Raw genomic sequence first — 144,179 nt, 5'->3', positions numbered from 1 at the left:
TGATAGCTGAAGTGTCTTTACACTGAGCGCGTCCTGATTTCCCTGCCTCCACGTCGACTGGTGAGTGTTCATCAGGACACCTCGCACTACTGCCTAGCCTAAAAAAACCCCATGTGCACGCCACAAGTACTCTGTTACCCGAGTAGCCGCTTCCTTTGTGTAGTGCACCCCTGACCTATCTAGAGGCGTCCTACAATTCCCCACCTAATAGCGCAAGTCTAGAAATCTGCAGCCAACACCGTCACAGAGTCGACGAAGCCTCTGGTTGATACCTTCCACTCGGCTCCAAACCAAAGGACCCCGATCCACTCTGGGAACGATGCTGCAAATAGAGAGCTCTGCTTGCAACCCGCGTGCGAGGCCAGCGGTCTTCACCAAATCCGCCAGCCGCCTGTACGAAGTGAGGATCGCCTCAGAACCCAAGCGACAGGCATCATTGGTGCCGACGTGAGCAACTACTTGCAGATGACTGCACCCCGTACGCTCGATAGCTGCAGGCAAAGCCGCCTCCACATCTCGGATGAGGCCCCCCGGCAGACAAACCGAGTGTACGTTGGAATTCTTTCCAGCCCTGTACGCTATTTCCCTAAGGGGCTCCATCACCCGCCTAACGTTGGACCTCCCAATAACCATCAAGCCTTCGCCCCCGTGTGCCTGATCGGGCCCTGCTGAAGGAGCGGCCACCTGCCCACTGACAGGATGAACGGGCGAGGCCAGCCGGCCAGCCTCCACATTGGCCCTCCGCCTCGAGCGACGCGAACGCGTTGCAGTCCGCCACTCACCCTGAGGTGAGGGCGGCCCCAACGCGCCGGGTACACTAGTAGGTGCCTCGGCGGCTGAGTCAGCGGACACAGCAAGCGACACCTGGGGTGTCTCAAGCGACGCGCCAGACCCTCCGCCGTCGCTGCACCTCGAGGCAGCAGCCTGAAGGCGGCTGACTGTGGCCAACAGCACGCTCAGCTGCTCGCGAACCACGGCCAGTTCCTCCTGCGCCCGCACACAGCACGCACACACTCTATCCATCCTACTGCTAATATCTAACGACTCCGCGAATTTATACGGCTATCAATAAGCAATATTACTCCACTCAAATACGAGAATACTCTAGGATTTTGTGTAATTAAATATGCAAGCGCACAAACACTCGGAAAGAAATTAAGAATCAAACTACATAACGAATATGAAAGATAAATATGCGACTCGCTACTGCACTTCTGCTGCACTGGATCTTCACCAGCGTCTGCTCAAGGCTAACTGAACTGTGTCACAAGCACACTGGCTGTCCAAAAGAAACAACTTACTAACGAACCCGCGAATTTATACTCTACAGCTATCAACAAGCAATATTACTCCTCTCAAATACGAGAATACGCATGGATTTTATGTAATTAAATATGCAAGCGCACAAACACTCGGAGAGAAATTAAGAATCAAACTACAAAACAAATATGAAAGCTAAATATGCGACTCGCTACTGTACTGCTGCTGCATTGATACTTCACCAGCGGCTGCTCAAGGCTGAGATGTCTGAATGTCTGTGGAGGAATGCCAGTCAGTTCTGTCTTCAAGACGAAACCAAAGAAGGTAGTGGGGTCCGAAGCGAAGTCGACGTTTTAACTCATCCCGAAGGTGTTCCGTTAGATTCAGGTAGGGACTCTGGACAGTACAGTCCATTTCAGGAATGTTAGATCCGCAAATCATTGGCTTACAGATGCTACTTTATGAAAGGAGGCATTGTCAGGCAGATTCAAACAATCATCGTCTCAGAACTGTTGCTCTTCTGTACGCAGTGTGCACTGTACTAAGTGTGTTTATATCCTTCCACATTAATTGTTTTATTAAGCGCAGTAAGGGGATCACACCCTAACCACGAAAATCACCTCCATACCACAGCACCACCACCTCCATTCTACACAAGATGGCACGTTACGTTCTCCACACATTCGCCAAGCCCAACCACTTCTATCGGATTGCGACAGGGTTTACCGGTATGCATCACTTCGAATTACTCGTTTCCAGTCATCCACTGTGTGGTGACGTCGTTCTTTGCACCACCTAAAGGGTAGCACAGTATTGGTGACAGAAATGTGTGGCTTATGAGGAACTGCTCGACCATTATACTCCATTTGCTACTTGGATTTGTGGTTGCTCTTTGGAACTCTCAAGTGATCCCTTCCGCCGATTTCATGTGTTTTTTGGAACCACCTTCCTCAACTGCCAAGTGAATTAGACAATGTACACTATGTGATCAAAATTACCCGGATACGTGGCTGAAAATGAGTTACAAGTTGGTGGCGCCCTCCATCGGTAATGCTGGAATTCAGTATGGTGTTGGCCCGCCTTTAGCCTTGATGACAGCTTCCACTCTCGCAGGCACACATTCAATCAGGTGCTGGAAGGTTTTTTGGGGAATGGCAGTCCATTCTTCACGGAGTACTGCACTGAGGTATCGATGTCGGTGCGTGAGGCCTGACACGAAGTTGGCGTTCCAAAACATCCCAAAGGCGTCCTATAGGATTCAGGTCAGGTCTCTGTGCAGGCCAGCCCTTTACAGGAATGTTCTAGTCGTGTAACCACTCCGCCACAGGGTGTGCGTTATTGAACAGGTGCTCGACCGTGTTGAACGATGCAATCGCCATCTCCGAATTGCTCTTCAATAGTGAGAAGCAAGAAGGTGCTTAAAACATCAATGTAGGCCTGTACTGTGATAGTGCCACGCAAACCAACATGGTGTGCAAGCCGCCTCCATGAAAAACACGACAACACCATAACACTACTGCCTCCGAATTTTACAGTTGGCAACATGCTGGCAGATGACGTTCACTGGGCATTCGCCATACCCACACCCTGCCATCGGATCGCCACATTGTGTACCGTGATTTGTCACATCCACACAACGTTTTTCCAGTGTTCAGTCGTCCAATGTTCACGCTCCTTACCCCAAGCGAGGAGTCGTTTGGCATTTACCGGCGTGAGGTGTGGCTTATGAGAAGCCACTTGACCATGAAATACAAGTTTTCTCACCTCCTGCCTAATTGTTATAGTACTTGCAGTGGATCCTGATGCGGTTTGGATTTCCTGTGTGATGGTTTGAATTGATGTCTGCCTATTACACATTACGGCCCTCTTCAGCTGTCGGCGGTCTCTGCCAGTCAACAGATGAGGTCGGCCTATACGCTTTTGTGCTGTACGTGTCCCTTCACTATCACATCGGAAACAGTGGACCTAGGTATGTTTAAGAGTGTGGGAATCTCGCGTACCACGTTCGAAGTCCGTGAGTTCCTCGGACGCCCCATTCTGCTCTCTCACGATGTCTAACGACTACTGAGGTCGCTGATATGGAGTACCTGGCAGTAGGTGGCAGCACAATGCACCCAATATGAATAACGTATGTTTTGGGGTGTCTGGATACTTTCGATCAGATAGTGTATATGTATGATGCGAAAAGTGGCAACTCACCCAAAATATTAAGTACCAAAAGAAATACGTTAAATTTCAGTTACATGCAAATCACACAAATGTAGAAGCTGTTAATTGAACTAAATACCTACAAATTACAATTGTTAACAAATTAAATTGCAAAGATCACGCGGATGGTATGGTGGAGAAGGCAAACCAAAGACTACACTTAGTAGATGCAACAAATCCACTGATGAGATGTGTTGCAGATCCTGGTAGTCGCTTTGTTTTGGAATTACTTGGAGTGGGTCAGCAAACTGAACTGGTGCGGAGGGGCAGAGTGCCATCCTAAATACGTTCCCGACAGAATGTTGATGCATGGGTGTCACGTGTTTCATGGGGGCATGTTAGTGCTCCTGGTTTTGGCACTGTTGTCCAAGATGTGTACACCACTCTTCATGAGGCTGGTGCCTCTCACGATGAAGTCAACGCTGCATGTTTCTGCGATGCTGGCTGGTGTACCGCTTCAAAAGAGACCAGCGTGTTTTGGACAGTTAAGCTGCTTATGGTTTTATACGCCATGCCTGACATATTGTTTCCAACTGGGACTGCCGAAAGAGCTTCTCCTGCAGAACCAGACCATGTGCAACTTGCAGAAGATGCCTGCAGTGTGGGTAGCTGTGGCAAAGGCTGTGCATACACCATTCCTCCCTCCCCAGAGTACAGATGGTGAAGCGGTCTTGATCTCAGATGGAGATGCTTGACCCCTTTCCCACGCGGTGCCATCTTGCAGAAACAGATCCAGGCGTCGATGGGGCATTCAAATGGATGAGGCGCCTCAGAATAGAAGTTGCTCCCATGGTTGCGGGGGCCTTGGAGGTCGACTACCTGGCCCTGGTATCACAGGCTTGAACCTTCTGGCCACAGGTATCAACTCCCGAGTGTGCCTGCAAAAACTGGTTCTGTCTCGAATGGAAACTGTCTGGAATGGTTCTGGAAAGAAAAAGAATACTGCAACTTTGTCTTCGACGGATCTACCGCCGCTAATGATGAGTCCACGCTCCTGGCCGTACTATCTATTTGCATGTAGATTTCCAAGAGGGGCAGCTGTAGAACCAGGGAATTCCAACTGGGAGCTTTCGTAAATTGTTCTGAGGAACAGCTGTGGCCACCCTGAGGGAAATGACCTGCTGATGGACCATGTTGTCACCCAGCTGAAGAATTATGTCGTGTAATCAAGTAGGTTTGGCTCAGGGCATGAACACAGGCCGATGGGTTGCATCTCGCAGAGGCTTCTTTCTGAAAGTAGTGGAATAAAAAAAATGGCTCTGAGCACTATGGGGGTTAGGGACTGATGACCTTAGCAGTTAAGTCCCATAAGATTTCACACACAATGGGACTTAACTTCTGAGGTCATCAGTCGCCTAGAACTTAGAACTGCTTAAACCTAGCTAACCTAAGGACATCACACACATCCATGCCCGAGGCAGGATTCGAACCTGCGATCGTAGCAGTCGTGCGCTTCCAGACTGTAGCACCTAGAACCGCTCTGCCACCCCAGCTGGCAAAGTAGTGGAATCGTATGAGACGGACATTATTAATTGAAAATGGGGTGACTGCGCCCGGTACAAGAAGACGAATGTCCCTGAAGTGCCTGTGCTGTTAGAATGAAAAATTAATTACATGAAACACTCTGATGGAGGAACTGCAACGTGTGTGTATGTGTGTGTGTGTATGTGTGTGTGTGTGTGTGTGTGTGTGTGTGTGTGTCTGTCTGTGGAATCTTATGGGACTTAACTGCTAAGGTCATCAGTCCCTAAGCTTACACACTACTTAACCTAAATTATTCTAAGGACAAACACACGTGCCCGAAGGGGGACTCGAACCTCCGCCGGGACCAGCCGCACAGTATGACTGCAGCGTCTGAGACCGCTCGGCTAATCCTGCGCGGCCCAATACCAACGTCCACACATATTCTTTGAGCAGAGACCTAGTCGTGGCCAAGTCTGCAGATGGTGCCGACGGCTCGATACAATGGTGGTTGCTGACTGGTATTCGAGACTGAATATTCTGATGGCTCCCTAGCGAGACTCTGATGAATGAACTGCAGCTGTTGTCGACACCGGGCTCACAGAGCTACCTACCTCTTTTTGCGTAGGGAATCTTCGGTGGAAGCCATATCAGGAGGCTGCAGAGGAATGTAGCAGCGACACTACTTAACACGGAAATTAAACGTGCTACCAGGGCCGTCACCGGATAGTGGGGAAATGCCAGTATCAACTGGAGTGCATGCAGGCAAGGAGCGTGCGCGCACATAAGTTACAGGGAACAAAACAGAAAAGGAAACAATCTGTGGATGAAAGCATCTATCGGAAAAGAAATGAACGCAGAAGTGGTGCCACAGAGGAGTTCCATAATTTGAAAGAAGTATCGCGATAACACCTTGTAGTGGAAGTTTGCCATTCTCAGTGAAGTTTTGAAACGGTGGAGATTGGGTCGTCCTCACCTGGGCAAACGTTTGCAGCAGACGTTCCTAGTGGTGTTGAAAAACCTGGGGTAGAGCAGCAATTAGTGGGACACACTTTGCAAGAGAATCTTCCGTTCTTGCTGAAGTCGCTGTTAAGTCTTGAATCCGCTGGAACCAGAAAACTTGTTTAATACACTTCAATTTGTACAGCAAAATGGCAATAGATTTCGAAAAATATCTATGGATGCACTGGCGTCATTAGGAATGTAAACGATAAAGTAATCGATGTCATCGACGCTGAGTAAAGGGACGAAATACAGAGACCAGTTATACTCGTCATCAACTGGTGGTACGGAACTTGGGAACTTGTATCCTCACCGGCAGCATTGATGGAACGAAACCCTTGAAACCGTCAACAGTTGATATTTACTGTGCTGCTGGAGGCACAAGAAAAACGTAGTCCAAGTAAACAATGGAGAACACATTTGTGAGAAAACATCCGAAGCGAAATCTGCTCCTTGGAGTAAAATTTTGTACACTGGACTAGCGTGAGACAAGCTGAAACAGAAAGTAAATGTCACTTCACTCAAAATTTGGAAGTACCTCAAAATGTGTGTGTCCTGTTAGCATTTATTTTCACCCCACACAAAAATGCAAAAATACAAGCAAACTTGTTCAACAGTGACGTAGTGTGTCGCCTTGGCTCAACCACAAATTAAGAGCTGATAAACAATTAGGATTATTTAGTCTCTGCCCACGACAGTCCTTGAAAGGTTATAAGTTCCATAGAAGGAGTTACGAAGATGGGAGTCACTGCATTAGTTTACGATATAGATAATAAGTCAGACGCAGGTCATAATTAAAGGCTCCAAGGTGAAGCCGCCACAAATTGGTTACTAAAATTAATTTCTCAATAATGTATTGCAGAATTTAAATTATGAGAACGCATTTCGCATATTTCCCACACGGATGTAAATACTGCCGGTCAACGTTTTTGGAACTGTTGATATGTGATGTCACGTGATGTTTTTCGAACAAGTAGTAGCTAGTCTTAAGCTGCGCCTTGAATTCTCGCTTAGTTTTATGTAGTAGAGATTTTGGGGCATGGTCTTCTCAGGATACAGCTCTTTCTAGCGTGAGCTTGTCTCCACCATCCCGCACACTGTTCTCGAGCTCCACTGCTTGCATCGAAGGGGAATGAACAGAATTGCTGAAACTTCGCTATCGAATCCTTGTCTTCGTATATCTCTATTATTCTTTGATGCGTCTTTAATAGACGTTTAGCATTATTGTTTCGACAGTTTTTCCTGTTTCTGCCGTTGGTTGTTCTTCTACCGCTGCAATGAGTTTCCAAATGTCCCGCCAGAATGAACTAGAGTACGGTAACATAAGTATCACCACCTAGTGAGAATTTCTCGAATGATTGAGAAAAAAGTCCGCGGAATATAAAGTTACTCTAGGTTCCTTGCTTGCTGACTGCGGGTAACGTACGTTATTAGCAAGTTTATTTTTCTGTGCGTGTTTTGCATGAGTTTAGTGAGCTTTGCTTTCCTGCGAATACGCAGCATACCACGGGTTCCAAAACAACACAATATGAATTCAGTGTGCAACTTATCAGTTAAATTTTTGGCACAATCGGTTAGGATGAAAGTGAAGGAACTTGGTACGCTCAGATGCGATGTAAACATGAGTCTAGAACAAAATCAGTGTAAATCCAGACAAGGGTATACACTTAGTTTCAACACAGAAATGTACATTGCAGCTGAGTGGTGTAAATACAACTAATACGGTCTGTAAATTTCCATCACGGTTGTTAGGTTGCTCATGTCAGCCAGTCACAGCTCAAGCTTCATACCTGGAAACATCTCTGTTTTTGTCACTCGAAATAGTAAACACTGCAGTTTGAGTGCACAATACATTCAACGTCTGGAGTTTAGAAATGAAAATGACAAAACTATAAGCAAGAAACGAAGCTAATATACACCGCATTAAAGATCTCTCAAAAACGCTTGTTTCAGTACGATATGTTGTGGTAAACTGTCGGAAAATATGAAGTTGGGAGATAAACAACTACCTATTGATTTTATCTTGGAGTTAGCTGTTGATGTAATTTAGTAAAATGGTTCAAATGGCTCTGAGCACTATGGGGCTTAACATCTTAGGTCATCAGTCCCCTAGAACTTAGAACTACGTAAACCGAACTAACCTAAGGACATCACACAACACCCAGTCATCACGAGGCAGAGAAAATCCCTGACCCCGCCGGGAATCGAACCCGGGAACCCGGTTGCGGGAAGCGAGAACGCTACCACACGACCACGAGCTGCGGACTGTAATTTAGTAACTGATTATGAAACGGAAAGTAGATGCATTATCTAAATGTTTAGCTAGAGTCTGATATTGCCGCCCCCCCCCCCCCCCCCCTTTCCTGAAATCTTGGCTGTGGTGGTCGAGGGGTCTGTAGCGTTGCCTAAGTCTTAGTTCCGATCGATAAATGTCGCAGCCCGCCTGGTAGCAAAACTACGAGCCATGCCTGTAATAAGTCATACGTTAGGCTAGCGCTGGTACCTATTCAGGAAATGCGACAAAGACAAAGTCCATTTCGTAGTATAGTGAAAGCAAGAAATGGTCACTAAGGGCAATCTCACACTAGAATACCAGTAGTGAAGCACCGAGTCCGCAGGAGGTCAAGTCGGAGGAGGTGAATTTTCTTGGGCAATGACTAGCTGCTAATAGTGGTTATGGTGCGGTAATCTGTGGACGGGGCTGGTGCTGAAAACGTGGTATCGAAACTGGTGGTCACTCTACTTCGGAACTGCTTGCGGTGGCTCTGCAGATCGGACTGGCAGAGAGCGGTCACGCAATATCCTAAATACTCATCTAGAGTAGAAATATTTTCGCGGAGGTAAAGTAGTGATTGGGATTAAGGTGCTGCCTGGCATGCGCAAGCCGCTGGTCTCACAGTTGGCACTTCTTATCATGAAGCTACTGCTGTATCATTGGTGCCAGCTGGAGTTCCACTTCAAAACAGACCGGGATATTTTGGACACAGACCAGCTTGTTATGGTGTAACTTCTTTCATTAACTTCTTTTGAATACATTGAATAAATGCCTGAACTGGGAATGCACACTAAACTGGAGTTATTGTGTAGAGTGTTGTAATTGCAAGTGATGTGCTTACTCTGTGTTATTGTTAGCAAAAACTAAATACGGATTGATTGGGTAATGCAACTCCCAATACTAATAAAGAAATACAGTCACTGCAAAATACATTCAGCCCTTTAGTTACTGAATCCTCTGGCCCTGTTCAAAACTGATAGCTTTGGTTCCTGTGCACACAACAAATAAATAAAACTGTCTTACCTCTAAAACAGCAACGGTGTGTCGCCACTTATTCTAGTCTCTCAAGAAGGAGAATAAAATATACTAGCTACCGCCTCAGCGTTGTGCAATGCTGACCGTAATATTTTGAAACGTACATGCAATTCTTTTGGCTGATAAATGAAAACATTTAAGAATAATTCAGTGTCTTTGAAAAGCAGGACAGGAAGGCGGTAGTGATTTGGGTCAGTTACTAACATTACTTTTTAAATAGTAAATTTGTATTCGAAGTTAAGCTTGACTTTCCAAAACTTCTTACAATTGAGCTTACATTAAAATTACATCCTTTTTAGTAACTGAGTCACAAACACTGAGATTTATTAGCAAGTATTGTCAAACCTTACCAAAAAAGCATAAAGACAAATCATCAAAACGAAAGTCATAAAAATTTAACTCCTTTACCTTGCTTGTGAGAAGACTTCTGCTTCCATATTTACATTCCTGTAATACATGTACTCGTAATTCTTACATTATAATCTAACACTTGGAGATATTGCGGAGGACACCACAAAATTGCCTGCTGCATCCTCTTCCGTTCACAGACGGATACCCACCGCTGTGTGCCGAGTACTCTGTTACTCCAACATTACAATCTTAGACCAGAAGCAGTATCTTTGGATCTACAGTCGTACACAATCAGCGATCCACTTTATAGAGCCCATCAGAGACATACATCATTTGTAATATAAGACTTTCATTTTAGTTTACATTAATACATTGCAGTATTCGGGTGCCATGTATAAGTGTACCCCAGGAGACTCCTTTCACAATCCTGCAGCAGGGTTTAACAACTCTGTCACATATTTGGAAGTACCTTGTACAACGAATGTGTGGTAAATTTATCTCATTACTAGTAAGTAGAAATCTTGAGTAGTATAGCACCAGTATAGCAACGTTGCAGTGTAGTCCTAAGGACCATTATCACGTAACATGACTGTACTATATATATATATAACTTTATAACATCATTTAACTTGAAAGAATTGAGAGGGCTCAGATGCAGTAGTATTAATCATAAGCCGGGTATAATATGAGTAAACTGCCTCGTAAACAAGGTTACTGACAAGTAAATCATATAAAGCAAAGTCAGTATACAATCCTAATCATCAAGATAATGGGATAGGATTGGGAAAGGGAAAGGAAGAGTCATGGCTGAAGCCTATGAGCATATCGAAGTGACTGCATCATGAAGTCCATGTCCTAATTTATTTATTTATTATTATTATTTTTTGCATGTTCGACAACAGAGTAGTGACCTACGTGGATTGCATTCAGTGTACAAAGTCATCTGAACTCATTATTATTTTCCTCGGTCATGTGGAGAGATACAATAGGTACTCGGCAACAAATTACCAACAACCATAGTAGGCGATTATCGTAATATAAGTAACGTAATGAGCATCATCACCACTACTGTGCGTAGTGGAGATTCTTCTGAGATCCAAAAGATATATATGGATATTGTATCACAGACACATTCTCTTTGACTAGAGATGTCACTAAACCCGCCAAAAGATGTAATCAACCATGCATGAGCAGCGACTATTAGACGGAGGGGGTTCCACTCATTCCACAAGGAAGGAGGTACACGGCTCGTGTTGTCTGTGGTTCAACCATGACTAGACGGTCAATACCGCGGTTCGCTCGCGTCCGCATTGTTATTTTGTGCCAGGAAGGGCTCTCAATAAGGGAAGTGACCAGGCGTTTCAGAGTGAACCAAAGCGATATTGTTCAGACATGGAGGAGATACAGATAGACAGGAACTGTCGATGACATGTCTCGCTCAGGCCATCCAAGGGCTGCTACTGCAGTGGATGACCGCTACCTATGGATTATGGCTCGGAGGAACCCTGACAGCGACGCCACCATGTTGAATAATGCTTTTCGTGCAGTCACAGGACGGCATGTTATGAATCAGACTGTGCACAATACGCTGCATGATGCGCAACTTCATTCCTGACGTCTTTGGCGAGGTTCGTTTTTGCAACCACGACATCATGCAGCGCGGTACAGGTGGGCCGAACAGCTTGCCGAATGGACCGCTCAGCACTGGCATCATGTTCTCTTCACCAATGAGTGTCGTATGTGCCTTCAACCACACAATCGCCGGAGACGTGATTGGAGGCAACCCAGTCAGGTCGAACGCCTTAGTCACACTGTCCGACGAGTGCAGCAAGACGGAGGTTCCCTAATGTTTTGGGGCGGCATTATGTGGGGCCGACGTACGCCGCTAGTGGTATGGAAGGCTGTACGATACGTGAATGCCATCCTCCTACCGATTGTGCAACCATATCGGCAGCATATTCACGAGGCATTCGTCTTCAAGGATGACAGTTCGCGACCCCATCTTGCACAGCGTGTGAATGACTTTCTTCCGGATAACGACATCGCTCGACTAGAGTGGCCAGTATGTTCTCCAGACATGAACCCTATCGTAATTGCCTGGGATAGATTGAAAACGGCTGTTTATGGACGACGTGACCCACCAACCACTCTGAGGGATCTACGCCAAATCACCGTTGAGGAGTGGGACAATCTGGACCAACAGTTCCTTGATGAACTTGTGGATAGTATGCTACGATGAAAACAGGCATGCTTCAATGCAAGAGGTCGTGCTGCTGGGTATTTGAGGTACCATAAACACTGACCTTAATAGCTAAAAATGTGACACAAATCATCTTTTTGGCTCAAAGTAGCCTAGTTTTACGCAAAATAAACACCAAAGCATGGAAAATATCACAAAATATCATTTACTTATACCTTTATATGGCACTCACAGGCCTATGCATAATTCATAATGAGAATATGTAACTAGATATGGCTTTTATCAGAACAAAGTACATAAATAGCAGTATTATATAGAAGTATGGTTCTGTATGGCCTGTATGAGTACATATTAGACCAATAGCATCATAAAATTGAAGTATGGCACCATACGAGGAAAGACACAATATTTATAAGTTGTATAGCACCCTCAGGGCTTCATAAATTTCAATCTATTAAATGACCTATATCTCTGACACTGCACATATCACATATCTACAGGGAAAGATATGGGAGTGATTGATAAGGGCAGTGCACTTTATCTGTAAAGAAAATGATTAATAATCAATTGTCATACGTTTTGAGTGAAGAAATATTATGCCCAAAGCAAAGAAAAATGTGATTATAGGTAGGTAAATGTAACATATTACAGTAAATCATGAGATAATTGTGCAAAGATGAGGGTGAGTTACAGAAATAGTGTGACCTGGAAATGTGATTATCAACCTGGAAAAAAATCAGTCATGGATGCTAACATAAGAAGACAGTATCATATGCAATCTCATAAGGAATGGTGAAAAATTTTTTTTAGGTGCAAAGCCTCTGTGACAGTCTCCTAAAAACACCTCCAATCATGTGGCACAAGGCAAGACAAATTTTCCTAGAAAGGACACAATATTCACAATTTGCATATTAACATCATTACAGAAGGATCACCAATATATCAATATAATCCTCATTATTGGAGTGCAGCCCAGGATGTGAACATTTATTAAACAAAATTCCATCATTATTCCAAAAATTTGATGCAGCTCAGGGCATGAAAACTCATTAAATGTTCTAACAATACTCTTATACCTAATACAAAAAGCAGAGAAAAACATATGCTTTATCCTAAATATTTATCGGCAATCTGCTTAATTTTTCTAGCACATTAACAGGAAAATGATTATAATGGCCTGCCAGGAAACTGTGTGAGAAGTGTCAATGGTGTTTAGTATTCCATATAAGTTGCGTATGTCATGCTTTCTATGTGATGCATTTCCTGCACACCTTTGTGGGTGGCAATTTTACACTTTCATGTGCTTCTGTTTATGAGCATAACGTCACGTTTGGATACAGTAAGACTTAGGTACATTGGTTCTGCAAAATATACAAAATGATTGGATATATGCAATGGACGTGAGTTACAGGGTACATTGATTTCTTACATCTAAATAGGCAAAAGCAAGTAAGCTAGTGACATCATGAAGTACAAGCGTTATATAGGAAAATAGAGTATAAGACTGAGCATAAATGAAATATGGCAACATTATAAATACAAAGAGTGACTAACCTAACAAAAAATGTAATAGTAACTCATCAGACAATAGCATAAATGTTAGTGGTATCATGCTTAGGGAGTGCAATAATTGCAAAGTGGAGTAGCATAGCATATAAAAAAATAGCGCATTACATGGTATCATTAAAGACAAAATAGCATCAGAAATAAATGGACATAAGGTATATAGAGGCTATATACAAAGCACACAAATTCTTATTATGAAAAAAATGTTTGAGCTACAGTTTCCAGCGGTCAGACAAACCAAGGCATGTGATCTGCTGGACACATGTCAAAATAAATGGTGTCTCATTCAGTTGTTATTTTCATGCACTTGCATAAGAAAACAGAAAAATCTGCAAAGCCTAAACTTACGGTAAGAGAACCGACCTGCAAGGTTCTATCTATCGGGCACGTCGTCACCTGATGAAATGCTGCATAATCGAGGAATCGTGGAAACAAGATACCAATAGAATTTGTATAAGCATGGGAAATCTGTCAAGGTAAAGGCCTGAAGTGTTTTACAGTTATGTTCAAGAGTTGAGATTAACTGGTAATACAAATAACGAATTCTGCAAGAGAAATGCCAAGTATAATATTTCCTAAAAAGTAGCAAAAAAAAAAAAAAAATACAAAGCTAAAAAGTGTTAAAGAAATACAAATAGCAGTAGCGTAATGTCTTCAGAATGCAAGAGGTCGAACTGAAGAAATAATTTATGTCGTCACTTTTGGAGCTTATATGCAGCGTAAACAAAGTAGCTAACTATGAAGTACATGTCAGCATATATTCTTTGGAAATAGAAATGAATAAAGTTGCTTAGTTTATTACGTGACTGTTTTTAAGTCTACCAATGAGTGGTAAATATTAATGTCAATGAATCGGAAGAAAAACAATTATACATAGTAATTCCAGCTGTTTTCCAGCAGTGTTTCCATCTTCCAGTGCCATTTAAAGGTTTAAAATCATAATTCTCATTATGATCACAATATTATTACTACGCATCTTGACTCGTTTCTTTTAACGAAAAGCCGAACGGTTCTAGGCGCTTCAGTCCGGAACCGCGGTGCTGCTACGGTCGCAGCTTCGAATCCTGCCTCGGGCATGGATGTGTGTGACGTCCTTAGGTTAGCTAGGTTTAAGTAGTTCTAAGTCTATGAGACTGATGACCTCAGATGTTAAGTCATATACTGCTTAGAGCCATTTGAACCATTTTCTTTAAACGAAAAATTCCCGTCTACTGCTGAAACGGATATCAGGTGTCCTTATATGATGTGTAATCTGTGTAATAAGCATAATGCGCGAGATATTCTGTCTTCGAGGCTGGGCTTTGTCACGAGTGTACCTAGAGTATGTTCATTCAGAGAAAACAGCCACCTTCAGCTGCCGTGCGTAACAATGCGTTGACGACAGGAATCGCCGTCAGCTTTAGGGGATTGTAACAACGGACATTTGGTTCATGCTGAAGCAGATCACTCGCATATATAGTTATGGGCAAAAACAGCTGGTGAGTGGGAACGGAATCTCGAACTACCATCTCGTCACTGGGCACTGTAGTCGCCGCGCACCGCATATAATTCGCAGACCGCACATTACAGGATACAGAGATCAATCAGCATGCGCTAAGGATCATGGTCGTTGGTTTCTCGAATCACTTCAAATGAAGAGTTGTTGTGTTCCTTGGTTCACTCAGATCTCATGGTACAAGGCGATGTATCCCATCTTGTCAACAGGTCATCGTTCCCGTGACAGTACAATTTTGGTACATTAGTTAAATAATTTTAGCCCTTTTTTGTATGATTTGCTAAGGCAAATGTTGGCGCCATTTGTTGCATGCTTGCTAAAGTGTGCTTAAACTGTAATGTCAAACTCAGTTAAAGCCAACAGTCAGAACTACAGTAATTTTTTGGGGTAATTTTATTTAATTTTCAGTGGGGGTATTCTTGGGAAAGATAAATTGTTTTTGGAGCGGGTTTTAATTCCCCGGATCAGTTTGATACGGACTGCCAAGACTTCCTTCCCTCTGCCAATCTCTTTACTTCAGAGATGCGCTTATATCCAATTTCCTCTAGTTTTTAATATGTTGAAGTGCTGCTTTTGTTTCGCTTCATTTCATTACTTTCGAGTAATAATAGTTTTGATATCGATTGGAATGTGTGTTCTTATAGGACAACTATCCAAGGATTTTCACCCAATAATATCCAAACAGCAGACTCTGCACACAATTTATTAAATTGCCAATACTTAACTCTTTTAAGTAACAACAAATTCATATACTTACAGAACTTACCAAATGGTTAAAAGAATGAGCTATAAAAACAATAGCGGCGGGTTGCCACCATAAAATCAAAGAATCTTTTACAATAGTGCTTTTAGTTTACCCAAGAGACAAAATCCAATAATAAGTTAACTTGGCAATACAACTTAAGATCATTTACAAAAACCTCTAAGAACATTAATGACACTTCGCACCATAAAATCTGAAAACATTAAGAACAGTAACAAACTTAAAAAAATAAAAATAATGGCAACTTGGCACCATAAAATAAGAGAAATTTCTTCTGCAAGACCAAATTACAATGGTGCTTTAAAAGATTTTACTCCACAGACCAAGATCAAATAATAACTTGGCATTACAATTGCATAGGGGCTTAATTATCAATTTAATGCAAATATTTTTAGTAGCTGTCTGTCCGATTACGAAGTGTCGTAAACGGTTGGCCCTGACTAGTATTCGTACGCAATCTGACTGCATAGAACAACAACAAAGAATGAAATGAAATTTCCGTTAACACAATTAATTAATTAAGTCCCCAGCAACTGTAAAACCTACGAAACCAAAGTACAAGTATAACTGTTCTGTGTGTGGAAGTATGACTCAACGTACACATCTGGCACGGTTCTTCTTCAATAAGACAAGAAATTTCAAATACCATTTATACTGAAGTGATAAAAAAAATTAGAAATACTATAATTGCGCAAGATAACCAGAATTACACTCTAATACAAGAACACAAGCCAGATGCTTTGTTGACTGAACCTGTAATGACGCATTATTCAGGACATTGAAATAATGAGAAAAAAAAAGAAAAGGAGTTTCGTTACCTTCATATATATTGACGAAAATCACTGATCATTACAACATCTCCATTAGAACAACATCCGCTGTCTAGCCCATCAAACAACTGCATAAAACATGAACAAGCATTCACTACTACAACATCTCCACAAGCACTCCCTACTACGACCTCTCGACAAGAACTTTTCACTACGACATCTCAGCAAGCACACACTACTACGAGTTCTCGACAAGCACTGACTACTGCCACATCTCGACAAGCACTGCCCACCGCAACTTCTCAATAATCACTTTTCACTACGACATCTTAGCAAGCACTGCCTACTACGAGTTCTCGACAAGCACTGCCAGTGGAGGCTGCTGAATAATACTCTTTGGCGCAATCTCTGGCGCTGTGGCTCAGTATAGCCACCTTTCATATGCCCTTCCTCCACGGGCCAGAATTTTATGGTATTTTTGCCAGCATTGGTGGTGAAAATGCCACCAAATTCGTCCACAAAAATACAGACAAAAATAAAAGATAATATTAATACGTAAATATCACATAATTAGATAACATTTTGGCTTTGCACTGACCTTTCAATAACCTAATATATAAAATAGAGTAAGCAATACAAATTCTTTCATACATGTGACTTTACATAATAGTTTACACAATACACAAAAAATCAGTTTATCAAATGTTCACATAACATGCTTTCCATGATTAAAAAAAAAAAAAGTAATTGATAGTTCCAGCAGTAGCACCCAGCAATGGTCAACAGGTGCAGACACCAACAAGTGACATCATTCAGCAGAAGCAGTTCCATTAGTGGCACCCAGCAATGTTGAGCAGGTGCAGACACCAACAAGTGACATCATTTCAATAGAAGCAGTCCATCAGTGGCACCCAGTAATGTTGAGCAGGTGCAGACACCAACAGGTGACATCTTTTCAATAGAAGCAGTTCCATCAGTGGAACCCAGTAATGTTGAGCAGGTGCAGACAGCAACAAGAGATATTATTTCAGTAGAAGCAGTTCCATTAGTGACACCCAGTAATGTAGAACAGGTGCAGACAGCAACAAGTGACATCATGTCAGTAGAAATAGTTCCATTAGTGGCACCCAGCAATGTTGAGTATGTGCAGACACCAACAAGTGACATTATCTCAGTAGAAGCAGTCCATCAGTGGCACCCAGCAATGTTGAGCAAGTGCAGACACCAACAGGTGACATCTTTTCAGTAGAAGCAGTCCATCAGTGGCACCCAGCATTGTTGAACAGGTGCAGACACCAACAAGTGACATTATCTCAGTAGAAGCAGACCATCAGTGGCACCCAGCAATGTTGAACAGGTGCAGACAGCAACAAGTTACAACATTTCAGTAGAAGCAGTTCCATCTGTGGCACCCAGCAATGTTGAACAGGTGCAGACAGCAACAAGTGATATTCAGCAGAAGCAGTTCCATTAGTGGCACCCAGAAATGTTGAGTAGGTGCAGACACCAATAAGTGACTTCATTTCAGTAGAAGCAGTTCCATCTGTGGCACCCAGTAATGTTTAACAGGTGCAGACAGCAATCCATAATATTCACTATCACTAATCACACTTTATCAGAGCTTATAAACAGAAATTAATCATGTCCTAGTGGCACCAATCATGTAGAAAAAGTACAAGTAACAGTCCATAATATTCACTATCACTAATCACACAGTTCATCAGCAGAAATTAAACATTTATAAGTGGCACGCATTATGTTGAACAAGTGCAGGTAACAGTCCATAATATTCGCCATCACTAATCAGACAGTTCAGGCATGAACAATAGTTTGAATGCACACACAATTGCTTTTACAAAATTATTCTCAATGCTCTTACACTAAACATACAAATTCTAATAACCACACAAATGATATCAGATAATTGTCATATTAACTAATATAATACACAAATAACAGTAAACCCATAATATTTATGAGTCTCAGTGCAAGCCACTACAACAAACAATTAAGATAATATTTAGGAGATAGGTCGGTACGAATTTGGAATTGGGAAAGGAAAACACACAAAACACACTCACTCATCTTTCGTCCACATTAGTGCTACTGTGTAATTGAATAGTGTTAACTGTGTAAATGCAATTCTGTCAAAATTTGATGTTCATCATGTGTATCAAGTAGTAGTGGCAGCAATGTACAACAGTCAATAATAGTTAGTCAACATCATAGTCATCATGTCAAGACCAATGTTTGCCAAGCCAAATCAAATGTACTGTTGCTGAACAACTGTCAGTGTGCCAAGATATGCAAATACTTCCTCTCTTCAAAAAGAAGTATATACTGCTTATTGATTTAACAAAGTGTGTGTAGACAATCTTCCTTCTACTTGAGTGTTCTAGTCTGCCATCTTCATCTTCCTTGTTCCATATAAACCAACAAAAAAAAATGCTCCTCACTTACTTTACCTCTTATCCACCAAAACTCCAATAATCATCAGCATCACATAATCTCAATACTTCAATAATACCTCTTACGTCGATACATATAAATCTTATCATCAATATCATTTACCTTACCTCTTGTCCACCAAAACTCCAATAATCATCAACTTCATACAATCTCAATACCTCAATAATACCTCTTCAATACGTCGATACATATAAACCTTATTATCAATATCATTTCACTTCCATAACAACTCTTTCCTCTAGTCAGTCTCCTCGAACAAGTACAGATAAAATCCTAGTGCAAACTTCAGTTCATCATCCCATACAATCCGAAGACACAATGTCCACACACAACCTCTGTGTAATCCATCTGACCCAAGTCTTCATTATGAATTATAAAATACATTTTGGTTACCTTGTCCATCATTAAATAAGAGAAATGCATACATGACCTCTAACAGACTTTAGTTCGAATAACTCTCAGTAATTAAGTACGATTACGGAGTGTGAATGATCATAATATTTCACAGTGTGTACACCACTTCAAGAATCATGGCAGAAGCAAACATGTGGAGTATTTTTTGTGTCAAGTGTCACTTGCTATTTCAATTGTTCACGAAAAATGCAGTGTAATAACTGTCAATGGTCTAACCTAGTGTTGGTATGTCATGTCGTTAGCTTCCTTCCTATTAGCATAAATTTATACAGCTTTCATAAAACCTCCAGCTCATGTGACTTCTATGAAGTTTCTTTTACTAATGTCGTTCGTCGAATTATAGCAGTTCATTTTCTTATCTTAAAAATATAAGGCACTGAGCGTAAGCAAAACATGCAACAGCAAGTAAATATACCAGTAGAGAACAGAATGTCAACAAGGGGATGCAGCACAATCCCTACAACGAGGCTCTGCCAAGCAAACAATCTATAATTAATACCATAGTGTGATCTAAACTCTATGTTTGTAGACAGTATATCAGCACTTCTATATACCAAATTAAAGAGTAGTTATGACAACACACAGAAATGCATAAATATGCAATCCAAACGCATAGCAGCAAACATATGTCTTACACAATAAACAGGTCATTAGCATCTTATCAGCATAAGCAAATAAATGATCATATGTAATCATAATAAGTAAACATAAAGGCGCAAGCAGATAAATAACAAAGTGTAACCTACATACATAATCACAGTCAGCACAATTAATCAGGTGACAATTATAATTTAAATAAATAAGCACAGCAGGCACATAATTAAAAAATATGACATCAGTGAAAGAGCATAGAAGCCAAGGGATGCATAATTTACACAAGTAACAACCCTATTCATTAATCAATCATTGTCAAAATCAGTTAATGTACGCAAGCACGTCGCTTCACAAGTAAATTCATAGAACATGAAATTAGCACAAAGTATGAATCACGTAATCGCGAGCAGCAAATTACGTCTAAAGTACGTACCTAAGTGGAAATATGTTACCTGAAAAATGAACTCAATTAATAGTTACCCTTTTTAGTATATTAGTTTCTTCTTCGAATTTACATTCTTCCTGAAATTTTCTCGACAGCAAGTCGTCTTAACGTCGGACACGCACAGAATTTACCTGAAGTTCTTAAATATTTTATACAACCGTATCCTGAAAAATACTGAACGTTAATAACATAATTCATCAAGTCACTATAGCTTTATACTGAATTTAATCGGAGAAATTAGACTGTGTATTTGTTTACGGCTGTCAGTGCATTCGCACTGAGCGCTCGATCAGCTGTAGGCGCGTGACGTGGGAAGTGATTGTTTGCGGTCAACGACTGCCTTGTGCGGCGCGCAGACTTGACTGTTGCTTTGAGTATGTGCCGCCGCTAAAACACAGCGCGGTATCCTTGTATTCTCTGCATGTTTACATGTAGCTGTTAGTTTCTCTAAAGTATGTCATTCCACAAAAATTTTTCAAAAGTATATCATTCCACAAAGATTTTAACGTTAGATATATGATGTATTCCCTTAGAGCGCCGAGATTTAAGAGTTTCTACTTCGACAGTGTTATCATGAATAATTTTGCGAATTCTATATGGACCATTATAAAGCAGAGATGAGACTTAATTAACACCTTTTGACCAACTGACAAGGTTTTTAAACGACCAGGATGTTTAGCTGATTTCTCTCTTCTAGCAGCCGCAGATGCAATATTTTGCAGAGCCAGGTTCACAACTTCAGAATGCCGCAGTTTCCGCGAAGGCGGAAAAGGAACGATTTCAGAAATGCGATTTGTCGGTGCTTTATTTTTTAATATCAATAGAGGCGGTAAAGAAGTTGAATCATTAGAGAATTCATTCAGAATGTTTTGAAAAATATGAAGATACTGATCCCACGTTCTGTGATTCTGATGACAATAAAGTCGACACAATTTATTGATTTCCTTCATCCATCTCTCTGAAGCGTTAGATTGAGGGTGAAAAAGTGAAATGAAAATTGGTTTAATCTTACGACGCCGTAGAGTACAAAGCCAGATTTTAGAGCAAAACTGTGATCCATTATCTGATATAACCTTATCAACATGACCCACTTCTTTAAGAAAATGTTTGATGAAAGCATTAGATACAGAACGAGCTGTTGCTTTGCGTAAAGGTGTAAAACACACATATTTTGATGTCAATTCCACTGCTACGAAAATGTACGCAAAACCATTTGTAGAACGAACCACTGGACCGAACAAATCGACTGCAGCCATGTCCTTTAATTTCGCTGGAATGATAGGAAACAACGGTGCTCTGTGAGAAATAGTTGGCGGCTTAGCTTTTTGACATAATTTGCATTTGGCAAGAACAGATCGAATACGTTTTTCCATATTACTGAAGCAGCAATTTTCTCGTAATTTATGAAAGCATTTTCTGGGACCAAAGTGTGCATAACTGAAATGTGTATACCAAATCAATTTATTGACCCACTCATCAGGAATACAAACTAACCAAACAGAGTCGTCGACCGATTTTCGTTTAAAAAGAATGTCATTATGAACTAAATAATACTGTCTAATCGCTACACTTTCCTTTCTCCTCCACTTCTCCTTAATGTCCTTCCAGATTGGATCCTTATTTTGCTCCTTAGCGATGTCCTGGAGCGAAGACGAAATAAAATTCTCAAACGCAACACCTTGAATATACATCAAACAATAATTGTTTTCTATGCAGTCCTCTTCAGCACTTGGTTTCAAACCCATAGGTGCACGTGATAAAGCATCAGCAACAATATTTGAAGAACCCTGTATGTAAACAATACTAAAATCAAATTCCTGTAGGTACAGCGCCCATCGTGACAATCTTCCATGAGTTAATTTTGTTGACATAAGAAATTCCAGAGCTCGATGATCGGTGAAAACCTTTGTATGTCTGCCATACAAAAATGTGCGAAATTTTGTGAAAGCCCAAACAACAGCCAAGGCTTCAAGTTCCGTAATCGAATAATTCTTTTCTGAGTTAGAGAGAACACGACTTCCAAATGCAATAGTTTTCTGTACTACAACGCCGTCTTCTATCTCTTGAAATAAGTGTGCACCTAGGCCCTTGTATGATGAGTCCGTCGCCAAACAAAAATCTTTAGATAAATCCGGATGTGAAACAAGTGGAGCAGCAACTAAAGCATAACGAAGCTGTTCAAATTCTGACTGAGCTTCCTCATCCCAACACCAATTAGATTTCTTTCCAGATAGTTCACATAAACGAGGTGTCGCCAAATCGTCCAATCTAACAAAGCGTCTAAGAAAATTACAGACACCAAGGAAACTACAAACATCACGTTTTGTGGTAGGAACAGCATAATTACGAATAGCGTCTAATTTTTCTGGATCAGGAAGAATACCTTCTGTATAAATAATGTGACCGAGAAATTTCACCTGAGAACGACCAAATTCAGATTTTTCCAAGTTCACTGTAATGCCAACTCTTACAAAAATACGTAATAATGAATCCAAAATTTTGTTGTGCTCACTCCAAGAACGTTTGGCAATAAGAATATCGTCAACATATGAAGTAATATTGTCACGAAGATAAACAGGTAAGATTTCGTTTAAACTACGAATGAATGCTGATGAAGATACAGTAAGTCCAAATGGTAATTTCCGAAATCACTTTTGGGTAAAATAGTCATATCCGGTTATTGTTTACTTACTGTCTAGATAGATTGATAGTCTAAGAGTTGGTTTGACAGATGCAAAGAATAGTAAAAGAGTAGGCAGCGGTGCAGAAAACTAAAAGGGAAATAGCACCACTACAGCTCGGGGCCCTATGCACGCTACGGCACATATTCACTTAGTGTAGTGAATCCCCTGAGGACTTTAATAGCCGCACATAATTTCTAGTTTGTGACTTAGTGGCCAATTTAGTGGAAGTGCGTACATAAATTGGTCTAACCATGAACATGGATGTATGTCATTCTTAGAATTACGAAAGATCTTAAATTTCCGAACAGTCAAAAAGTGTTTATAGTCAAAGTTTTCGCCTCGTGGCGACAAAGACCTACCGCGTCTGTCCCAGTCCCAATGTTGATTATTGTCAAGTTCGCGCGCCTGGCGCTCTCTTGTTGCATCCCGTAAATGAAACAAATTATTTTCTTCAAACCCCTCTGGTATCTGTGATTCTAAATTTCTTTTGCTGTCTTTTCCTACGATTTCGCCTTCAATTTGTTTGACTTGCTTTTTTAATGCCTCAAATTCCCTTTTGACGCGTTCATTAAATTTTCCCTGATTTTCAACATGCTTATTTATGTTCTGGTACTCTTCGGTTTCTGCAAATGGCAATGGTGCTGTATCATCTGAATCTCTGTCCCCATTTAAACTAAGACTTGTCAATTTGTCTGAAATCTCCTCAACTCTTTCAGATAAATCACCTATTTGCTCTTTTTGTCTATTTACGTCTTCTGTAAGTGTCGCGACTCGGGTTTCAGTATTAACACATTTGGTAGTTAACTGTTCATATTGTTGTGTTAGGTTATTTATTCTGTCATTTGGTACGGATTCCTCGATTCTCTCAAATATTTCTTCCTTATCGTGTGCGCGTTGTAAATTTAACTCTGAAAATTTCTGTACTATCACGCGATCTCTCTCTTCCTGTTCTCTACCCTGTTCCCTTTGTCTAATCTCTACTGCAATTAATCTATTATTGTGAGAATTCAAAATCGGTTGTACTTCTCTGATTTCTTTCTTTAATTCATCTTTTATATTTTTGAAACATGTCCCTATTCGTGAAACTAACCGTGTTTCCATTGTTTCCATCTCTGTTTTAATTGTTCCTATTTGTGAGTCTAACCGTGTTGCCAAAGTTCCCATCTCTGTTTTTAATTCAGATCCTAACTGTGATCCCAGTGAGTCTAACCGTGTTTTCATTGTTCCCATATCAGTTCTAATTGTTCCTATTTCAGTTTTAATTGTTCCTATTTGTGATCCCAAATTTAATATTGCACCCATCAACTGCTCCATATTAACTTGTTCGAAATTCTTTTCGCCCATAACATTTCCCGCAAAACCAGTTTCCTTCGTCATAGCTGTAAAGCTATCTGTGTTCGATACTATTCCAGAATCTTCTATCGTTAATCTCGTATTCTGTGAATTTTCTGATTGAGAAAATTTTTGAAATGGTTCCGGACTATCTTCTCGACTTATTAAATTGTTTTCAACTTCATTATTCATCATCCTGTTCTCCTGTGTTGGCGAGTTCGCCATGTTAACTATTTCGTCGTTCTCACTATTCATCATTTTTGCCTTTTTCATCGATCGCGTAATCATTTACAAAATATACAAAACTCGTCACTGTACGAAAATTACACACAATGACCCTTTATCTCCAACAATACCATTCACTCGAAATGCTTTCCGACAAACACGATTAACGAACAATTGACATCTTTATAATTGCACAAAATTGTCAAACGCGTATACAAGACATCAAAAATTAAATTTTGCAAAATACCACAAGAAGAACGACAATTACCAAATCTACACATGCAATATAGACTACAATTACTAAACTACGAATTACTACAACAATACTACTGTCTGCTATTTTTACAATCAGAAGAATTCCAAGGGACGATCCGAAGCAGCGGTCGCCACGTGCATGGGGGCTTAATTATCAATTTAATGCAAATATTTTTAGTAGCTGTCTGTGCGATTACGAAGTGTCGTAAACGGTTGGCCCTGACTAGTATTCGTACGCAATCTGACTGCATAGAACAACAACAAAGAATGAAATGAAATTTCCGTTAACACAATTAATTAATTAAGTCCCCAGCAACTATAAAACCTACGAAACCAAAGCACAAGTATAACTGTTCTGTGTGTGGAAGTATGACTCAACGTACACATCTGGCACGGTTCTTCTTCAATAAGACAAGAAATTTCAAATACCATTTATACTGAAGTGATAAAAAAATTAGAAATACTATAATTGCGCAAGAAAACCAGAATTACACTCTAATACAAGAACACAAGCCAGATGCTTTGTTGACTGAACCTGTAATGACGCATTATTCAGGACATTGAAATAATGAGAAAAAAAAGAAATGGAGTTTCGTTACCTTCATATATATTGACGAAAATCACTGATCATTACAACATCTCCATTAGAACAACATCTGCTGTCTAGCCCATCAAACAACTGCATAAAACATGAACAAGCATTCACTACTACAACATCTCCACAAGCACTTCCTACTACGACCTCTCGACAAGAACTTTTCACTACGACATCTCAGCAAGCACACACTACTACGAGTTCTCGACAAGCACTGACTACTGCCACATCTCGACAAGCACTGCCCACCGCAACTTCTCAATAATCACTTTTCACTACGACATCTCAGCAAGCACTGCCTACTACGAGTTCTCGACAAGCACTGCCAGTGGAGGCTGCTGAATAATACTCTTTGGCGCAATCTCTGGCGCTGTGGCTCAGTATAGCCACCTTTCACAATTTAAAATCATTTATATAAAAAAACTTTGAGAAAGATAATGGCCCTTGGCACCATAAAATCAACGAAGCGCAACACACAACCAATAAATATAATAACAAAATAACAATTTTATACAACCAAAGAGCAAGGGCAGCTCCCAACGCAATCACAGACGAGCGAGCTCTCAACACTTCGGAGCCTTCCCACTAGAACCGGTCTCCGAAATAAACTGCTGAGAGCTCCCCGACATGCCTCCCACAACTGCCCATCACTTACGCACCTTTGTTATGTTCTGGAACACACGACAGACAATATCAACACAAAATAAAATTCAAAAATCAAATAACAATATAACATCCCGACAGCACATGATAGCCATGGCGCCGTTAACTCGGGCGCTCTTAATAAGGGCCGGAAGCCAACACACACAAATCTCAGTAAACAATTCTCTTTTCTTAAAACAAAACAATAAAAGCTAAACGCACATGAATAGTCAAACCACAGTCTTAGAAGTGCCTTAACGACAGCAAACGCGACTGTTCCACTAAGTTAATAATAACACAGTGAGCTAAAAATACAGAACATACCACTAAATGCTGTTACACAAACAAAATTGACGAGATCGTGTTGTTCAGGTCCCAAAAGACCATATTTACCAAGCAACAGTAATTCATTATGCATATACGGTCCAAAACGGCCTTTCTTAGGTAGACTGTACCTAACACATCAAATGGCAAATATACCATACATGAACGCAACTCCGGGCAGGTAACAGGAGCCACCTACGTGAATTCCTTCAAAAACGAACAAACAGGCACCACCAAAGGTAACGCTGAGCAGACCGGGTGGGCAACGACCCACTCAGCGGGATAACCAAAAGAGACTCCAGTTGAGCAAATAAATTAGTACCAACGAATATCGTAACGTGCCACACACACACAGCAAAAACTTCCAACAACGCCGTCCCACATCAGAGTGAAGTTCAGAAACCGCTGCTGGAGCCAACCGAGCCCACACCCTAACCTGGCAGACATTCCAAATTTCAGCAACTAGTTGTCTCCGGGCCAGAATATCACAGGACCCCACCGGACCTCCACATCAGACAGGCAGGTAGAACAAGTACGCCGACTCCAATTAATCACCACCGCATGGCCAGCACAGCGGCGAGTCGCCTCCGCCCCAGACCACTCTGCTCATATTGCGAGGCACTACAGCCATAGCGCTAGTCACCAGCAGGTCAGGCAGAGCGAACTTCACATTCCGTGCAATACCCGGAAACCGACTACCCTCTCGCTTTCCGCCGGCCACCGCAAACACGCGCCAGCGACGTCATAGCAAATCACCACCGAAGCGCCACCCGCACCAGAACATCGATCTATACTCGATTATAGCGCGCGCTCTAAACAAGATCACAGGATAGCAGCGCGTGCCATATCATCGAATGTGATGTCAAAAATCATTTCCTACTTTTGATTCGTACACTTCGGCTGGCGAAGGAAAAGTTACCTCTGTTTTGTATTACATGTCACATTCTCTTTTCTCCTTTTCACTGCCTCCACCCTTGTATCAGTCATCGCATGAGAGTGAGTACAGGCTGAATTTACAGGGATGAGGGCAGACCAGAGGCAGACAACGTAGTGTGGAGGCAATACCAAATGGACCTTGTGGGCAAGTTAAACAAAGGTAAGGTAACGCCAAAGATAACCTAGTTGGCAGAGTGAGAGTGGTCAGGTTGGTCTCAGGGGTGACCGTCCTACACACCACCACCCAAGTTTGAACGGGAGAGCTGTCGTCTGCTAGCACGCTACGTCCTAGTCTAGATGATCGGACACAGCCGGGTGTAGCACTTCACTTTCGCATAACAAAGGAAGGTATCAGAATGCATTATTTCGTCTTGGAGAACGTGAATGATGTGGGTTTTAAGCTTAATTTTGTCTATGAAAGTTTTAATTTCGGGTTAATGGTCATGATTTTGCTGGAATGAGTTAGGACTTAGTCCTGAGTGGACGTGGAGCGTGAATCTTCAGTTCAAGCCGTTATTTTGTTTAATAGAAGCTTTTATTTGTTGTTCGCTTATGCAAAATGTTTTTCTGGTGCCGTAACAGTATAATTTTGGTACATCAGTTAAATAATTCACGCCTTTTCTTTGTATGATCTACTTGGGCACATATAAGCGCCATTTGTTGCGTGGCTGCTGAAGTGTGGTTAAACTATAATGTCGTGTCTTTTCGATTGCCTTCTAAACTCACAACTACAGTAATTTTGTGGGGACATTTTATTTAATTTTCAGTGTTTCTTTCGTTATTTGTGACTGAGCACATGTTCGCCCTATTGTCATAAATGAGCCTGTTTTGTCTGGGGCTATTTTTGTTGCACCACATTTAATTAAAAGTACGGTAAATTCAAAATCTTTCGTGGAGCAGTAACTTTGTGGGGGAATGTTAACTTATTTGTACAGTTTCTTTGTGTGTTGTGTACAAGCAAAGAGCACGTGAGTAGCTTCCCTTAGATTATATAGTGCCTATTCTTATCTCGAGCTCTGTCAGAGAGATTTCTTGTGAGAATTTTAATTCTTTTTAAAGTATTCTTTGTACCAGGAGCATGGCTACAAGTCGTGTTTCTAATGAGTTACGTTACACAAAGGTTAAGGTCCCCTTCTGCAATCCTATGTAATGAATTTTAGTGTCTATCCATATTATTTGATATAAAATTACAATCAGTGATTCATTTTAGTCAGGAAGCTGAGTAATTTTAGAGGTTGTTTAGAAATGAACTGAGTGTGTTCAAGCACTTCACCTATCGTATACCTTCTGGTAATTTTTTTGCATTAAAGTAATCTTTTATATCAGATCTTGCCCCGTTTCTCGTGGTAAAGCCAGCAGTAATGGTTGTTGCACTGCATAGATTTACCTGTATACTCACATGTGGCACCAAAGTTAATAACCAAGTATTGCATTATGGATACGAAGTCTTTCGCGACGTATTTCTTGAATAAAAATCTCCCGGTGTACATGCCGCGTCAATTGACGCGGCATGTACACTGAGAGATCTTTATTTAAGTATTGCATTGTTTACTTCAGAAAGTAAATTCCGTTTGTGTTGATTTATTAAAGATCTCACTCTACTGGTAATTAAGAAGACAATTAATATGCGTGCACTTGATAACTTTGCAGAAATTTGCTCACCACGTTCAGGTAGATCTCGGTCCACGCCCCATGTTGTTCTAACTGCGTGTGCACGTAGTTGGACTGGTGCGTACAGTGTGGCTGAGTGAATCGTCCATTTTACTTTCCATTCTTTTCCAAGAGAAGGAACATCTGACCGTAATTATGTATTTAGTGAGACGATTGCTGGTAAACTCTGCAATGGTGTTTTCAAGGTAATTCAAAATGTGTAGAATGTGTTACATAGAAAGCATCATAAATTTTGCAGCTACTGTTTTGCCAGTTTCACGATAAATAAATGGAAACTGTCAGCAAACCAAATTTCGTCAGTTGTTCAAACCTCTCCTTTGCTTAATCCTAATGAATGTAATTTCACCCCAGAATTTAAACGATTGGCACAATTATTGAATTAATAGTTACAACAGAGCTTAATGAAAAATTTAATGAATGAACCTATGCCAATCCCGCTACATTTGCGAGTTGCTTCTTGGTAACTCGCCACATTAATGTTATCCGTTGCGCATGTAATTTAACAGATTTGGTAAAAGGTTACTGTTGACCTGTGTTCATAATAGTTTTTCGGGTGTTTGTCGAGAACAACTGAAGTCGAGTTCTTAACCATGAGGTAAAACGTGTAGCGAGAGTTGGAGTGAACCGACAAAAAAAGTATCATTAAGTCATTTGTAGAGAAGAACCAAGCGGTAATCTTACCGTATATTAGGTGTAGAAGCATGAAACCGGAATTTGGCTGCAATAATTACGCGTCTGTTGTTAGAAACTGATAAACAATGTTTTATTCGAAATAATTTCCATTGTTATTTATATATTTCTCCCACCTCTCCGGCAGGCTATGAATGCCACGCAAAAAAAAAGCTCTCCTTTTGAAGCGAACCAGTCAGCAAACCATTTTCGTACATTTTCATACGAATTGAAGAGTAGTTAAGCGAAAGCGTGTCCCAGAATGCAAATACTCGTAGATGACAATCGGACGGCGTTATCATGGAGAAATGTGACTTTGTGTTGCCTTTTTCCATATTCCGGTCGTTTCACACGTAATGCCCGTTTTAAATCGATCATTTGCTGTTGGTAGCGATCAGTGTTAACAGTTTCATCAGGTTTCAGCAGCTCATAATAGATGATACCCTTCTGATTCCACCAAAAACAGAGCATTGTCTTCTTCCCAAACCGATTTGGTTTTCTAGAGGTTGTCGATGGTTTACCTGGATTCACCCATGATTTACGACGCTTAGGATTCTCAAAATATATCCATAATTCATCAACTGTCACTACTAGACGGAGAAACGACTTTCTTTTGTATCTGACGAGCAAGTGGAACCCATTTTCCCACGTTGTACGCGTTTACCTTTGCTTTCAACCGAAGGGGAACGGCTTTCTGCGTCTCATTCAATTGTTCCGCGAATTCCTGTTGAGTTTGAGTATCATCTTCATCCAATAAGGCCTGCAATTCGTTGTCTTCAAACTATTTGGTGGTTTTCCGCGCTGGTCGTTTCTCAAGTCAAAATCACCAATTGCAAATTTTTTTAACCACTTGAAACACTGTTTTCGTAAGAGCATGTTCGCCGGAAGCTTCGACAAGCGTTGGATACGATTCTGGAGCAATTTTCTTCAAATGATAACAGAAAACCAATACTGTCGGCAAATCGTAGTTCGTAGGCACAAAACTCGACATGTTTACGGGTTTGAAACAGATACCGATGTATGGGACTTGGGTTACTGTGTGTTGACATTCGTCGTCAGCCGATAAAGGAAGCGGGTGGCGCTGCAGACGCGGTCTCACGGCCCTTTACTAACGACTAGCACCATCTATAAGGAAATTTCGGTTTCTTACTTTTACACCTGCCATACACCAACGTACGTTCTCATCTATAATTATCATCCTTTACAGATCCCATTAATACCGTGGCAGTCATTCCCGGATATGTTTACACATATTATGTCATCCAGCCCCTTCTTCTATTGAGTGTTCTAATGTTAAATATTTTTTGCCTTTTCTGGGGATAATGTCATCATTTGTTCTATAATCAGCATATTTCTGTAAACTACGTCTGTAGCCACGTCGCAGACACTTCGATTTTATTCTTTTCTGACTTTCCCACACTTTTTTCCATATCTCAATCGGTAAAACCCTTGTCGGATCACATCATTGTCCGTCTGCTGTTCGTCTGTTCAGATCTTTTTCTCGGGAGCGAGCAGAGGTATCAAACTGAAATTTATGTCGAATACTAATGTCTCTGTTCCCTTGGGTATGCAAAAGATTTAAGCTTCTGAGTCATTGCAGTTAGAAGATACGGCTATTTATGTTACAATATTGATGCAAACTCACCCATTAAAACCTATTGTGAACTATGTACATAATTAAATTTTTATGGAACCTTAGGAGCGCTTATCAGGTTTTTTCGATTCTGTGTTCCAGAGGTACATTCTCAGAAATTACTTTCTCAAGATAAAGGCTACATTTGTTATCAGCAGACTTCTTTTTATGACGAACGCCATTATTGTATGTGTCAGTCTACTTCCTATTTACTCTACCGTGCTTTTATAACAAAACTCCTTTATGTCGTATATTAGACCACAATTTCAGTCTTAACTTTATCGTTAGTCTCACTTCCACTACTCCTGAATACTTTCATATTTATTTGGTTTCAAATCATTATGTGTTCATACCATTCAGAAGGTCCTGTAATGCTTCTTTGCTTTTTCTGGGAATAACAACACCATCGATAATTATGTTACCCTCAGTTTTAATATCGCTTTTGAATCTTTTATTTCTTTCATTTTTTGTCCGATACACGGTTTGAAATCTGTAGGGGAAAGACTGCATTTCTACCTCACATACTTCTTAATCTGATCACTTCTCTCCCATTGTGCCGTTCATTATTGCTTATTTTTTCTCCTTGAGGGGCAGTTTTCCACCTCGTTTTACAAGAAGCTGTCCAGGACCTACATGCTCTTATCTGCCCTCTATTGGCTGTTGGCAGAATGAGCGTGGCTCCTTACGCCAGAATTTATTGGCTGCCAATGCTGTTGATTTTTATTCGAAATCTAAGGTGTGACGGGTATCGAACCCATGGACCATAGAGATGGGTGGAAGTATGTTTGTATGAGATGAGATATGGCCTCTGGCAGTCCTCTGGTGGAAAATGCAGAATCGTACGGTCCAATCACGTTCATCCGCTTTTTGGTCTACAGCAGCCTACCTCTACCTTCACCATTCCCAAACACCTTCTCATCGCTCCCAAAGATGTCTGAATGCCTGGAGGAACACCGTGCACGTGATTTCACATTCTTGGTTCCCAAGTAATCTGACGTTTTTCCTGCTCAGCTCATTTGAGACACCATCGAGCGATTTTGTTCTGGGAACGATGGATGAAGGGTAACAGGCAGATTCCATATATCTAGGTTTCCGGAAAGCATTTGACACAGTGCCCCATTGCAGGCTGTTAAAGAAGGTACAAACATATTGGATAAGTTCGCTGATATGTGAGTGGCTTGAAGACTTCTTAAATAATAGAACCCACTCTGTTGTCCTCGACGGCGAGTTTTCGTCAGAAACAAGAGTATCGTCGGGAGTGCCCCAGAGAAGTGTGAAAGGATCGTTGTTGTTCTCTGTATACATAAATGATTTGGTGGACAGGGTCGGCAGCAATCTGCGGTTTTTTGCTGATGATGGTGTGGTGTACGGTAAGGTGTCGAAATTGAGTGACTGTAGGTAGATACAAGACGACTTGGACAAAATTTCCAGTCGGTGTGATGAAGAGCAGTCAGCCCTAAATGTGGAAAAATGTAGGTTGATGCGGATGAGCAGGAAGATCAAGCATGTAACGTTCGAATTCAGTATTCTAGCGTCCTGCTTGACACAGTTACGCAAAGCTGCAGAGCGATATGAGGTGGAACGAGCACGTGAGCACTGCGGTAGAGAAGGCGAATGGTCGACTTCAGTATATTGGGAGAATTTTAGAATAGGCAGGTTCACCTGTAAGGGTGATTGCGTATAGGACGCTGGTGCGACCTATTCTCGAGTTCTGCTGGGGTGTTTGGGATCTGTACCAGGTCGGAGTGAAGGAAGACATCGAACCAATTCAGACGCGGGCTGCTAGATATGCTACCGGTCGCTTCGAACAATGCGTAAATGTTAAGGAGATGCTTCGGGAAGGCCACGTTCTTTTCGAGAAACACTACTGAGAAAATTTAGAGAACTCGCATTTGAAGCTGATTGCCGAACGATTCTACTGCCGCCAACATACATTGCGCGTAATGTCCACGAAGATAAGATGTACTTGTGAGTGGAACAGGAAAGGAAATGACAAGCAGTGGTACAGACTAACCTCCACTATGCGCCGTACGGTGGCTTGCGGAGTATCTATGTAGGTGTAGATGTTTATCAAGTAGACAGGGATCATTGGCAAATGAATATTTATTGCACGTCTATCTAAAAAGAAACAAATTCACGCGCGCGCGCGCAAACACACACACACACAGTGTCCCAACCATCAGTTATCACCATCCTGCAGCTAACCCAGCCGCTGGGTCAATTACAGTGTACAGAAATGTTGATTATGTCCAACGACGTACCTAATTGTGACATACAGTTAATGGGAAACTCACATTACGTTCATCTAGTACCTATTGTGACAAAACAGAAGCCTCCATAATATTACTTCTTCCAGAAACGACGGGTTCATACAAAAAGTTAATAATATAAGTAATTTATTTTTCAAACTGAAGCAGTTTATCACCGAAAAATATTAAAAATGGAGGAAACGTGATACGTTTTTAATGAAATGAGTACATGATCTGTAATACATAAGTTTGGAATAACTAAATAAGTCTTCGTTTCCGAATTCACTGAATGTTACGTCAGTCAGACAGAGACAGTTACTGATATTCATGGGCTGGCCGGAGTGGCCGTGCGGTTCTGGGCGCTACAGTCTGGAGCCGAGCGACCGCTACGGTCGCAGGTTCGAATCCTGCCTCGGGCATGTATGTGTGTGATGTCCTTAGGTTAGTTAGGTTTTATTAGTTCTAACTTCTAGGCGACTGATGACCTCAGAAGTTAAGTCGCATAGTGCTCAGAGCCAGCCACTTGATATTCATGAAGACGTGTAAGAAAGGTCCCAAAACGGCTCTGCAGCACTATAACATGTCAAGTTTTGAGATGTAAACACATGTCAACCAGCACGCATCTGTTGGATTTAGTTTTTATGTGGTTTAAAGACTTCAGCAAGGAAAATCCAGCTACTCTTTCCTGATTGGCCGCAGCCAACCGGCTTTATGGTGGAGGCTTCAAAATACACTTGTTTTACTACCACAGTGCCCAAAACAGCACGTACTCCGACGTGGAGTTTGAATAAACATGATAAATAAAGAAATTACACAAACGCGTCTGATACACATGCATATGTAGTAAAGATGAAAAAAACATAAAAAAAGTGCTATCATTGCTGATGAAGGTCTAGCACAGCAAACTGTACAAAAATGAAAGCAATGTCAAAAAAGAAAGTATTTGTAAATATACAATGTTTTGACAAAGCAACGAGAAGTCATAAATGTAACTTCAGAAGAAGATTATGTTTTTGCATAAGTCTTTCAGAAATAAGGGTACGAAAGGGAGCTTCCGAAAGGTCATGCTGTTCACTAGAGATCCACTTAGCTGGCTGAGGAAAATGGGGTGTCGTCATCCAATATCGGTAGTCCATAAATAAGAAGCGTAATCTTTATTAAGAGTTGCCGTTGTAACTGCCCTCTCGAAATTGGAGACTTGTGTAGTGAGGCACTGTTGAGTGACTTATTTAGAGTCTCTGTAGTTGGGAATGAAGATCCGACGTGCTCCAGATTCGTTTTTATAGTTCACACATGTTCTCAGTGTCAAAATATCTGTCCACTTCATAAAACTGTTTATTCGCAGTTCACATATGCAAGCTTTCATATTATTATCTTCTGATACAATAGTTTACAAAGAGACTCACTTTGATCTATATGTACTTTGAGTTAACAGGGCAGGCTACACGCCCAAAAGAGTCCACTCACCAAACACATTACTCCACTGTCTTTCCGTCATTTTCAAGTTACTGTACTAACTTCAGACCTTCAAAGAGTGTATATCAGGCAATATGATCAATAGCTGTTTGCTTATCTACAAATACTGTGAATGTGATCTCTCGTCAACATATCTTCTAAAGTACTTCACAGACTCAATACTTCGATATGTGTTCTTAAATTTCTCCAGAACTCAAATTGATTTCACCCAGGTTCTAACTATCGTTCCATTATTTACTAAATAATCCATGTTAGTATTTTGAAACCGTGCTTTATTAACTGGCAGTTCGGTAATGATCACGCCTGTATTGAGATAATGTTCAGAGCGTATGGGTAACAGTGAGTCAAACAATGCTGTGGCCTGTTATTTCAAAAGCGGATGGTAATCTGGTTACACAGAAAGGACGCAAGTGGCAGGAAAAAGATGTGAATTGCTACGAAAATGGTACACCTGAAAAATGCTGGACGCGTAGTTTATTACACTAATGAAATTTAGTAAGTTGAAAATGTTTCCAAAACGTCGAAATTGTAAACACGTAAAAATTCAAAAGGAGAAATGCAAAAGTAGAATGACGGGAAGGTAGTCTATACACAATACCTGGTTCTGTAAAGAGTGCTACAGTGTGCGAAAAATGCGAAAAAACAGATTCGTGCGAGATAGTGACATTATTTGTATGAGATAAAATGGTGGTGGTGGTGGTGCATATTACTATTCGTAAAGGAAGGAAAGGAGGAATCACGGGTTAACATTCCGTCGAAAATAAAATCATTGGAGATGCTGCAACAGCTAGGATTTGGTAAGGAAACCAATAATGTACTTTTCATAGGAATCATCCCAGCATTTCCATTAAACAATTTATGAAGACTACAGGAAATGTATGCATGTATGGCTGAATGGCGGGTTTGATCCACCGTTCTCTTGAATGCGCCATTTGGCTCATTAACCATGTGGAGGTGAATGCAGGACAGTAACACTGAGGTGATAAGTCATGGGATACCGATATCCACAGATATAGATGGTCGTAGTATCACGTACCCAAACTACGGGGTGTTGAAAAAGTCTCTCGGCAGTGCCGTATGATTGTTAGCCTCGCGTGCCGAATGCCGCAGTGAATATACCGAAATGAAACTCAGTGAAATACAAGTTATTAATTTACTGAATATTCGTTTTTATTTACAAATTTTCACTTTAAATGTTGAAAGTGCCCCCCCCCCCCCCCCCCGTTGTTGAATACACAATTCAATTCGTCTAATCATATTTCCAAACACAAGCTGTAACATTTCTTCTGTAACACAAGCAGTGAAAGTGGATATTGCAGTTTTCAATTCATCTATGGATTTTGGACGGTTTTCATCGACAGTTGCTTTCGCTGAACCCCAAAAGAAAAAGTCAGGTGGTGTTAAGTCAGGCGATCGTGGAGGCCAAAGTTCCTGTGAAAGTATGCGATCATCAAAACCATCAGCAAGCAGTAACATTGAAACGCGAGCTGTATGCGAGGTTGCACCATCTTAACACAAGAACCCCTATGAATGGGTACAGAATATCATTGCAATATCCTTGTGCGTTTATTGTTTCGTGGAGCTGCTGCACTACGCTAGTGAAGGATGTCCGACACGATATTAGAAGGTATCCCATGACTTTTCTCAACTAAGTGTAGAAGCACCTTCACACTACACAATATCCAATGACCACACAAAAGAAATCGGTGACACAAAAGCAGGGCCGGCGCCAGAATTTTGTCGCCCTGTAACGCCGTAAATGCATATCCTCCTATTTCCATCTATTGTACTATAAATTTTTTCCTTATTTTGTTACCTGAAGATATGACGTTTCTGTGTCTTTGTTTATTGTAATTGTTTTACTATTTGTATATATATGCATTTATGTCGATGTGTAATTGGTTTGTTTTGTGAATATTATTTGTATTTATACGCTGGGTCTGGCCTAGGGAAAACTATGCTATTGAACGAATACATCGATAGGTCGTGTGGAGAACCAAAGTGTTGAGGATCTTTAGTAGTGTTAACTCTGCCGCGTGGAGCGCGGGCAGAGGAGCGTCTGGCTGGAGTAGTGCAGTGGAGCAGGTGTGTTGTGTGACGCTCCCGCGAGTTGCCGCGCTTTCGGGGTTTGGCAGCATGTAATTGCGCTCGACTTGCTTTGTTAGTTTTCTGACATGGTGTCGCGGACGGAAGGCGTTAGCTGGCACACATCAAGAGCCCGTTTCGGCTGGAGACCGTGTCGAGAAGAAGGCGCGCCATCATCCAATTTCTGCAACAGCGACGGCCGACAATGAGTGACTGTCGCCACCTCCTCGATCGACGACTTCAAGCCTTCAATCAACCAACAAGGAAGACTGGTAGCACGTAGAGTTTTAGAACTGTATGGCAGACCTCAGCTTTTCGAACTGTTAAATTTTTCTCACTAAATCACAGCAACGTAGCATGAACCTTTGTTGCTCATTGTCCCAATTGCATTACCAAGCAGGGTCCCTTCCTTTTCCGGAATGAACTCGAGTGTCGTTGAAATTCAAACGCCAGCATTAAAGAAATATCATTCGATTTCACTGCTTTAATTTCAAAGTTCAGTTAAGGTATTCATAGCTGGCTACAATATTTAGATTACACAAGCACAAATTAAGAGTGCGAGTTTTGTTACCGTATTTTAGCTTACCTGTGACTGCAGCTCAGCTTGGTATGTACTAAATTTTACTATTGTTAATTGTTCAGAATCATTTAATTCAAGTTCAAAGTGAAATCTCTTATTTCTAAATTGCGTACATTCAAGTAGCTTTTGAAATGATTGTTGAGGTAGCCCAAGACTAACTGTATTTTACTGAATTTCGATGTGCTTCAGAAACGAAGCTCACTATTAATTTAAGTCACTAAATTAACTTTCAATTTTCCGGTTTTATTAATTCTTTTGCTAAATTAAGTCAGAGTGTAGCGAAGTTTATTACTTCTGACAAACTTTCAGTTTTCACACAGCACATGTCAACCTTCAGTTGCCACGCTTTTAGTGCTAATTATATGTGCAATAACCTTTCTTTTCAGTTATTATAGTAGTTGTCCATAGGACTGGCGATCGTAATTTTCCCCAAATCTCAAATATCTAATTACCGCTAGTTAAATGTTAAAAAAAATCCGTCCTTGGTCTAGGGGTAGCGTCTTTGATTCATAATCAAAACGTCTTCGGTCCCGGGTTCGATCCCCGCCACTGCCTAAATTTTGATATATAATCAGCATTGGCGGCCGAAGACTTCCGGCATAAGAAATCAGCCTCATTCTGCCAACGGCCTTGTCAAAGAGGGCGGAGGAGTGGATAGAGGTTCAGGGCACTCTCTTGTCCTAGGGGTGGGAAATTGCCCCTAAAGGCGGAAGAATCAGCACTGATCAACGACATGAGGATGCAGAAGGCAATGGAAACCACTGCATTAAAGACACGTAACGTGTATCCACAGGACATGTGGCCTGTAATTGAAGAAGTGTCATGATGATCTCTCCATTGGCAAAAGATTCCGGAATAGTCCCCCATTCGGATCTCAGGGAGGGGACTGCCAAGGGGGAGGTTCCCATGAGAAAAAGATAAGATTGAATAATCAACGAAAGGATAACGTTCTTCGAGTCGGGGCGTGGAATGTCAGAAGCTTGAACGTGGTAGGGAAACTTGAAAATCTGAAAAGGGAAATGCAAAGGCTCAATCTAGATATAGTAGGGGTCAGTGAAGTGAAGTGGAAGGAAGACAAGAATTTCTGGTCAGATGAGTATCGGGTAATATCAACAGCAGCAGAAAATGGTATAACAGGTGTAGGATTCGTTATGAATAGGAAGGTAGGGCAGAGGGTGCGTTACTGTGAACAGTTCAGTAACCGGGTTGTTCTAATCAGAATCGACAGCAGACCAACACCGACAACGATAGTTCAGGTATACATGTCGACGTCGCAAGCTGAAGATGAACAGATAGAGAAAGTGTATGAGGATATTGAAAGGGTAATGCAGTATGTAAAGGGGGACGAAAATCTAATAGTCATGGGCGACTGGAATGCAGTTGTAGGGGAAGGAGTAGAAGAAAAGGTTACAGGAGAATATGGGCTTGGGACAAGGAATGAAAGAGGAGAAAGACTAATTGAGTTCTGTAACAAGTTTCAGCTAGTAATAGCGAATACCCTGTTCAAGAATCACAAGAGGAGGAGGTATACTAGGAAAAGGCCAGGAGATACGGGAAGATTTCAATTAGATTACATCATGGTCAGACAGAGATTCCGAAATCAGATACTGGATTGTAAGGCGTACCCAGGAGCAAATATAGACTCAGATCACAATATAGTAGTGATGAAGAGTAGGCTGAAGTTCAAGACATTAGTCAGGAAGAATCAATACGCAAAGAAGTGGGATACGGAAGTACTAAGGAATGACGAGATACGTTTGAAGTTCTCTAACGCTATAGATACAGCAATAAGGAATAGCGCAGTAGGCAGTACAGTTGAAGAGGAATGGACATCTCTAAAAAGGGCCATCACAGAAGTTGGGAAGGAAAACATAGGTACAAAGAAGGTAGCTGCGAAGAAACCATGGGTAACAAAAGAAATACTTCAGTTGATTGATGAAAGGAGGAAGTACAAACATGTTCCGGGAAAATCAGGAATACAGAAATACAAGTCGCTGAGGAATGAAATAAATAGGAAGTGCAGCGAAGCTAAGACGAAATGGCTGCAGGAAAAATGTGAAGACATCGAAAACGATATGATTGTCGGAAGGACAGACTCAGCATACAGGAAAGTCAAAACAACCATTGGTGACATTAAAAGAAACGGTGGTAACATTAAGAGTGCAACGGGAATTCCACTGTTAAGTGCAGAGGAGAGAGCAGAACATTGAAAGCCTCTATGAGGGTGAAGATTTGTCTGATGTGATAGAAGAAGAACCAGGAGTCGATTTAGAAGAGATAGGGGATCCAGTATTAGAATCGGAATTTAAAAGAGCTTTGGAGGACTTACGGTCAAATAAGGCAGAAGGGATAGATAACATTCCATCAGAATTTCTAAAATCATTGGGGGAAGTGGCAACAAAACGACTATTCACGTTGGTGTGTAGAATATATGAGTCTGGCGATATACCATCTGACTTTCGGAAAAGCATTATCCACACAATTCCGAAGACGGCAAGAGCTGACAAGTGCGAGAATTATCGCAGTATCAGCTTAACAGCTCATGAGTCGAAGCTGCTTAAAAGAATAATATACAGAAGAATGGAAAAGAAAATTGAGAATGCGCTAGGTGACGATCAGTTTGGCTTTAGGAAAAGTAAAGGGACGAGAGAGGCAATTCTGACGTTACGGCTAATAATGCAAGCAAGGCTAAAGAAAAATCAAGACACTTTCATAGGATTTGTCGACCTGGAAAAAGCATTCGACAATATAAAATAGTGCAAGCTGTTCGAGATTCTGAAAAAAAGTAGGGGTAAGCTATAGGGAGAGACGGGTCGTATACAATATGTACAACAACCAAGAGGGAATAATAAGAGTGGACGATCAAGAACGAAGTGCTCGTATTAAGAAGGGTGTAAGACAAGGCTGTAGCCTTTCGCCCCTACTCTTCAATCTGTACATCGAGGAAGCAATGATGGAAATAAAAGAAAGGTTCAGGAGTGGAATTAAAATACAAGGTGAAAGGATATCAATGATACGATTCGCTGATGACATTGCTATCCTGAGTGAAAGTGAAGAAGAATTAAATGCTCTACTGAACGGAATGAACAGTCTAATGAGTACACAGTATGGTTTGAGAGTAAATCGGAGAAAGACGAAGGTAATGAGAAGTAGCAGAAATGAGAACAGCGAGAAACTTAACATCAGGATTCAGCTACCTAGGCAGTAAAATAACCAGTGACGGACGGAGCAAGGAGGACATTAAAAGCAGACTCGCTATGGCAAAAAAGGCATTTCTGGCCAAGAGAAGTCTACTAATATCAAACACCGGCCTTAATTTGAGGAAGAAATTTCTGAGGATGTACGTCTGGAGTACAGCATTGTATGGTAGTGAAACATGGACTGTGGGAAAACCGGAACAGAAGAGAATCGAAGCATTTGAGATGTAGTGCTATAGACGAATGTTGAAAATTAGGTGGACTGATAAGGTAAGGAATGAGGAGGTTCTACGCAGAATCGGAGAGGAAAGGAATATGTGGAAAACACTGATAAGGAGACGGGACAGGATGATAGGACATCTGCTAAGACATGAGGGAATGACTTCCATGGTGCTAGAGGGAGCGGTAGAGGACAAAAACTGTAGAGGAAGACAGAGATTGGAATACGTCAAGCAAATAATTGAGGACGTAGGTTGCAAGTGCTACTCTGAGATGAAGAGGTTAGCACAGGAAAGGAATTCGTGGAGGGCCGCATCAAACCAGTCAGTAGACTGATGACCGAAAAAAAAAAAAAAATTGTTACCGTAACGGCCGAACATTTACTTTCTTTATTAACTTTACCCCTTTTCAAAATTAATTTCCACCAGTTTCATTTGCATTTTTCCTTTCATTTAGATGTAACTCTTTCCTCCCTCTTTACCGATAGATTAACTTCGGCGACGATTGCTTTTCCCAAATTTCCATTAGGTACACGCGGTTTAATTTTTCACTGTCATTAAGGTCGATAAGTGAGGGGGAGGTTACACGTGGCGACTTAATTTTTCACTGTCATTAAGGTCGATAAGTGAGGGGGAGGTTACACGTGGCGACCTAGTGACAGGACAATCTTCAAATTTGAGGTTGTTCTGGACACGAATTTTGCATTGTGCAAATCTCGTAACAAAGTACTGGTTACGAACAGGCCGTTACGTCAGCGAGAATAAGTAGTGGGAGTAATCCTAATTATATTTGAGATTTGGCATTTATATTGAAAATTATTAAAATGAGTGGAGGCAATAATTACCAAAATTTGGTAGACTTGGATACGGAACAATCGGTCGAACAGTGGGAAACGCGCACCGCGGTACCCATTGTTCAGGGGCAGGCGGCTAGCATGAAAGACGCGACCGCCGAAACGCAACAAAGAGCAGAAATGGAATTCCAAACTTTAGAAAATGTTTTGGAATCGGAAGTGATAATCAAATCTGAACCCCTTGATGCCGAATACCGAGGGACAATTAAAGAGGCACCCGCTACGGAAGTAAAACCGCTGGTTTCCAGGAATTTAACTGATTTATTGAATGGTTTGATTAGCGAAATCAAGATTCACTCGGCAGAAATTAAAGCTCAGGCTGCCAAGGAAGAAGCTCAGTCTGCCAAGCAAGAATCTCAGTCCGAAAAAATTGAACGGAAGCTTGACAATCAGAACAAAGCTATTAATGTTGTTAACAATGTTGGAGTTGTTAACACAGAAGTTGATAAAATTAAAGAAGATACTGTTGTAATTAATACCGAAATCGGTAATCTTAAACAGGAAGTGATAGGCGTTCAGGCGGAAATTGCGAGCATAAATACTCGTTGTAATTCCGAAATTAGCAGAATCGAGAAAAGTGTGGTAGAAGCAGTTGCTCCGTTTATCGAGAATAAGGTGACGGAACAAATTCAATTAGTGAAGAAAGAGGATCAACAGAAGGTGGAAACTTTAAAGGCTTTAGTGTCCGACGTAGATATTAAAGTGAGGAAGCAGGCTAATACCTGCGAAGAGAAAAAGAGGGAAGTGGAAACGCTTGCGACAACCACTTGCCAAGTAATTAAGAGAGTTTCGGAATTAGAAAAGAAACTTGACGAAAAACAGAGCTATGTGCCAATATGTGCACATAGTTCGGAATTGTTGACGAAAGAGGAGCGGTTCGACCCCTTGAAAAAAGACGGTATACACGCGACGGATTTCATTAAAAATTGTGAAAGAATTTTACCCAGATCATGGACTAATGAGAGGAAAATTAATGCGGTTATTGACGTGTTGGCTGGTGATGCCAAGCGTTGGGGCTTAAACCTCAACATTACGAACCTGACTTTAGACGAGTTTAAAACTTTGTTTCTGGCTGAATACTGGTCAGAGGAAAAACAACAAAGTGTCTGGCGCGAATTTGTCGTATCGAGGCCTTTCGATGCGCATTCGCGTGGCTCGATGAAGGAGTTTTGTGAGGGCTGGATCCTCAAGTTGGAATATTTGCGTGATCGCCGCACGGAATCCGAAATAGTCTGGGAACTCTACAGGAAGCTTCCAGACGCTACATAGGAAGCAATTACAGGACAATCAATGATTTCCTGGAAAGAGTTGAGGACGAGGACAATTGGCGCAATAATCGCGACAGTGGTAGAGGCCGTGGTAACACCAACGGGTACCACAACAACCACAACAACGATAACCATGGGAATAATGCATACCGCAACCATGACAGCAACAACAATAATGGTTCGGACCGTAATAACAATCGGTACAATGCAAATAATAACAGGAATGACAGAAACCAGTATCATACTAACGTGATACGGGCTTCACAGAATAGTAATAACGCCAGAGGGTATGATCAGCCGCCTCAGCAGCACCCGGGGAGCGTATCTGCTGGGACGAGACAGGGAAACCATTAGCCGCACCGGTGAGGGGCCGACCGGGCGTGGAGAAATTTTGGCGGCCCAACAACAGTAGAAAACCGAGGTGTCGTCGTTATGAAAATTTCGTATGGAATAATCAACGGCGGGAGAGTGTGCCAGTGTTAGGAGAAAGGAGTGCGCCCACAAGTAGTAGATCAGCTGTAGACACGGTAGCAGAAAATACATTCACTGTCAGTGAGAACAATTTAAGTAGTGTTCCGGAAATCGATTATAAAGTGGCAGCTGTAACACCCACAGCGGAACTGGAGATTGAGTTTAAGAATGATTCCCAAGTGTTGAGAGAAGATCAGATGTCGGATAACACGTCTGTCATCGAGCGAGGGTATGCAGAGAGGGATGAGGTCTGGTTAAGGCAGTTCGGTCGCTTATACGACGAACTAAGAGATTATAGGGGCCTGTACGGGAGAAGTGTTAATGAGGAGCGCGGGCAGGATTTGCCGCGTCCCGCCGTCCCGCAGGAAGATAGTGTTTGTGAAGTGATAGAAAGTTCTGGCCCTAACCGGCAGACTTTACCAGAAGTAGTTGATGTTAATGGGGAGCACGAGCAAGATTCGTCGTGTTTCGTCCCTCAAGAGTTGGATGTTGAAGTAGTAACGGAAAGTTCTGGCCCTGACCGGCGGACTTTACCGAAAGTCATAGTGGTAGAAGTGGTCGACCCATCCGACGCAAAACTCCAGTTCAAACATTGCGAAAGTATTAAGGAGAAACATTACGAGAATTTTAGTGATAGCCGCACACGATTGGTAGAAAAGCACGTAGATTACAGCGTGTATGAGGTTATAGCTGACGTTATACGGTCGGACGGTAGCAGTGTGAGTTGCACAGACCCAGAGGAAGTAATTGCAGATACTACTGGGCACATTCCTCCAGGTAGATTGGCAGATGAGATCAATCTGGCCAAAGAGGAATCAACGAAGGTGACAATTAGTGAATTGATAGCAAAGCAACACTCACTAGTTGACGAGTTACAGGTAAAGGTTTCGGTATTGGAGGCGAAGCTACAGACTAAGCCTCAGGACAAACGTGTTGAAATTAAAACTGTATGTGAACAGAGGCTGAAAAAGCCGCCAGATAAGACGGATTTAGGATCAAAGCCGGATGTTTTTTCTGGAATGACCTGGATACAGACGAGGATTTATTGTGGGAAAATAAAGAAACAGTCGAGGATAAGTGTAGACAGATAGTAGTGTCTGTTAATATGCACGACCTACAACTAAACGTGTTGATTGACACCGGTGCAGAATTGAGTGCTGTATCTGGGAAAATATTTGAGTTACTGGAAGACAGACCTGGTATCGTAGTTATGCCAGTAACAGGAGTGAAAATTGTCGGTGCTACAGGGAAGGCCAGTAAACCGGTCACAAAACAGATTTTTGTCAACTTCGGGATATGTGGGGCACGATTTGAACAAGAGCTTGTCGTCGTGCCAGACTTAACTACGGAAGTAATTATTGGGTTAGATTTGCTATTAAAGTACCGTGCAGTGATTAATTGCGAAAGCAAAACTTTGACATGTACGTCACAAGATAAAACAATAGTAGTTAGTTTTGACGAGGCAGGAGATGGTGTGCATAGGCAATACCAGCCTATACACATTGTTAACTGGCCGGATGCCATTGACGTAGGTATGAATTTGAACTACTGTAATGTGAGGAATCTCGGCATTGACAATAGTGTAGAATGTGAATTGGAATGTATTGTAAACGGTGTGTCAAACGTAACACACGAACAAAGACGAGTCCGACTTTCCCGTACCTATTGCCATCACAACCATAGGGCATGGGGCAAATATGTAGCAGAATTTGAGAGAGGTTACAGCCCCACGCGAAAATATCAAGCTCCACCTACCCTCTTCCTCCTTGTATTTACAGACAGAGGCACTCTTTTTCACGAAGTCATTTATTCTCACGTATCACACTGACTCGTGTGTCTTTTTGACTAGAGTACGCTCTTCAGACCGAAGCTCGCAGAAACATGGAGTGAAACAGCAGTGAAACGTTGGCAGTGTAATACATTGTCAGTTATAGCTCCAATATTAATTTTTCATTTACAGAGTATATAGTAAAATCTGTTCAATTGTTCTCGTTGCTTGAGCAGAGGGGAGCGTGAGGTGCGGAGAGAGAAGCATCATGACCGCCTCGGGGAGAATAACAAGCGGGGAGTAGAGGCGAGTACCGTTCTGGTTGTACTTGCAACGCTCACGGTTTGCACAGCGTATTGATTGCTTGCTCTGATGCAAATGATGCGCGAGAAAGACAGGTTTTGTGAATAGAGACAAATCTTGGTCTAATTTCTGTTTTACACTTCGCTATTTGGTTTCTACCTGACTGGTTGAATGCTCCTGTTCAGATGTAAACTCATTTGTAGGTTTCCCTATTGCTTCTTGCAACTTCGTATCGATTATTTGAGCGATATGTTTGTCTTTTTTTTGACGCCCAAGATGCTAATTCATCTATAAACTTTTTCCTTGTTATCCAAATTTTTCGTACATTGGCGTTTCCTTTTCAGCAGTAATACTGCTTAATCTCTCTGAAAGCTGTCGAACACATTTAGAAAGCATATACTGCTCTCCTTTGATTTCGATGACTTCGTAGGCTAACGTTTGCAATGCTTGTGACTGACCTATTGACAATTTCAGCTGACAACTCTTTCGACACAGCGTTCTATTTTGCTGAAATTTCTAACGTTCTGAGCCCCGTCTTCCGATAAATTTTCCGCCTACTCTAAACACATAGTGGCCTGTTTTCGTGAAATTTCTGTCTGCACTGCAGAAATAGTTTCCTGTGTTGTGCATATGGTTGCTTGTGTTGGCGAAATTTTGCCTATGCTGTTTGACACCAGGGACATTGTCGTAGGCATTAACTATAATTTCTTAAAAAGTTTGGCTAATGGATCGATCGACTGACTTGCCTGAGCGGTAAATTCTTTCATTACAGAGCTCAAGCCTACTATGCTAATCTCAGTGGGATCCATGTTTAGTTGTTCCGGTATGTTGACAATAATAAGGGTTAAACCAAATTCTCAGAAATAAAACTTCCCTCATTCTTAGAATAATGAATAACAACATTTATTATTACATTCAATGAATAACAAAAACGGTAGCTGCATCGTAATAAGATTTAGAAGGAAAAAACGTAGCAATGCCTGCCCCTATTTTTGCTGTAGCGCAAAGATTTACTTATCTGAACATGCATACTTACTAAATACAGCATTTATCTACAATAAAAATTCCCTTTAATTACTATGCTGAACTTTGAGCTATTCTAAGAAAGCAATTTGCTAGATAGCATGACAGTACAGGAATATATAAAATTTTCGAACCTGCAGTTGAATTTCACCGACGAAAGTTCTTGTCTCGGTGTGCCAATCTTCTGTATACTTTCTGGTACATTTCTCTCACAAAACAGAGAGAAATACGATTCTTTTAGTCAGAAGATAAATCAATCACTTACAGCAGTTGTATTGTTGTCCTTGTAGGGACGACAGCCATAATGTACGATGAAACAATGGATTTTACCCCCATCTTAGTAACTTAGTCACACACAATTACGTTTAAGGTAATCCTAAGTATTTGTGGAATTAATCAAAAATGGCCCTGAGCACTATGGGAGTTAACTTCTGAGGTCTATCAGTCCCCTAGAATTTAGAACCACTTAAACCTAACTAATCTAAGGACATCACACACATCCATGCTCGAGGCAGGATTCGAACCTGCGATCGTAGCGGTCGCGCGGTTGCACACTGAAGCGCCTAGAACCACTCGGCCACACCGGCCAGCTGGAATTAATCAATTCAGTTTGCCAATAGGGATCCAATGAGCATTTGAAAACATTTTGCTAGTCAGGGACCGCTTTCAGCTTAAGTGAATGCCCATTTAAAATATATGTTGTGGAGTAACGCTCAACTATGTTGAAGATATACAGTAACATACTCTCCATGTACAGTACCTTCGTCGGCCTTTGTCAGTGAATGGGAGGAATCAACCGTTCATTTCAAATAAATGCCTATTGTTAACAATGAATTTGATGCGAAAGCTGATGAATAGTCACTTATGTCTGAGATATCCCAATGGAAGAATCCTCCTCTAGCGCCCTACATAGTATCTCATCTACACCTGTATAGCTTGCTTATGGAAGAAATATGTCCTTAGCGTCTGTAGAGGGCTGGACCTGAAAGTCAACTCAGGTGACATCAAGGAATGTAAAGTAAACGAATGCAAGTTCATTACAGACGCTGAGCCTGGAGTGCATTTTTAAAGTAAAGGTAAACGCGTTGTGTGTGGATTTCTCAGCAACTATAAATCCAGAAAATCTGTTGCCGTCAAATTCCCTTAACAAGTTACCATTGTAAAGGATTTAAACGTCACCCCTAATAGAATTACTTGTAACAAACAATGTACCTACTGTGCTTTATTGATATAGCGAGTAAATGCTACGGTATATCATGAGATTTTTCTCTAAGGAATAACAAATTCGAATAGCTTGTCTTAGTCAGTATCGTACAACTGCATCGCGTCGTTTTATGTTCTAGTGATATGCAATCACAAACTGAATGTGTTGTTTTTCATTATATTAGTGTGTAATATTTTAGAAAATAAACGAAAATACATAATTCATTTTACTCTAGGGAGTAAGAAATTAATGTGGTTCCCTTAAGTTAAGTCCAAAACCAAATTGAACAGTTCTTTTTGTTTTAGTTAACAATCATACTCAGCGACTCCTATAATGGAAGTGAACCTTTAAATCTAAGATACTTCATAGGGATATTTGCTTTTAAGAAAAAAAATGTGTGAAATCTTGAACGCAATATAGAAGGTCTGGTTGTCTGAGAAGGGTGCATAAGAGGCGACAGCGGCGAAGGAGCAACGGCCTGTATTCCCTAAAGTGTACGTAAAAAGGAAAGGGCGCGAAATAAGCTGACAGAACACATTTGCAGAAGACGCAGTAAAGTCAGGTGGTCTAGAAGCTCCAGGTATGAAATACGTCACGGAATTGGCAGCGGGAAGGGGAGCGGTATGAAAAAGAAGGAGCTCGTATCACGCGACGAGAGGGAAAAGAGAGAGAATTTTTGTTATTACTTGAAGATACGACAGTGTTACAGAGAAAATCTGGCAGAGTTATAGCGTCAAGAAGCTAGCGACGTATAATATATGTCGGAAAGTAGATGGCACGAGAAGTCGGAATTGTATAAAATATCTTGTATCCATAATAACTCGAAACCCTTTGAGATCTCAAAAGTCTTTGTTTTCGAAATAAAACACCCGAATATGAAATCAGTTTCCGAGAAGAAGAATTTCTTTTCATTCCGTGATGCAGTACTGTACATTGTCTCCTTAATGAAATGTATGTACATTTAATAATGCTAAAATACTTCTGAAATTTTTTTAATGCTGGGAGACAGAAGTCAAGAATGAAGCAGTAATACTTATACTAAAAAAGACTGGCGGTGAAAGGTTGAGTATTACCGAATCATCAGTTTAAAAAGTAATGGTTGCAAACTATCAGCACGAATTGCACAGAAGAATGGAACAACTATTAGAAACAGATCTCAGGAAAGATCAGTTGATGTTCCAGAGAAACGTAGTTACACACGAAGGAATAACGACACAGTGAATTATCTTGGAAGATACTTTCAAGAAAGGCAAATCCACATTGGTAACATTTGTAATATTCTGAGACGACTCTCGGAATATATTGTTTGGAATTTCGAATGTACAAAGAATAAAATACGGTGAGTGAAAGATTATGTACAACGTGCTTAAATTATATACAACGTAACTACAGTTTGCAGGGTATTGAAGGGAGGGAGTGGCTGAGAAGGAAGTGAGACAGGAATGTAGCACGTCCCTAAGGTTATGCAATCTACACTCCTGGAAATGGAAAAAAGAACACATTGACACCGGTGTGTCAGACCCACCATACTTGCTCCGGACACTGCAAAAGGGCTGTACAAGCAATGATCACACGCACGGCACAGCGGACACACCAGGAACCGCGGTGTTGGCCGTCGAATGGCGCTTGGTGCGCAGCATTTGTGCACCGCCGCCGTCAGTGTCAGTCAGTTTGCCATGGCATACGGAGCTCCATCGCAGTCTTTAACACTGGTAGCATGCCGCGACAGCGTGGACGTGAACCGTATGTGCAGTTGACGGACTTTGAGCGAGGGCGTATAGTGGGCATGCGGGAGGCCGGGTGGACGTACCGCCGAATTGCTCAACACGTGGGGCGTGAGGTCTCCACAGTACATCGATGTTGTCGCCAGTGGTCGGCGGAAGGTGCACGTGCCCGTCGACCTGGGACCGGACCGCAGCGACGCACGGATGCACGCCAAGACCGTAGGATCCTACGCAGTGCCGTAGGGGACCGCACCGCCACTTCCCAGCAAATTAGGGACACTGTTGCTCCTGGGGTATCGGCGAGGACCATTCGCAACCGTCTCCATGAAGCTGGGCTACCGTCCCGCACACCGTTAGGCCGTCTTCCGCTCACGCCCCAACATCGTGCAGCCCGCCTCCAGTGGTGTCGCGACAGGCGTGAATGGAGGGACGAATGGAGACGTGTCGTCTTCAGCGATGAGAGTCGCTTCTGCCTTGGTGCCAATGATGGTCGTATGCGTGTTTGGCGCCGTGCAGGTGAGCGCCACAATCAGGACTGCATACGACAGAGGCACACAGGGCCAACACCCGGCATCATGGTGTGGGGAGCGATCTCCTACACTGGCCGTACACCACTGGTGATCGTCGAGGGGACACTGAATAGTGCACGGTACAGCCAAACCGTCATCGAACCCATCGTTCTACCATTCCTAGACCGGCAAGGGATCTTGCTGTTCCAACAGGACAATGCACGTCCGCATGTATCCCGTGCCACCCAACGTGCTCTAGAAGGTGTAAGTCAACTACCCTGGCCAGCAAGATCTCCGGATCTGTCCCCCATTGAGAATGTTTGGGACTGGATGAAGCGTCGTCTCACGCGGTCTGCACGTCCAGCACGAACGCTGGTTCAACTGAGGCGCCATGTGGAAATGGCATGGCAAGCCGTTCCACAGGACTACATCCAGCATCTCTACGATCATCTCCATGGGAGAATAGCAGCCTGCATTGCTGCGAAAGGTGGATATACACTGTACTAGTGCCAACATTGTGCATGCTCTGTTGCCTGTGTCTATGTGCCTGTGGTTCTGTCAGTGTGATCATGTGATGTATCTGAGCCCAGGAATGTGTCAATAAAGTTTCCCCTTCCTGGGACAATGAATTCACGGTGTTCTTATTTCAATTTCCAGGAGTGTATATATTCAGCAAGTAGTAGATAAAACTATAAATAAATGTGGAAAGGGATTTCAAGTTCATTGAGAAGAAAGAAATAGTCCGACGTTTACTGATAACATTTTAATTCTGTCAGAGACGACAAAAGAATTTAAAACTGAATGGAATGAACAGTGTCTTGAAACGTGGTGGTGCGACAAAAATCAATAAAAATAAAACAGGAGCAATAATGTATAATTGAAGTAAGTCATCTGATGCTGAGATAACGAGTTTTACTATGTGGGCATCAAAATAGCTGTTGATGGACGAAGCAGAGCTGATATAAGATGGAAATAACAAGAAAATCTTTTCTGAAAAAAGAGAGATTTGTAGAAATCGAGTATAGATTTAAGTGCTGGATAGTCTTTGCTGTATTTGTTTGGAGTGCATCCTTATATGGAATAAAGACGAATGATAAACATAATTTAATAAGAAGACAATAGGAGATTTTGAAATGCAGTGATACAAAAGCACTCTGAGTATTAGGTGGTAGAGCAAGTATCTAATGAAGGGTTACAGAAGCGAATCGTTGACAAAAGTGCTTTTTGACACAACCTGATCAAAAGCAGTAATATGTTGGTAGGACACTTCCTGAGGCATCAAGGAGAAGTCACTTCAGTAATGGAGAGAAGTGTGAGGTATAATAATTGTAGAGGGACCAAGCAGTGAATAGAGCAAACATGGTTCAACTGGATGTAAGGTACAATGGTTATACAGTCATGGAAAGACTAGTGTAGACAGCTGTATCAAAACAGCTTGGGGAACTGATGGTTCAAACAACGATGCTGCTGATATATAACTGTTAGTTTTTGGGCTTCTCTAAACGATATTCCTGTTGATGATGTGTTAGGTACATTATATTTAACAAGAAAGGATGCCAGTTCATAAGGATTGTTATTTTTACAGTAAACATCTTGTTCAAAGTATGAGCTATGCTTCAAAAGTTTTTACTTGTCAGACTCATCATCGGTGGCACATACTGCGCATGTCTGCATCTAAAGAGGTGTCCGTCAGGTAGAAAATCTTGGTCTACACGTGTTATAAATTAAAGTCCCCTGCCACGTTTCCTTGGCTTTATGTGGAGGCTAATGTAATCACTAATAGGCATACTGATTCACGAGGAAGGTTTGTGTATATAATTTATTAGCGTTACGCCAAATAAATTGTCTTGCTTCAGATAATATTATCCATGTGAAGCTGGGAAAAGTCGATAGTAATGGATAAAAATGATACGGATCCCTGTGGTCCATGGATCAACATGCATACATGTTATAGTTATGAAATAGTAAACGGGACTCATGGCTGTGGTATGCTATCTCATTGTACACGCTCATCTCAGTGTTAATAAGTTGATACATTAAACTAATGAAGCAGTGAAGGAATCAGGTGGAATCATTTGCAGACCGATGTACAATTTTATTGAAGTGAGATCAGTGAAAACCGCGTCTTGATCCGGATGAAGAACCACTAGATACTTGAATTTTAATGCTGTTTAATAATCTGCATCCACGGGAACCAGCAGTGGTCACATACAACCACTGTCACAGAGGTGGGCGAAGATGTGCACAAAAAGTCAGCATTGTGGGGTTTGAGACTATGGCATGTGGAAGTTTGAAGGCTGACGTAGGAGTGCTAACAGTGACCAGAAATAAAAATACAGCGTAGTTTGCTGATGCGGCCACCGCTCGGTTACCACATGATACAACAGTCCAAGGGAATGCAGAAGTGGAAAGCAAAAATCATAAAATCATAGATTGTCATAGAAGGTAGGGAAATTATACCATGGAAACAATAATATTCACAAAGCAGATGCTATGACGTCACTACAGTCCAGGACAGGCAGCAGTAGGGACGATGCACCATTGTTAGAGGGAACGTGGCTGGTGTTGGAAGAGGTTGGACGTGCGGCAAAGGTCAGCTCCACATCTATCGCATAATAAGCTTTGTTTCTATTCGTGTTAACATCGTCAAATCAGGTACAGTCGTGTAGGGGTTGACAAAGTACATTTTCGTTTGTGACAACCAACAATAGTAGATAATGAGCAAAGCTTATGCCTTGTGATACGGCATCACTCTGACTCATGTCGGTAAGTAGGATGCTGCGACTATTCTAGTATTCACTGCCTCAGTACTGTGAATTTATCGTTTCTGATGACCAGTTGGTCGCGACAGGGAAGGAGCTTAGATATTATGGTATTTTTGTATCTTGGAGAATATCGGGTTATTAATAGCCAGCAAATCCTAAACTGTCCTGGCACCATGGTTTGAAGTCCTGCGTGACATATACATAAATCATATGGTGCACAGTGTAGCAGAGTTGTGGCAGATTATAATTGTAAACTCATATGCGAGTAATTTTATCTTTCGTGTCGTTAGTGGTGCGCTGGCAGGAAGGAGTTATGGCCAAGTGAGCTCCGTGAGTCCTGGTTAAAGAATTTTTAACTCTGTGCAGCTGATGTAAAGAATTATCTATAAAACTGGAGTACACCGGCCCTGTCTAGTCTATTAAGATTTTACCAGATTTGTATGCTGTTCAATTATGGGCGTTCTAACCTCTCCCAAAATGTTGTTTTTAGAATAACTCATCATCACATTTCATATGTTGGAGCACAAAGTACTGATAACTGCTCTACAGGTAAGGTCAGGTATGTTTAGCTGCTCAAGGACGTGCGGATGTACATTGAACATGCAGGACCAACATGTAGCTCTGCAATTCAATAGTCACGCATCCCTGTTGGGGGTCCACTTACTGATAGCAGTTGTTGATTTATGGTACATTGTTTGTTAGAGTTTAGACGTTAGTTATTTTCTCTCAGTGTTTTATTTAGATTAGCACCAAAAAAAGGCTAAGCCAAATTAATATCGAGTTCGAGAGGAAATAACGGAAGTTTTTCAACCTGCCACACAGCCTAGTCATAATGGACGCCATAGTATAAATTGTACATATATCTGTGTGCCGCAGATTAAAAAGAGTATTTCATAAAGATTTAGTACTTTACAGACACATCATCGGATGTAGACGTGCACAGTACATACTACTAAGCCGGCCGGAGTGGCCGAGCGGTTCTAGGCGCTACAGTCTGGAACCGCGCGGTCGCTACGGTCGCAGGTTCGAATCCTGCCTCGGGCATGGATGTGTGTGATGTCCTTAGGTTAGTTAGGTTTAAGTAGTTGTAAGTCCTGGGGGACTGATGACCTGAGAAGTTAAGTCCCGTAGTGCTCAGAGCCAAACCATACTACTGATGATGGGCTATATGTCTGAATAGTGTCCTGGAAAATAAATATGTGGTTTTGAAATACAACATGATGCTCAACAAGATCTTGTACATCAAATACAAAGAAGCTCAAAGCATCCAAAATACAAGATTTTCCACAAATGACAAATTTGGACGTTTGCTACAGATCAATTCGGTGTAAGAGGTCAGTAAGGCAACTGAACCTGTAAATACTTGTAGTGCTTCTAGTGTTTCCTTCAGTGGACAGGGTGGTCGAACTTCTCTTTTGTACTCTATGTCCTTATCCAACTTTTTATTACTCTTCGTGAAAGGTATCCTAAAATTTTTTTCGGAAAAATTTCGTGTATTGGTTCTTGTATTGAGAAATGTGACTGCTGGAGGTTTTATTTGTGACACTGAGGTATCGTTCTTGGCTTGTCACGCCATACCATGAATTCCAAGATGGAATCTGATATACTATCCATAAAATAATTTCCATTCATATAAGAACTCAAGCTCGCACTCGTTGTCGATGTTATTAAAAACTCTTACGTATTGGTACCGCATCATTCCTGCAAAATCTTCCAGTACGATTTTTCGGCCTTTTTGCTGAGACTGTCTTCAGGTGTCTGGCTGCACACTACTGGACGCTGGTAAACTTTCGTTAATTTACACAGTATTTTACGCTCTTATCTTCGTAGACGTTGACGACTGGCTATTCACTGGCGTAACCATAATTTTTGGAGGCATTGCCCCTTCTGCTACTGATGGAGAGCGGGCAGAGAATGGTGTCTTGCTTGTGGTGATATTTGCGTCCTATGCTAGCGGCGTCCTCGTAACACTGAGGGCAGGTCGTCTGCAGCCTAAAGCCGTCGTCATAGTCCACATTATCAATGTTTTCTTTAGATGTCGTACTGGTTGTTTTAAATTGGTGACGTCATGTACAATACGCCGTCGTCATAGCACACGTTATGAATGTTTTCTTTAGGTGAGGTAATGCTTGTTTTAAATTGACGGCGTCACACATAATACGCCCTTGCTGCCAGCGTGCTGAGGTGTGTCAGTTTTTGTGCAGGGTGGTGGTGTTCGCCACATGCTGGTATGCGGCAGTATTAGGGGCTTTCCCATATACCTTGTGCCCCAATGTTCCACCTGATTGTTCATGTGCTATGATATCGAGGAATGGTAAACTTCTCTCTCTTTACACGTTGATACTGGTTACGGCGTTTACAGAAAACATAGATAACATGGACTATGATGGAAAGTCAGTAGACAAAGTACTGAAGGGCAACAAAGTAGCGGACAAGAAGGAAAAAGAAGGCGCAGTAGCACAACAACTGGTGCTTGAGCCTTACATAGGAAGTGTGACAGGACGGAACGGAAATATCCTCCAGGTGTAGATCTAATGCCATTTCCTTTCAAGCAACTATGTAACAAAAGACATGTTAAGATCGATGAAGGAACAATTATAAGCGATACATACTGCTTGAATAGACGAAGTTAGATCAAAGTGATAGAAAGTATACAAAGGGGAGTTCAAGAATGTCTGAAAGGCCACAAACGATTTGCACACCTCAAGTGGCCGAGCAAGACAGCCGTAGCTAAACGCAAACCAGACAAGATACAAAGCTTGCTAGTGTCCACGTTTTAGCAAAAGCACTCTACAAATGTGAACGGTAAGGCAGAGAGTCAGTCGAGATTGCTAGACGCCTGAACAATTTTAATTGTAACAACAGCTTCAGGCTGGATGTGACATGCGGATCTGTTCCAGTGCTAAGAGGGTGCCGCTGGCATAGGACGCAAACAGAAATGTGAACAAGACACTACTCACTCCCCGACTTCCACCCAATAGTACAAGAGTGAACGCCTCCACATTACTGTTACGCCACTGGATAACCAATTATCAACATCGGGAAATATCGTCCGCAAACTAGAGAAAGTTTGACAGTGCTCCACAGTGTTCAGTAAGTTTCCGGAAGAAGGCCTCAGCAAGAAAACCGAAACCTCGTAGTGGATGATTCTGCAAGACTGACGTGTGTCATTCATTTCCTTCCTCTAATAACTAAGTTCACTGGATATAATTATGAAATTTAATCGTAGTTTCGGAATCTGTCTGATATTAGCTATCTTATATATGAAGATATTACCTATTGGTGATTACATGACAATTTCTGCCTCATCGCTCTCGAAACCAGATTTCCCGATAGTCGCGAGTGGTGGCCTGAACAACTTCAGCTATCCGAGCACGCTTCTACGACCCACCCAAACTTCCTTATGTCATGCTGTATGTGATCCCATCGCTCGCAATTTTATTTGGATTCCCGGCACATAGTTTCCAGGAGACAAGAGTATTCAACGTTATTAGTATTACGGTCATTTTGCCCACGAACTTTGTACTATTTATTTTTAACAAGACTCTGTACATCTTTGTACTGGATGGTTGAGGGATGTCGGCTATTCAATGTAAAATGTCAATCAAAACAACCTTCAGCCGTGGATATTTCAATTTTGTTTTACTAATGCGACCAGTTTCGGCGTTTCACTACACAATCTGCAGTGTCCCTGACTTATGTGTAGGAAGAATCCAGCCTGATGTGCAGTCGGAATAGGAGCCATCGTCAATAACTGGTATATCCAGATTACTCTTTTTCCTCTTTTTTAACAACGCGGTCTGAGGCGCATTCCTACAGTTCCCGAAACTCCCCCCCCCCCCCCCTCACCATCGGAGGTTCGAGTAGTGTGTAAGCCTAGGGACCGATGACCTCAGCAGTTTGGTCCCATAGGAACTTATAACACTACTGCTCCGCTCTTTATACTGACATGAAATTTACCTAGTGACGACAAGTGACGATCACAATATCGTTTCATAGCTTCTGTTACTGCTAATATCTAGACACTAGTGCCTACGAGCTTTAATTTGTACGCTAAAGCACTAAAGATGATCATTATGTGATCGAAAATCGATTTTGCTGTTAATAAATCATCAAAATTACAGCCAATGCTGACCCTCCTTCTAATTTTAATCATTTTAGAGCTTTTCCCAAATTTAGAGCACCATTTTACAGCGGCATATTAAATCCGAGACCATTCCATTCCACTTGTAATACTATAAACCTCACTAGGCACATGCGCTGTTTGCTCGTCAGGTACTTACTGTCGACTGCCTACTGTGCTCTCTCGTTTGGCGCCCAGACAAGCGCCACATCCGCCTTTTCCTAGCACGTCAACTCGCTTCCGTAGCAGAGGGGAACAACATTGGATGTTCCTATATATAATGCAAAGTCGCTATGTATGAACCAGTTTCAATGTAGTTACCAACAAACATATTTTAAAAAAATCTCATCATTTAAGCATATTAAGAAAACACAAATAAACATAATTAAATGCTGCTCTCCTCCAAATAATACAAAGAACTTGACTTGCAAAGAGTAAACTTGTCACAAAACCTTTACATTTCTTTAAAGTAGATCAAAGACATTACATATTAAAGAATATATACTTTACATTACTCATAATAAATCAATACAGGTTACCTACAGTATTAGACTGTGGTGTTACAAACTTACCACAAAGTTCCAAATTTCTTCAGACCGATGCTGACTATCTGCAACTGTAATGGTTACTTATGCTTGTGTTTCAGTACCGGCACCTAATGACAAGACATGATACTAATATGACTAACAACGCAAATCCTGCAGGACACAGTGTGAATATCATTCTTGTAAAGTTGGGGACATATACGATTATTAGTTTACCGTTTACACAGGCTCAACTAGCGGAAGTTTAATTATAACCACCCTATAAATGACTAACATTTGTTGGATGTTCGTAAGGAGATACCGATACTGAATCACCTGAGCATCCCTGCTTACTAAAACTTACACACAACACTTCAGTCTCGAAGTTGCTGTAATACCTGCCAAGATTATTAAGTGGTCCAGGGGTGTAGGACCACTTACGTGCGGTGTTGGGTCGTGGTCGTGAGTCGCGGCGAGGGAGTAGGCCATTGGTAGCTTACGTTAGACAGACAGCATTGCAAGTCAAAACATTTTACTATTACTCATTCGAATACACCGGTAGCATCTCGCTGTGGGCAGTGGCCATGCCCCACACAGCTTATGGTGAGGACGGCGCGTGCGAGTGGTGGGCTAACAGCTATTGCACCATGACATTGGCGCCCAGGGATGCCGACTACAGAATCTTACGCAGCAACGTGTGGCTCCATCAGCGGGACTCGGCTGCTCACTGTCAGAGCCAGCGGCGCTGCCCTAACGAATTGCTTACATGGGATACCTGCCTGCGGTGGTGTAACTCGCGCCAGCATGAGGCGACACTTGGTCAGTAGGTGGTCGCACCAACACGGACGGGTGGATGGCTGTACTGCTCGTGTTTCACTGAGTCTGATGGCTGTCGGAGCTAGCCAGAAGGCAGCACGCCACTGGAGAAGTCCAAGGTGGCTGACTTGGCACTAACAGCAGATGCAGCGGTGGATCCTAGAACTTGCAGCAGCTGTATGCCATCCAACATCACCCAGCCGTCCAGTATGATCCTCCCATCTCTGAAGGCGCTGGTGGACTGCTGATGCCTCCGTACAAATTAATGATTATTTATATTCATTCCGGCCATCCAGATTTAGGTTTTCTGTGATTTCCCTAAGTCGCTCTGGGTAAATGCTGGGATGGTTCCTTTGAAAGGGCACGGCCGATTTCCTTCACCGTCCTTGAAACAATTCGAGGTTGCACTCTGTCTCTAATGAGCTTGATATCGACGGGATATTAAATCCTAATGTACCTCCTTTCCTTTTTCTCCATCTGATTAGATAGCAGTCTTGTACATTACGCATCGCAGAGAATGACACGGCGGCCGGTAGACATTTCTTGGACGTTCACTAACTGGACGAGCAGCTTGTTCAAGACTGTCTTTAGACGTTTATAACGCTCTGACGTACGCTCAGGTCGTCTAAAGAATTGGAAAAAAGTATTCGTCAATGACAGTTTACGAGTAAAAATTTAATTAGCTCCTAACAAATTATTTTTTTAATAATCGAAGTCTCCGGTTGAATATCACTTGCGTAATTACTTCTGTCAAACAGAATAGAATACTACTTCAGCACCTTGCATGCTGCAGTTTACTGTCGGCCTATAGGTGTACCTTTTTTCAAAGAGGTTTGACGCGTGTCGTTCACACATTTGGGAACAATACTTCACTTTTGTCTGAAGTGAGTTATTAATTCTGTCAAACATCCTGTGGTGCAACCATTCTTCGGCCTCTTCCCGGAGCGATGCCAAGTTCTCCAGTTGATTCGAACTTCTTCATCACGCTCCGCACAGCAGGTGGATAAAGAGGACCCTTCAGTAATATTATAGCTAGCGATATTCTCGAAGTGCAGCTGCAGCATTACTGTTGTCTTGATAATAGAGCCTCACCAATAACGCCCTGCTGCTTTTGTCCAAGCTCATGTTGACACGTCCACAAGCGCACTGAGACTGGTCAGGCGTGTGAGACTATGAATTACCATGACTGATCACGGCCATAGTTGGAACTGGGTCGTGTCGCTGTGACGGATGGACATTAATGCTACTAAGTTTGGTACTCCCACGGTAATTAGTTTCCGTGTTGTAACGTGTTATATAGGTAAAGTTTAATTATAAGAACCCGGTACGCGTGTAGCAAGGAAACCATGTTTCTTACTGAAGTGAGTCACAGCTACTGTCATCTTGGAAGACGGAGGTGTTGAAACACACAGACTTCGCAAAGACGTCTGGAGCTCATACTGAAGTCCGTGTAGCAATCCAGTCCAGTCCCTATACATCAAGAAGCAGTAAAATAAAGTTAGAACTGCTCAGATTGTGGTTACTTACACATTTACGAGTTCAGTGGTAGTAGACAGGAGGCAGCACATCCGTTTATTAAAAGACAGACAATTAATTTAATTTGGTTGGTTATGCAGTAAAAGTACACTACTGGCCATTAAAATTGCTACACCAGGAAGAAACGCAGATGATAAACGGGTATTCATTGGACAAATACATTATACTAGAACTGACATGTGATTACATTTTCACGCAATTTGGGTGCATAGATCCTGAGAAATTACCCAGAACAACTACTTCTGGCTGTAATAACGGCCTTGATACACCTGGGCATTGAGTCAAACAGAGCTTGGATGGCATGTACAGGTACAGCTGCCCACGCAGCTTCAACACGATACCACAGTTCACCAAGAGTAGTGACGAGCGTATTGTGACGAGCCAGTTGCTCGGCCACCATTGACCAGACGTTTTCAGTTGGTGAGAGATCTGGAGAATGTGCTGGCCAGGGCAGCAGTCGAACATTTTCTGTATGCAGAAAGGCCCATACAGGAGCTGCAACATGCGGTCCTGCATTATCCTGCTGAAATATAGGGTTTCGCAGGGATCGAATGAAGGGTAGAGCCACATCTGAAATGTAACGTCCACTGTTCAAAGTGCCGTCAATGCGAACAAGAGGTGACCGAGTATCCAGTGGCACTCCATACCATCACGCCGGGTGATACGCCAGTATGGCGATGACGAATACACGCTTCCAATGTGCGTTCACCGCGATGACGCCAAAGACGGATGCGACCATAATGATGCCGTAAACAGAATCTGGATTCATCCGAAGAAATGACGTTTTGTCATTCGTGCACCAAGGTTCGTCGTTGAGTACACCATCGCAGGCGCTCCTGTCTGCGATGCAGCGTCAAGGGTAACCGCAGCCATGGTCTCCGAGCTGATAGTCCATGCTGCTGCAAACGTCGTCGAACTGTTCGTGCAGATGGTTGTTGTCCTGCAAACGTCCCCATCTGTTGCCTCAGGGATCGAGACGTGGCTGCACGATCCGTTACAGCCATGCAGATAAGATCCTGTCATTTCGACTGCTAGTGATACGAGGCCTTTGGGATCCAGCACGGCGTTCCGTATTACCCTTCTGAACCCACCGATTCCATATTCTGCTAACAGTCATTGGATCTCGACCAACGGGAGCAGGAATGTCGCGATACAATAAACCGCAATCGCGATAGGCTGCAATGCGACCTTTATCAAAGTCGGAAACGTGATGGTACGCATTTCTCGTCCTTACACGAGGCATCACAAGAACGTTTCACCAGGCAACGCCGGTCAACTGCTGTTTGTGTATGGGAAATCGGTTGGAAATTTTCCTCATGTCAGCACGTTGTAGGTGACACCATCGGCGCCAACCTTGTGTGAATGCGCTGAAAAGCTAATCATTTGCATATCACAGGATCTTCTTCCTGTCGGCTAAATTTCGCGTCTGTAGCACGTCATCTTCGTGGTGTAGCAATTTTAATGGCCAGTAGTGTAATTTTTTCGTGTTGTCTGTACTTGAGGACAGGACTATCTAATGGTGGGGGGACACAAATTCCTGGGTTCACTTGTTAGTTAATTCATAAATTCCTCAAAATTGTGTAGAGCCGTGGAGGATTGGGTGGCCATTGGTTTAAAAGATGGGCGCCAAGGCGACGATTGCGCGGGGGGACACTGGTCTCTGCGGCGAGCCCACGCCTGGCGCTACCCCGGTAACGCTGGCGAGTGCGTCGGCGGGCGGGACAGCGGCTAGACCATCGCCATTCCCGCCCCGTCTCTTTTTTGGCAGCAGGGACCTTTCGCTCTCGGAGGAATCATACAGTGTGCATGGACTCGAGTTCACAGCATTATTGGAAAGGGAACTCCCCATCGCACCCTGCTCAAATTTACTGTTAAAATGGTCAAAAACTGAACATAAATCAAGCATCAAAACAGGAAGAAGGTGTACTGTGCTTTGAAAAAAGAAACAAACTTGAAACAGTGAACGCTCCAAGCTTAAGATATGCCACATCGAGCAAGATTCACAAACTGCGCCGTTGTGGTTGTGTGGTTATGGTGTTGGACTTCAAAAGGAGACATCCAGGTTCAAGCCTTCCGTTTACCATTTGTGTTTTTTTTTCACAGCACTATGAACTTTCCATCAGGTCATTACCGTGTCTGTTCCCTTTCTGTCGTCATGGCAATTTTCATATTATACAGTGGTTATAGGATATGAGTCACGAGATAAGAAAATACAATGTAGCGTCAAAGAAACTGATCAACCGTCAGTGTGCGAACCATTCAATGAAACATCATCGATATGTGCTTTCGGAACCGAAGGCCCACTCGTGTACCCTTGATGACTGCACGACACAAAGCTTTATGCCTCGCCTGAGCCTGTCAACACTGACATTGGACTGTTGATGACTAAAAACGTGTTGCCGGGTCGGACGACTTTCGTTTCAAATTGTATCGAGCGGATAGACGTATACAGGTATGGAGACAACCTCATGAAGTCATGGACCTTGCATGTGAGAGGGGTTCAACGTGGTGGAGACTCTGTAATGGTGTAATGCGTGTGCAGTTGGAGTGATATGTCTAGATAATACCCTGACAGGTGACACGTACGTAAGCATCCTGTCTGATCACCTGCATCCATTAATGTCCATGTTCCATCACGACGGACTTGGGCAATTCCAGCAGGACAATGGGACACCCCACACGTCTAGAATTGCTACAGAGTGGCTCCAGTTTAGACACTCCACTGGTCACCAACCTCTCCAGACAAGAACATTATTGATCATACCTGGGATGCTTTGCAACGTGCTGTTCAGAAGAGATCTCCACCCACCCCATGTTCCTGTGGATTTATGGACAGCCCTGCAGGATTCATGGTGTCGGTCCTTCCAGCACTACTTCAGACATTAGTCGAGTTCATGCCACGTCGTATTGCTACACCAATGCGTGCTGGAGGGGGCCCCACACGATATTAAGCAGGTGTACCAGTTTTTTTGGCTCTTCAGCGTTTTACCGTCACAATTAAATGTGATGAATAGTGAAAGCAGGCGGGATCCGGTTTAGAACAGAAATGAAAACAACAAATAAACTGGTGTGAACTATGTTACAAGAAAGCAATTAAAAAATCTGAACTTTCAAATCGGAACCCAAAACGCATAATACGAGGGCTGTTCGGAAAGTAAGGAACGATAGGTCGCGAAATGGAAACCACAGTGAAAATCAAAGCTGTTTTATTTGCAACGGTTAGCTACACCTTCCAGCTACTTCTCTACACAGTCGCCGCTCAGACTTAGAGATCTGTCGTAGCGTTGTACCAACTTTTCAATTCCCTCGTTATAGAAGACAGCCGCCAGTGCTCTTCGACAATTATATACTCTGGACTGTATCTCGTTGGCTGTATCAAAATATTGTCTTCATAGCCAGCGGTTCATTTGAGCAGAGATGAACCTCAGGGGTAGCCAATAACGGGCTTTATTGTGGGTGATCAACCACCCCATCGGAAACGCTGCAGGAGCATCTTCATTGCCCCTGCAAAGTGCGGCCGAGAATTGTCGTGTAGAACGAACTGCATGACAGTTATTTTATGTGGATTGCGTAGCTTCAGGTGAAATCTTTCTCCAGGCCCTCATACTTGGAGCCATCTTTACGTTCTCACTGTGAGCTCAGACCTGAAAAGAGCGACATGATGCGATCGACGGGCGTACTGAACACAGTGCCCAACACATCTGTGCAAAGCTTCATCGCACGTTTGGAGGTCCCTACCGTTAACCTGACTGTTGCAGACAGACTTTGCACCACGACACAGACACAAATTGGAATATGGCAAACACACACATCAATGACCGGACGGACAGTTCATAATTTTGTGAAAATAAAAATTTGTGGCACGAGCCGGAGTTGAACACAGATCTCCTACTTTGCAGTCGACCACCGTGACAACGCAAACACGACGCCGCGGCTACGCAGATACTCTCGATCTTACACATCTTGATTTTGGACTGTTCACTGTTTCTACCTTGCTTCCTTTCTCACAGTTCAGTACATCCATCTTTTTCCTGTTCTTATGCTTGAACTGTGTTCTGTTTTTCATGGGCTATCCCCTGGGCCATCTTAACACTAAATCTGAGGGGGCTGCAATGTGGAGTTTCCCCTTTGAGAGCCGCCCTCCCGGTCTCAGCATGTTGCAGTGCCTGGTAGCCTCGTGATAGTAGGCTGTAGGCTTTATTTCGTGACCAGCAGTCGCGCGCCACTATCCGCCATTTTCCGCTTCATATGTTCATTTCCACCGCCATGGTAGCAACCAGGCAATGTTACACTCAGTCTTTATCAAGTCATTCGCTGCAGAATGGTTTATGATGCAAATATTCATATTAGACGGCGAGATCTCAGCCACATGGTTTTATCAACGACAGTTCTGTAGTCTTTGTCGTGCTGCCCTTGTCCCTGGGCTGGCAACATGTTTTCAGTCATGGCTCTTTACCGTAACTCGTGATTCGAATCCTGGAGTCCATTATTATTAAGCTGCATCAAAACTTTCTCTGGGGACTGGAATAGTTATCGTTATCTTTGTTCATATTTTATGTCCTTCCAAATGCTTGTGGCTTGCCCCACAGAAAGCCTGCGGATCGCCAATGTTGTGCGAAATTGTGGAGGGCTAGTTACCATCTATTTGTATCGAGACTGTCTCCCATTTCAACGTGTTAACTATAACATATCTGTTATTTTTAGCCGTTTGTTACTGATCTGTAGTCTCGACCAATTAATTTCAATCAACAATCGAAAATCCTGCAGTATGTGGAAAAGCATCCGACGCCATCACGGTCTGGAGAGCAACAGATCATCAGGTGATGTTATTCTAATCTGATGATAGGGAAGACGATGACAGGACATGTCCAAAAGAACAGACACCACGTATTCATATAACTGATTCGCCTAGTTGGGTAATGGACCCACCTTCAGTGCGGTTGGACAAGTACGTCCGACCTCCTGCGGGGATCTCAGAGTAGCGAGCATAGAGGAAATTGGCAGGGACTGTGGATAGGTGGAGCTTGATGGCAAAGTGGGTCGGCAATGTGGTGTGCCGAGATAGCCCGCGCAGTTGCGATGAACACTGTCCGGGTGGCGCAGTGGTTAACACACCTCCGTGGTAAGCAGGAGATCCTTGGTTCGAGTCCCAGTCTGGCACACACGTTCACTCGACGCCGTTGATTCCGCGAAATATTCCGATGCAGCTGACATCAATAGCCCCTTCCCTTTCCTTTCCCCCCTTCCACCTTCCCTTTACTTATCATTTATTCCTTTTATTTAGATTCCTACGATGCCAAAACGAGCAACCTGCAGTGTCCACAGCATACTCTTACTGACGATGGAGGAGTAACGAAGCACTTGCTCAGCGAGAGTGTTGAAATAAAAAACCTGGTTCATATCTGCTGTAACATGGCTGAGTGGGCCCAAGTCATCCCACGGAACGACCTTTGGCCTGTACTACACATTCCAATTCTGGTACCGCGCGCCGCTGAATTTGAATCCCCGCCGGACGTCATTGACGTCGAAGACCGATAGAGGTCTCTGTACCATCTCGCCGTAAGTTGTGGCGGCGCGCGGCTCCTGGCCCGCATGTAGAGTGAGGGCACCACAGTGGAATACGTGGTTGCAGCGGCCAATAGCGGCCTCCCCGATCGAGTACTTAAGCGCCTGCCTGTTGCTCAGCCTGATGTGTCTCCTGCCTCTTCGTGAACCCACGGTTGCCCCTCCTCTCTTCATCCCGCCGCTTCCCCAGCTGCCCTATGCTCTCCCCTCCTTTTCCATCCTCTCTGACCTTTCCCTCGGCAGGTCCCACCTGGTAGTTTTATTCTTCGTCATGTATGCTCCAAGTGGGTTTTAAGTGTGTTGTTTCGGAGTGTTTTTAATACTGTGGCCAACTTTTCACCTGTGCATGCGCATCCAATGTCTTCTCTGTGTTTTAAGAATCGCCAACTGTGTTTTTTAACTTTCTGGTGACTTTTTTAACTGTCCCCAATGAACGTCTACATGCCAGTGTATTTTTACCTCCATTTTCTCCCCTTACTCTGTTTTATGTTCCCCTTTTTATCTCCTTATGTATGCATTATTTTATTCCTGTTTTAGTTGTCGTGTCACTCGGCTGAAGAGCGGCGGATTGTGCTGCTGACAGCCCTCCCCTGCCCATATGGGGCAGGGGAATGAAACCACAATAAAGAAAAAAAAAGCTCAGCCTGCTGGTTTAACTTCGCGTGCGTCTCAGGGCATATCGCCTCAGACAGCGTATTGACTTTCGTGTTTCTATACGAGTGGACGTGACTCTGTTGTCTGTTCTTGTTGTGTCGTAAGGTCCTCCGTTGGTCGTGTCAGTCCTCTCCCATTGTGTTGTTGTTCGCGGGCCGCTCCGCGGGTCCCGCCGCATTTCCGTCACTACCACCCCGCGACCGTTCCGGACGCCGTTACACCACCACTCACTGCGGGTTAAGCGTCTCATTGTGCCGTCGGAGCACTCGATGCCTAGAATCATTAGAAACGAAACAAAACTGCGACTTGATGAACCAGTCAGCTGCTGTCAAATTTTTTGGTATTTTAACTACTGAAGGAGTGCAGCTTTTCTGCAAAGTTTCTGAGAGAAATGAGCCCTTTGCGAGGTTCCCAACTCAAAATATCCATCGCATACCGATCCCGTCTCAGTGTTTGCTCGTAAACTGGTTCAGATTCAGATGCAAACAACAGAAATCCCCAATGGATACTATCGTCATAGACAAAAACCTTCCATACTGTCGCCTCCGTTGCTGTAGAATTTCTCGACACAGAAAAGGTACGGCCAGCCGCGGTGGTCTAGCGGTTCTAGGCGCTCAGTCCGGAGCCGCGCGACTGCTACGGTCGCAGGTTCGAATCCTGCCTCGGGCATGGATGTGTGTGATGTCCTTAGGCTAGTTAGGTTTAAGTAGTTCTAAGTTCTAGGGGACTGATGACCATAGATGTTAAGTCCCATAGTGCTCAGAGCCATTTTTTGAACAGAAAAGGTACACGATAAGGTGTCGAAAGAAAAAGTACTACGGTGAGCAAGAAACAACAACGATTAAAAACTGCTGTATAAAGCGAATAGCAAATTTTCATAGCAACAGAAGGGAACAATCTGCAGGATCGAAATTTGGTATAACACCAGTGATAGCTGAAATCCAGTAGGGGCAGGTTTAACATTGTTACTCTTTGTAGTCTACGTAAAGGACATCTTCATGACAGATAATGTAACCCTCTCAAAACACGCAGACGAAAATGCCTATTTCACAAGGGGAGTATTACTTACAAACAAAGGATTAAATGTAACAAAAGAAGCAGGATACGTAAGACTACTGTATTAACAAAAGTACTTTATGGGAAAAGCTCCTCGGAGATAACCAGCAAGAATCAAATAAAAAATCTCTAAATCCAATAAAATGAGATACTTCAGTGGATTTTAGGGGCATCAAGATACACTACATTACAGGTTATGCATGAAAATCTTAACATAAGAACAATTGAAGACTTAATCAAAGTAATATTCGTCCAAATCTAGGAAAAACAACATAAACAAAGATAGACACACAATAAGACTTATTCGAAACGTCGGAACAAGTATCTTACAGCCTTGGTTTTTTTGTAAGTCGCATTTGCTATTGGAATACCTGAGAAAAAAGGCTCTTAACAGACGGAGAGACAGACAGTTGGATAACATATAATAAAAAAAAAATATTTTTTTTCGTGTGGCATAATTACAAATTAACAATTTTCAGATTTCTTCCTGTGAAAACTTGTCTCCTGCCAGAGTTAACGATTCTAGGTCAGCGGTAAGTTCAAATGGCTCTGAGCACTATGGGACTTAACATCTGAGGTCATCAGTTCCCTAGAACTTAGAACTACTTAAACCTAACTAACCTAAGGACATCACACACATCCATGCCCGAGGCAGGATTCGAACCTGCGACCGTAGCGGTCGCGAGGTTCCAGACTGAAGCGCCTAGAACCACTCGACCACACCGGCCGGCGGTCAGCGGTAAGTATCCAATAGGTTTTGCTGCATGAGTTTGCATGTATCAAAATCTGTGCCGTAAATGGCCATATCTTTCGACTGCATTGAGTTAGAATCTTAAATTTTTTTGCACCGCCAAGAGACCGTACACCTTGGTATGTGACATAAATTTCAACATGATACGTCCACCTTTTCCTGAGAAAAGTCAGACAGACAGACAGATAGGCAACAGAAGTGATCCTGTAATGATTCTGTTTTTACCAACTGGGGTACGGAGACGCGGCAACCATGGAAAATGTTAAGTAGAGCTCGAATTTATATAAACTATAAAGTATGAATATATGCATGCATCTATGCACTAAAAAACTCCAAAATATGTGTAATAAGTAAAATACACTATTTCAAAATTTCTCACATATATTAATCGTCATAAAGTAACAAAATACAAAATACCTGCAAAGTTTTAACAACCTTATAGAATGAAATTTTCACTCTACAGCGGAGTTTGCGCTGATATGAAACTTCCTGGCAGATTAAAACTGTGTGCTGGACCGAGACTCGAACTCAGGACCTTTGGAGACGAGGTACTGGCGGAATTAAAGCTGTGAAGACGGGGCGTGAACCGTGCTTGGGTAGCTCAGTTGTTAGAGCACTTGCCCGCGAAAGGCAAAGGTCCCGATTTCGAGTCTCGGTCCGTCACACAGTTTCAACCTTAATCATGTCTGAACTGCTTACGTAACTATAACCAAGCGTTTTTCCTCATATTCATTGACAGGCCACAAAACAAGTAATACATTACGAACACCGAGAGCAATCATTGGTTTCTTCCACTACCCCAGAGACACTGAAATGGGATTTTCCTGGTTCGTAAAGCGTAATTTTTCTCACAACGACGTTGGTAATAAATCTCCCATGCGTGTCGGTGTTTCATCCACAAATAACCATAAGATGGAGTCGCCGAAATCGTCTCTTTCTACATTTATTTTTTTTTGGGTGGGGGACGATGTTTAAAATAATTGTAATGAATATGTTTTCTATCATTAACGAAACAAAATCAATCTCCATTGCCCTACAGGCTATACATAATTTTATTTTTCCATTTTAAAATATTTTTCAATAATAGATTATAAGTTTTAAATAATTAACGTTTTTTGTAAACTGGACAATATTGTAGTGTGAGTGTGGCGGGTGGAAGGGTAGTGACATACAAACTAATTTCATTAAACAAATTTTTGTACTTATCTCTTCATAAACTTTGTCAAGATAGCTTATCCTTATTGTTAATTCCTCAGGAACGTTCGAAGTTCTAAGTTAATTGACTTATTCAAAGGGATGTTGGCTAAAACTAATGTTTTGTAGTTGCCATATCGAAAAATTATCATTGCCATTATTTCCCTCCTACTTGCAAGAAATGATGCTTATAAGATTGTTTGGATCTTGGAGACATTTTTATTAACAGCATTTCTACGAACAGCTGTTACTAAACGTTGTGTGATGTGGAATTTTTTGTTGCAGTGTACCTGAAACAATGGAATAAAAGTATTTGAGTTTGGTGTTGTGGTCTCCAGTCCAGAGACTGGTTTGATGCATCTCCGATTAACTACTGCATCCTACATCCTTCAAAATCTGCTTAGTGTATTCATCTCTCGATCTCCCTCTACGATTTTTGCCCTCCACGTTTCACTCCAATACTAAATTGCTGATCCCTTGATGCCTCAGAACGTGTCCTACCAACCGAGTCCTTCTTTTAGTAAGGTTGTGCCACAAAGTTTTCTTCTCTCCAATTCTATTCAGTACCTCCTCATTAGTTACATGATCTGCTCATCTAATCTTCAGCATTCTTCTGTAGCACCATATTTCTAAAGCTTCTATTTTCTTCCTGTTTCACTTCCATACATGGCTACCCTACACACAAATACTTTCAGAAAAGATTTCCTGACACCTAAATCTATACTCGTCGTTAACAGATTTCTCTTCTTAAAAAACGCTTTCCTTGCCATACAGTCTACATTTTATATTCTCTCTACTTCGATCATCATCAGTTATTTTGCACACCAAATAGCAAAACCCCTTTAGTACTTTAAGTGTCTCATTTCCTAATCTAATTCCGGCAGCATCACCCGATTTAATTCGACTACATTCCATTATCCTCGTTTTGCTTTTGTTGATGTTCATCTTATATCCTCCTTTCAAGATACTGTCCATTCCGTTCAACTGCTCTTTCAAGTCCTTTGCTGTCTCTGACAGAATTACAATGTCATCGGCGAACCTCAAAGTTTGTATTTCTTCTCCATCGATTTTAATTCATATTCCAAATTTTTCTTTTATTTCCTTCACTGCTTGCTCTATATACAGATTGAATAACATCGGTGACAGGCTACAACCCTGTCTAACTCCCTTCTCAATCATTGCTTCCCTTTCATGCCCCTCGATTCTTATAATTGCCATTTGGTTTCTGTACAAGTTGTAAATAGCCTTTCGCTCCCTGTATTTTATCCCTGCCGCCTTCAGAATTCCAATCAACATTGTCAAAAGCTTTCTCTAAGTCTACAAATGCTAGAAACGTAGGTTTGCCTTTCCATAACCTATCTTCTAAGATAAGTCGTAGGGTCAGCATTGCCTCACGTGTTCTACGGAATCCTAACTGATCTTCCCCGAGATCGGCTTCTACCAGTTTTTCCATTCGTTTGTAAGGAATTCGTGTTAGAATTTTGCAACCTTGACTTATTAAACTGTTAGTTCGGTAATTTTCAAACCTGTCAATACCTTTCTTTGGGATTGGAATTATTATGTTCTTCTTGAAGTCTGAAGGTATTTGGCCTGTCTTATACATCTTGCTCACAGGATGGAAGAGTTTTATCCTGGCTGGCTCCCCCAAGGCTATCAGTATTTCTAATGGAAAGTTGTCTGCTCCCGGAGCCTTGTTTCGACTTAGGTCTTTCAGTGATCTGTCAAATTCTTCACGCAGTATCGTATCTCCCATTTCATCTTCATGTACGTCCTCTTCCATTTCCATAATATTGGCCTCAAGTACATCGCCCTTGTATAGACCCTCTATATACTCCTTCCACCTTTTTGACTTTCCTTCTTTGCTTAGGATTGGTGTTCCTTCTAAGATGTTGGTATTCTCTTTTCTACAAACGTCTCTTTAATTTTCCTGTAGGCAGTACTTATCGTACTCCTAGTGATATATGCGTCTACATCCTTACATTTGTCCTCTAGGCATCCTCGCTTAGCCATTATGCACTTCCTGTCGATCTCATTTTTAAGACGTTTGAATTCCTTTTCGCCTGCTTCGTTAACTACATTTTTATATTTTCAACTTTCATCATTTATATTCTATATGTCTTCTGTTACCCAAGGATTTCTAGCAACTCTCGCCTTTTTACCTACCGCTGCCTTCACTATTTCATGTCTCATAGCTACCCATTCTTCTTCTACTGTATTTGTTCTCCCTGTATTCGTCAATCGTTCCCTAATGCTCTCCCTGAGACTCTCTACAATTTCTGGTTCTGTCAGTGTATCCAGGTCCCATCTTCTTAAATTCCTACCTTTTTGCAGCTTCTTCAGTTTTAATCTATAGTTCATACTCAACAAATTGCGGCCAGAGTCCGCATCTGCCTGGAATTGTCTTACACATTAAAACCTTGTTCCTAAATCTCTGTCTTACCATTATGTAATCTATCTGAAATCTTCCAGTGTCTCCAGGACTCTTCCACGTATACAGCCATCTTTCGTGACCCTAAACGAAGCAAAATTCTACCAGCCGGCTTCCTCTTTCATTTCTTACCCCCAGTCCATATTCACCTACTACTTTTCCATCTCTTCCTTTCCATAATATCGAATTCCAGTCCGCAATGGCTATTAATTTTTTGCTCCCGTAACTATCTGAATATTTTCTTTTATCTCATCATACATTTCTTCAATCCGTTCTTTGTCTGCGGAGCTAGCTGGCATATAAACTTGTACTAATGTGGTAGGCGTGGGTTTCGTGTATATCTTGGCCACAATAATGCGTTCACTATGCTGTTCGTAGTAGCTTACCCGCGCTGCTGCTTTTTATTCATTATTAAGCCTACTCCTGCATTATCCCTATTTGATTTGGTCTTTATAACCATGTATTCACCAGACCAGAAGTCCTGTTCCTCCTGCCACCGAACTTCACTAATTCCCTCTATATCTAACTTTAACCTGTCCATTTCCCTTTTTAAATTTTCTAACTTACCTGTCCGATTAAGGGATCTGACGTTCCCCGCTCAGTTCCGTAGAACCCCAGTTTTTCTTTCTCCTGATAACGACGTCCTGCTGAGTATTCTCCGGCCGGACATCCGAATGGGGGACTGTTTTACCTCCGGAATATTTTACCCAAGAGGACGACATCATCATTTAACCATACAGTAAAGCCGCACGCCCTCGGGAAAAATTACGGCTGTAGTTTCCCCTTGCTTTCAGCCGGTCGCAGTACCAGCACAGTAAGGCCGTTTTGGTTAGTGTTACAAGGCCAGATTAGTCAGTCATCCAGACTGTTGCGCCTGCAACTACTGAAAAGGCTGCTGCCCCTCTTCAGAAACCACACGTTTGTCTGGCCTCTCAACAGATACCCCTCCGTTGTGGCTGCACCTACGGTACGGCCAAGGCACGCAAACCTCACCAACAACAAGGTCCATGGTTCATGGGGGGGGAGGGGGGGGGCGGTGAAATGTGAGTTTATTTAGTTAAATAAAAACAACGGTCACTAACTGACGTGTGTGTCGCACACTTTGCAAAGTACTGTATATCCATCCATTGTTAGAGTAGAATCTTCATCAATCCACTGTCGAAGCAAATAAGCTTTACTGCTGTTCTCCGACACTGGAATACCTCCTTCTGCCCGCTTTTCATAAAGTGAGAGTAACAGCACACTAGTTATAATTTTGAAAATTAACTGAAACCGGCACTTTTTAATTCTTGGAAATTTTATCGTATGGCAGACGGCTTCCTTTGTAACATAACAGAAAGCCTGTCGAGTTTTATGAGGTGACGCCCACACTTATCTTTAAAGATTTGCCGCATGGTTATTCAACGTTAAGTTTAGTTTATGTTTAGGTGTTGAGCGATATATTTATTACACTATATAAGGAGCCCCGTTCATTGTTGACAGATATTATTCTGCATCCTGTCATGGATTTAGAAACATGACAGAGAACAGACCTTTTACACTAACAGAGCAATATAAAAGAAATGGATCGGGTCATTCTCTTCTTCTTAAAGCATCGTGGTGAAATATTTATATCACGAGAACTATCCCTGCAAAAGCGAGATATATGTACAAATATAAAAAAAAATTATCTAATTTTGCGCAGACTTCTTATATATTTATATGAACTATCATGCAAATATGCAAAAATCTGAGCTCCCGTGGTAGGACTTAAGAAAAGAAGACAGAGTATAACAGTTTTCTTCAGTCTCTGTCAGTCAGGACCTTTGGCGATCACCGGTCTTGCATCGTGTTGAGTGGCTAAAGATGATACACTGTTCCTTGTATACGGAATGACAGTTTGCCCTACAGAGTTCCAAAGCGCCCAGCGTAGTCTTTTAAGAGGATGGATAATACACTTCTAGAAAAAAAAAAAAAAAAGTTGCCTCCCGAGAATTTCCGAATGAGACGGAAATCGGTAGATGATTTATTCAAGAAAAAGAGCTCATTAAGTTGAGCAAGTCAATGACGCGTTGATCCACCTCTGGCCTTTAACCAAGCAAGCTGTTATTTATTTATTTATTTTATGTCAAGTTCCGCAGGACCAAATTGAGGAGCAAATCTCCAAGGCCATATAAAGTGTCAGTATATGAAATTACAACATAAAACTAATAACAGATAAAAATAAATGTTCATGAACCCGAAAAAAGTCAGTCCATAAGTTTAAGTAAACGCAATCAACAATACAATGAGAATCAGCTTAATTTTACAAGGAACTCCTCGTACAGAATAGAAGGAATGACCCCATGAGGAAACTCTTCAGTTTCGATTTTAAAGCACGTGGGTTACTGCTAAGATTTTTGAATTCGAATGGTAGCTTATTGAAAATGGATGCAGCAGTACACTGCACACCTTTTTGCACAAGAGTTAAGGAAGTCCGATCCAAATGTAGGTTTGATTTCTGCCGAGTATTAACCGAGTGAAAGCTGCTTATTCTTGGGAATAAGCTAATATTGTTAACAAGAAATGACAGTAAGGAATATGCATGTTGAGAGGCCAATGTCAAAATACCCAGACTCGTGAACAGGGGTCGACAAAGAGGTTCGTGAACTTACACCACTTTTTGTCCCAACCGCCCGTTTCCGAGGCAAAATATCCTTTTAGAATGGGAAGAGTTACCGCAAAATATAATATCATACGACATAAGCGAAAGAAAATAAGAAAAGTAGACTAATTTTTGTATCGAGCGATCACTCACTTTTGATACCGTTCGAATAGTAAAAAATGGCAGTATTAACTCTTTGAACAAGATCCTGAACGTGGACTTTCCACGACAGCTTACAATCTATCTGAATACCTAGAAATTTGAACTGTTCAGTTTCACTAATCATATGCCCGTTCTGTGAAATTAAAATTGGGTTTTGTTGAATTGTGTGTTAGAAACTGTAAAAACTGAATCTTACTGTGATTTAGCCTTAGCTTATTTCCTACACGCCATGTACTGCACTATTTGAAACTGAGCCATTGTTGCACATAACATCCTTTACTATCATGCTAGTGTCATCAGCAAACAGGAAATATTTTAGAGTTAACCGTAATACTGGAGGGCATGTCTTTTATATAAATAAGGAACACGGGTGGCCCCAACACTGATCCTTGGGGTGCCCTCCACTTGACAGTACCCCACTCAGACCCCACATCACAGCCATTATCAACAATGCGAATAATGACCTTTTGCTGCCTGTTGATAAAGTAAGCATGGCATGGCATGGCATTGATTGAGTTGTTGGACGTCCTGCTGAAGGATATCATGCCAAATTCTGACCATTTTGCTCGTTAGATCGCCAAAATGCCGAGATGATTGTAGCACTCTGCCACAATGCTCCTCAAGTTTTCAGTTGGAGAGAGATGCGGTGACATTGTTGGCCAGGGTAAAATTCAACAAGTAGTAGAATCTCTCGCCATGTACGGGCGGGCAATTATCTTGATGAAATGAAAGCCCAGAATGGCTTACCATGAAACGCAATAAAACGGGGTGTAGAATATCGGCGACATAGCGCTGTGCTATAAGGGTGCCGCGGATGACAACCAATGGGGTCCTGCTATGGGAAAGAAATGGCATTCAGATTATCACTCCAGATTGTTGGGCATAATGACGATCGACGCTCAGGTTGGTATGCCACCGCTATCAGGAGCATCTCTTGAGACCAGCCTGGAATCTCATTGATTGGAGTAGAATTACCTTCAGTGATGAGTCCCACTTCGAACTAAGCCACCATGGCTAGTGAAGATGTGTCTGACTGAAGACTTCCCTTCATAGCAAGCCATCCTGTGCTTATATTTCAGGAAGATAATGCCTGTCCACACTTCGCGAGAGTTCCTACTGCTTGTTTTCGTGTTTGCCAAATCTTACCTTGGCCAGAAAAGTCGCTGGATCTCTCCTCAATTAAAAACGTTTAGAGCATTATGGGTAGGAGGAGTTTTGACGACCTAACGCACCAGCTTGGCAGAGTTTGGCACGATATCCCTCAGGAGGACATTTGACAACTCTTAGCAGTCAATGGCAAGACGAATAACTGCCTGCCTAAGGGCTAGAGCTGGAACAACGACTTACTGATTTGCTCAATTTGTGACGCTTTTTCCTCTTGAATGAATTCTCCAATTTTTCTGAATTTATAATAATTTGTCTGTAAATGTACATCACATCAACCGATTTCCATCGCATTCGAAAAATTCCTTCGTCGCGTTTTTTTTTTCCTTGTTTCCTTAGAGTGTGTTTCGTTTAATGGTCGTGTTAGAACACTACCTTTATGTAGCATATGGCTGTTGGTTGTAGAAATAATACTTTTAAATTATTTGATGGCGGTTTTTGTTTGTTCACTGGAAGCTGCAGCCGGTTTTTTCATGCATGTTGGAAGATGGAATTATTCACTTTTGAACGTAATCACTTCTGTTCAAAATAATTCAACTGTTTATCGGATTTGGTAGCGATGACGTTAACGGAGATAATTTTCTTCTTAAACTTGCATAACATACTGATTTCATTGCATGAGAGTTCGTCACTAACGGCAGCAGCAGTTAGTTTCGCGTTTATCGTATACAGTGCTCGTGGTCTTCTTAATAACGTTCTTGTGCAGGTTTATGAGGACGTTTGCTTTATAACCGTTTCGTGTTTAAGCAATTTATCCCACCCCGTGACTATTTCTACAACCAACTGAACTAGCTTTTCTGAAATGAAATGGATGTATCAACGGCAAAAAATTAATGAATATGCAATGACAGATATAATATCGGCAAACATCAGTTGTAAATGCCGAACTTGTGACGTAATGAAACTGCAGAAATAAAAATGTAAATGTTCGTTTGTTCAAAACAGTGCATCTCCGAAAGTTCTTGACGGATTGCTTTGAAATTTTAAATTTTGACACACCCTTGAAAAACCTACTGGAACTCCTTCTGGCATGAAATATAAATATGTAATAAAAGGGGAAAGGTATTAGTTATAAAAATATAAATGTTGGTTTGCCCAAAATCATTAATCTGCAAACGTTCTTGAGTGATTGCTTTGAAATTTTGACGCAATGTTTAATTCTAATGCAGGTGTGTTTTTGGTTACCTACTTCTTTAACAAATGTGTATTTTTAATACCTTTTTTTTTCAGTCATCAGTCTTCTGACTGGTTTGATGCGGCCCGCCACGAGTTCCTCTCCTGTGCCAATCTCTTCATCTAAGAGTAGCACTTATTAGCTACCTCCTTAATTGTTTGCTGCATGTATTTAATCTCTGTCTTCCTCAACAATTTTTACGCTCTACAACTCCCACTAGTACCATTGAAGGTAATCTGATGTTTTAACAGATGTCCTACCATCCTGTCCCCCAGTGTTTGCCACATATTTCTTTCCTGGTCTATTCTCTGGAGGAGCTCCTCATTTCTTATCTTATCAGTGCAGCTAAGTAGCATATTAATGCACAATGATCAACCAGAACATTATGACCACATACCTAATAGCCGGTATGTCCACCTTTGGCAGAGACGCAGGGATGCGTCGTGGCATGGAAGCAATGAGGCCTTGGCAGGTCGCTGGACGGAGTTGGCACCACACCTTATTCCCGTAAATTCTCTGGAGGGGGCCGATGCACTCTGCAGCCACGTTCAGTCACAGCCCACAGGTGTTTGATCGGCTATAGATCTGGTGACTTGGAGGGCTAGCACAGATAACTGGCCGAAAGCACATGCGGCTGTTTTCTATGACGAGGAGGTTGGAACGTTGATACAACACTCGAAGTTGGAGCGGCGACTATGTAGCTTACTTTCTGGACAATCGTCATATATATATTGATGAGCCAAAACTTTATATATATATATATATATATATATATATATATATATATATATATATATATATATATATACATACGTGTGTGTGTTGCGCCTTAAAACATACTAAATATGTACTTTTAAATACATAAATATATACATAAATATATATACAAAAGATACAACGATACAATGTTGTTAGCAAACAGGAAAGAAGCTATATTGACGACTCATTGGTTTTTGGTTGGAATACTACTATAGCCACTGAGTTTGCAATAACAATAAGCAAGGCTTAATGTCAGAGAGAAGGCGAAGAGGAGACGGACAGAGGGGAGGGAGGAAATAGACGTAGAGAATGGGAAGGACGTGATGCACAGAGAGAGAGATAGGAGGAGATGGAAAGAGAGGGTGGCGGAGAAGATGGGCAGATGGACAAATAAAGTGGGGGGGGGGAGGACATGATGAACTGAGAAGGGAGAGAGATGGGGAGAGAGAGAGATGGGGAGCAGAAAATGGACAGAGAGAGGGGGAAGGAGTTGAAGCATTCCGAGCAGGTGTTGCCCCACTACTCATAAGGACTGCCATGAGCAACTGATCAAAAAATTATTACAGCTGTCGATCTTGGGATCAACTTCAGGTACCATGAAATTAGTTACAACAACCTGCACAGCAGCGTTCTTACTTTGGCGTCAAATAAAATAAAAGTCATCCTACGACGCTAATAACAAAAGTAATTTTATTTTATTTTATTTATCAGGTTTCGTCATGGAACAAGTCAGTACAGGGTTCACAGAATGCGAAATATAAAATTTATGAACAAAAGAATTGAAGAATTAATAAAATACTTCAAAAATTATGGGAGAATATGCACATAAATAAGACATAATAAATGAAAGTTCTACACTACGGCGAGGAACGCCTGTGCGTAATAAACTGCGAGAAAAAAATATACACCTGCAAAGACGACGTCAAGTTTGATCCAGTGATGGCATCTTTTAAGAGGGAATGCTCACTGTCAGAAGGCTCAGTGTGGTGCAAACGTGTGAAGCAAGCAGGCAACCAGTCCACGGAGACGTGCACGTGCTTTCTACAGCCAATTGAGTGAGCTTCAAAGGGTTCAAATTGTGACCTTCCGAGTGGTGTGATGGTCCTTTCGGAGACCTGCCACATAAGCTGAACATGCTACGGCAGTTGTGCAGTGCTCACGTCAACATTCTCACACCCTTAGATGAGGTTCTGGACATCCACGCAACAGACACCCACTAGGATCATCATATTATAACGCCAACAGTGGCAGATTGTGCAGCTACCACAGTACAGATAAGAGGGCTTGTGAGCCCAGACGTGTCAACACAATCCGTTGTGAACCGTGTATTAGCAGTGAGACTACGGGCACCCACACCTCTAGCGCATTTTCCACTCAAACCACAGCATCGACATTCACGGCTCGACTAGTGTCATCGGAGGATCACGGCGCGCTGTGATCTTCAGCGATGAAAGCAGCTTCTGCCTGCGTGCAAGTGATGTTCGTTCGCTTGTACGCCGTAGACCTGTTGCGTCCTGTTTCGTCGAGTGTATTCGTTAAAGACACACTGGCTAGTGCCCTATAGTCTGGGGCGCGATAAGCTACAACTGTCGTTCACCCTGGTGTTTCTGGAGAGAGCGCTAAGCAGTGTTTAGTACGTGCAAAATGTTGTTCGAGCCGTTCTTTTAGCGTTCTTGCAACAGGAAGGTGACGTGGTGTTCCAACAGGATAATGCCTGTCCATATACTGCATGTGAATCTCAACGTGCTTTGCAAGACGTGCCTCAACTTCCCTGGCCAGCATGATCCCTGGACTCGCCTCCAGTCGAGGAGAGCGTGTGTGAGATATGACGGGACAAAAAGTGACTCGTACAACTCATCAACCAATAACTCTTACAGAGCTACGTGAACAGGTCCAGCAGGAGTGGCACAAAGTATCCCAGGACAGTATTAGCCACCTGTGTGATCGACTGGATGCAGAGTCAGCACCTGCCCTGCCGCCCTTGGAGGTTGCACCACGTACTAATATGAATTTCAGCATGGATAGATACCTGGTACCTCAGAACCGCTTGTGTTACTGATTTTTTAATGTAATCATCTCATGTACTTCATATGCACTCTTTCAATAATAAATCTGGAATGAATTGGAAACCTCTAAAAGGGTGTACTAATTTTCTTTTCCAGCAGCTTAGAAGGTTTGTGTCACTGGCATACTTTTTAAAATGGATTTGGAATTTATCACTCTTTCTTCTCTGTGAGAAGCCTGCTGAAACAGAAACCCTCAGGATTGTGAACACTTTTCTCTACAATGATTAAGAAAATGTTACCCAAGTGCACATGGTTTTTCCGTCTAGTTTCCACTGGATGAATGTTGGAGTTTCTTCTTAATGAGTCAGTATTGTCGACAACAAATCCCACGATGGAATGAATATATGTGCAGGGATAGCAAAAATAGAATTCCGAGACAGCTGAACAACGGCCTGCATGTAGTTTGCCGCACGGGTTTAGCCGAGTGGCCTGGGGCGCTGCGGGGCGCTGCTGTCATGGACTGTGCGGCTGGTCCCGGCGGAGGTTCGAGTCCTCCCACGGGGATGGGTGTGTGTGTTTGTCCTTAGGATAATTTAGGTTAAGTAGTGTGTAAGCTTAGGGACTGATGAGCTTAGCGGTTAAGTCCCATAATATTTCACATACATTTCAACACTTTTTTGCATGTAGTTCGCGAACTGACACCGCCTATCAGCATGACCACCATAAGATAATTCTTAATGATTGCACGGAGGTGCCCCAAAATAAAATATGACGAAAAGAAACAAAGTGAACAATCCTTCGCTTTTCGGTGTCAGTGACAGTGGAGATTATTCTGATGGTGAAGATAGCTGCATTCAGTTTACGCACAAGCTCAACAATATCACACTTCGAATAAAACTTTTAATGTTTCTTCAGCCCCAGTAATTTAAAACGGTCGTATTCACTAATTTTTGAATGCTTTCGAACAATAAAAATTCGCTTTTACGAGAATTTTGTGGCAGAAAGTGTTTGCATTGTGTTTTATTGCAGTTAAGCGATCATATTACCTGAAAGTCATTTATTGGTGTCACCAACTAGCTTATTAGTGACTTCATTAATAATTCGTTTCCGGCCGGAGTGGCCGAGCGGTTAAAGGCGATACAGTCTGGAACGGCACGACCGCTACGGTCGCAGGTTCGAATCCTGCCTCGGGCATGGATGTGTGTGATGTCCTTAGGTTAGTTAGGTTTAAGTAGTTCTAAGTTCTAGGGGACTTATGACCACAGCAGTTGAGTCCCATAGTGCTCAGAGCCATTTGAACCAGCAAAATAATTCGTTGCGCATCTTTCACAATAACGATAGTATCATCTGTGACGAGAAATATTTTTGCGGTGTCTGTAGTATTTAGCTGAAATTTCTTGAGAAATATCAAAAATACCAATGGACCCATAAAAAAAACCGTATGGCACACTCTTCCCCCCCCCCTTCCCCCTCAATTACGTTCAAGCATCATCCCTGTTTGTTGTCACTTACTCGTATAATTAATATTTGCGTACAGTCATTATCAGGTTGGGTCATTTAGTGAGGAGCACACTGATTACGACAATATGCCAAGACTGACTAAGTGCATCATTAAACTGACGCTTTTGAAATATTACTTATCTTGCAGGTATTTTATTACTTTCTCCACACCGTCTGTAAGACAGGTTAGGGAATCAAGGTGTCCCCTGCCCAGTTCGGGTGGTGATTCGCAGACACCAGCGCACTTGTGGCGTAGCGCCCGCCAGCAATACATCCTTTACAGAGGATAGCTCTCCGCTATGGATATAGTGGGACCGGGGCTGCCATTTGCAGCTTTAGATCCGCTCTGGTGCGCCCTGTGTCTACGTCCGTCGCAGTTCGCTGAGCTGTGAGCATCCGGCTGTCCACCAGCTCGGGATTATGTCGTCTGGAGGGACTTGCCCCGGCGGCCACTAACTACCGAGGCTTTGTCCGGGTTTACTGCGGAGTCTGCGTCGGCATCCACCCTCTCGAACGAAAAGGAAGTGCAGCAGTGTGAAGACCGGTCTCTGTGTCTATCTAGCTGATTCTCACGTTGTAAAATCAGGTATTTTTCTATTACTTAACAAAAAGGTTCCAAAAAGTATATGAATGTCCTTTCACTTCTCATTCAACGTACAGAAGTGGTTCCTTTTGTAGACAATAGTAGTGTTACAATAAACCCCATTAGAGAGAAAACAACAGAAAACACTTTAATAACACCTTTCAAAGAACTACTAAGTGATTCTCTTAAAATAGACTCTCCATTTCCAGAATGAGACTTTCACTCTGCAGTGGAGTGTGCGCTGATATGAAACTTCCTGGCAGGTTGAAACTGTGTGCCGGACCGAGACTCGAACTCGGGACCTTTGCCTCTCGCGGACAAGTGCTCTACCAGACTCTCCATTAACTTTGAGGAAACACAGTACATTGAATTACTTACAATCAGTAGTTATGCCAACAATTAATGCAGCATATCAACAGGAGTCAGTAAATACGATAGAACGGTGCAAATTTTTGAGTGTACATACTAATGAAAACTTGAACTTCTCAAACAAGTAAGTTCAGCCACTTTTCTCTTCGTATAATTGCTAGTCTTCGAAATAAATGGATCAACCTCTTCATGTTTGTTTGCGTATTTCCACTCACCATGTCTTACGAATAATTTTCTAAGTCACCTCATCACTCACAAAGAAAGTATTGATTGCACAAAACCTAACAGTAGAAACAATATGAGGTTTTCATCCGTCGTCGTCATGTAGGTATCTCTTCAAGGTCTTAAGCATTTTAACTGCACCATCACATACATGTATTCGCTAATGAAAATCGTCATATATAATACATCACAGTTTGACAAGAATAGTGATGTCCATACATACAGCAGTACAGGAAAAAATGAGTTTCATTGCCCATTGTTAAAGCCGTCAGTGTCACAAAAAGGAGATCAGTATGCAGCAACAAAAATTTTTGACCATTTCTCCAATAACATAAAACGTCTGACAGGTAAGAATTCTTCCCCTGGCGGCGGAACAGTGGTTTGCGGCACTGTTATCTCGAGATCGTTTCATCAAGTCCCACACGCGCTATGTCGTCGAAGTTCTGTTAGAAGTTTCTTTCAAACTCCACGAAAAAAAGTACATAGATCCATTAGAAAAAGGAAAGTTGGTGTCGTAATTCTGGGACTATAAATGATAAAAAAACACTTGCGAACGTCAAGAAATTCGCCATACTGTCCGCCATTACTTGGCGACAACCGAACTTCGACATATTTATTCATTCTAGAGACGAGAGGAAGTCAAACAAAAGCCTTAAAAGTCTAATTGAAAATCGACATTTCTCGCCATTGTTCTTGTTGCCAGTATTGTTATCAATGATGTAAGGAATGCTGTACAGTAGGCAGCATAATACAGACAAGCGAAATACGGCCACAGTACCAACACTCCAAGGAACACCTATGCGGTGACACAATTTAAAATGCGTGTACAAAATATAAATTACTAACACATAGGGGCTACAGCTAAATCAAGTGAAAAAGAACTTTAAATCTTAAAACGCTCGGATCAAAACCACATCAAAATTGCCGTACAACTGCTTCATCAAGTATCCAGTTATAAATCTGCCTTGCAGTTATTCCTTATTCGGTGCAGGGGCAACACCCAAAACTCCTCAAAAAATATCTCGAGGAATAACAAGGCTGTAGAATACACAGTGTTGCCTGGATCAGACTAAGTGCCAATACTGACACAGGATGGTTTCGATGCTGAGCCACTGACGGCGAGGGAAAGTACAGAATACAGAAATGTTACGCCAGCAGCAATAAGGTTAAATCTGACACAAGTTACGAGGGACAATTATCCCGGTCTGAAATTCCGTTTCAAGGTATGTACTGCGTCGAAAACTAATATCATCCCACATGTTTTCCAGCCTCTGGCGAAATTCCTGGTAAACGACATAAAACTGGTTTGATGATCACTTAAAGTTTCTCTCTGTGGAAGACGAAACGCTTTTTTCGTGCTTAAGGTTTATAGACAGAAGTAAAAGAATATGCGAACACACATTCATTTCTGAACACGCAACACTGTAGAGGTATATGAAAAGAAAGAGCCGAAGGGAACACGTTTCCGTTTACATAGACGCCAGTGAAATCCAATCTGCGCTTATAGTGGAAGCAGCGATTTGAACTATAACCATGATTTTGACGTTTTTCAATTTCCTTTCGTCGCCGCAAACTATTTATAGGTAAATTCGGCTCGTAAAGGAACCAGGACAGCTTTGGAACATCAGAAGGTTCCAAATCGTTCCTCATTCAGCATGTGTACGTCGGAAGTAGCGTTTCGATATGACACACCAGAAAAATCAGCAGTAGCCACACATATCAAAGATACGGATCACAACTTCGAGAGCATAAATGATGACCTCTAGATTCTACACACTTTAAATAAGAACTGTAAAATGGACTTTTCTGAATAACTTGAAATTTACGTTCATAGAAAGGGAGCAGACCAAAATTTACTCATTGACCATTCTGAATGTATATGGAACAGTTTCTTTCAAAGTTTCGACACAGTTTTTGATAGAGTTTCAGACATTTAGAATATGTGCTTATCACAAATATATCTATTGCTTTTAATATATAGCGTGTCCCATTTATTTTTTCTGATGCGTTAAATGAAAAATTTTTTCAGCCATGTTTTTAACATCATTGGGTAGTTCTTGTTGGGGTATACGTTTTATGTATCCCCACAAATGTAGGTGATACGGCGTAGAGAGCTGAGTTTTTTAAATGGAAGCATGTACATTTTACTGAAGAATACACTCGCCCTCTCCAATAGCTATTCAAAAGTATCACACTGTACCATTTTATCCACGAAACTAGTAGCTATGGAAATGATTAATAATACATAACTTCTCTAATTTAAATATCACTTCTGTGAATTTCACTAACTAAACCATTTGACCTCTTCAAAGCACTTTTTAACATTTCACGAATAATCAGTAAACAATGAATGCAACAGTACTACAATGTACAATAATTGGGCCTTGTTATTGCATAGTACTGTATTACACTACTTATGACGATTCATATGTAACAAGTTCCTTTGTAGTAAATTTTACTGATAGTACCACTACATGAAAAATAGAGCGTTTATATTACGTGCTAAAAAGGTGACCACTGGCACTCTGTGGATGAAGGACGCTCTACATCGTGCTACTAATTTTTCTGTGATGACTGTACAAGAATCAATAATGCGTTGCTGCATGTCTTGTAGTGTTGTTGGGACATTTGGGTAGGCAGCTTCTTTTACTGCTCCCCACAGAAAAATATCCTGTGGTGTAAGATCTGGAGATCGGGCACCACTAACTGGCCCACCACGTCCAGTTCACCTACCAGGGTATTTACAGTAAATAATTCGTTGTGCTCGTTAGGTGTTACGTGCGGGGCATCTAATACCACATGACCTTCCTCTAATTCACAGATTCGACAATAGCACCTATAGTATTTTCGCACCAAACGTTAAAGTTCCACGGACGTTGATGCTCTACCTCTCGGAGCATATCGTTAAGCGTTAGTCCATTACGGATTTTATACTCTTTCAAAATATAAACTGAATTTCAAACGTAATAAAAATTAGTTGGTCGCGTAAATTATGTTCTTTTATGTAACCAAAACAATTACTTTTGATGAAAACACAGTTTACGTACACAAACATAAAAAATCTATACAATTATTGCTGTTATTTTGTATTCAATAGAACATTATTCATCATAAAGTCAAGAGTGTCCTATTATTATTGATAACTGCGAAGGTTGTGAATACCAGAAAAATTTGTTGGATAAGTTATACCGAGTATTGAAGCAATGTTTGATATGTTTTTGTTTTGAAATTTTTTTGAGGAAATTGCGATTTGTAGCATTATATGATAAAGCTGTAATTTTTAAAAATATCTTACTAGAACATCCCTATGTATCACGTTACGGATCAACACTTTTCGAATAAAACCTCATTTAAGCGTTGACAAATTCAGTTTTGCTATAAATACTGTTTATTTTTATATAATAGACAGGATGATAACTATGTAGAACAAGAGTTGCATAGATTACACGGCCCTCAGTTTCTAGACCATCCACCGCTTCTGGTTTCTAGGGGAATCTAGTATGACATCAATCGCATAAGGAAACAAAGCGATCGAAGTGAGGTAACGCCCGATAGGTATGCAACACACCTAACATACAGGGACTTGGTTACGATGTTAACACTTTGCCGGCCGGGAACACCACAGTGGTGTCGTGTGCATAGTATCGCTCAGTGGCCGGCGACCCGACAGTGGTGTCGTGAGCACAGTCGCGCAGCGGCCGGTGACAGCAAAAAATGGTTCAAATGGTTCTGAGCACTATGGGACTTAACTCCTGAGGTCATCAGTCCCCTCTGGTGACAGCAGTTTACAACCTTTTTCATTCTGTTGGTGTTTTGTTTAGGTAACAATAAGTTACACACGACAACAAGTTTTTGTTTTTATAAGTACTTAAGCACTTTCATCATGGCAAACGAAAGAGACGATACGATGAATTTTGCGGACGTCTGGTTTGACGTTGCGGACGACTTGGCCGATTGGAAAGAAGACATTGGCTATCAAAAAAATGAAAGTGAAGCAGAATCGTCGGAAGATAGTGAAATACGTCCAAGAAGAATTCGGCGAACGCTACGGTTGCCAACTGATTCGGATGAATCAGACGAAGAAAACAGACTATGATTAACTGAGAACCAGTAATAAATTTGAAGGATCTCCGGGTCCACACATATTTCCCAAAGATACACAGAGCGTCGTGGATATCGTAGAATTATATATTGGTGACGATCCATTTGAATATATTAGCAACGGAACCAACAAGTATTACAGTCAAAATTGCAATAGAAGGAAACTGGATTTTAAGAAAAATGCCAAATTTGTCGACGTTACGGGATCAGAACTTAGGAAATGGTTTGGGCTTGCTATCCTTATGGGAACTGTAAAAAAGCAAAGATCGATGATTACTGGTCAACGTATCCGTTGACAGATACACCGATATATCGCAAAACGATATCCCGCAACCGATTCAGACAAATATTATCATTTCTGCATTTTTCCGACAACAACAATAAACAGGAAAATACCGACCGACTTTTCAAAGAGCAATTCGTAATTGATTATTTTTCCAAAAAGTTTAAAGAAACGTTTAATCTAAGTCAAAACATCTCAATTGATGAAGGAATGATACCGTGGCGTGGAAAGTTAAATTTTAAAGTTTACAATCCGTCGAAAATTACGAAATATGGCATACTCATTCGGATGCTGTGTGATTCGAGTACAGGATACATTTCCTCATTCAAGATATATTCCGGCGCTGGACAACCTTTAGCAAAAACAGTGATGGACTATTGACACCTTCTTATGGAAAGTGGCATCACCTCTACGTGGATAGTTATTAGAACAGTGTTGTCATCAACGGAAGGGTGACAAGCAGCCGGCGACAAGCCAAGTAATCCGACTTAGCGCTTCCGGCGCCAAGCGAATAAATTTGTACGAGATGTGCGAACGGCCAAGTGTTAACTGACCAAGACTACTAGGAAAACTACGGTAAGTAAACATACTTACGGTAGTCTACGATAGCCTACAGTAGTTTTGCAACTCTATTTGTGAGACATGAGGTTGTATTATGGGCAACGTTTGTGAATATTACGAGTTCTACATATTTATGTGCTGTATAGTATTTAAAAGCTGTTTGGTGGATACTGTTAATTCTACAAAAAAATGTGTGTGAAATCTTACGGGACTTAACTGCTAAGTTCATCAGTCCCTAAGTTTACACACCACTTACCCTAAATAATCCTAAGGAAAAACACACACACCCATGCCCGAGGGAGGATTCGAACCTCCGCCGGGAAAAGCTGCACAGTCCATGACTGCAGCGCCTCAGACCGCACGGCTAAACCTGTGAGGCTTAATTCTACAGTTACAGAGTTTTATAGTGAGTGAAATTCAGTATATGTTTAAAAGTAGTGGACAGATAAGCCATTCTTTGTCAATTGTGCAGCATCGTGTGCCTTGAAACAGAAGGTCTTTCCTATCACGGAATTCGCAAGAGCGGTTTAAGGCCGAAGCTACACAAGCTGTTGCTTGAGGCAGCAAGCTGGAGGAGTGGCACAGGCGCCACTACTATGAGATTTCTATACAGGACTTACCACAAGCAGTAGCGGCCGCGTGGGGAGCCAAGCTGGGACGAGCGCCAAAGTGCCAGGTTTGTATGCACGGCGTATCACAGATAGTGCCGAAAACTAACGCAGATGACAGTTTATGAGAGAAAAGGGGGGAATGGGGGCGCCAAATAATAATCGCTCAAGTGGAAAAATGTCCTCGATTTGGCCCTGGGAACACGTGATATTTGCAAATAAAGTGAATTATTTTAACGTCTAATAATTCTGCCTGTTTCCAGCTGATAAAGGGGAGAGCCAGTCAATCGCCGGAATTTATTTATTTTTAGACTCGACCCAGGTTCCGATACCGCTGACGGGTATTGTGGTGTCGTACACTACCGAAACCATGGCAGGCAGTCAACGCCAACAGGTTGGAAGTAACTCACGTGACTGCCCCTTAAACCCGCGGCCGCTCGGAGAGACACGCCCTGCGACTTGCACCACCACAGAGCCGACTTACGACGACGCCGCGCCGGCACAGCCACAGTCAGATAGCGGAGTTCACTCGATGCATTCGAAGCCTACTATTTACACTCATTTTCCTGTCTTATTATCTACGACGAACATGCTTTTGTTATCGACCTGTTGAACGCAATAGGACATGCTGAACTGAAGTTAAATAAATCAGAGTTACTTTCATATTACGTGTGCTCTTCATTATTTTGCTCTCTGTCTTAGCACCCAATCATTCCTCGGTATCCACCTGTGGGCCGACGCAGTAAGTGTCTTAACCCATTCCAAGTAATTCCTTCTTCTCAAAACATGGATCAAGTCTAAAAATAAATAAATTCTGAGAACTGATTGGTAGTTGATTTATTATTTGGAAACTTAGTCACAGTTACAAGATAGTGAGATTGTTCCAACCTTGAAAATGGAAATTTTTGTTAGTTGCCAATAGCTTATATCTGGTTTCTGATAACACTTCTTTTTAATGTGGTTCCAATTCCTGATAATTGATGAATAGTGGAGTATAATGTGACACGTAGAGCACTGAATACGACATGAGAAAATTTCTTTTCTATTGCAACGCTTTTGGATTTGAGTAGAATATTTGTTCCTAGGTACATGACCATGTTGTACCTCTCAACAGTTTTTCACGTTTGGAAAAAAACGCGTAAACTGAATGCCATCATTTCAGAAAGGAATAAGAAAAAATATTATACGTTCTATTACAGGGCTGACTAAAGGCGAAAGTCGGAAATGGGTTTCAAGGTTCAACGCTCTCCCCAATAATTAAACTGAAACTCTTTATGGTGTGGCGTGCTGTGGTGTGGTATGGTATGGTATAGTATGACGAACTATGGTATGGTTATGAACACTACCCTCTGCCAGGCACTTCACAGAGATCTGAAGAACGTAGACGCAGATGTCTATCACTAACCTAACCGAGATGAATTCGCAATCCTGTTACTCTTGAAGAAATAAAAATACGGGATGCGAGTGTGTTGTCTGCCCGTTGCCCGTTTTAGCATTCCGTTGAGCGCCTTCCCGTCACACACAGAGAAGCGCTACCATCGGCTCTCCCCCCCCCCCCCCCCTCCCTACTCCCCCCATCATCCCCACCGCCCCGACACACACACACATACACACACACACACACACACACACACACCCGTTGTGTCATTTCCAGAGGTGCTGCGCGCCACAACCTGTAGCGGATTAATCCCTGCGCAGCGATACAGCAGTCAGCTCGTGTCGTGACAGCGGCGATAATGAAGAGCGATGGCGTTCCCCGCTATAAACCAGCCTGTGCAAGCGATCGCTGGAAAAAAATTGAAAAAGGAAAAAAAAAGCTGACTTCGCGAATGTAATCCGAGTGGGCTGCTGTATTGTTCCTGGCTGAGAAATGAACACGCTCGCAAGCCTCTGCAACACCACTTCAACAACGCCTCCCTACATGACGACACCTTCCCACTGCAGAGGAGGTCAGAACTTTTGTATGTCTAAATAAAGCGATTTGGTTAACAATCAAGATTGAAACATATGTTCTACATCTACATCACACCAATACTCTGAAAGCCACCTTGCATTTGACAGACGGTGATTTGCGCACCAGTGTCACTTCAGCACTTTCCTGCTTAAGCCGCGGCTGGTCCCAGCGGAGGTTCGAGTCCTCCCTCGGGCATGGTTGTGTGTGTTTGTCCTTAGGATAATTTAGGTTCAGTAGTGTGTAAGCTTAGGGACTGATGACCTTAGAAGTTAAGTCCCATAAGATTTCACACACATTTGAACCTTTTTTTGCTTCAGTTTCGAGTGGAAGAGCGATTGCTGTTAAGCTCACATGTGATATCGACTTTCTCTTATTTTCATGGTCTTTTCGTAGTACGATATACGTGGGAGGGAGCAACATATTGGTTAACTCTTCTAGGAGATTACATTCTCGGAATGTCAACAGTAAACCAAACAACGCTACACTGTAGGGTCTGCCAGTAGAGTTGAACGAACATCTCTGTGACACTTCTGCGCATATTAAATGATATGTGGAATGCAATGACGACTACTGCATTAAAGACACATAACGCGTATCCACAAAAAAGTGTCATGACAGACTCTCCCTTGGAAAAAGTGTCTGTATTAGTTCTTGCTTGCATTTGCAGGAGACGACCGCCAATGGGGAGGGAACCATGAGAAAAAGATGAATAAATAACCAACTAAACGGTAACATTCTATGAATCAGAGCGTGGAATATCAGAAGCGGTAGGGAAGCTCGAAAATCTGAAAAGGGAAATGTAATGACTTGATAGTGATATATCGCGGATCAGAGAAGCAAATCTGGCTCATCCCTCAGCTCTCTAGTATACACCGGATTAGGACGTATATCCAATTCCAATACGTAATTGCCAACTGTGAAACATAGCCTGGTTCACTACTGAAGTATGGCTTAACTCAGGGCTTAACAACTGGCCGGTTTTGAGCGCGAGTACTCGCGTCTGCTCAGGCACTTGCTCGCGAGCAGGTGCCAGGTCGCTGAGTAGGAAGGGAAGGGAAGGAGGGGAAATGCACGTTTGAATGTGATCTCGCGTTCTTAACAGATTTAACTAGCCATCTGAATGCTTTGAACATTTCACTACAAGGTAAAGATCTGCTAATTACTCATTTCATAGATCGAATACGAGCTTTTAAAATGAAATTGACACTTTGGGTGAGTCAGCTGGAAACAGTAAACCTAGCTCATTTTCCTAAATTATCATCCATGCAAGAGGTTCACAAAGACTGTGAACATTATTCACATAGTTTAGTTGATCAGCGCTTTCAAGATCTGACAGCACTAGACAGTGATTTTGATCTGTTCTCTCCATATTCAGCGAATATTTAAGAGATTCGTCCTGAGCTGTAGCAAGAAATTATTGACCTGCAGTGTGACAGAGAATATAGAGACAAATTTCAGAACAAGAAAAACATTTTGGAATTCTACAGACACTTCCCTCAGGATAGATTTCCTCGTTTGCACAAACTGGTGGCTACAATAATATCAATGTTCGGTTCCACGTATGTTTGTGAACAACTGTTCTCTGCAATGAAATGTAACAAGACGCGCCTGAGAAACGCATTGTCTGATCGAAATTTAAACTGCACGCTGCGCCTAAAATGCACAAGAACAATTACTCCGAACATAGACGCAATTGTAAATGGCAAAAAGTACAAGATAACCGAGAATCCCACACTTCAGTGACACCTTTTATTGTGTAACAGTTCACAAATTAATGCGAATGTAGAGGCATACACTAAGCTAATAAAATTATGTGGCATGTGTACATTCTCCTTTATTTGTTTCATTTGTCGCAGTAATAATTCGTGAGTGATATGCCTGCAGGTGGCCGCGGATTTACATTGACTGGCGGCAGCTGTTGTGTACCCCACGTGGCTTTCCCCACTCTATGCTCTGGTCCGGTAGTGGGGGTAGCGTGCTCACACTGCTCTGTGCTCGCGCCTTGCTGCTCACAGCTTGCTCCGCGGGCACGTATGTTGTGAAGCCCTGGCTTAACTAAAATCATGAAAGCACTGGGCCAGGGTTTTAAGTACACATTCACCATTTCACAAACTTCATTACATTAAAAAAACGCTATACGCAACTAAGAGAAACAATTTCTGAGATCTGAAGAAATACATAAAACAACATTAAAAAACAAAACAAAAATACAACTGATTTGATTCTGGCAACAGTTATAAAATGAAACATGTCCTTTTACCAAATTATAATTCTTTATATACTAGCTAATAAAACTGCAAGCCTCTAATGTGAGATTATGACCAAATATTACTATCATTTAAACCATAGACTGTATATACTTTAACAAAGGTCATGGCTTGGGAGGACAGTAACTGGCACAAGGAAGTCAAATACAGTTTCCGTAACCTTTGACAATAACGTTACAGATTTACCCACATGGGCTGCCTTGACATATAAACAACCATGAAACTAAAGTGCAGTGGCCTAAATTTTAGAATTAAAGAAAATAACAAAACTGAAATCACAGAAATAGTCCCTTCCTCTTTATCTCGAGCAGGAAGCAAATTCTGGCGACGCACCTAATCTTAGAATTCAATGAATGGAAAACAAAATTTAATTTTTGGTACTGAAGCCTTGTTTTTTTCTTCTAAAAAAAAGTCTTACAGTATCAAGGAGCCCTACCCCGTGTAAGTTAACAATGTATGACCAGAGGGTTTGGCAGAGAAAAATCCCTTAAGCTCCAGTTTAAAATCAGACATTGCTTAATCCACCAGAGTGATAACCTGACAAAATAAGAGTATTAGGGCCAACAAGGACACAATCCCAAATTGTGTGTTGCCCACATCAGGGGGGAGTATACGTTCAGGGGCACACCTATTGTTCTCTTTTGACTGACAGGTCCTTAACCTATTGTTCTGGCAAAGAGGATTATGTCCCCCTGAAGATAATATCTCCTTTTGATTGACAGGTACTGAACGTATTGGTTAGTTAAGTGGTTTTCCGTGTCGCCCCTCTCCCTCCCCCTACTCCTCCCCCACCCTTATGGGAACTCCCCTCACCGATACAATTACACTTTTGATATAAATTTTATTGGCTAATTAATTAATTTGTTCATTTAAGTAACCCCTCCAACTCAGGGAAACCTCCATAGCTCTCCTCCTCTTCTTCACCACCGGGAAATTACCGGGAAAAAGTCTCAATTGATTGACCATTGGGCGGTAAATCAATGGTAGTTCATGGAATATTGTTCAAACAGTGTAGACGATGTGTGGAATATTGTTTATTTAAACAATATATGGAAAAAGGGCAGTGTTTGGAATGTACTTCATTCATTTATTTAAGTAATTTGTTGGGAGACTGACTGCAGAGTATGGAATACCCTTTTATTTAAACAATTTACAGGATAAAAGGTGGTGTATAGAATACAGTTTATTTAACGAATTTGTCAGGAAATCGATCGCAGTGTGCCGAATGTTTAAACAACTACGGTGCTTTTTTATTCAGATCGCATAAGGAAACACATAATTACACTGTCAGAGATCACTTAAACATATACGAAAAACTTTCTAGCGTCTCGCCACCAACGCAGGCTGTCCCCGCCACGAACTCCAGGTCTAGCGACAGCTGTCAGCTCCCTCACTCTGCAGGAAAAGCACACCTCTTGTTGGCGTCGCCCACCACCTCACGTGGTCTGTGTGCATGAACCAAACTGCCAGATACCACTGCGCACGAGAGACGTCTTCCTTTCAAAGTAAATACGTAACGGGAAAAAAAATTGTAAATTTGTAGTAAGGTCTTATGGGACCAAACTGCTAAGGTCATTGGCCCCCTACTTAATCTAACTTAAACTAACTTACGCTAAGGACAACACATATACCCATGCCCGAGGGAGGACTCGAACCTCCGACGGGAGGAGCAACGCGGAACGTGACAAGACGACGCAGACCTGGTGGCTACCCCTCGCGGCTACCTAACTGGGAATCGATGCAGAAACACTACTGAAGTTAATAAACAATTAATTTCTGGTCACATCATCGTGATTTAAAGTTAATAAACAATTAATTTCTGGTCACATCAACATGATTTAGAGGATATCAGGCAGATGCGGTAGCTATTTCACTCACACACACACACACACACACACACACACACACACACACACACACACACACAAACAAACACACACATATGTGCACAGATTGACGATGTCACAAACCTAGTAGCAGGCTTTGTATACAGAGAGACAGAGAGAGCTGTAGTTTAGTTAGCAGATCTGATATTTAAACAATTACACTTCTTAATTCCGTCATGGACTCTAAACTGCCCCCAGCCTTCTTGGTGCACTTTCTCATGGTACACTTCACAAATTGCTTCAGTAGTTATTACGTCTGGTGTTAGGCACTGTGTGGGATATTGTCAAACACGCACGTACCTTGAAGACGTCACAAACGTTGCTTCAAAAGATTTACCACAGGAAATATTAATTAAATCGTTAATATATAATATGCTTCAAACACACACACACACACACACACACACACACACACACACACACACACACAGAGTTTAAAACTACTCACAATAAGAAAAGATCAACAATGCACAGAAGTTCGGTTTGATAATAAATAGCGCTAGGTTTCTGATGAAATAATTCATTATACGGTCCAAACCTATTATTATTTGACATCACGACTGGAAGCGATGATGTATGAAATTTCGACGTGAATTTAGACCATCACAGTTATGGAATACCCGACCGCTAAAGATCTGTTAAATGTATTTTCTTTTTAAAAGTACTATAGAATACCTAATTTGACTGATTTTCTCAGTTACATCAGGCTGGAAAAGCAGGGTGGAAAGGGTCTATCTCGTGATAGGACAGTAGGAACAGCAAATACCACTCTGATGTATTGAGAAGCATTAAACACAATATACTTAAACCGTTAGAGGTCGCTATCAATCGCGAATTGGACGTTGCGATCGGGTTTCCATAGCGCTGTAAATTCCTAAAGTGGTTCTCTCCACTATATTCCTAAGGAGGAAGGGCCTACTGCATGATACACTATTTGACCAAAAGTATTCGGACAAAAGGTTCAAAAGGCTCTGAGCACTATGGGACTCAACATCTTATGTCATAAGTCCCCTAGAACTTAGAAAAACCTAACTAGCCTAAGGACATCACACACACCCATGCCCTAGGCAGGATTCGAACCTGCGACCGTAGCAGTCCCGCGGTTCCGGACTGCTAGCGCCAGAACCGCACGGCCACCGCGGCCGGCAGTATCCGGACACCCCCAAAAATATACGTTTTTCATATTAGGTGCATTGTGGTGCCACCTACTGCCAGGTACTCCATATCAGCGACCTCAGTAATTAGACATCGTCAGAGAGCAGAATGGCGCTCTCCGCTGAGATCACGGACTTTGGACGTGGTCAGGTGCTTGGGTGCCACTTGTGTCATACGTCTGTATGCGAGATTTCCACACTTATAAACATCCCTAGGTCCACTGTTTCCGATGTAACAGGGAAGTAAAAACGTGAAGGGACATGTACAGCACAAAAGCGCACAGGCCGACCTCGTCTGTTGACTGACAGAGACCGCCGACAGAGGGTCGTAATGTGTAATGGGCAGACATCTATCCAGACCATCAGACAGGAATTCCCAACTGCATCAGGATCCACTGCAAGTACTATGACAGTTAGGCGGAAGGTGAGAAAATGTGGATTTCCTGGTCGAACGGCTGCTCATAAGCCACACATCACGCCGGTAATTGCCAAACGACGCCTCCCTTGGTGTAAGGAGCGTCAAAGTTGGACGATTGAACAGTGGAAAAACGTTTTGCGGAGTGACGAATCACGGTAAACAATGTGGCGATCCGACGGCAAGGTGCACCCCTGTAATGGACTGGCCTGCAGACTCTTGATCTGAAGCCTATAGAACACCTTTGGGATCTTTTGGAACACTGACTTCGTGCCAGGCCTCACCGACATCGTTACTTCTCCTCAGTGCAGCACTCCGTGAAGAATGGGCTGCCATTCCCCAAGAAACTTCCAGCACCTGACTGAACGTATGCCTGCGAGAGTGTAAGCTTGTTGAATTCCAGCATTACTGTTGGAGGGCGCCACGAACTTTTAAGTCATTTTCAGCCAGGTGTCCGAATACTTTTGATCACATAGTGTATAATAGAGACAACAGCAAATACCACTGCCGGACAGAGTCTACTGTGATGTATTAAAAAACACTAAACACGACACACTTAAACCATGATCCAGTCTGTAGCAGTAACTGATGACTAGATGTCGGAAATCGCTGAAACACTCGCACATCCCACACGTTCATGTCCCAAGGCTCACACGCAGCACTCCGATCCACTCATATGCCACCGGCAGCAACACTCAGAGGTCAATGAAACATACTCACGCACTGCAGCCACAGTTGTGGACGTGCGTATATACCGGTCGGCCAAGGAAGGTATCCGTAGATGACTGGAGTGGTAGGAATTAGAATGTTGTCAATAGGTCCAGTGCAAATACCCGTCCTTTTGAATCTTCTGTCATGCAACACACACACCCGCTTCTATGCCTACTCGCCCAGCACCGTGGTCACTTCGCTAGTCCCCGCTGCTGTGGGCCGGTCACAGGCTGATCTAATGTGTTACATCCGGTCGCTGAATCCTCCTGACCACATGTGCCGCCAGCTAAAACGCACTGCGAAACAGACAGCTGTAGCTTTGGTGTATACTGTTGTAACTGTGACCGGGACGGTCACGGGGTTGAAATGATGGAAAGCGCGAACAACAACACAACGAAGGACAGAACAAACAACAAGATCAAACAACAGAGTCACAAGGAGACCAAACAAACACGTCCACTCGTACACAGAACAAGAAAGTAAGTATGCTGTCTAACGCGAGGCGATGTGTCCACAGACATACGCAAAATTAGACTGGCTGGCTGAACTTTTTTTTTCTTTATTGTGATTTCATTCACCTGCCCCATATGGGTAGGGGAGGACTGTCAGCAGCACAATCCACCGCTCTTCAGCCGAGTGACACGACAACTAAAACAAGAATAAAATGATACATACATAAGGCGATAAAAAGGGTAACATAAAACATTGTAAGGGGAGAAAATGGAGGTAAAAATACACTGACATGGAGACATTCATGGGAGACAGTTATAAAAGTCACCAGAAAATTAAAAAACACAGTAGGCGATTCTTAAAACACAGAGAAGGCACTGAATGCGCACGCACAGGTTAAAAGTCGGCCACAGTATTAAAAACACTCCAGAACAACACACTTAAAACCCAATTGGAGCACCCCCGATGAAGAATAAAACTACCAGGTGGGACCTGCCGAGGGAAAGGTCAGAGAGGATGGAAAAAGAGGGGAGAGCAAGGGGCAGCAGGGGAAGCGGCGGGATGAAGGGAGTAGGGGCGTCAGCTGGTACACTAAGGGGCAGGAGACACGTGGGGCAGGAGATGAAGAGGGAAGACAAGCCAGGAGGAGGTGCTGGCTGAGCGAGAGGCAGGCACAAGTAGTCTATCGGGGGCGCCGTTATTGGCTGCAGCAACCACGTGTTCCACTGTGGCGCCCTCGCACTAAAAGTGGGCCAGGAGGCGCGCGCCGCCACAGCTTACCGCGCGATGGTGCAGACACCTCTATGGGTCTTCGACGTCCTTGATGTCTGGCGGAGATTCAAATTCCGCAGCGCGCGGTACCACATATATACAATAGTTGTAACCAATACCACCCCAACATTCCCACAGTTTAAAAAATTCACTTTACCCAATAGGAGACTGTGATGTTGTTGACCACACACCTCGAAATCCTCCCACAAAATGTGTTTTTCTGCGTTTTATACTGAAGAAATCAAGACATACACAGTAAAATATTGCTGCTTGTTGTGAAAATCCTGTAACAGTATGGCACAGGCTAAATTTTCTCTAAGTATTTTCTCATCAGGTAGAAAAAATCTTTTCTTATCCTTTACGTCGTGTATCACATGACCAGAATATTAACCTCATTTTTGCCACATGACGGAGTGCTAAGACCATGCTCCATCTCTGTCACAAGATGTCTCCTCACTTTCCAACTTCCCGTACAGTAACCAAATAGCACATACGAAGCCTCTTGAGGTAGCGGCACAGAGCAGTTGTAAATATCAGGTTCATACCACACATCACTTTATAAATTAAGTAATACATCTGATTTTATTACGATGTTCGTCTCTTTCTGTGTAAGTGCGAGATTGAAATTTTGTTAAGAGATATCGCCGCAATGAAAAACAAAATCGCCTGGTTACCACTCCTGCTCAAGAATCATATCCGCAGTACCCTAGTCATCACTTCCACCTGCCCGGCGGCACGACATTGATATCAGATTGATAGGCTGATTAATTAAATTGATCATGAGAATCACTTTCCATGGCGAGTAATTTTTCTTTTTCAGCAGTAGGACCACACTTACCTGGTAGCTCAAATGGGAATGCCTGGAGGGACATGGTGTTCTTCTCTATTCTCGTTATTTTGTGCCATCTAACAGAGAAAAACTACGAACTACAAAAACTTCATAACGTCCCCAGGTAGAATCACATGGTGTAAATGATGCTGTTATTGCTGCTCTTACAGCACACAGAACGACCGAAATAAAAGACAGAGGCCAAGTTCCTTATTGACAAAAATCTGGAAGACACCGCAACAATGGAAACTGGAAGCAGCATAATGGAGCATTTCCAAACACCTGCCCAGAGGTGATAAATGACCTTTACATTTAAACTCCTCCCTCACAGTGATGTGGTACTACATGTCTCATTCCGATTGATTTCTCATATCGCAGTCATGTACGTGACCTCTGTTTCGTGCAGGCCATCCCCAGAAGGTGTTGCTTCCACCAAGAATCTCTCTCCATCTCAAACAAGTGGCATCAGCGAATCATTAAGTGGTAATCAACAGCGTATCAGTGGACGGATGGGATGGAAAAGACACCATCTATTTGAGACAATATATTGCAATAAGCACCCCAGTTGCTAGTTCTCTCAGTTTCAGCAATTTTACCAGTGATACGACAGCATGCTTCCCAATTTATAAACCATCCCTCCATTACTTTGCGAGCACCAATAGAAGATTTCGAATGCCGACAGAAACTATATATAAAGGGATAAGTCGTGTTCTGGGGGATAACAGGGTAGAAACGGGGGGGAGGGGGTAGTGGTTAGAAATGTGAAGGTAGGTCGCTGGATTGTTGTCATCCACTTCACTATTTCATAGGTCTGGAAACTGAAGAGCTACACCGCAAAAAGCAACTACAGGGTGTTTCACAAAGCTATACCACTCCTTCTCCAGCTCTCCTTATGAATCGTCAGCAACAAAGTGTGCGGGCATGTCTAGAGTATTTTTTCCACAAAGTGCATGGAATACAGACAGCCGTTACTAATAATATTAATGAATGAGACGCGTTATCACAGATTTACGTAAATCTGTGCATTCTTAGTCATCCTGGAAGGCAGCTGTAGCGTTATTCTGGGAAAGGCAACTTATCCTCACACCATGACAGCTGCTCGTTTTTGATTTTGCAGACAGACTATGACTCCCCAGCATTTCTTGTCTAGTTCTGTCACGCGAGAGGACAAGATAACTTCACTGAGCTCATGTATATGTAGAAGAGTTATTTCCACGTTAATAAGTGAGTATTTATTTGCAGTTTTTACGTCAGCTATTATGTAAGAAAGCTCCACAGGTAGAGCTGTCCACCACGATGAAACGACTTTCCAATGTGACATGCTGGCAAAACGTATTCGACAATGTTGACTTTATTGTCTCTACTATCAGTGGCTAGAATACTTTTAGGAACGTCACCCCAGCGTCAGTTCTCCCGAGAACTGAAGAGGTCCAGAGGCTTAAATTGGCTCTCCTTACAACTTCAGATATTTCATCATAAATACAGCAACGCATTACAGCAGATTACTGTTCTAGGTTTGAATATGATAAGACCTGTTCCACCAGAGGACACTCACCTTGCAAGAGATACTATGGAATTGTGACAAGTGGCTCCACCGAGTGCAACCTAATATACAAGTGTCAGAATTCCAGAACTGAAGCGGTTTATGCAGTCTGCCACTAATACGATTAATGGTGAGAGTAGTGCAGTAACATTCTGGTCATTCGTTAATTCACCACCAGGTGACTACAATGCCGTTAGCTGGCCGTTGAGGCCAAGCGGTTCTAGGCACTTCAGTCTGGAACTGCGCGATCGCTACGGTCGTAGGTTCGAATCCTGCCTCAGGCATGGATGTGTTTAATGTTTCTTAGGTTGGTTAGGTTTAAGTAGTTCCAAGTTCTAGGGGACTGATGACCTCAGATGTTAAGTCCCATAGTGCTCAGAGCCATTTTAACCATTCGAACAATGCGGTTGACGACGTCCTAATATTCTGTCAACGATAGACAGCAGCAAGCTGGTACGTTTGCCAATCCAACCCCTAGCTTAGCAACACCACATAGGTCACTGAAACACCACAAATACAAATTAAGCCCTTCTCAGCCATTGTCTATTGGAACATATTTTATGAGTACATAAATGCTCAGCTAACCAACTCTCGACTTCTCTGGAAGTTTGACTGTGCGGCATCTAGTGGCTGTAATGGAAGACTGCATTTAGCAGTAGAGTCACCAGATGGCAGTTCAAAAAAATGGTTCAAATGGCTCTGAGATCTATGAGACTTAACATCTGAGGTCATCAGTCCCCTAGAACTTAGAGCTGCTTAAACCTAACTAACTTAAGGACATCACACACATCCATGCCCGAGTCAGGATTCGAACCTGCGACGGTAGCGGTCGCGCGGTTCCAGACTGAAGCGCCTAGAACCGCTCTGCCACCACGGCCGGCCAGATGGCAGTTGCACTCAGTTCCAAAGAGTAGTTTCAGCTTTTGTTGGAGTATTGTTTTCCCACGTTGTATCGGTTCTGTACTGACGTGTTGAGCTCCTTACTTGGTTGTGTTATAAGGAATGCAACATAACACTGTGCGCCTTTTTCTGCCTCAAGGTTTATCATACACAGAAAAACTTTTGAAATGTAACTCCGTGCGATGAAACTGATATAATTTAATGTACTGAAATGTAATGTAAGCTAAATGTAAATAAACATTACCGTACATGTGAAAACAGAAATAACATTAAAAATACGTTTTATGGTAATCCACCCACCCACCAGTGCTGTGCCCAAAACTACGGATCTGAAAGAAGGTACGAAAAAACTACACGAGTAGTCTAAAACATCAAAAACGACCTTTTTACTCAAAATGAAGATGAAAAGCATTGGAATATGTGTATAAATACTTTCCCAAATGAATATATAATATAAGCCCGCTCGGCGGGAAGGCGTGACGGTCCCCAGCACGAATCCGCCGGGCGGATTAGTGCCGGCCAGCCTGTGGATGGTTTTTAAGGTGGTTTTCCATCTGCCTCGACGAATGCGGGCTGGTTCCCCTTATTCCGCCTCAGTTACACTATGTCGGCGATTGATGCGCAAACACTGTCTCCACGTATTACTCAACCACGCAAACATTTGGGGTTACACTCGTGTGGTATGAGAGACTCCCGGGCAGGGAGGGGGAAGGGGGGAGTGGGTTCACTGACGCAAGTAGCCTTTAGTGTATCGAACTTAGTACTGTGACAGGAATATTCGCGTTCGCTTGAGAGCTGTTGTGCTACAACACGGCAGTACTATAGGGCTCCGTATCAGTGACAGAAAAGATATTAGAGTCTTATAACCATGTTTATCAACTTTTTAATCTCATTTTCTGCTAGGTTACAGGCAGTTGAAGGCGACCGAATATTCTTTCTTTTGAGAGGGCATCAAATTCTGAACTTCCTGTTTTTTAGCTGAATGTACAAACCGAGACATGTACTTAATATCACCCACCAACATGTGCACAGTATTTCTTGGAGCCGATATTAGGAACATTCATGTCTCAGATTACACATCAACTCATTCTTCAGTTTTAAATTGTTTTATCCGGTCTAGGGGTAGCGTCTTTGATTCATAATCAAAACATCTTTGGTCTCGGGTTCGATCCCCGCCACTGCCTAAATTTTGATAAATAATCAGCATTGGCGGCCGAAGACTTCCGGCATAAAAAGTCAGCCTCATTCTACCAACGGCCTTGTCAAAGAGGGCGGAGGAGCGGACAGAGGTTCAGGGCACTCTCTTGTCCTAGGGGTGGGAAATTGTCGCTAAAGGCGGAAGAATCAGCGCTGGTCAACGACATGAGGATGCAGAAGGCAATGGAAACCACTGCATTAAAGACACGTAACGTGTATCCACAGGACATGTGGCCAGTAATTGAAGAAGTGTCATGATGATCTCTCCATTGGCAAAAGATTTCGGAATAGTCCCCCATTCGGATCTCCGGGAGGGGACTGCCAAGGGGGAGGTTACCATGAGAAAAAGATTGAATAATCAACGAAAGGATAACGTTCTACGAGTCGGGGCGTGGAATGTCAGAAGCTTGGACGTGGTAGGGAAACTAGAAAATCTGAAAAGGGAAATGCAAAGGCTCACTCTAGATATAGTAGGGGTCAGTGAAGTGAAGTGGAAGGAAGACAAGGATTTCTGGTCAGATGAGTATCGGGTAATGTCAACAGCAGCAGAAAATGGTATAACAGGTGTAGGATTCGTTATGAATAGAAAGGTAGGGCAGAGGGTGTGTTACTGTGAACAGTTCAGTGACTGGGTTGTTCTAATCAGAATCGACAGCAGACCAACACCGACAACGATAGTTCAGGTATACATGCCGACGTCACAAGCTGAAGATGAACAGATAGAGAAAGTGTATGAGGATATTGAAAGGGTAATGCAGTATGTAAAGGGGGACGAAAATTAATAGTCATGGGCGACTGGAATGCAGTTGTAGGGGAAGGAGTAGAAGAAAAGGTTACAGGAGAATATGGGCTTGGGACGAGGAATGAAAGAGGAGAAAGACTAATTGAGTTCTGTAACAAGTTTCAGCTAGTAATAGCGAATACCCTGTTCAAGAATCACAAGAGGAGCAATTATACTTGGAAAAGGCCGGGACATACGGGAAGATTTCAATTGGATTACATCATGGTCAGACAGAGATACCGAAATTAGATACTGGATTGTAAGGCGTACCCAGGAGCAGATATAGACTCAGATCACAATATAGTAGTGATGAAGAGTAGGCTAGAGTTCAAGACATTAGTCAGGAAGAATCAAGACGCAAAGAACTGGGATACGGAAGTACTAAGGAATTACGAGATACGTTTGAAGTTCTCTAACGCTATAGATACAGCAATAAGGAATAGCGCAGTAGGCAGTATAGTTGAAGAGGAATGGACATCTTTAAAAAGGGCCATCACAGAAGTTGGGAAGGAAAACATAGGTACAAAGAAGGTAGCTGCGAAGAAACCATGGGTAACAGAAGAAATACTTCAGTTGATTGATGAAAGGGGGAAGTACAAACATGTTCCGGGAAAATCAGGAATACAGAAATACAAGTCACTGAGGAGTGAAATAAATAGGAAGTGCAGGGAAGCTAATACGAAATGGCTGCAGGAAAAATGTGAAGACATCGAAAACGATATGATTGTCGGGAGGACAGACTCAGCATACAGGAAAGTCAAAACAACCTTTGCTGACATTAAAAGCAACAGTGGTAACATTAAGAGTGCAACGGGAATTCCACTGTTAAATGCAGAGGAGAGAGCAGATAGGTGGAAAGAATACATTGAAAGCCTCTATGAGGGTGAAGATTTGTCTGATGTAATAGAAGAAGAAACAGGAGTCGATTTAGAAGAGACAGGGGATCCAGTATTAGAATCGGAATTTAAAAGAGCTTTGGAGGACTTACGGTCAAATAAGGCAGAAGGGATAGATAACATTCCATCAGAATTTCTAAAATCATTGGGGGAAGTGGCAACAAAACGACTATTCACGTTGGTGTGTAGAATATATGAGTCTGGCGATATACCATCTGACTTTCGGAAAAAAGCATCATCCACACAATTCCGAAGACGGCAAGAGCTGACAAGTGCGAGAATTATCGCACAATCAGCTTAACAGCTCATGCAACGAAGCTGCTAGCAAGAATAATATACAGAAGAATGGAAAAGAAAATTGAGAATGCGCTAGGTGACGATCAGTTTGGCTTTAGGAAAAGTAAAGGGACGAGAGAGGCAATTCTGACGTTACGGCTAATAATGGAAGCAAGGCTAAAGAAAAATCAGGACACATTCATAGGATTTGTCGACCAGGAAAAAGAGTTCGACAATATAAAGTGGTGCAAGCTGTTCGAGACTCTGAAAAAAGTAGGGGTAAGCTATAGGGAGAGACGGGTCATATACAATATGTACAACAACCAAGAGGGAATAATAAGAGTGGACGATCAAGAACGAAGTGCTCGTATTAAGAAGGGTGTAAGAGGAGGCTGTAGTCTTTCGCCCCTACTCTTCAATCTGTACATCGAGGAAGCAATGATGGAAATAAAAGAAAGGTTCAGGAGTGGAATTAAAATACAAGGTGAAAGGATATCAATGATACGATTCGCTGATGACATTGCTATCCTGAGTGAAAGTGAAGAAGAATTAAATGATCTGCTGAACGGAATGAACAGTCTAATGAGTACACAGTATGGTTTGAGAGTAAATCGGAGAAAGACGAAGGTAATGAGAAGTAGTAGAAATGAGAACAGCGAGAAACTTAACATCAGGATTGATGGTCACGAAGTCAATGAAGTTAAGGAATTCTGCTACCTAGGCAGTAAAATAACCAATGACGGACGGAGCAAGGAGGACATCAAAAGCAGACTCGCTATGGCAAAAAAGGCATTTCTGGCCAAGAGAAGTCTACTAATATCAAACACCGGCCTTAATTTGAGGAAGAAATTTCTGATGATGCACGTCTGGAGTACTGCATTGTATGGTAGTGAAACATGGACTGTGTGGAAACCGGAACAGAAGAGAATCGAAGCACTTGAGATGTGGTGCTATAGACGAATGTTGAAAATTGGGTGGACTGATAAGGTAAGGAATGAGGAGGTTCTACGCAGAATCGGAGAGGAAAGGAATATGTGGAAAACACTGATAAGGAGAAGGGACAGGATGATTGGACATCTTCTAAGACATGAGGGAATGACTTCCATGGCACTAGAGGGAGCTGTAGAGGGCAAAAACTGTAGAGGAAGACAGAGATTGGAATATGTCAAGCAAATAATTGAGGATGTAGGTTGCAAGTGCTACTCTGAGGTGAAGAGGTTAGCACAGGAAAGGAATTCGTGGCGGGCCGCATCAAACCAGTCAGTAGACTGATGACCAAAAAAAAAAAAAAAAAAAAAAAAAATCTGAGTTTTATTGATTTATTTCATGATGACAATTTTTATCAATGAGTGGATTTTAAAGGTGCCGAGTGATAACAAATGGATACATTGTTCACATAAGATCTTTAGTTAAATGTACTACTATTCAGAATAAAGTAATGGGTACATCCAAAGCTAGTAAAACGTTCGGAATACGAAAGGCAGGTATTAGAAAAAGGAAGGAAGGGGAAAATGTAACAAGAAGGTCAGGGAAAAAACCATGATGACAGTGAATTTAGAATGAAAGGTTGTGAGCTACTGAACTGATTTTTTTTGGTCCTCTTCATCTCAGAGTAGCACTTCCAACCTACGTCCTCAATTATTTGCTTGACGTATTCCAATCTCTGTCTTCCTCTACAGTTTTTGCCCTCTACAGCTGTCTCTAGTGCCATGGAAGTCATTCCCTCATGTCTTAGCAGATGTCCTATCATCCTGTCCCGTCTCCGTATCAGTTTTTCCACATATTCCTTTCCTCTCCGATTCTGCGTAGAACCTCCTCATTCCTTACCTTATTTTCAACATTCGTCTATAGCACCACATCTCGAATGCTTCGATTCTCTTCTGTTCCGGTTTTCCCACAGTCCATGTTTCACTACCATACAATGCTGTACTCCAGACGTACATCCTCAGAAATTTCTTCCTCAAATTAAGGCCGGTATTTGATATTAGTAGACTTCTCTTGGCCAGAAATGCCTTTTTTGTCATAGCGAGTCTGCTTTTGATGTCCTCCTTGCTCCGTCCGTCACTGGTTATTTTACTGCCTAGGTAGCAGAATTCCTTAACTTCATTGACTTCGTGACCATCAATCCTGATGTTAAGTTTCTCGCTGTTCTCATTTCTACTACTTCTCATTACCTTCGTCTTTCTCCGATTTACTCTCAAACCATACTGTGTACTCATTAGACTGTTCATTCCGTTCAGCAGATCATTTAATTCTTCTTCACTTTCACTCAGGATAGCAATGTCATCAGCGAATCGTATCATTGATATCCTTTCACCTTGTATTTTAATTCCACTCCTGAACCTTTCTTTTATTTCCATCATTGCTTCCTCGATGTACAGATTGAAGAGTAGGGGCGAAAGGCTACAGCCTTCTCTTACACCCTTCTTAATACGAGCACTTCGTTCTTGATCGTCCACTCTTATTATTCCCTCTTGGTTGTTGTACATATTGTATATGACCCGTCTCTCCCTATAGCTTACCCCTACTTTTTTCAGAATCTCGAACAGCTTGCACCACTTTATATTGTCGAACGCTTTTTCCAGGTCGACAAATCCTATGAATGTGTCTTGATTTTTCTTTAGCCTTGCTTCCATTATTAGCCGTAACGTCAGAATTGCCTCTCTCGTCCCTTTACTTTTCCTAAAGCCAAACTGATCGTCACCTAGCGCATTCTCAATTTTCTTTTCCATTCTTCTGTATATTACTCTTGTAAGCAGCTTCGATGTATGAGCTTTTAAGCTGACTGTGCGATAATTCTCGCACTTGTCAGCTCTTGCCGTCTTCGGAATTGTGTGGATGATGCTTTTCCGAAAGTCAGATGGTATATCGCCAGACTCATATATTCTACACACCAACGTGAATAGTCGTTTTGTTGCCACTTCCCCCAATGATTTTAGAAATTCTGATGGAATGTTATCTATCCCTTCTGCCTTATTTGACCGTAAGTCCTCCAAAGCTCTTTTAAATTCCGATTCTTATACTGGATCCCCCATCTCTTCTAAATCGACTCCTGTTTCTTCTTCTATCACACCAGACAAATCTTCACCCTCATAGAGGCTTTCAATGTATTCTTTCCACCTATCTGCTCTCTCCTCTGCATTTAACAGTGGAATTCCCGTTGCACTCTTAATGTTACCACCGTTGCTTTTAATGTCAGCAAAGGTTGTTTTGACTTTCCTGTATGCTGAGTCTGTCCTTCCGACAATCATATCGTTTTCGATGTCTTCACATTTTTCCTGCAGCCATTTCGTCTTAGCTTCTCTGCACTTCCTATTTAATTCACTCCTCAGCGACTTGTATTTCTGTATTCCTGATTTTCCCGGAACATGTTTGTACTTCCCCCTTTCATCAATCAACTGAAGTATTTCTTCTGTTACACATGGTTTCTTCGCAGCTACCTTCTTTGTACCTATATTTTCCTTCCCAACTTCTGTGATGGCCCTTTTCAGAGATGTCCATTCCTCTTCAACTGAACTGATGCAGAAAATAATTCTTTTCATCACTCAGAAAGACAGAGTAGAGGCTGTCCAACTAGCTAAGTAGCAATATGCCTTACCTGTTTTCTAAAGGAAACGACATTGCTAGTGAAAAGTTGGTATTATTTTTGACAAGGAATCCAACATTGTCATTCAGAACTTCTCGTTGATCCTAGCATTCGCTTTGAGTATGTAACTTTTCCTCTGGTTTCTTTGGAGGAACATCTTCAGAAAGGAGAAAATGAACAATATGTGAATGTAATGAAAAATACTACTAATGGATCCATTTCAGGGTACGGTGAACCACTGTGGTTCACAAGCTAGGTGTCTAGTGATTCTGATTTCAGACGATTACTCCAAACTGGAGGAGGTGTGTTTCTGCCACGGTAAATCGTATTTAAGCAGCGTGCCTGTCATCTCCCAGTACACTCAAACTGCAGGCCCTTGATTTCCAATTTCGCATCGTGGGCAAAATTAGGTTCACATTTGCGGAAAATCTTATTTCCGGGTTTTTCTAATCTCAGCTGAACAATTTCATGCACAAGAAAGATGATTTCTGGATGACAATTCCTGGATAATTTCCTCATTTCTATTTTTTATTGAGTTTCCAGCTTCATCTAGGACACTCATCGTACAGCAGCAAGCAAACAGGCCAGGTTATCGTCGATGTTGACATAACTGCGCGAACTCGATGTATGCGTATGGGGAAGATAGATAAATGACGATTTCGATGTATGCATAAGGGGAAGATTACGATAATTTTTGAGCTGATTTTATTTTTAATCCGAAAAAATGTGAGCTGATTGTTCTTACTTCAGGAAAATAACAGTAGGATAACCCTTATAACAGTGTACTGAAGCATTATCGATCTTTGTGACAGCCTGTAATGAGCACTGACAGACGTCGTTTGTCAAAAGCGCGGCTGCTACGAGGAAAACTATCTTTGGGTAATCCATTTAAGTACGCAGAAGCCGCGGGTTTTGTGGTTAATTCGCAGTTTGTCATCATTATGACGCCGCACCCACTCTGTCATGTAGCGCGCCGGTATTGCGCGCTGCTGCGGGCTTCACTGCCTGTGACGTCACAACGCAAGCGGCGACGTCGCCCTTAATGAAGAACGATGGCGTTCCTATAAGCACGCACAGCGCGCGCCGGCGTTCCACCAAAAATTAGAGGCGCAAACGTAATCCGCCGCAGCTGGTAAATTATTTCGCGCCCTGCGAATGATAAAGTACACGTGTCTGGTGCGCGGTGTGACGTGCGCCCGCTCGCACGCGTTTGTATGTGTGTATGTGTTTGTGTTGTATCGTTGGGTTGGTGGGTGGGTGAATTGGTGGGTGCTCTGCACCTGTAACGCCGCTATCATTCGTCACGCTGCATAGAGAGACAGAGAAAACAATAAACACCAGTGCTTGCGTAGACTATGCTTGCTGTAGCGCCTGAGACTTGCTTTACTGGGAAGAGAAATCAGCAGTAGACTCGCCGTAGTTGACGACGAATATGTTGTCACTGCGATGTAGAACCCTTACTGAAATACATTGCTGGTCATTAAATTTGGGCCGGCCGTGGTGGCCGAGCGGTTCTAGGCGCTTCAGTCCGGAACCGCGCGACTGATACGGTCGCAGGTTCGAATCCTGCCTCGGGCATGGATGTGTGTGATGTCGTTAGGTTAGTTAGGTTTACGTAGTTCTAAGTACTAGGGGACTGATGACCTTAGCTGTTTAGTCCCCCTTAAACATCCCAACAACCACCACCACCACCTTCGATGTTAAGCCCCATAGTGCTCAGAGCCATTTGAGCCATTAAATTTGAAGCACTATGAAGGCATTATGCAACAAACTGTCATGAAATGTGTGTACTACATGCTTGGATATGAAAATGTTTAGCATTTCAGTGCCACTGCACAAAGTATCAAGTGGTTCCAATTAAGGTACAGCGCCTCACAGAGGTCCAGTGTGAGCTGACATTTGCGAAAGTTGGTAGGTATGTTAATGTGTTAATGCGGAACTGTTTCACGCTGGAAAATAGTTAGTTCCAATTTTGGCCACCAGTAGCAAATCTGGCACTGTACGCTGTTTGTATGATGACATCCATGGTGTCTTTGACCAGACATAACGTGAGTGAACAGTATAGCTGTCGAGAAGAGAGACCGTACACTGTTAGTTAAATTATTTTGTGTGAACAATTACAGTGCTGCATTGAGAGAGAGTCGCCGACTGTAAGATCTGAGAAGAGACGCGATGACATTAAATGGTTTAAAGAAGATGAAAATGAAAATCGAAAACTAGGATGAGCTTGGTGTGGCACCTGGAAGAGGAAGGCGCCCTAGCCCGTGGAATTTGGAAGTTGTTGCTGTTGCTGTAACTGAGCAAGTAGCACATACCTCGGGCAGTGGTGGTGCTCATGTAGTATCACGAGAATTGTCCATCTCATGGTTAACAGTACGAAAGTATTGCTGTCTGTATTACGCTGGTACCCTAACAACCTCCAGACTGTGCAACAACTGAAACATCATGATGCACAGCAGAGTTCCGAATTTGCTCTTTGGTGTCTGGTACAGATCGAAGTTGATGACATGTGGATGGGCAGTGTTCTATGGAGCCACGAGGCACTTTTTACACTACAGGGTGCAAAGAATACACAGAACTGTCGAATTTCTGGTACTGTTAAACCATATGTCGTGCATTACACTCACCGTATGTGACTGTATGACGTGTAATCGCAAGCAGTTTTTCATGCAAGATGGGGCAAAATTTCACGTCGCACGCCCAGTAAAAGATCTGTTTAATGCGACATTACACGAAAGTGTTCTCTCTAAAAGATTTCCTGATCCATGGCCTGGAAGATCAACTGATTTGAATCCATGTGTTTTTTGTCTTTGGGGATATCTAAAAGAATGCGTTTACCTGATCTGTAAGCCAGTCTAAAGAAATATGTTGCTCAGATTTCACAGGAACTGCTGCCAGCAACTCCTGATCACGTTGTTTTACGGATACAGGATGATGGCGACATCTCCGGTGCTCATATTCAACAAATTATGCCAGCAGCGCTTAATAATAAATCCAACATTATGCCTTTCCCACTTGTTTGACCTTTTCTGCCGAAGTCCCGTTCCCAGACCATTACATATGGAAACATTCCTATATGTTTTTCTTGTATTTACAGTGCCGTATTGCCACCTGGTGGCCAAAATTGGAAGTAATTTTTTTCCAGCGTTAATCGGCGTTATAATATGTACCAAGGTTTGCTGCCATGCGATAATTACAGTCCACTGTGAGTAGCTGGTCTTTCATTATAACCACTTGGTAGGAATACCATTTACATGTTCTTTATATGCAGAGATTGTGCAGTGGATTTCACATTTAGAAATTGAATGTTTGTGAGAACATCATGCCATCCTTCATGTAACAAGGAGAAACGTTTATCAGCATGACTGGGAGGACAACCATCCATATTTAGGTCCTCCGTGATATTTCTGAATTGCTCAAGGGAAATTCCAGGATGCTTCCTTTAAAAGTACACGGCACATTTCCTTCCCCATCCTCGCAAATTATCCGAGTTCCTGCTTCGCCTCTAACGACCTCGATGTCGGCTGGACGTTAGACACTAATCTTCCTTCTTTTGCTAGCACGAGTAGCTATGCGACAGTGGCAGGACCATAGCCTATCAAGGCAATGGTCTATCGTTCTGCAGCACTGTTGCTCACTTTGTTCAGGATCCAACGACTGTCAGGCGAATACGGAATCGATGGGTACGGGAGAGCCATAGTCCGCGCCAAAAAAGACCTCAGAGGTCCAAGCGACTAGCACCACGTCACTGTCGTGAGTCGGGAAAAAGGGCTTGTTTACAGAAGGAAAGAGAGGAGCGCATTCCGTGGTGCACTGGGTGGCAACACTGGACATAGGAGCGCACCACGTTGTCGTTTCAGATGTCCAGCATCACGATGGACATGTACGGAGACTTTGAGGGAATTGGACGTTGTGAAATTGCAGTTTTTATTTTCATACATTACCAGAAACTATATGATTTACATAGCTATTGCATTCATGACGTGTCAAGGCCAATGGCTGTGCCCTTACTTCGAGGTCTTCATATCGTTATCTTTCACCAAGATAATCCAAGACCGAATATTCCCGTCGCTGCCTTGACCTTTCTCAGTACAGAGGGTATTCATCTTTTGCTTTAGCCAACATGTACTCCAGAATTATAACATCTAGTCACGGCTTGCCAAGAGTTACCGCAACTAAACAGCCATTGTGACTGATGAACTAGGGCACAGAGTTCAGCAGCATGGGATGACAAACGGCACCCATATCTGACATCCAAGCCGAATACGTCTCGATAACCAGTTGGGTTAGAATCAGTGGTAACGCCACTGATGGCGGCTCTATGTACTAAAGGTAGCAGCACATATACTCCGAAATCATGTACAAATTTAATTTTATATTCTTCCTACCACACTGTGTATGCAGAATAAGTAAAATTTCCAGAATGAGACTTTCACTCTGCAGCGGAGTGTGCGCTGATATGAAACTTCCTGGCAGATTAAAACTGTGTGCCCGACCGAGACTCGATCTCGGGACCTTTGCCTTTCGCGGACAAGTTTTAATCTGCCAGGAAGTTTCATATCAGCTCACACTCCGCTGCAGAGTGAAAGTCTCATTCTGGAAACATCCCCCAGGCTGTGGCTAAGCCATGTCTCCGCAGTATCCTTTCTTTCAGGAGTACTAGTTCTGCATGGTTCGCAGGAGAGCTTCTGTAAAGTTTGGAAGGTAGGAGACGAGATACTGGCAGAAGTAGAGCTGTGAGGACCCGCCGTGAGTCGTGCTTCGGTAGCTCAGATGGTAGAGCACTTGCCCGCGAAAGGCAAAGGTCACGAGTTCGAGTCTCGGTCGGGCACACAGTTTTAATCTGCCAGGAAGTTTCAAGTAAAATTTAGTTATTCCTTTTTTGGTCCATACTACCACTTCTCAAAATATGGAAAGCAAAGAACTTTCAGTAGAAGAGGTTTGCTTCACAGTATCGAAGATGAAAAATGGCTTATAGCTCTTAAGGTATGCATTTTCGACTCTATTTTTACTGAGACTTTTTTGCTTCTAGTGTCGTGTACTTGTAACTGTATGCGTTTACGCTATTAATTATGATGCACCTTGTATAGACCTGTAATCTTCGGTGTTGTTCTTTTCCGATGTCTTCATCTGTGGTTATAGTTTTCTGATGTGCTTCACATTTGACACTCTTCAAGAGGATTATACCCACGTTTGAATTCAACTTCTCAGTTGATGTAAATGAAGACTTAGATTTCTCATAACCCTTCATTGCTTTTGGACTGGCGATAAAAAAAATCCGAAAGAGATCTCGGCACAGTTTCCGAATTCGCGCCACGTGACAGCAATAAAAAAAAACGCAAATAAGTGACTCACAATATTTGCACTTTGTAGGGCTTTGTAAGCAAAGCTATACAAAAGAGCTCCGCGTAGAATGAGCCGAGACAACAGATCAACGCTATCGCAGTGTTAAACAGAGACCAATTTGTTGATGTGTTAACGCGAACTTTCCATTGTGACTTCAAGGCTCTGGTGTAGCACCCGCACGCCGTAAGAATGGTGCTCGTGAAAATTTCCTGTCAGGGATCGGCGACGTATGTAACGCCTTGTCAGTAACAGTTTCGAACCCGATAGGAGCTGCTGATGTCAATGAATGCAGGTCCATCTCAACCAGTTTTCGAGCGAACATTGCGAACTGTATGTGCCGGACATAAAGAGATGGCTACCTCTGAAAAGTCCATGGCTGCTAGGGGTACATAAAAATGAACGTCGTCATCGGAATTTCATCGTACGACTTAAAACCCGTGAGATGTCACAGCCGAGCACAGAATTACAAGGTAGAACACAAGGCGAGCCGGATGTCATCAAACTTCATGCGCTGGTTCATAACCAGCAATCCACGGCCGTCTTCCAAGATATTCTTTTATATGCCTTGTAGGCGCTCCAGTCCGGAGCCGCGCTGCTGCTACGGTCGCAGGTTCAAATCCTGCCTCGGGCATGGATGTGTGTGATGTCCTTAGGTTGGTTAGGTTTAAGTAGTTCTAAGTTCTAGGGGACTACTGACCACAGCAGTTGAGTCCCATAGTGCTCAGAGCCATTTGAACCATTTTATATGCCTTGTACGCTTACAAACATATCTGATAGATATGTTTCTGGCATCGTGAATCAGACATATTTTCCAAGAACACTGTACAGGAAAACATGTAAATGTGGCGAGATTTCGTTCGTGTGTTGCGCATGGTGCAAGAAATATTTATGTTTTGTCTGTTTCTATAGTAAGTTTCACCCCACTGATTGTGAGAACGCTCATAAATAGACGATCAGTTAGTATTACGCTATAATATGCTTCACGTGTATTTTTGGTCTATGTAATACGATGAAAATAACTGTCAGTTCATTATATATAGTTATATGCTTATTAATCACACGTCCCGATGTTTTACTTAAAAAATAGAAAGAAAGTTATTCCAATTACGACAATACTGTCAGTTACACCAGTCGTCAGATACAACAGTTTTGCACTTCGTTAGTCTAATGCATTGACCGCATTTTTTTGCCTTACAACCCTCCTCCCCTTCTGTTTTTAGTGGAATAATCCTGAGGACAACAAAGTGGACAGGGGTAAATGTACGAGGCCTGGCCCAAATGACTGCGTCCCCAAACAGGAGGAAACAGAAAGGGTAAAAGACAACAAGAAAATATCCGTTTTGACAAAAAATAAGTTAATCTTTCCGTTGCCAGAATTTTTAAAAAGATGGGATACGTACTAAGTGCGTGAAAAAAAAACAAAAAAAACCACAAGGGAACACCTCTGGCACCCGCACATGCTACATCGATACTCCACGGACGCTGCCGCACAATCTTCATGGCATGTCTTCTAGTAATGTTGTGCAGGTGCCGTTATCTCTTTAATTGTCTACGTGTGTATATGTCAAATTCATCTCCTGCCGTGAGTGATACATCTGTAGGGCGGATCATGGAAGATGGTCCGCTAGGAGTTCGAGAAGTATTCACTGTACTCAGGATTCTCCATCACAACGACGATCCTGAGCTCTATGATAGAACCACCAAACAAATAATGCACCATGTGGCCTCTGAATCACATGACGACGTTGCGCCCGCGGGTAATAAATATAGTCCGGGTAGAGGAGAGTGCGTGAATCTACACCCGTAGAAAGAGAACCAAAATTTGACCCACAAAATACCGAATCTCTTCCGCTGGCTCACAATTTAATCGGTATTCGTCTGTATCCTTAATGTAGAAGTTCACGCATTAAGGCGAATTGGTAAAATGTACCCCCTTCTAGTCTCTCTGGAGTAAGCTGCTTTTTGTTCGCCGTTACGTACGAGGTCGAATGTACGTCTGAATCTAGCGTTGCCGCGTTGACGGTGCACCATACTATCCTCCAGTGCACTGTAGGATATGCCAGTTCGGTGACATTGGGCGACCGACGGCGAAGCGGGATGCAATAGTTTCACTGGCCGCGAGAGGAAGAACGTGCCGTAGATTGCTGTACTCCAGATAAAACCTCTGAAAATTACAAAATGGCTCAAGTATTTCGGCAAGCGCCGATGGAGGATCCAGGGAAGACGGTGGCAAAGCCTCCATCTGTAAGCCCGTGAGACTGGTCGGGCGTGCCAGCGCACAGACACACCGTTCGATAGTAAACACTGACAAGACCGAGTCTGCTCGTTCTATAGGAAGAGTAAAGGAGTTGTATCACACCCTAAATAGCATTGCAATGCTGACAAATGACCCGAATGCCGTCATGAGGCTCTGGGCTATGTGTGTTGACACTGGTGGGTCTGCGCTAGCTGCGTAGTACGTGATGCCTGACAGACGGTAATAAATCCGGTCCTTTGGTCAGGCTCTAAAGCGCGGACTAGGTGATCCACAAGTCCAGCAAGGATATGTTGCAATAGGCCCCGATAATTAAGGGACGTGGTGCGTGAGTGAATCCGATAACAAGATAACGGATCGTATTGCGCAGTCCGAGTGGGATGACGCTTGCAGGTGTCATCCTAGTGGCAGTATTCCGGGTCACCGATGTGTGTACGTTTACACGGTTCCACCATAAGTGTCAAACCAGTCCGTGACTCTGTGGCAATTGTGAATATCAAAACTTTTGCTAAGAACAAAACGTTTTTACTAAGGCATACAGTATCGTCTAACAGAACTTGTCTAACAGAACGGCAAATCTGCAAGATGTTTAAAAATCTACAACTGACAGTCACTTTCGATGTTGCGCCTTGTAGGAAAGGTGCGCTACCTCGCTGAATGCTCCCGGGTAGTGCATATTCTGAAGCGCAGCAGTTAAGTACATATGACAGCGACTAAATGCTTGTCTAAAGTCTTTCACCGACAGCGCTCCTGGTGCAAGACACACCTTAGCGAGTACGATCAGGTCCCTGGAGCGACACAGGGCAGCGCGGATGTTATGCGTCCCACCCGTCGATGCTTGATCCATGGATAGGACAGGCGATGTCGTGAGTCGAATTCGAGACGCCAGTAAGCGTGTCAAAATTTTCATATGGGAGTTCGACAAAGTTAGTGGTCGGTAGTCCATAATACGTGACCACGAGGTTTACGGATCGGTATGACGACACCTTCCCCAAAGTCAGCCGGAAGTAACACCTATGGCATCATGAGATGCTGAAATATCGTCGTCCAATGGGGCACCAATAACCTCCACAACGTCCTATAAAACTCCAGGGGTAACCTATCCGGTCCTGGTGTAGTATCTCTCGCAGTAACTGGTACTTGGGCTGAAACAGTGTTTCTGAAAATTCACATATTGCTCAAAGTGGACTCCATCTGCGAGTCTTAGCAGTGACTTGAGAACATCTACCTTGATACAGCTGGATGGACCTAAAATTATCACCCATATACTATTGGGTAATAGTATCCCATCCTTCTTCTTCTTCTGGTTCTCTTCTACATCTCCACTGGACCAGTCGCTTCCAACAAAGTCTTTGTGTTGAAGATGCTTCACCCATCTCGCCACCTCACCATGATACTGACTACATCATATTTTGGTGTGCAATGGGCTTTATATATATATAATCACCAATTAAGCTGCTAATTGGAATATCATTCTGTTTAACAATGACTAAAGACTCTGGCTGTGGTGATGAGGTGATTGAGACTGTTTAGTGCTGCTGTGGTATTCTAGACATTGCAGCGAAAGTACTAGTAGCAGTTGCCCTATTATGAGAGGTATGAACAAAACAAACCATTGTTTGCAGTGATATACATATACATACAACCATATTTTGGATGCACTATTTAAAAACAATCAATTGGTTCTCCCACTGGGAGGAATTGGAAGCTTCTCATCCAGGGTATCAACATTCTGTCTTTGAACACCGGAATGTTCTGGGATGGTGCATAGGTCAAAGACGAGTACTAGCCTGCACTGTGTAATATAGGAAACGCAGCACAATCCTTGTGAGAACTGGAGATTGGCTGGGTGTCTTCATTTGACAAATCAATGAGCAGGATTGATAACAGTATCTGATCCAACATGCTGGTCAGTTGCACCACAGGATCCCATTGTGTTGCTGCCACTTCCGCTCCTTACAGGCTAGAGGTGTTGCCACAGGTTCCAACAAGCTGGGGTGGCTGCTGATGGCCTGGACAGGTCCTGACAAGCGAGAGGCTGTTGACCATATGGACATACCAGATATCACTGAACAAAGAGGAAGAAACAATAAACATCTGCAGACAAAGACACAGATTTGAACAAGGACATGAAACTAAACCACATGTATTTACTTTTACACTTCTTCCATGAGGTGGGGGCAGATGACGATCTTGGTTGCTGTTGGTGCCTCATGGTCCTTCCATCGACTGACTGCGTTTGAGACTGCTTTCGTCTTATATGCCCCAATAAGCATGTGATGGGATCCAGCATTGTCATTGGTTTGTGCCAATTTTTCGCCCATGATATCACAATTTCGAACAACCTCTGGTGGCAAAATTGTCATATAGGTCAGTTGGTCTGGGGCTGTGGAAGAGGACAGACCACTGCCATCCCAACTGTTTAGCTTCAGAGATATCCATTGTTAGGTCAGTACTATTGGTGTGCTGCCCAGCACAAAAAATGTAGTACATAGGAATAGTATTACATACCTGCTGCATTGGTGGCAGTCGCCTCTTGTGTGGTGAAAGAGGTAAGTTGATTAGCCAGTTCAATGAAGGAAGTCGCTGGTTGAAGCACCAGTAACTGTCTGTATGAGTTGCAAAATGCATCTTCATCCCAACCCACTGCATTGCCATTATTTGGCGAAAAGTATTCTTTTTACATTTCTCCATATTTCATGCAACCATCAAGTATGAAGCTATAGATGCAGTCGTCAACTGTATGTTTACGTGTTTACAGCTAGTAAACTGCTCTCTGTTCGATGTCCACATCTCATCAGTTGTACACATTGCCCACACACACACACACACACACACACACACACACACGCACACACATACACACACACACACACAGAACATTCCTCACCAGCAGCTCAACATGGACTGATAATTTTCTCAGCAATTCATAAGTGGGGGGAAGTGACAGGGAAGTTGGGGAGGGGAGGGGGTAATATCATGTTCCTATTGGTTCCAGGCAGAACAAAACCCATTTCAAGTGTCGTCAGTGAACTACCTCAGTCCTGTCCCATATACCAAGGCGAGAACTTTTGGATTATTCACGCTGGGGTAATGGAATAGGACCGTCTCCTGCAGTGTGGACTGACCGACCATTTCAAAAAACACAAACGACTCGAGCATGGACAATAGTCTATATAAGTTGCAAAACATCTTCATTCTATCCTGCTGCATCACCATTATTTACTGAAAAGGGTTCCCCCTATCGTCATCCATTATCACCGTCTTTCATTCCACGTGTAGGACACTATGGACGCAGTCCTCTGCTGTATGTGTGCAGATAATATTAAACTCCTCTCTGTCTAACAGAAGCATTTCGTCAATTGAACATTTTTCCTGCCCAAAATAAATAAATAAAAAAATTACTTACATCCTTCCCATCCAGTCTTTTCTCCACCAATTCACAAGTGGAGGAGGGCAGGCAGCTCTAGGAAAAACCGATACATCCTTCCTCTGTAGCTTCTCAACATGATCTGAGTCTTTTTTCCCATCGAATCACAAGTGAGGAAGGGGAGGCAAAGTGGGAGACGGGAAGGAGGAGGGGTGGTGACGTCGACAGCGCTGAAGGGGAGGGGAGGGGAGTGGAGGGGAGGGGAGGGAGAAACCACACAGTAACAACTACAATCTTGAATAAATTTGGCAATAATACAGACTAGCGTCAAATGAACTTTGTCCCACTACTCATCACTAACGAACAGCCTAAACCAAAGAAACATAACAATATTTATCATAAGGTAGCTCTGAAAGAAAGAAGTAAGAAGTTAACTTCAAATAACACTTTTACACAAATTGTAGACAAAGGTAACGTGATAGTTGTTGGGTCCTGCCCACTCGTTTCCTATAGGGTGCCTAAAGAATGCTGCGTTCTGGGAATGCTATTCAGCAGTTCAAGGAACTAACATTAATACTTTCATTATAACAAAGAAGATAGACATTACTTAACTCTGAATTCACAATGGTGTCGCAAGCGATGGGTGACTTCCAAGCAATTGATGTTCTTCACTATAAACAATGTCCTTGTAAGCAATTGATATGGATCACATGTAACTGCTATCGTAGTGCTCTCCTAGAATTGTGCTAATACTGTGCGAATACTGGGCTGGCAGGAGCGGCGCTTATATTCTCTTTGGCTAGAGGGCGCTCCTGTGGTGGTGCGGTCCTTGTCAGCAGGCTATTGGCTGATGTCGTCTCACTGCCTTCTTTGCTCTTGTGATTTTCGTCTTCGTGCCTGCTCTTCTCGATATGCTGGAACACTAGTAATTATCTACGAAAGTGAATAGGTCAAAAACAACTAGAAGCTCTTAGGGAAAATAGTATTGCAGGCGACAAATTTCAATCAACAGCTAAAATTATGTTAAAAATTATGATGTTTTGAGTAAATACAATGTGTACTGATGAAGCCAAACTCTAGCTACAATGAGGTTACAGCCAATAAATATAACAATTTCATCAGACACACTGTAAATTGTATAGGAAACCTTTCACATTTGCTTAGTCAGAATTTAATGAAGTTTATTCAGCAAAATCAATGCTCAGTTAAAAATTCTACTAAATTCGTGAAATTAAGCAAAAATATTCCTTATGGAATTAAATTAATTGTACAATCTTTATACGAACATACCACTGGATAAAACAGTTGGTATAATTGCTCAAATATACAAAATTCAGACAGGGTGAAATAGTAAAACTAATAGAATTATTAATACTGGTATTATCATATAATTATTTGACTGTCAAGAATAATGTGCGCAAACAAGAGAATGATTATTGAAAAGCTATTGTTTAGGTGGGACAGCTAAACATTTTCTCTGATCATGTAGAAAATAAATCTTTTGATAAACATTCAAGGACAAGCGAGATGTAATCTACTATAAGAGGTATGTCGACAGTACTCTCGTATTTTTGTAGTATATTAAATGTCAATGTCAAAGAGTTTAACGAATCCCAGATATTTTTCAAAGAGTTGCACAGTAGCCATACATTTACAATTAAAGCAGAAGACAAATTTGGGATTAGAAATTACAAAGGAACACATGCATTTAACATTTAATCTATATTTCATTATTCATAGATGCTTTATCATCATTTCACATGAAACAGATCTTCTTCCATGCAAGGCTTCGTCATATTACTATTTGTAGTGGCAAGGAAACAAACATAGCGCACGTGTGCAAGAATATGTTACAAAAGTAAATAATAAAGGATGTAGATAATTAATGCTAGAAAACATCGTGCCAAAGAATGAAAAAACAATATACACTGTTATTTTGTATCAACGAGAAACTAAAGACAAAATTGCTCACAATTTTTGAAACTGTTGTGAAAACAGGCTACCAAACAGGAATAACATTTTCTAGAGTGCTATATGAAACTAGTTCTCACTGGTATGATCCAAACAGCTTCATATTAAAAAAATAGCTTATTGAGTGACTGTTGTATACACTAATGAAATCTTTATTCCTTTATACTTAATTCGATTTTCTATTAAAATAGCTGCATTTTATATCATGGATCCAATAAAAACGGATTATTTTAAATATTACACAATACTATCGAAATGTTGATACCTAGGCTGATATGATTGTTTCTCTATAAACTGCTTTGATATTAGCAGGTAAGCAACGTTTTTAAATGTTTGTATACTGATTTATTGTAGCACCATCGCTTAGGTACGTAAAAATATTCACATAACTTGTGTTGGTGAGTAATTACCAACTTCAGAAGTGTGTAAGCCACTTTTGCTTCTGAGTCTTGCCGGCAGGACTCAGCACAACCAGGAACACTTCTGAAGATGTCCAACGTAGTTTTGGACGAAACGTCAGGGATAGAAGAGTTCCATGGACCACGGCCATACAACCCGGAAGAATTCTCGGCAGCTGAAACGTCCGGTCGTGAAAGCCTTCATTGTATGACACACTTCAATGACCGGACGGGCAGTTGATAAATGTGTGAGAAAAAGGGGGCACGAGAAAGGTTGGAAGACGGAACTCACACTTTGCAGCCAACTCCGTGACCACACATTCATTATACACTTCTTTATTTGCTTGTAGTCACGCTTATATGATTTCGTCGTTTTGAGGCAATGGGTCTGGTCTGGGAGGTCCTAATTCCTTTGTGGCTAGCTTTTACTGGTAATTTTGTTTTCTGTTAGCATTAAAACAGCTTCAACACAGTTCATATTGACGCTACACACGAAAGCATATTCAAGAACGGTAAACAAACAACTGAAAACACAAACTGCCGTTTGTGGAAATGATTAAATTCATGTACTACTGTATACCACTATGATCACTTGACTTTAATAGAAATGAGGCGCTGAGAACCGTAAGGGCCAAAAGCACACCGTCGTCAATGCCACATTTAAGTGAACATTAGGGAAACCAGTGAGAGACATTTTCGTGAATGTCCGCATATACAATGCGGTCCTACAGCACAGATATATCTGACCCACCATAAGATCAACAGGTATCAGAAGCATGAATAAATGCTACAGTTTCATAATAGATGATGATGTACTTTACGGTTCTCAGTTCCTCAAATGCCTTACTATATGATAAAATCGAAAAGTTAATATATTATATCTCATTCATAATACCGCAAAATAGGTTTTTCTGTCAGGATAACTACAACATGTGTCGATATCCGATCCAACTTTAATGTATAGTGTATGAATTGGCATATATGAAGAGTGTGCTATCGTCTAGCGCGATTTATGCGAAGGAACGGGAATAAAATATGGTGCAGTGTGCTACCACCCAGTGGTATTGATGTAAACTCATAGTTGAGTTGTCAGGGCTAGCTGTGCACACCATGAATCGTGCCAGTTGCTTATAACATCCGTACCTGTTTCGGCTGTAAGGCAATTACATCACACCGTTTGCGCACGCGCAAAAACTCCTTAAAGCGTGTAGAACTGAAGGTGTGCTTGCGAACCTGATACCAAGTTCCACAGAGTGGAGAGCAGTAGCAATGTAGCATAGCGCGGTAAATTTAACGCCTTGTATTTCAGATTACAGCGTGTACATCATATTTGACAGCATAATAACCAAACATTTCGAAAGGTGTCAAGAGTTAGGGTGTTCACGTGCTCTTTTGCTCTTACGCAATAGCCGACACTGTTGGTAAGTTGTAACTGATACCATAATGAATATATACTTAAATATGAAAATAGTTACAAGTTCTGGTTAAAAAATGACGGATGAAGTCTGAATAACCCAAGGTGTTTGACAAGGGTATAGGTAGTCCCCAATTTCATTTAATTTGTATACTGACGACATAGTTATGAGGTGGAAAGATGAAATGCTAGTAGGATTTAGCGAACCATTAAATACTCGATTAAATAGGAAACAAAAGGTAATTCTAATGGTTCAAATGGCTCTAAGCACTATAGAACTTAACATCTGAGGTCATCAGTCCCCTAGACTTAGAGCTACTTAAATCTAACTTACCTAAGGACATCACACACAGCCATATGCGAGGCAGGATTCGAACCCGTGACCGTAGCAGCAGCGCGGCTCTGGGCTGAAGCGTCTAGAACCGCTCGGCCACTGTGGCAGAAGGTAATTTAGAAAGAGCAATATATAGAATGAGCTAAAACGCAATATCGTACAATTTAACTGTATCTGCAAGTAACACAAACGTAATGACTTAAACAGGAAAGAATCAAGTCTGATCAAAAACAATAATAAACGAGAAAAATTTGGAACAAGTTGGCCAAGATGTGATATAACTTGTAACTGTGACAAAGACATTGAGAATAAGGATAATAAATTTCAAGTTATCTGTGGAACAAGTGGAAAAATTCTGAGACGAGAAACAAGAAAGAAAGCGCAAACGAAATTCTGTAGAGTTATGGCTGTGCCTAGTGTTGTAAATCGTTCCGAATCGTGGATAATAACAAAAAGAGGAAAACCACGCAGCAGATCGAAATTCATGAGATATGTTAGGGGCCGTAATAAAATAGATAGGGAATGAAAGTATAAGATCAGATTTGAAAACGTTTTCACTTAGTGACAGGACAGAAAAGTATAGAATGAAATGGAAGGATCGTGTTGATAGAATGAGAAAAAATATTTTGCTCAAAAGATGTATTATCGGCCTAGTGAAATAGGCCGGAACAGGGGATCATAACGCCTGATTCCTGGAAGGCGTTGATGACTTTTTTGGTAATTTTTAGTTCTGTATTTTACCTTTTATATTCGATACTAGTTTCGCATTTTTGTCTTTTCTGAATTTTTAGTTTAGATGCTGGTTCGTTAGTGCTGAAATCGGTTAACTACGATAAATCAACCAAATGCGATCACAGCAGACGTGAACAAAAACGTATTCCCATTGAGGGTTATTCGGACAGCGACACACACACACACACACACACACACACACACACACACACACTGATATAAACTGGCAGGAACGGGGCAGGAAGAGCGAAATTACATCAAACAGTTCGGAAGGCCGCAGTGAAGCCGATATATTCGCTGTCGCTGTACAACTACTCGTAATTATTGTGATGTACAGGGCTATGCAGATGCGGAATCCTTGTTTCGCTGTGGAATTCCTGTTTTGCTTTGGCGTCCCTTTGTCGCGCCGCAGCCGCAGGAAAAGCGACGCTATGCGTACGAGTCGCCGGTCGCCCTTTGAGCGTCATCGGTATGCGAGGGGAGGCCGGGCTGCGAGCTGACCAGCCCGGCGCGATAGCTGGGGCGGAGCGGAGCGTCCGGGGCTGTTCTCCGCTGCCGGAGCGGTCTAATGCGACGCGGCAATTACGACGATTGTGTTCCCGTGTTGGGTGAGCGAGCTGCCGCGGCAGCCCGTGGCCAATGCGCGTGAGGCGCTGCGTTCCAGATGGATCCCGCTGAATTAAATGGTACACTCGCGGTGGCAGCTGCGCTCGCACTCCGGCGCTCGTGCAAACACAGCTGGGAGTACGTGGGCAGAAGCCAATTCTGTGCGATGTTCCTCTCAACCCAGGAAGTGAAGCCGTAAGTGTACAGACGCCTCCTCCGAGAATAACGCCTACGCTCGCAGAGTGTACATTCAGAGCCGCCTGCCGCTTATTTTTGGCAAGCAAACGAGCCTCGTTGATAATTCTTCCGGGTTATGTGGCCGTGGTCCATGGAATACTTCTATTCCTAACGTTTCGTCCAATACTACGTTGGACATTCTCAGAGGTATGGCTGGTCCTGTTGAGTCCTGCCGACGAGTCGGGCGTCGGAGAGCGACCTAAATACCGAGGATGGGCGTGGTCTAGCTTGCACATAGTAGCAGACAGAAAACTAGTCAAAGATAAAATGTAACTATCGATAATAGTCCGTCATAGATAGAAATCACTTATCGATTCTATAACGCCACTGTCCATATCTCGCTTAATTTCAAGGCTTCTTCTTTTCTATTAAAATTATCTTCATGTTTATAAATTTCAATAGCCTCCCTATACAGTGGTAGCACTTAAAACTGTAGTTTCAGAAAACTTAGCTACATAGTCACCGGACTGAAGTGCATGTTCTGCAACGGCTGATTTATCTATTTTACCCAGTCGGCAAAGACTTTTATGCTCCTTTACCCCCGTATTCACACTACTTTTCGTAATACCAATATAGACCTTGCCACAGATACACGGAATTTTATACACACCGCTAGATGATAATGGTGGCCTTCTATCTTTAACAGAACGAAGCACTTGTCCTATGACCATGTAGTTAAGTTTTCTGAAACTACAGTTTTAAGTGCTACCACGAACTATTATCCACGATTGTATAAGGAGGCTATTGAAATATATAAACATGAAGATAATTTTAATAGAAAACAAGAGGCCTTGAAATTAAGCGAGATATGGACAGTGGCGTTACAGAATCGATAAGTGATTTTTATCTATGAAGGACTATTATCGATAGTTACATTTTATATTTGACCAGTTTTCTCTCTGCTACTATGTGCAAGCTAGACCACGCCCACTTTCCTTGGTATTTAGGTCGCTCTCCGACGCCCGACACGTCAGTCGGCAGGACTCAGCAGGACCAGCCATACCTCTGAGGATGTCAAACGTAGTATTGGACGAAACGTTAGGAATAGAAGTATTCCATGGACCACGGCCACATAACCCGGAAGAATTATCAACAACAGTACCATCCGGTCGTGAAAGCCTTCATTGTACAAACGATCCTCCATGAAATTACATCAGCCGATTTCCAAATATACAACTGTCGCGGGTAATGCATGTTTGTTGTCATCGTATTTTTTCCCCGTAGGAGTGCAGCTTAACAACTGCTTCTACCACAAACAAGTATTTTTAATTGTGGAATAATATAAACTATGTCAGTGTGTGGGTGTTATGTTGACGAGTTGCACAACGGATTGATCTGACAAGTACCCTTTGGCTCCTGCAAGAAGCAATTTCCACCCCACGCTACTACAGAAGTCAGACAGAGGCTTCTAACGTACCAAAAAGAAATGTGTAGGTTAGAGTCATAACTCACATGCTTCAAAATAATGAAAACTGAGATGCCGACATATTCTCATATCTTCATACATAGAACATAATTCACGAAACAGTTATTCACATTTGGCACAAGTTCATTGAGAAAACCTGTGCTAAACTTCATGGTTAGTTTCAAAAGACTCATGATCCGCGGGATCTTATGAGTTTTGTCCCGTACCTCATCTTGACCAATCAGCGATTAGCTCACTCGGCGCCATTTTCTAGTGTAGTAGTAAATATTAATGCCAGTGGAGTGTGTTTTCTGTTCAGTTATTTTGGGGAATATAATTCATTATAGTGGTTGGAATAAAACTGATTTGAGACACAAGTCATGGAAGAAAAAGTGTTGCATATCGAATCGCAACACGATAGTTCCCACGAAACCAACATCGTCCAAACAGCTCAGTACCAAAACTCACAAGATTCAAAATGGGGATTGTCAAAACTTACATGTTCCATAGCTCATTAACAAAACTCACATGATCCATAATATAACCTTAAATTATTGTAATTTCTCAATAAGCAAACATAATCTAAAATATACATAATGATTTATAGCCATTGTTCTTGCACATACTGATGTCAATATATGGGACATGTGCACGACGCATGTAAAACACGTTTTTAGTCATTTGTGAAAATTTATGTTTTTGAAGCATGTGAGTTATGCTTCTAACCTACTCAAATGACTGAAAAACTTTGAGCAATAAATATCTTCTGGAGTCGTCCACTGTAAGGAAAATACACAAAAATATTCTATTTTCTTACGTAACTAGTGGGATACTTGAGCACTGGAGTATTGTTAGTTAGTGTAAGAAAAACATTAAACGAACGAAAAATATTATTTATTGCAGAATTTAAGAAAAACCAATGAAACTTTTATTTATAAACTGATACAGAAATTTCCAGGTTCTTTTCGGAATAGGTTACCTCTTGTGGATAAGAATCCTGTTAATGACATTTATATACAAAGTGTGGGAAACTCTTTTATCCCTTTTCTTTAAGAATGTTATTTACTCGACAGAATGGCTGAGAGCCGCGCCTACTCAACTTGAATCATTATCCGACTGAATTTTTCTATGTACGGTCGAGGCTGTCGCGTGAGAAATGTAATGGAGTGACGTGAATGAAGTATGTTATTTCTAATGGAAGAAAGATGGGACTCGCGTACACTGTAGCGCAAAATCCTGTGAGCTGCGACGACTGCTGCCTGCGACGCTCGCCGCTGAAAAATAACAAAACTGTCTCTTTTTATCTGGATTGAACTTCGCCAATCGAACTCTCACTACGCCTTGATGAAGTCAAAGACTCCTATCTACCCCTGGTCTAATTATTGGCGTGGTGCAGCGGTCAGATAACCAGTCCACCGCGATGCCACTCAATGTTCGCTCACAGGTACTAACTAATACTGTGTCTGTTTCCACACCGCACATTAAGTGTCTTGGCCAACACAATGAACAAACGCTTAATCGCGAGTGACTCAATATAGAGTATCACTCCAATTCGCTAGCGACAGAGGTGCACTCTCAGTGCAGTACTGAGTGGAGACTTTGTTCCTCACTCACATGCACCAGCGCACTCGCTCCCACACGTGTTCCCGCTACAAGAGCGTCACCAGAACGACTTCCCTCCACGCAGAAAGCGAAAGGGTATATCATCTGCTGTCTTTCCCTCACTCCTCCGGCTCATTGCGTCAGAAATAGTTCACCAATCAGCGTTACTTTTACAAACGGGAGAATGGCTAAGCCGACCAATCCGGAGATATGTAGCATCAGGCGTTTACTGTCCACTTGTGAGAACTCTGAAACTGTGCACTAGATCCGTCAAAAAAATGTGTATGCTGGGGCTCTCCCAAACAATACAGCAGGTTTTGATTTTAAGGTGAACACGCAGGCCATTATCCCTTTTCCCTGGCAAAATCTGTTTTGGTCCATGGACAGTCGACCGGCTGGCGTAGCTGCGTGCTAACTCACCCTCCTATACAGACTTTCCAGTGGCCTGGTTGCCTGCCAAGAAAAACTCCTGTGGCCGTCGTGTCTTGAATGTTTGTGTACGCCAGCCTCGACTTTTTAATCTCGGTGTGCATTTGCGATTTATTTATTGGATTTGCATATCGATTGAATGGAAATACGTAAAATTGACTCTACCCTGTCGAGTTTAGGCTAGATGAAACGTCTTGATACGCAGAATACGATGGTGAGGACGGAATATGTAAGAAATGAAGGTCAGGAGACCACGCCACCTTACAACTAGCAGAGGAAAAAAAGTGAAGAACCCAAGGAGAGCAACAACTAAATGAAACCTTACGGTTGAGACGGTATGTGATGTTCTTTCAGTGATTGCAAAATCGGGTCAGTTTACAAAACACTTGGCAGTATGGCGCTGTTTCACTTCTGCCCCAGAAGCATGTACTGATTCGGTAGGGCAGGGTGCCATAAAGTCATTGTATCCTCTCTTGAGGCAAGCTGATTCACAATTGTAACTGCTCTTTAATAGTCTGGATAAGGACAGAGGTGACTTCTGAACTGGTCACACATATGTTCCATCAGGGGGAGATGTTGCCAGACACAGGAGTGCCTCAACATCACACAGAGAATATATAGAAACATAAACATATAGAGACTTGGGGTCAATATGGGAGGAAGTAGCTCCATTGCGGGGTTATATGATTTTTGACAGACACTGCATACGAGTGGCCGGAACTTTATAAGGTAGCAGCAGTAAACAACTGATTTGATTTGATTCAGATCCACAAGCTTAATTTTTTTCAACGTTGCAGTGGACCATTTAAGGACGAAACCATTTGGCCAAATAGATAAAGCTGTTTCATCTACTGGAAAAGGAAAAGTTGCGAGTGGCTAACTTAACGCTGACATGCATGTCCGAAGGAACTTTGCATCATTCGTGTTAGCGACACAGGCACTGCAATATATTATTTATCCTCCGATACCCGCAGCGACTTTTCAATTAAAATGTCCTCCCCTGTACGTGAATAACATAAGATGTGTACGAGTACAGGTTGTGACACAGGATCGACGACAAATGGAAGTTTGGCTCTGGCTGTAAGACCTGCACGGGCAGCGAAAACGGTTAAAACGACCGCTCGCGTAAAGCGGGAAATACGGGTTCAATTCCCAACCTTGTAGAAATTATCATTGCCCTCTTTCCCTATACAGCTGATGGTTGTTCGTATTTGCAACTACGAATACACTTCATGAATTAATGTCTTTAGTTTACGTCATATATCGGTCAAATGGCTGTAGTAACTCAGAGGCTTACTTTGTTTAAACGTCAAGACTTTAAGGGGCTGTGGCCCTTAATGCTTTATGTTTGATTTATTCTTATTAATACTAAGTCCAGTCATTATCGAGTAGCCTGCTCTGATAACATAATGACAATTAACTTTACTTCAAAAGAGAAATAAAGTATTATTTGTCGAAAATGGAAAATAAAGTTTCACACTTATCAGTAAACAGAATTCCACCTGATAATTTCTCAAAGAATGAACGAAAGAAACTAAATTATTTAAATAAACGGAAACAATTTAAGAAAAAGAAATAGGTGAAGTAAACCCGAAGGATTTACTGCAGAGAATCTTTCACGTTTGGGTAAGAGGCAAAGATGTTTAAAGTGAGTTATTGATTCAAAAAAGGTAATTAAAGTGCTCATCAATGTTTAAAATACGAATAAACTGGTGATGGAAAAGTTCCAAAGTATTTTGAGCTACAGGATAAGAGAACCATATTTAAAATAAGTTAATATTATGAAACGTTTTCTTTGGCAACGAAAATGAGTAGAAATATCTCTGGAGACGCGCAAAGCTGATTGTCAAGATACCTTGCCAACGTGGTCACGCGATCTCCGGACAGCAGAGGTCCGTCCGTAATGCGTCCTATAAATTTTGAACGTCAGCATGTCGCTAGTATAGACAAATTTCCTTCGTAGGTGCTGTTGATTTGGACAGGCGTTTTTGCAGATAACATAACACTTTGCATTTGGTACCTGGAACAAACTGTGCTCATAGTTAGGTAACTAACAACCCAATGTTTATTAATGGTCAAAGAAAACTTCATAACACATTCTTTATCACTTTTACCTAGTAACGGGCTGAGAGGAGGAGAGTAGTGTTTAACGTCCCGTCGACAACGAGGTTATTAGAGACGGAGCGGAAGCTCGGATTAGGGGAGGACTGGGAGGGAAACAGGCCATGCCCTTTCAAAGCGATTTAGGGAAATCACAGTAAATCTAAATCCGGACGGCCGTACGCGACATCGACCCATTGTCCTCTCGAATGCGAGTGCAGTATGCTGACCACTGCGGCACCTCGCTCGGCAGTAACGTGCTGTGAAGTGAAACAAAATTTCTGAACATCGATATTTACTTGCTAGCAAAATACATAAAAACACATAAAAATAGCTATAAAAGAATATATGGACCCTGCGTACCTTACCAATATGTTTTTCCCCTACATAATTAATAACGTCATAAACGACTGTATTTTTCTACTTAAAATCTTATGTAATGGAAATTGCTTCGTCAGCTTATCTTCTTATTTATATACATTGTTCTGTTATTGTAAAACTTAAATAAATGCACGCTTTGAGGTACATGGCCTCCATTGTGTAAGAAGACTCAATGGAAAAAATATCCAAGTCGTCATGGAACATTTACCATTTTCCACGAAAACAAAGCATGACAACAAAATAAAGATTACGAAGAAACAAAAGCACAAAATCCTCTGTTACATCACATACAGCGCGGCGAAAATAGTGCAACTTACGGTGTCAGCAGACGACGATATTGTCAAAATTATCTTCCCGAGAAACATTGACGTACCGTGACGTGACTTGATGAAACGGACGGTTAGCGACTTGTGCGAATGCTGCCCATTGAAATGTATTGTGGAATGTTTTGACGTGACACAACCAACATGACGTGACGAACTATGTGAACTAACCTTAAACAAACAGCCTCGTTCCGAGATCACGTGATATATCCAGCTTAATGTTGACAAAATGCGCTGAACATAATTCTCACTCAACAGATATTTCTGTTCTGTGATCTAAAGAAAGAGATTATTTATTGTCACGGATATATCACTGACGTATAGTTACGTTTATCGCTGACAGTACGTAGAGGAAAGATTTATACCGACTAAACGAGAGTAATTTACATTACATAGTAGTATAAATATTGCAATAAAGTATGGAGCTCGCTTATTTAAAGAGCATTGCTGTGAAGGAACTGGATTTTGTAAGTATATAATTCTTGTTTCGTTAAGTTTCATGACGTGAACAGCCGCAATATACACACATCAAAAGTTTTGCATCATCTCGGTTCCGAGAGTTTCGGAACCTGTACAGAAAAATGCAGTACAGGTCAACATAAACATCATTTCCGTCCTTTGTATTGTTCATGAAAACCACACATTCCATGTTGTATCACCATACAGCGAGACTTTCAGAGTTGATGTTCCAGACTGCTGTACACACGGGCACCTCTAATACCCAGCAGCACGCCCTCTTGCACTGATGCATGCCTGAATTCGTCGTGGCACACTATACACTGGCACTGTTGGTCCACATTGTCCCACTTCTCAACAGCAATTCGGCGTAGATCCCTCAGAGTGGTTGGTGTGTCGCGTCGTCCTTAAGCAGCCCTTTTCAGTCTATCCCAGGCATGTTCAATGGGGTTCATGTCTGGAGAACAAGCTGGCCACTCTAGTCGAGCGATGTCGTTATCTTGAAGGAAGTCATTCACAAGAAGTGCACGATGGGGGCGCGAATTGTCGTCCATGAAGACGAATGCCTCGCCAATATGCTGCCGACATGGTTGCACTATCGGTCGGAGGACGGCATTCACGAATCGTACAGCCTTCCATGACCATCAGCGGCGTACGTCGGCCCCACATAATGCCACCCTAAAACAGCAAGGAACCTTGCTGCACTCGCTGGACAGTACGTCTAAGGCGTTCAGCCTGACCAGGTGCCTGCAAACATGTCTCCGACGATTGTCTGGTCGAAGGCATATGCGACACTCATCGATGAAGAGAACATGATGCCAATCCTGAGCTGTCCATTTGGCATGTTGTTTGACCCATCTGTGCCGCGCTGCATGGTGTCGTGGTTGCAAAAATGGACCAGGCCATGGATGTCGGGAGTGAAGTTGCGAATCATACAGCCTATCGCGCACAGTTTCAGTCGTAACACAACGTCCTGTGGCTGCACGAAAAGCATTATTCAACATGGTGGCGTTGCTGTCAGGGTTCCTCCGAGCCATAATCCGTAGGGACAGGTCATCCATTGCAGTAGTAGCCCTTGGGTGGCCTGAGCAAGGCATGTAATCAACAGTACCTGTCTCTCTGTATCGCCTCCATATCCGAACAACATCGCTTTGGCTCACTCCGAGACGCTTGGACACTTCCTTTATTGAGAACCCTCCTTCCTGGCAGAAAGTAACAATGCGGACGCGATCGAACCGCGGTATTGACCGTCTAGGCGTGGCTGAACTACAGACAAGACGAGCCGTGTACCTCCTTCCTGGTGGAATGGCTGGGACCGATCGGCTATCGGATACCTTCCGCCTGATAGGCGCTGCTTATGCATGGTTGTTTACATCTTTGGGCGGGTTTAGTGACATCTATGAACAGTCAAAGGGACTGTGTCTGTGATACAATATCCACAGTCAAAGTTTATCTTCAGGAGTTCTGGGAACCGGGGTGATGTGAAACGTTGTTTGATGTGTGTACTTCTGTGACGTTAAAACATTACGCGTGGGAATGACAATTGCAACAAATATTACATTGTAATGGCAGGGAGATTGATAGATATTTAGAGATTTAGCCATAATAAGGTTCAAATGGCTCTGAGCACTATGCGACTGAACTTCTGAGGTCATCAGTCGCCTAGAACTTAGAACTAATTAAACCTAACTAACAAGGACACCACACACATCCATGCCCGAGGCAGGATTCAAACCTGCGACTGTAGCGGTCGCTCGGTTCCAGACTGTAGCGCCCAGAACCGCACGGCCACTCCGGCCGGCGCCATAATAAGGATGTTGAGTATAAAATCCAATTTTATTTTACGACGTTGTTAAATTGTTACGTCATTTGTTTGACAGAAGTAATTAATCAAGTGGTATTCAAACGGAGATTTTGATTATTAAGAAAAGAATTTGTTACGAGCTGATTGAATTTTTACTCTTAAACTGACATTGTCGAACACTGTTTTTCCAAGTCCTTTGACGAACTGTGTTATACCGTCTAAAGAAAATCTGGAACGAGCTGCTCCTCGAGTTAGTGAAGGTCCAAGAGATGTCTACCGGCCGTCGTGTCGTTTCCTGCAGTGCGGCGTCGTAGGGAAGCAGTATGGAGGGTCAAGTAGCTCCTTAATTGAGATCACGAGGCGGTGTGCACCCTGTACCAGTCCTCCTTGGCAGTACCGGGAATCCAATCCGGCTTCTCTGCATGGCAACCATCTACGCTGTCTACTCAGCTACGGTAGAGTACTAATAAAGTCTAGAATGTTAAGGAGAATCAAAGCTAAAGTCAAAGTAAACATGGTTATTGGAATAATAGGGCTGCAGGCTCGATCGCATTACAATGTCGTCCGATCTTCTAATAGAAAAGCAGTCAGCCCAATGTTAGGGCGCCATTCTTACAGTGGCAGTTCAAACTCATCCTACCTTTGAAGTTGGCCGAACTCGTACTTAAGTGCAGCGTTGTGTGGGTGTAGCTTGACAAGTTACTACCCTTAAATAGATTCAAAAACACTAATTACAATGATGTAAAATAAATCAGAAAAGCGTTAGTTGTCAATAGTTGGTGGTTACACGTATTGTAGTCCGCAATACGTACAGCTGAGCGCGGTAATACTGCAATGCTTTGCACCGAGCTCGGCGTGAAGTTGAGATTGCAGCTTACAAGGAAAATTAAACGCCATCAAAAACTTTTATATGTTCGTGGGACCTGTGTCCGGCTGGTGTAGGCCGCACAACGACGTCATTGTTAGTAGACGAATGACCGAATCATTTTTTGCGTGGCTTGCGTGAAAATCCTTCGAGATACAAATAAATGGCCGGTCTACGTATCTCAGGAACGTATGGCATAAGACGCAAATGAAAAGTACTGACAAGGCAGGAAAAGTGTTCGGTCATTAACCTCCACTAACAATGTGTCGTCGACGCCTCTGTTCCCGCGGCGATACTCTGGAAACACATCATACAAATTAAAAATCATATAAAAGTGACACGGTTTTTATTAGAAGTAAAAGATATAGTAATTTTAACTTCATACTATATTATGAAAACCTAATTATCGTTTGCCGGCCGAAGTGGCCGCGCGGTTCTGGCGCTGCAGTCTGGAACCGCGAGACCGCTACGGTCGCAGGTTCGAATCCTGCCTCGGGCATGAATGTGTGTGATGTCCTTAGGTTAGTTAGGTTTAAGTAGTTCTAAGTTCTAGGGGACTAATGACCTCAGCAGTTGAGTCCCATAGAGCTCATAGCCATTTGAACCAACCAACCTAATTATCGTTTACATAATAATCTTTACAACGAGCACAGCAGAATGGCATCCCTACCTTACGAGAACGAGACAACGGAAGACTCAACTCACAAGAGATAACGAAACATCCGAAGTACAAAAATATCAGGCGAACGAAATTAGTGCAGCAATTAGATATGATGTTTTAGGGGTCCATATACTCACTTTAATTTTAGTAAGAGCACAGGAGCATCGTATACAGAGTTTTTTCACAAGTAGTTCATTCATACAGAATAAGGTGAAATAAAAAGTAATAACACAAGCTGCATCAATTAACACGATCCTGGAATCAATAAATGTCACATCAAAAGACATGGTGTAGAGTTTTATCTGTCTTTCCTAAAGTTGATTTATCCACGCGAGTGAAAAACAGTGACTTGAATAGGACAAGGTACAACATAATCTACCAGTAATGGTGTATGCGTAAATTCTTCATTCGGCGTAGACGATTTGTTGACTAGATAACTTCCTGAGGTGGTGGTCATGATACAAGCGGTAAAGATTATACCGAATTACGCTCGGTAGAAGTGTTGTTCGACAATAATTGAATACATCTAACAGAATACGATGTACCTACCGTACTAGTGTACCGTCTTCGTGAAGAATTTTAATACACGTACACTGTAATCACTGAAACAAAGGACAGACGGAGAGCATAGTGCATTATTAACAACGTCAGTGGTAGAAATTTGTTCAAAGGTTTTTACTCGACATCTCCGTACGATGTTACTCACTTGGTGAGCAAGTGATCTATATACCCAGGACTGGTACAGTACGATGCGCAACATATTCTGTTGATACAGGGTGACAATTACTGAACTATACGAAAAAAACCTAAGTTAGTTACAAACTGCGAGGTGCACGCACTTTATTCAATATATAAACCTCACTACATATAATCGGATTTCGGTCATGACATGTTCGATATGCCTGCCATCATTGGTGATGATGTGGGGCAGACGAATAGCGAAATTCTGCACGATCCGTTGAACTATCGGAACACCCATGCTGTCGATGACCTCCTGAATGGCTGTTTTCATCTGAGCAATGGTTTTAGGGTTATTGCTGTACACCTTGTCTTTGACATAGCCCTACAAAAAGGAGTCGCATGTGTTCAGATCAGGAGAATATGGCGGTCTACGGAGGTCCATGCTAGTGGCCTCTGTTTAGCCCAGAGCCAGAATGTGTTCCCCAAAGTGATCCTCCAGGACATCTGACGCTCTTCTGCCTCGATGGGGTCAAGCTCCAACTTGCATGAACCACATCTTGTTGAAATTAGGCTCACTATGGATAATGGGGATGAAATCATTTTCCGAAACCGTGACGTACCGTTCGGTGGTCACCGTGCCTTCAAGGAATATCGCAAAGATTATCCCGTGACTCGACAGCACACAGTTACTCGTTGAGGGTGAAGTGACTTCTCAGTCCCCCAAATGTGCCAGTTTATCTTATTCACGCACCCATCCAAATGAAATGGGCTTCGTCGCTAAACCAAACCATACGCGCATTCCCATGACGCCTCCCTGTTAACCGTGCAGTTTGAGCGTCCTAACGCAAACCGTCCAGAAATTGTGACGATTTTATTTCATATAGTTTAATGATTATCCAAAATTTTTGAAAAACACAGCCCTTAGTCGCGAACACAATTAAATTGTGACCTAGGTTTCGGTGTCACAAGGGACACCTTCTTCGGACAAAATTAAAACTAAATGTTACAGCATAACGTTGTGTTGTTACAGCATAACGTACCAAAAATACGCAAGCTGCAGTCATACCTTACAGCGTCAGATAGTCAGAATTAAAATAAAATGCAACAGAGGTGCAAGCCACTAGTGGGTGCCCTTTGTCCTCTGCTACTGTCAACACATCGTTATGCTGTAACACTTTGTTTTAATTTTGTCCGAAGAAAGTGTCCCTTGTGACACCGAAACCTAGGTCATAAATTAATTGTGTTCGCGACTGAGGACTGTCTTTTTCAAAAATTTTGTATTATACAACGGTCGCTGATTGACAGCCATGTTAAAAACCTCAATGATTATCATACATTACCAAGACTTATCGGAGATGAAAAGTGTAGTAATTAATTAGAAACATTTTGGCGTAGTTTTAATTACATTTCATAAATGTATTTTATAATGTACATCTTGAGTAAGTGATAAGAGGGCTATTTCTATTCAGAAAGTAAGGAACGATAGGTCGCGAAATGGAAACCACAGTGAAAATCAAAGCTGTTTTATTTGCAACAGTTAGCTACAACTTCCAACTACTTATCTCCATAGTCGCTGATCCGACTTAGACGTTTGTCGTAGCGTTGTACCAACTTTCCAATACCGTCGATATAGAAGGCAGCCACCAATGCTTTCCACCAATTCTCTACGCTTGCCTACAGCTCGTTATCTGTGCCAGAATGTTGTCTGCATAGCTAGCGGTTCATGTGAGCAGAGATGAAAGTCAGAGGGAGACAATTACGGGCTGTATTTTTGGTAATCAAACATTTCCAATTGAAAACGATGCAGGAGTATCTTCATTGCCCTGCAGAATGCGGCTGAGAATTGTCTTGAAGAAGAAAATGCACGACAGTTCCGTAATGTTGGCTGCATAGCTTCAGGCGAAATTTCTTACTAGGCCCTCGTACTTGGTGGGAGACACTATTGTCCTAGATATCTTTTTATGCTCTCTGTGTGCTCAGAACTAAAAAGAACGTCGTAATGCTGTCGACGGGCATACTAGAGACACTGCCCAACACACCTGTGCAAAACTTCATCGGGTTTTCACTATGGTTTCCATTTCGCGACCGATCGTTCCTTCCTTTGCGAATAACCCTCGTATATTGTGCTGACGTATGTATGTAAGAGCAAAGACTGTGGTCTAATATACGAGTATCTTTCTTTTCTTTACTGTAGCAGTTAGCACAATTTATCATAGCCACAACAGGGAAAACTTTTTACATGGTGGGAAATAAATAAGTCAATAAACACGATTTTATGTTTATCGCGATATTTACTCACGTCTTTTAGTGGCATCAGTCAACTAGTTTTGCCTACAAACTGTTAGCACTCGAAGATTTCCGGATGCATTTCTCGGACCCACTTTACTGTAATGTATAGGCTTTATGTAAACTCATGTCAAAAATTAAAGGCACGTGTAAAAATAATAATCAATGTTTTCAAGTGACGCAGCGCGGAGATCAGTCACCCACTGGAACATTACATGCCGACATTAAATGCTGCTAATCGAAAGTAGTAGTTAAGCAATGAGAACAGTATAAGATTTACCGAGTAGCTTTTCTGTCCATAGTAAGGCGACATTAACTTGTACCCTACGGCGGCAGGAAGCCGTTCGTTAACTCGGTCGATCCTCATTGTTTGTGACCTGCTTGTTTACAAAGCGGGACGGCTCCGATAAGACCCGAAAGACCCAAACTTTGGAGATTTATGGCTTAATCTGAGCGTCACGGAACTTGAAAAACACCGGGAAAGGCCAAGAAAAGATATACGGAACTTCTTTCAGCCGCCCACTCCAATTAAAATTTCTTCTCTATCTATTCTAGAGCCGAAGGCACTGTAATGTTAAGAAAGAAAGTACCAACCGAAAAGTTAGAGGAAGCAGCCAGTTCTTCTAAAGGCGACAGTATACCGCGATAAACAACTGTCGACATTTTGCAAATCTAATCGTAACTGTTAAGAGTATGTAAGGTATTGCTTTGCATGATTAATAACATGAAAACTGTTTCTGGATATCCTAATAACAACTGAAACAATCGTCCGATGTCGTTGTTCTTTGTTAATGCATCGAAACAAATTTTAATCGAAGTTGGTAAGTATAATTCCTTAATATTTCAGCTCACTCTGTCCGTCCTTGATATAGGAACCGTCGTTGACAAGGCGCCGAGGATGACGCCGTACTAGATTCTCAGAATGCATTAGATACAGTTCTGCACAGTCCTTCATTAAACATAATAAGAGTGTGAAACCTAATTTGTAGTAACTTTCAGAACTTCCGGTCATATAGAATGCAACATGTTAAGGTGGCGAAATCGACAGGGCAAAGATAATTATACGAGGGTGAAAACCTTAAATTTGTAATAACAAATCGAAATTTCGCGCCGTTATCCTGTACGTTGGTAAGCGTGCTACAAACAGCGTGCAGAATGGCCTGTAAGTGGCAGCATAGTGCAGATGCACACATACCGTCGCAGTCTCAGTATAAAGATGGCCGCCCCACTTGCGACTTGCACCAGAACAGCGTTCTGTTATTCGCTTTTTTCCTAGTGAAGGTGTGAAATCTATTGAAATTCATCGACGAATTAAGGTTCAATACGGTGATGCATGTTTGCCACAGCAGCAAGTCTACGAATGGAGTAGGAAGTTCGCAAATGGTGTGACTTCAGTGGAAGATGCTCCTCGTCCAGGTCAGGCACAACGAGTTGTGACTCCACAGGACATTGCAGCAGTTGAAGCCATAGAGAAGGAAAACCGCCGAGAGACATTGAATGACATTACAGCATGTTTACAAATTAGTCATGGGTCAGCACATCACACTGTGCATGATGTGCTCCAGTTTCACAAAGTGTCTGCAAGATGGGTGCTACGGCAGCTGACTCCTGAAATGAGAGAACGATGTGTTGATGCTTGTGAAGAACTTCTTCGGCGCTTTGAACGAGATGGTGACGGCTTCCTTGCTAGAATCGTTACTGGGGACGAAACGTGGGTTCACTTCCACCAACCGGAAACGAAGAGAGCGAGCAAGGGCGCCATTCCTCATCACCAAAACCAAAGAAGTTTCTAACAGAACAATCAGCAGGTGAGGTTATGCTGACTCTCTTTTTGGACGAAAAAGGCGTCGTTTTGGAGCATTACATACCTAGAGGGACCACTGTCACCAGTGCATCATACACAGATCTCCAAAAAAATCATCTGTGGCATGCAATCAAATCAAAGGGACGTGGATTGCTGTCAGCAGGTGTCCTTTTGTAACATAACAATGAAAGGCACCACATTGCCCGTACAACAGTTGCAACAATCACAGACCTGCATTTTGAGTGTTTTCCTCATGCACCAAACTCACCAGACCTTGCCCCAAGTGATTTCCATATGTTTGGACCACTCAAAGACGCAATAGGAGGAAAGAAGTTCCGTTCTGATGAAGAGGTACGCCATGCGGTTCATGATTGGTTGTGCGGACTAGCAAAAGAATTTTTTTCTAAGGGAATTTATGCACTTTGTAAACGCTGGAGGACTTGCATTGAGCGTGGGGGAGATTATGTTGAAAAGTGATACAGCTTTGTACCACTTCTGCACAATAAATAATATTTAAAAAAATATTTAAGATTTTATTTGACTCACCCTCGTAGAAGTGTTATAGAGCTGTTCCCGTCCGGCCATCCTGATTTAGGTTCTCCATGATTTCTCTAAATCTCTTCAGGCAAATGCCGGGATAGTTCCTTTAAAAGGGCACGGCCCGATTCTTTCCCCATCCTCCCTAATCCGATTCGACCTACGTCCTCGCTTTTAGGTCCCGTCCCCCGAATCAACCAACCAACCATACTACTCCGTCGACTTCTCCGCTTCGCTGAAACAAATTGCAACCCTCTGCCGCTGGAGGGATCCGAATTGTAGCGTATAACATGGCGGTGTGTAACGGAACTATGTCGGTGTGTGAGAAACAGCGTGCTGTAATCGAGTTTTGAATTCGAAGAGTTCGTCCACACATGCAACACCCTGTCCTTCAGCATAAAAGTACGATATCACACACGAGCGCTGCGACATCTGCAAAAATCCGACGTCTTGGGCACGCTACCAACTGTCATCGATAATCCTCCATACAGTCCCGACTTGGTCCCATCCGATTTTCATCTGATTCCAGAACTTAAAGAACTCTTTCGAGGACTTCACTCTGATAGCCATAAAGCGGTGCAAGGTGAGGTGAGGTTGTAATTCTGTCAACAAAGTGAAACACTCTACAGTGATGGTATCAACAAACTGATCTCTTGTTGGGAGAAATTTGTTCGTCGCAAGGGTCACTACGTTGAGAAATAAATATGTAGACATGAAGAAAAAAGATGAAGAAAGTTAATAAGATTTGTTTTATTTAAAAACTTTAATACGAGTTGTTACATAAAAAATAAGAGGTGTTACTTTCACCACGTATTTTAATGGTCTATGGGAGGCGCTAAGACACGGGAAGTCACGCGCTTGCAAAGCGAACTGCAGACAGTGTTTGCACGGTGCATCTGTCCGACTAGGTTGAAATTGCCTCAACTATGTTTGCATGCTGAAGTCGCCGTGGTGCGCCGCCGAGTGCTTATTTAACACTGAAATACAGACATAAAAATAGGTATTCATACAGTAGGAGGTGACAAACTACGATGGTGTGTTGGGATAGTAAATCACCCACAGCGCCGATACGAATAAGTACGATGATGTAGCGTCAGATAAACATAAAATATCTTACACTCTGCACGGTCTGCGACAGGCCAAAATGTATTCATACAGCGGACTACTTTCAACCAAACAAACGGCTGACGGAGCCCCGGAGTGCATGCCACACTTGTGTAGTCGTGTGGCGGCCGTGAAGCAACAGCGCTTCGGACGTGGGTACAGTGGAACAGCAGAAGGGGAAGGAAACGACCATTGAGGAACGAAACATCGTTGACGCCTAATATCTTCAACACAAGTGGTATGCCGAAATTGCGAACATCATACGACGATGTCGAGCGACTGTGCAATCTATCATTAAGCGATATAAGGATAGACATGTAGTAATAAACAGTGAACGACATTGTCGTCCACAGAAGCTTACAACAAGAGAGACCAGAATGCTACTAAGAATCATCAAGAACAACCCGAAAACGACAGCGTCGGCACTATCCGCATATGTACATGACCACTTCCGAAAGGACATTACTCTAAGGGCAGTTCGTACCATTCTCAATCGTTCGGGCTACAGAGCCAGGGTTCCGACACGAAAGCCCTACCTCAGTAAAAAGAACAGGAAGTGGTGGGTGGAATTCGTGAAACAGCGTGTATACAAGACAGCAGACTTCTGGGATACTGTATTGTTTAGTGATGAAAGCAAATTTAATATCGTGCGCAATGATGGTAGGATCTTGGTCTGGAGAAGACCGAATACAGACCTCGACCGTAACAACATTCAACCCACGGTGAAGTACGGAGGTGGTGGAGTGATGGTATGGGGCTGTATGCCAGCCTCCAGTGTCAGTAAATTAGTGTTTGTGGAAGGTACCATGGACAGATTTGTGTATATGAACATTCTCCAACAGAACTTACAACAGAGTGTTGACGCCTTGGGTCTTCTTAGAAATTATTACTCCCAGCAGGACAATGACCCCAAACACACAGCGCAAATTGTCCGGCTGTGGTTGCTCTACAACACTCCACACACTCTTAAAGCACCATCTCAGAGTCCGGACCTGAATCGCATCGAACACTTGTGGAGTGAGCTGGAAACACGAGTGAGAAAACACAACATCCGTAGTAAGGCGTCTTTGAAAGAGGCTCTCCTTCGAGAATGGGAAGGTATCGCGTCGCAAACTACAAGAAAATTGGTCCAGTCTATCCCACGGAGGTTTCGAGAAGTAAAACATCGAAAGGGTATGCATACGAAGTATTAAACATGTTCTGGATTTGTTAGAAGTGTCATTTTCTGTAGGTGTATGAATACTTAATTCTCAGCGCAGTAGAGAACTTGCTTGTTCATTCTCGTTCTATATACCAGCATAGCTGCATTGGCGACTGGCCAATGTGTATAGTGCATATCCATTAGTGTTTTTGGTTTCTTATTGTCAATAAAGGCAGTTTTCTTTTCCACGCTCTAGTGTATGAATACTTATTTCAATTACTGTAGACCAGTGCAAGGCAGTTGCTAGAATAATGGAACAACGTGCTCCGAGAAAAGCGAAGACTTCCGAAAGTCCATTTAAAGTGGATTGGGAATTTCCTTATGTTTTTGTTAGTTGTGAAGATAAAGTCAAGTGTCTAATCTGCGGCACAGTAATTACGGCAGTAAGAAAATCGACTATCGAATTACGCTACTGCAAACTGCATTCAGAAAAATACAGTGAAATCATGGGGGACGCCACAGAGGAACAATTAACGAAGACGCAAACTCTTGCAGAAGAGAATTCTGTACCCACAAGTGAGGTCTGCACCAGTACTTTAGCATGTTTCTTTTGGTTAGAGATCCTGCGAAATGTAGTTTCTTTACGTTCAAATGTGTATTCGTTTTCGCTTTTATTATTCCTAATACTATCTTTCTTTTCTAATTTAGGATGAAGAAGATGACTGGTACTATGAAAGGACTGTTAGTGCTAGTTATAAAGTTTCTCTACGTTTAGCGGTAGCTGGGAAGCCGTTGAGCGAAGGGCCATTAATAAAGAATGTTTTGCTGGACAGCGCAGAGATATTGAATCCCTCGTTAACTCCCGCATACAGCAGAGTACCACTTTTCAGTATGAATGCAGATGGGCAAATCAGCGAATTTGCATGAACAATTGGTAGCCAAAACTGAAAACTTGTAGCGTACTTCATAGCACATCATGAGTCTACGGATATTAGGCACACAGCTTAGTCAGCCAGTCTTTTGCGTTGGGTGGGATGGGGGGGGGGGGGGTGTACGATGACCTTTATTGTAACGGAAGATCTCCTGAATATGATTTAGGTAAACGACACTGCTACAGGGGTGCATGTTTTGGAACTGATCGAAACGATAGTTGAAGAAATAGGACTCACTTGGAAAAACCTGTTTCTCGAAAAGTAAGTGGTTTCATTGCCTACTGCCGAGAAAGCTTAGCACGTCGAATTTACCTTCCGTTCATTGTTTTGCACACCATGAGACCTTTTGTGCAACAGTTATCGGCCTTAAAGACGTGATGGACGTAGTCGTACGTATCGTGAAATGTAGACTATAGGTTCTCATTGGCTGATTTATCGTCAGTTCAAAGAACTTTTGATTTCATTTGAAGAGAAGTATCAAGATATCCCATACCGTGTTGAAGTGCTCTGGTTGAGCAAAGAAATTTTCCGAGTTGTTAGACTATGCCACACCGTGGCTCAGTTTTTGGAGGACAAAGGACATCCGGAGCCAGTTTTGCATGACCCTGAATGGGTAGCTGTTCAAATGTTCAAATGTGTGTGAAATCTTATGGGACTTAACTGCTAAGGTCATCAGTCCCTAAACTTACACACTACTTAACCAAAATTATTCTAAGGACAAACACACGCACCCATGCCCGAGGGAGGACTCGAACCTCCGCCGAGACCAGCCGCACAGTCCATGACTGCAACGCCCTAGATCGCTCGGCTAATCCCGTGAGGCAATGGGTAGCTGATTCAGGATTTTTGGCAGACGTTACGGCCCCTAACTGCAAAAAGAAAATAATCTCATCAACTACGTGTCTGGTAAAATAAAAGCTTAATTTCCTCAAAAACAACCTTTTAGAGAAAAGTTCGCAAACTTTCATGAGCGAGGTAAGCGATATACAAATTTTTCATTTATTTTGAAATCTGAATTTTTTTAAAGTAATTTATTCAAAACGGTACTATGGTGTTGTCTGATAGCATGTATGCGGGAAGGAGTGCGCTTTGAGAAACAAGTCGAGGTGCTTTAGTCCCTTGAAACTGAGTTTAACGACCGATTCCAGGTGATTTACCGGTATATCATTAACAGCAAAATAAAACCGATTTTGTTAAATGTACAAGCGCAACGTTACACAGAACCTGTTAGCTACAACTTTTCACTTTTTAGTTCTTCAAAGCAACTTTATACATTACTTTTATGTATTAACATTTATTTTCTTTTTTGTAACAGGAAATAACTAACTTGCAGCCAATACTTTATGTGCTTGTATAGGCCTCTTCGATAGCGGATTTATATTTCGAACTAATCGATTTGCAAATCGATCATCACCGAAAGGATTTACTTTACAACACCAAAGGATTGCCTGAATTCTACCAGAATATGTCGAAATAAAATTTTTTTTTAAGTTGCGCAGAGATTCAGTGAAGACTATTTCTATGTTTGCCTTTACATGTGTGTATGAAAGTGTTTCTGATGAATCCTATACCAAAACGGATTGTGTGCAAGTGTTTCTGACTGTAATTTAAAAAATGCTCTATGAATTAGAAACTAGAAGGTATAATTTTCAAACCAATT

Source organism: Schistocerca piceifrons, chromosome 8 (genome assembly GCF_021461385.2).
Source record: "Schistocerca piceifrons isolate TAMUIC-IGC-003096 chromosome 8, iqSchPice1.1, whole genome shotgun sequence".
In the NCBI taxonomy this organism is placed as follows: Eukaryota; Metazoa; Arthropoda; class Insecta; order Orthoptera; family Acrididae; genus Schistocerca; species Schistocerca piceifrons.
Note: the sequence above shows the minus strand (reverse complement) of the source record.